Source organism: Neopelma chrysocephalum, unplaced genomic scaffold (genome assembly GCF_003984885.1).
Source record: "Neopelma chrysocephalum unplaced genomic scaffold, ASM398488v2 Primary Assembly neopelma1_43, whole genome shotgun sequence".
NCBI lineage: Eukaryota > Metazoa > Chordata > Aves > Passeriformes > Pipridae > Neopelma > Neopelma chrysocephalum.
In genome coordinates, this window is record NW_020897702.1 from 8,160,615 (window position 1) to 8,304,793 (window position 144,179).

Genomic DNA, 144,179 nt, shown 5'->3' on the forward strand with positions numbered 1-144,179 from the left:
GAAAAAAAAATAAATAGATAAAGCAAGCCCCAAAACTTCTGTGAAAACATGCAATCTGCTGGAGTTCAGTAACTGTAAATTTCGTTGCAATTGTTTACCTGAATAAATATGTTTCTGCAGAACTATTTGGAATGACTAAAGTAACACTTCCAAGTGCCTGTTTCTAGGCACCTCAGTTCAAATGGTATTTTGGGTGTGCAGTAAATTAACAGAATTTGCCCCAGATCATTATTTAGCTATGTTAGACAGTCACTGTTATCCACTGCTTAAGTGTCCAAGGCTGTTCACTGTGATTTACCCCAAGAATTTCAGGGTATGTCAACCAAAGACTTAGCAAAAGCACAAGGAAATCTAAAAAAGTGTTACTTAGAAGAATGCAAACACATGCTCTTGGTCTCTTGTTTTCAAATGCTTCACCCAGACAAATTAGGGAAAGTCACAAGTGATACAGCTTTCTATCTCTGTAAGGCCTTTCAGAAGTTAACTTCTGAAATTTGTTTCCACTCTGAACTTTTATTTGTGCCTTCAATCCATAATCTTCCATTAATAAACCAACCAACCAACCTATCTCCCTCAAACCAAAAAAACCCACAAAAATCCCACACCACCTCACAGAAAGGAATTAAGTGCCAAGACTTCTCCCCCCCTTAAAAAGTATGATCCAACTCCTAACATTAGAGTGTAATAAACACACTGATATGTTTATCCACACAGGGCTAAACTTGTTCCATAAGTTACTGGAAATGAAGATCCTATTCCTTGTGTAGCAAAACAAATATCCACAGTAAGTCACTGTAAGCTGCCAATTACAAAGTATGTACAGCTGTGCATCAAATACTAACAAAACCTTTAAAAACAATGAAGGTCAAAACTGAGGTTCATGGAGGTAGCCAAATTATGAAGAGATTTTGGACTGAAGTGGCTGAGGAAACCACAAGTGTGATGTTGTTTTCTTTAGAGCAAATGTGAATTCCTCACAGTTCTTAAGCCTCGCAGAGAGTAGAAGAGAAACAATACCACATTGTCTGGACAGAAAACCTTTTGTAACTCATCTGCAAACAAACTGTATAAATAGCCTACATATAAATACAGCAAGTTTATCCAAAGGGGAACTTTGGTGAAATTATTTGATACAAAGAAAAAATTATTAAGAGAACAGGCTGTTTTAGGAGTCTTAGAATTTTCCCATTACAACAAAATAAAAAAAATTTCCTTTGCGACCGGGGGAAGAGGTGCAGAACAGGCAGTGGGAAGGAGACTGAAAACCAGCTATTTTATTTCTGGCCTGCAAAGAAACGACAAATGTCAATCACAGCAACACCCAAGGGAAAGATTTTCCTTTCTGGAATTTTTCTCTTCCTGCTGACAATCTGTTTATCTCAGTTTAAAGACCATATCTGCACTTCTTTGAGCCAAACAACAGAAGAAGAAGATGAGCCACAGTTAGCACTGCATGCTTGACAGCATCTACATTTATTGTTTAGATATTACAGTACATGTAAAAAAAAAAGGATTAAAAAAACACTGCTTGGAGTAACTATGAATAGTATTGTTATTTCAAATGTAGTATGTTCCCTAATTGAACTCTAGAAATATGTTTTTATGTTTTATTAGTTTGCCAAAAGTATTTACAATTAAACTGTGTCAGGACAAACACTGAATTTACCTTCATTAAGGCAGTTTCACCACTGCTCTGCCGTGTGTTCACATACGCCCCAGCTTCCAGAAGAATAGCTACTGTTGTTAAAAAATTCTGAAAAGAAAACCAACCCAAAACCAAAAGACAAGGAAGTAAAAAATATTCTGGTTTTGTTTCAGAGTATAAAATGACATTTACTTAAAATCCACCCCTAAAATTCAAAAGACGAGTCATTACACAATTAACACTTTTCTCTCCCACAGCTAATAAAGAACAATTCATACTCAGGCAAGTAGGATAACTGTAAATATTCGCAATTCTTACTTTTTTCTAAACCCTGCAATAATGAACATTATAGGAAGAAAGCAGTGTGTTTGCATTAGTCACCAAACTGGAGTCAAGCTTCCTTTTGGCCTTCTATATACTGTATGTGGGAAAGCACACAAACCAACCTGAACACCTCAGGTTCAGAGGAGGACACCTGTGAACCTCTAACTTACTATGATTTCACTAGTTTAGCTGGTCTTAGTTTGAGAAGACCTTGCCACTGTATCCATTGCCCAACTTTTAAACAGTAAACCCTACTTAATCAGAGATCTTCTCTCTAAGCCTTCCCAGTTTGGATCCTGTGTAGCCAGAGAACATAACAAGCAATTCTAACACCAGAACTTCAGCTCCCATGACAGACTAAAGTTCAAAGAGATCCTTTGCTTCCACTTTTCCTCCTATGATATTCTCTACTCAGGATAGGGTTTGTGATCAGAACTTATTTACGCTACAGTAACCACAGCTGTTGAAATCATGCATTTAAGGTCACTCTGCTGTATCTTGCTAACTAGTTCGAGGCACCATCGAAAGGAAATAAATTGTGTCCCACCTTTAAACATAAGTAAAAGAGCCAAGAACCACAAATATGACAATAACCAAGCCAACCTTTTCAACTGCATGTATCAATGCTGTTGTTCCATTTTTCTGCCTGCCATTAACTTTAGCTCCTTTCCTGATTAGGATCCGCAAAAGGTCATCATGCCCACCAGCAGCAGCAAGCATTACTAGGGTCATTCCATTTGAGTCCTGTAACAAGAATCATTGCCATTAAAAAAAATAATAATTTAAAAAAATCAAATACTTCAAGAAAAACCAAAGCTGCAAGACAAGAACTGCAAGTGTGTCAACAGGTTTCCCAAAGATTTCCCTGGCAGAAGAATTCACACATGCATGGCTGCCAGATACTGACAAACTATCACCTCCCACTTCTCTGGTCCAGAGGTCTCAGTCTGAGCTCCATCATCTGCAAAATTCGCAACATTCTGGGGACCAGAACAAGGAGGAAAACCAGAATGAACCAGGAAGTCAGGCAGTAAGGTATTTGAGGGTGGGCATGACAGCAAGACAGTGGGGAATAAAAATCAGCAGCCACTGGAAAAAAACCACTATGGCTCAAATCAGTTGCTACCACTACAGAGGTTCTTGATTTTACTAGGGTATAAAGACACTTCTGTGAGTGGCCAGTCTCCTCACTCCCTGCATTTTCCACCAGACACTGCAATTCAAAGAACACATGCTTGTCTCAGCAGTTCATTTGGCATCTTTTCTACTATACTACAGAAGCCTTAGGATAATGTAGAGTTCTCAAAATGGTACACAATACAACTATACGAGATCATCAGTGAAAATACTGGTATCAGAGATTTTAATACTAAAAAATGGAACTACAGTACTATTTCACAGGAAAATAGATCCTTGAAAAGAAAACCCAGTAAGAACACAGATGATGGCAAACTGGAAGAAAATTAATTATGGAGTAAAGTGGTCCCAGTGTGCCAGAGAGAACTTTCAGGTTTTCGGGGTTTTTTTTTTTAGATTTATTTTTTCCTCCACATATAATGTTTCACATATTTTAGCCACTTGACCTAATGGTTATCATTCCTTATAGCATGCAAAGTTCCACATTTAATATTCAGTTAAACACAGTGGGCAAATTGGCTGCAAATCCAGTTACTGAGACAGTTCTATCAAACTTGATTTTTTCTTTGGAAGACATGGATAACAAATACCGAAGCCTCTAAGTCTGTACTCCCTTTTGTCACCTTGTGCTTTTTTATCAAGGTGAAATACAACACCAAAGGGGAAAGCTTTTCAAACAAATCAAAATTTGTACCCTTCCCTCCCGCTCCAATACTTCTATTGCTGAAAAATTACCTCCTGATCCAGATTATATTCTTCATTTGAAGAAAGTGCCATTTTCACTGTCATGTAATCTCCACTTTTAACAGCATCCCTCAGGAGAACTAGAAAATAAATTCAATGCACTTATAGGATATTTCCCTTTGAAATGTCAGCTAAGAAACACTCCTTTCTCCCCGCAAATACTCACTGCTTGATATGGGTTTTGTTAATACGCGCTTCTCATCTTCTCCATCAAGATGCTTCTGGAATTCTTCTAGTGTCAGCCATTCTAACTGCATGTCCATACCCAAACTCAGGACTTGTTGCTTGCCATCTATCATGTATTTGATTTTATAGATGAAAAAAAGTAAAACAAGTAACAAATAACTTGTAAATTTCCAAACCATTGCTTGCCATTGCTTCAATGATCAGCAGCTTAACCTGCTTTTACTGCTTTTCATTCAATCATGATTATCAAAGGTGGAGTTACCTAGTTTTCCTCAGTTCATTGTCACCAGAGTAGTGAAGGAATTGATCTTGAATAAAGTAATCTAGTTTTTCTGAGATCAAGAGCAGTAACACTTATGTTCCATTATACTATTAAGAATACAAATACAATCTAGACATTTTTCTGTGTGTATCAAATAATTCAGTTCTGGTGAAAAGACTTTTGCTTCATAAAATAAAAGCAGAATTCCTTGTTTCTGGTGTGTGTGTTACAAAACTATACAATATCCACCCTCATAGAAGTAAGAGGAGAACATCCCGAAGTGTTGTTACCTTCTCTCTTTTAAAGTACTTACTTTTTAGGCTCTTCTGTTCTTTTCTGCTTTTTTCTTCTTTTTCAGACTCTTTTCTTTGAGATTTTTCTTTACTTTCCATTTTCTTTACTTCTTTCTCCTGATATTGATATCAAATTTCAGTGGTAGAAAAAAAACGGAAAATAAACTTCTTTCACCACTCCAACAATAAAATATATTTACAATTAATATTACTGAAACCTGTACGCAACAGACTTGTGGACATTCCTAAGAAAATAATTAAATAGGTGAGTGAGGAATTAAGTCTATGAAGGTTTCCTCTCTAAGAGAAGAGGTGTTACATCCAGCACAAAACAACTTCAATTAATATTTTTACACAGCCATGCAAGGTCGCTCTATGGCACGAGGTGCAGATATGACAAAAACAGCATTTTGAAGGAAATTCAAAATTATGAACTTTTCATTTGTTTCAAATACTGAACCTGAATAAAATGTAATTATTTCAAACTATTTAACAATTTTGTATCACCAAATCCAAAGCAGTTATGACAACACTGACTTGAACCTCAACTGAGAAAACTTGAAATCTGGACACAAAAGGTGCTAAATTTTCCAATTTACACATATAGAATGTTATAGCAACAGTAATTTGTGAAAAAGACACTCAGAAAAATCCACCCAAACTCATCCACACAGAAGTTCAAGCTTAGCAATACCCAATATCACAGAAAAAAATTACTGTAGATACATAATCAAATTCGCCAAAATAGGGTTCAAGTGCCTCTACCAAAGTTTGCCTTTCTCCTCCTGTAATCATCTCTCTCCATTCAGACAGAAAATTCAACTGCAGAGTAGGCAGGACAAGGCTCCTTGGCATGGTTTTGTATCGGCCTCCAACACTAACCTGGAATAGCACTGGCTCTCTGAAAAACTGCCCCAAAAGAAGTCCTCACAAGAACTACAGACTGTATTCATCATTAAATGCTACCATTTCTCTGACATAGGAAAAAACCTTATCAAAATACATTAGTTTCATGTATCATAATGTATTAGCAGAGCTGAGACATTTAATTGTCTCTCGCCATCTCCCTTTCCTCCACAAAACCTCAGCTTCTGATCCCTCACATGATTAACTAGTAACACAGACAGCCGCTAATCCTGGCAAATGCTAAGTATTTAGGAGGAAACCTGTAACTTACTAAAGGGACTACTGGATATTTCGCTACAGTGGGGCTGGTAAAATCAGTAATCCTGAATTGTAGTCCAAATTTCTAATAATTATCAGATGCACAACATACACATTTATTTTTGGAGGTAAATCGAATGAAAAGAAGGGTTCAGCATGCAAACTGATTCTAAACAGAGAATACTGTGCTATAAATTGACATGATGGTGGTTCTATAAGCAGAGTTACGCAAGGAAAGGCAGGTAGCTGAAACATACACAATGCTTTTATTTGAAAAGAATAATCTGCTTGGGCCAACAATGTAGTGAACAGAAAACCTCCAGAACACACCACCAAACCTACCCATATAAGTCCACAGCTGCCCCAGAGAGTAACTAACCAGTTACAGAAAACAGTGTTTAAGCTTCCAAAACTCAAAAAAAGCAAAGAGCAGAATGCCTTCCTTGCTTCCTTGGTACCTTGGAGCATGACCTTCCATGGAGCGCAACCACAAGAAAAGCATACAAACAACCCACTGAAAGTGCTGGCTGAAGAGCCATAAGTAAACCCACTTTCAGGGTGGCAGGATTTTTATACTACTGGTAAACAGAACAGAACAGAATTCCAAAGACTGATCTGATTATCTTCTCTGATACAAATGCTATCGCCTTGAACAATGAGTACAATACTTGGGTAATAAAGGGCCATACCGCTTCAGGTAATTAAATTACCTTCTGAAACTGGGGTATGCCTCATAGTACTTGCTTGTTTTCAAGAGCTTTCACCACTAAGACCCTGCAAAAACACTCTTCTGTGTAGCTCTACTCTGAGATTATGCCATGGAATTCTCTATCTCCAAATGAACTTACGTTAAAGGTGGCCTACTCCATACACACAAACATAAGCAGAGGACTGCTGTTGAATCCACAGAAGAAACTTCCCACCATGGAATCATGGCCTCAGAGGAGGGATATAATCCATTAAGTATCAAGATGTTTTGGCTGCAATCCTCTTAAATCAGAACAAGGTTTCTCTGAGCTGCCAATGTTATATGAACTGCAAACTGTATTAGAACAGTCTGAAGCAGCTGAAAGAAGTTATATTCCCAGAAACATTTAAAAAAATTCATTTTTTCATTCAAATTTTTTCTTTCACCTTCACAACACTGCTTTCTTAAAACACTACTGTATTAAATAAGGAAAAACAAATAGTATGGTATTTGCTTAGCTCATTTCTTACAACAGGTAAAACATTTCTAATTCTTATGAAACTGTCATGAAACTAAGCATTTTCTATAAGCACTCCAGGAATTTTGACACAAGACTGCTGCACAATTATCTGGGAGTCTTGGTTTTAGAAGCGATTTCAGCACTCCAGTTCTCAGCTAGGTACTATTGCATATAAGGTATAATGGAACGGCCGGTGTCTGAGAGAGATCAAATGTGTGTTTCAGCTCAAAAGTGCACTTCTTTGTGCAGTGCTGAATGGACTGTTGCTCAAGACTGTATCTTTTACTACACAAGCAGAAAAAAGTCAAACTGAGGCAACTGTTGAAGGTGGGTAGGAACAAAGCTAAAAACAACAGCATGCTTTGGAAGAACAGTAGATTTCATTCTAAGGATACATAACAAACAGGAGAAATTTATCCCTTCCTATTTAAATACACTCTTCTCTCCTAAAGCATTCCCCCTTTATAGCATTGCGAATTCAGAAATTCTCCAGTCTCTCTTATGCATTGTGCAGTGGGCGTTTCTTTAGATTCATGCAGCTCAATACCTTTCCAATTTGTATTTCTGTCTTTGCCGTCCTGAACAGTCACTGTTTGAGGTATCTGTACCTCAAAGTTGATTGATTTTATCCTCAACACCCACCCTAATACCTTAATATTGCTTACCTCCCCAGGTGAATCAATGGTCTTGCACACTCTTTCATCAGCACTTAATTTCACACCCTTCTGCACTGGTGAAGGAGCAGGTGACACTTTCTCCAACTCTCCTGGTACTTTTTCTTGACTTGTTTGTCTTTTGTGCATGCTTTTTTTCTCTGAATAAGTATCCTGAATTTCCACTTTTCCACCTTCCTCTCTATAGTCTTCTTTCTGATTTTTTTTCTTCTTTGTTTTAACCTTAACATCAATACTATCATCTTCATTACTTGCTGATCCATCAAGGTGCCTATCAGCAATGGCATCTTTTTCATCACTTTCTTGTTCCAATCTCTCTTCTCCGCTTATCACCTTTTGCTTCTCGTCTTTATTTTCAGAATTTAAGTCTGAGTTTTCATTATCAGGTCCTTGAGAAAATGTATCATCTAGAGTACCTGATTCTGAGTCAAACTGAACATCTTCATGCTTTTCCCTCGGTGATCTTTTATTTTCTTTATAATCTTCTTTAGCTTTTATTTTTAAATCTTTAACTTCACCTTTTTTTTTCTTGGTTTCTTTAGTATCTTCTTTCCTTTGCTTCTTTGAGTCCTTTGAGTCCTCCTTGGTTTCTAAAGTCCTTTTTTTTGGTTTTGAATCAAAAACCAAAGCATCTGAGGAATTTTCACATTCTGTTCTGGGTTTTTCTTTGAGTTTTGCTGACTTCGACTTTTTCTTCTTCAGGTCATCTGGACTTCTATCCTCTGCATCTTTTGACTTCTTCTTTTTCTTCTTTGGTGAAACATCATCTTTTGTTTCACTTTGCCAGTCACTGTCAGATTCTGCTTCAAATATATCATCGTTTAGAGACAGTTTCTAAAAGATAAAGAAAAAAAAATATTTCTTTCCCCAATAAACTATCATTTTGGTGCAAAGTCTACAAAACTGGTAGCGGTCATGTTTGGGAAAAGTAAATTTTTAAGCACTTTAATCTTTCGGTGACTGCCACAATCATTCCTCATTGCCAAATTGCAAAGTTTGTAAATACAATTCTAGCTTACTTGACCAAGTTACATTACTAACTGCTTGGATAAGAAAGAACACATAAACAAGTCAAGTACAATCAATTATACATCCAATAACCAGATTCCAGAACAGAACTAAATCTGACTCATTTTATACCAAAAATATTTAATCTGATCCTGTAAAATTTACCTATGTTTCCCAGAAGCAGGGTACCATTTTTCAAAAAAGATCCTTACACTTCTTTTTCAAACTGATTGAGCAGTTAAAAATGAGAAAAGAAAAAGCCATATACTGCTTTCTTGCAACTAATTTTTCTGTATTCCTTTCTTATCAAACTTAAATGATAACATGTAAAAATTCATCTATCTGCTACAGAAAGCAGGAGGGTGACTGGAGCAGTGCACCCAGCACTGACAAGACAATACCCATGTGGGTAGGGAAAAGGGGTTATTTACGTTGTCAAAAACAAACTAATATGGCCACACATCCTTTATATAGTCCCATTAAAAATGGAAATAAAGTTTGGATGGATTCAGAGTCTACAAGCAAACTTGTCAGTTAACAAAAATCCCTACCATTGAACAGCAATAACATTAAGTTTCACAAGAAGCAAAATCGTTTCAGATGGAAGAGATTCCTTAAGTCTTCTTAATTCCACATTCCAAATGTCTTCCCTTTTCCGTCCTCCCATTAGCAGAGCCTAGATAGTGAATACATCTTCAGTGTAAGATACTGAAAGGTGAAACACACCTGTATGTCTTTTTTAACAGATTTAGGCTTATTGTCCACAAATTTTTTTCTGAATTCAAGCAGCACTTCTTTGCAGTCTTCCAAATGAACCTCTGGTTCCCAAGTATCATCATCAGAGGTATAACCTTTCCACCGTACTTTATAGAGAACTTTACCCTGTAAGAAAAAACCACAACATTTAATACAATACAGCATAGTATTGCATCAGCTACTTAATTCTTGGGGATCTTTGTGAATATATCATTTTGTGTATATGGAAAGCCATATGATAGGAGTTCAACCCAATGTTGAGATAAGAATTCCCAGAATTATTTCCACCTGCACCACATACTGAACTAAGAAAGCTGTAAAGTGCTTCTGTAGTTGGAGCAGTTTTATCCAAAATACTTGTAATATCTAACATTTGTTTAGAACCATAGCTATAATGTACATCATAAATTCCTGGTCATTTTATCAAAATGGATTGTCTGACACTTAGGAAACTATTATTTTTAAAGTTTTAATATTTATTCTATTTATATTTCAAGCTTGAATTGCTCTTCTTTGCTGAAGAACTTGATATAAACCCATAAGATTTCTAATGAACTAACACCATTCACTTAGTTCTATATTGGAACTCATAATTTATACTTGTAATCAATTCCATTTTTTATAAACTGAAACACCAACAACTAGGAAAAAGAACAAACCACCAATAAGATCAAATTAAACATAGACAAAAATCTGAGTGTGTGCATCTCAGGGGAGTTAATTACAAAGATTTTGGTAAAAGATTACATACAAAAAGCCAAGACCAATTGTTTCAACAGTATTTAACTTCACCGAGGAATAAAACTGCACCTTTTAGTCTCTCTGTAGTTTTTTCTCCTAGATTAGAAAGTATTTTACTGTTAAAAGTAAATGTATTAGCAAATGTACTGAGAAAAGCGCCTTTAGAGAGGCAAAACAGTAGTATTGCTTTCTTTCAAACAGAGTGATAATGCTCTGAAAGACCTTACACTGCTAACCAAGTCTGGAAAAAGAAAGATTCAAAAGAACTGCCATTTGGCACTTACTGTTAAATGTATATCCACATACCCATACATTTTTGCCTGAGCATCAGTAACCCTTGACCAAGTGTATATACATGCCATTAAACTTCAGCAATCAGCTCTACTTACAATCTTCTGTATTTTGCTTCACAGACATATAAACAAATAGCCTATATTCAGACACATTAGTTAAATACTTAAAATTTAGCTTAACCCTACATTCTTGGTTTAGCAATTGTTTTGAAAATCATGTTCACCTGTGTCCTCTTTCTTTCACCTGTGTCCTCTTTCTTTCTTCTAAAGGCGTTAATAATGAAAATAAGCAACAAGTAACTTTCTTATTACAGTCACAAAATAAGTTAGTTTATAAGAAATCTCCAGAACTAACAAGCAAAATGCCCTCTCAAAGCAGGACTAACTAGATCAGGCTGCTCAGAAATCTGCCCAGTCAGTGTATCTATTCAGGTTTCCCCATATTCCAGTTTGTGTCCACCATCTGTCTCTCTCATCCTTTCACTCTGTATACCTCTGATAAGGATCTGACTCTGTCCTCTCTACATCCTCCCATCAAATAGACATAGATACCCCCACGATCTCCCTTGATTCTTCTCTTCTTTCAGCAAAGCAAACCCAGCTTTTAGCTCCCTAACTGTTTTCATAATCCTCCTCTCCAGCATGCCTATGTCTCTTCTGTCCTGGGGTGCTCAGAACTTGACACAGTAAACCAGGTGCTTTGATTAGAGAGGAAGCATCATCTCCCTCAATCTTCTGGCTACATTCTTGGATGCTGCTGGCCTTCTTTGCTGCAAGAACTGCTGACTCATGTTCAGCTTACTTATCTGTTGGTACTCCCAGCTCCTTTCCTTCAAATCTTCTTCCTGGCCAGCTGGGCTCTCACCTCTAGCCCTGGGGCACAGGGTTATTTATTTCAGATGCAGGACTTCTGTTAGCTGCAGAGTTACTGTTACACCCTTGCAACTCAGGTACAAAATGAGGTAGAAGTTCCTTTTCAATTAATTGAGAAAGCTGGATAAAATGAAGTCTATTAGAAACATAACACTGTTTGGCTGTTGAATGACTCTACATCCCATACATGGAGAGTGATAAAAAAATGCAGCTTAAATGAAGACAGGATATTAATTATCACACTAAAGATACAAAGGCAGCCTTACACTCGCCTATCAACATTATTTTACTCAATACTGTTATTTTTTCCCTCTATTTCACTTAGAAATAATAGAACACTTCCAAGCATTTTTATACTGCTGTAGCTTCTGTGTGAACTAGTGATGGGCTAGAACCAACTCCTATGGAAAGGGGTACCACCACGCCATTAAACAGCAGAGTTAAGGTTACGCATTTCCACTGGAGAATATCACAATTTGCTCTGGAGCCTGTAGTTTTAGTGTAACTGTGGTGCAGTATGAAAAGCTTTCTAGATAAACTAAGAAAATACATTTTCAAACTTTCATTGCTTGTTCTCTTAAGTAGGACATGTTAATGTTTTATTTATCCACAGGTCTAACTCCCCAGCTCAATCCCAACCCAGGAGTGCAGTCTCTCATCCTACCACCACTACCAGGTCCAGCAAAACCAGGACTGTGCCTGAAAAGTGTATCTCCATGCAGTGCTCTGTGGTTCCCACGCTCCTGTCACTGTGACACAGGAATACACTGATGCTGCACTGGACAATGGCCAACCCAGTCTACCTGCTTGGACTTCATGTCAGACTTGGGAATCTGCAAGCTGGGAACCACTACTCTAAAGCAGGTTATGTAATACATATTCCACCGAAGGGTAACACACAGCTTTTCCCAGCCATTTTGGAAGTTAGAATGGGCGTGAGTTACCGCCTTGTCCTGTACTTCTGACGCACAGTAACATAGGGCCCACTGCAGAGCAATGGAGAGAGGACCTGATGCATTTGGAGCTCATACCACAAAACCACAATCAACACATGCTGAGTGAACCTTGTTGCACTGAACCAGCTCGGAAACTTTCGCTTGGAAGAGCATGGAAGCAAGACACCCTTTCACCAGCAAATGCCAAGGACATCTTCAAGAGATGGCACTTGATGTATTCTGGTACTCTTTAAAAGTCTGTGGAATAATATGCCTCATCACCACCTAAACCTACAGATTTTAGGTTCCATCGGAGGGAGGGGGGTAAAGGAAAAGAAAAAAACGAATCCTCTTGTTTTCAAGCCTGAGTTACACTGACCAACACTTCATACAGGTAAAGCTATAAATATTGTATAACCCCAGAAGCATAACATTCTTAAGCCATCAACATATTTCAGCTAAGGTACATCACATATCTCATAATAACACCACAAACAACTAAGAAATTACTGATCTGAAGACTCTCCAACCTAAGGGTTTCAAAACGCTGATGTTTTAGATGAAACAGGCAGAATTTTATAGCACCATGTACCTCACTGAACCCTAAAATAAAAATCATAAATTAGTTAAAATAAAAATTTTTCAGACACAAAATCTTAAAAAAAACCCCTCTATGTTAATTATTTTTTCCTATTTGAGGTTTAGGAAATTTTTTAAGAACTTCAACCAGTCTAGGTTGCTTTCAAAGAAAGAAATGAAGGTCTGGTATTTCTGTTTAAACAATGCAAAGATACTACAACTAGTTATTTTAATTGATAGAAGTCTCTCTTATTTTAGGAGGTCTTCACACGTTTTGTAACCCAGTGTACACGGTCTCACCGAACATATCTTGAAACCACCTCTAAATTCTCCTTTATATTCAATGTCTGCTCTCAAACATTTCACATCAAAACACTACTGCAGTTAAGCCGTAAGAGCCAAGATCAATTTAACAATGGAGACAAAAATAAAAAACAAAAATAGTAAAGGTACAGCTTTGGCTGAGGAGACTGAATCTGGAGTAAGGGGCAAAGAGCTTCTTTGCAAAAGCTGTGCACAACGAGTTTTAGACTACAATTGTAACGGGTTACTCTTTCCGCGTGGTTTCCGCCCAGTGTCAGAGATCCGCGCACTCACCCCCTCGGTCTTCACGTCAAGGATCTTCTCCACCTCGAACACGTCCTCGTCCTCGACGTCCTCCTCCTCTTCGCTCACTCCGCCGCCAGCCTCCCCGCCGGCACCCGCCGCTTTGCCCACCCCGCTGCCGTCTTCCTCCCCGTCCTCCTCATCCTCGGCCGCGGCCGCGGCCGCTGCCGTCTCCTCCTCTCCGTCCGCCCCCTCCATCCTGGCCGCCGCCTGGGCTCCGCTCCCGCCCGCCGCCGCCGCCATTTTGAGCCGCGTTTCAAGCGACAACGACGCAGAGCGGCTGCGACATCCCCGGCCGTGCGGGGGGAGGGCGGGGCCTCGGCCGCCGCAGCCAATCGCCGCGCCGACAGCCCGTGACGCAGAGGGGCGGGGCCCCGCGCCCAGAGGCCCTCGCGCCCCCTGCGCTGCGGCAGACGGGCGGGACGGGAACGGGAGAGCCTGAGGGGCGGGGCGGGGCTGGACGGGACCTGAGGGATCATGCAGTTCCAACGGCTCCAGCTGTGGGAGAGGGGAGAACTTCCGGTACACCGGGTTGCTCAGAGCTCCATCCTGGCCTTGAATACTTCCAGGAGTGGGGCATCCACAGCTTTCTTGGGCAGCTTGTTCCAGTGCCTCACCACCTTCACAGCAAAGAATTTCTTCCTAATGTCTAATTTAAATCTCTCCTCTTTAGTTTAAAACCATTCCTCTTTGCCCTATCTACCCGTGTAAAAAAGTCACTCTTTTCTATACTCCCCCTTTAGGTACTGGAAGGTACTGTGAGCTCTCCCCGGAGCCCTCTCTTCTCCAGGCTGAACAGCCTCAGCTCCCTCAGCCTGTCTTCGTAGGGGAGGTGCTCCAGCCCTCCGAGCATCTTTTTGACTGCCTCTGGCCTCACTCCAACAGCTCCATGTCCTTCCTCTGCTGAGGACCCAGAGCTGAACCCATCACTCCAGGTGGGGTCTCATGAAGGCAGAATCCCCTTCCTCAACCTGCCGGCAGCACTGCTTATGATGCAGCCCCAGGATACCGCTGGCTTTCTGGACTGCAAGTGCACACTGTTGGCTCATGTCCCACCCCTCATCCACAACTCATTCTTCACGGGCTGCTCTCAGTTAGTTTATCTCCCAGTCTTGCACTTGGACTTGTTGAACCAAAGGTATCCTTTGCCCTCAGGTGGATGATGTTTTGGGGAAACGCACAAGAAAGATGCACATGGACACATCAGGACAAGGTCCTGCAGTGGCATTAGTAGGGTTTCTCACTAGGAAAAAGAACTGTTTTCAATGTCATAGTATTATGTTAAAGTAATTGGCAAGCACAGCCTTTTTTTAATGTAACATGCAGGAGGGGAAAAAAAAAGTCTTATTACAAAAAGCAAATAAACCACACCCTATTTGCTTATTCCGCTGCTTTGAGTGTTGATATATTGTATCTCAGAAACAGGTCCTTAAAGAACACAGGTCACTCAAACTAAACTCAGCCTTTAGCATGAATGTATACCTTCCACGCATAGCTGTATGGGGTATTGTTGCAACAGTGACAGCAACATTTTTGCCAGCACTTAGTTTCTAAGGTAACTCTAGTAATGCAGCAATTGGCCATGCAAAGACTAAACAGCAGATTTAGATGCTAGTTTATCATAGTCTATATTAAGAAGTCTTTCTAGTTCTTAAGAAGCCCATATCCTAGCTCTTCTCAAATAGAAAGTGTAGTACAAATATTTCCTTTGTATTTTTACTAAAAAGACCCAGTATCTTACACATATGAAAACAACAATTCAGAGCACCTTAGAAATAGAAGGATGTCAGGATATCCCTCTTGGCAATTTCCTCTACAAGATCAAGTTTATCTACTCCACCCTTAGCAGATGTTTGCTTCAATTCTCATGAAAACATCTATGAAAGAAATTCCACAGTTTTCCCTAGTAACCTCTTAAAACACTTCTCTATTACTGCTAGGAGCATTCTCCATTTGCAAGGGCAGTATAATGCATTACCTATGGTACTGTGGAATCTCCTGCTTCTGAGTATTTTCAAAGGATGGACAAACAAGTGTAGACTGTGTTCTGTACACATTGATCCTGCCTCAGTGCAAGGCTGTCTCCAACTACATTTCCTCAGATCACCAAGTACTAAGCTCTTTACCTTAATTTAGAAGATGTAATGTGTTCAGTAAAGACCTGTGAAAAGCCCATTAAATCAAAATAAATCATCGTTAGTCTGGTTTTGTTATTAGGTTTCAGTGTTTGGTCTGGTATAAAATAAAATTAATGAGTCAGTTTTTCATCAGCATAAAATGAGAATACAGAGTAACAGCAGAAAAAAGAGAGAGAACTCATTCCTCCTAACAAAACTGACCTATGTATTCACAGATTGACCTATGATCAATAAGAAAAGCAGTGTAGGAGAAAAATAACTGTTCTGCTGTCTGGATTTCAAGGCATGCTGTAGGAATTACAAAACCATCTGACTGAAAACTGATATGTTATGAAGATGTTTATTACTTCTTTGTTAATTATACTCTTGTATCTGCCAAAACATCTGCCATATTTAACTGAATTGCTACATTACACTTTATTTACTGTGCCATTAAAGTACATAAGATTTTAGCAGAAATCAAAATGAAGATATCATAAAAGTGCTTTATAATGTGCAATGAACCTGAAATTAATGTAAAAAATGAAGTATTAAGGTATTTTAAACAGTTACAGGCAAAGAAAATACTACATATATGTAAAATCAAGACTTACTAACTGTAAGACCCTTTGTTTTCATACCTTAAATTCTCTGACTGTGAAAATTATTATTTAGTAATAATATAAGATCAAATGTCCTCAATTTAAACACTGTATGTAAAACTGCAAGGAAAGATAACTGCGATTATCCTAAAGAATTATGAGGTTAAATATTTTATGTAGAAAGGTAATTTATGTTAGATAAACTTGATACCTTGTATCTTCTTCGTAGCAGACTCCCTGTCTTTCCCAAGTTCAAGTCGAGAGCAAATAGACGGAAACTGCCTTCTTATGGACTCTACTGCTTTATTCATAAACACAAAAGCCCAGTGAACACCACTGTGTGTAGAAATGAAGTTTTATTATAATAAAATCTTGTAAATCCACCAAAGAAGCAGAAAGAAAATAATTTCTTCTAATGATAATTATTTGAATGACCAAATTTTCTACAGTATGATGATCCAGCATGTATAAAATACCACCTGAAACAGATGAATATCATTATTCAAAAGAAGGAAGATTTCCAGGGCTCTCCTGGCTGTTTCTGTATCCTGTTCCTACGTGTCCTGTAAAGTATGAAGTCTGTAAAGCTTCTACTTTTGGCACAAGGAATCCGTTATATATCTGTTATATATCCTTTAGTATAGTCATTGAATCTCCATAATGAAATTAATCTTTATATGTTGAGAAGGTTTATATACAAGATTTTATTTAAAAGCACACCTTCAATTAGATGAATCCTCCGGTTTCATCAGTGTTTTGAAAACTAGCCCTTTCAATTCCTTTGTGCAGTGTATGAACTGTAGCACAAGAAGAATAGCAATCAATGGCAGTAGCTTTTCTGTTCCATTTGGGCCCAAGGAAGCAGAAGAAGGAAGCAGCATTACTATATAAATGATTTCTTGACAACAGAAAAGGTACTTTCTGCAAAGTACTCCATATCACTTTAGAACATCAGTTGCCCTAACGCTAGTTATTTGATTCACCATGCAATCACTACTAAGTGAGAGTATTCACATTAGTGGTTTGTCAAACATGCTCCTGGCTTTCACACTTAAACTTGGTAATGCGTTGTTGGGAATTCTGCAGTTTGTGTTTGCTTGGATTCTAATTTACTTTAATTTTAATACATGCAACGATGAGAAACTTTTAAGATTTTTACCCTTGGTGAAACATTGCACCCTTTAATAATTTAGAAAGAAGGAATTGTTTTTCCCACTCCCGACACTCTATAGTTTTCTGCTAGCAAAGAGCACTAATTGACAGAATCAAACAGCAAAGCAGGTATAGGCAGAGTGCAGACTGAATGCTGTAGACAGTGCATGTGTGTATGAATTAAGTAAATATAGAATCACAGAATTATTATGGTTAGAAAAGACATCCAAGATCATCAAGTCCAACCTTTGGCCAAATACCACCATTCCCACGAAATCATATTGTGAAGTACCACATCTACTCATTTTTTGAACACTTCCAAGGGATGGTGACTTAACCACTTCCCTGGGGAGAAATATTATTCATATTATTTGAAATGTGAAAAGCAGATGTGATCTCTGCCTCTCTCCTAGGAGAGACTTTTCTCCCTTTTTTTCATTTAGTAGTGACGCCTAAAATGTTCGGGAGAAAAAACTCTCCAGGTAAATTAGATAAGATAGAGAACAGCTCTTTTAACGAAGGCCTTCTGGTACAAGGAGCATGAAAGGTGTGCGCCCACACACAGAATTCATACACTTTTATATCTTTTACTAATTATCATATCTAATGGGGACATCCAATCCTAAGACCCCTTTTGCCTGGGTACCACCCACTGGAGTCCTTCCAAGGGCCTTGAGCCTTTTATTTTGTTTTGTCTACCATATCTCGTGTTATTCCGGTCCAGGTGCACATCTCAACGGAATCCAATGGAATGTTCTTGCTAAAAATCTATTGCCTTGAAAAGACAGTTAAAAGACGGTTAAACCAAAGCTTCAGGAATGTGACACACAAACTGTGAGAAAGTAATGGTCTAAAGTGAAGGAAAACTCCAGCTACATTAAAATCTACAAAAAGCTAAAAATCCTAAAAATTCAAAGGCATCAGTAGATATTAATACAACAGATATAAAAATTGAGAACCTCTGTTGCTACTCCAACTATTTCACATCCTCCACACATTTCTCCAGGAGATGTGCTTAGCAACCAGGACACTATACTGTGAGAGAAGTTGAGACGAAGCTGTATTATTAAAATCAGGCAGTTTTGAAAACTTCAAGTTTAGAGATCCATTTAAATTCTTAGTATATCTTATTGAGAGTTCCACTACACACAGAGAGCAATAACACATACAGATAGGAAATATAATACACTGTGCTGCTTTTTAATGACAGAAAATTATTTACTAAGTGAATGCTTTTTCTAATAAGAAATTCTTGATTTAATGATCAACATCATATTTCAAGATTTTCCCAACTATGGACTGATATTCCAAGAGCCATCCTGCAGAATAAACAAAGACATTGATAAGCCAAAGATTCAGGGCACTACAAATGTATTTGGCAAGAACAAAATAGACATAGGAGAATTAAATATTTTTTAAAAAGCTTACACAAAGATAAAATTTGAAATCCACATAATCAGTTTAGGTGAATCTACTATTAAACTTCAAAACTTTGATATTCCAGCAAATGTCTGTGACTGACCTGGAATGTTGTAGTGAACCTATCTTGTAAAAAAAACATTAAGTGGTCCCCCACAACACCCTTCTCTCTAAATTGTAGAGTGATGGATTTGATGGGTAGACTGTTAGATGGACAAGAAATTGGTTGGATGGCCACATCCAGAGGGTAGTGGTCAACGGCTCAGAGTCCCAATGGACATCAGTGACAAGTGGTGTCCCTCAGGGGTCCGTACTGGGACCAGTGTCATTTAGTATCTTGCACCCTCAGCAAGTCTGCAGATGGCACCAAATTGAGCGGTGTGGTTAACACACCTGAAGGCTGGGATGCCATCCAGAGGGACCTGGACAAGCTTGAGAAGTGGGCCCATGGGAACCTCATCAGGTTTAACAAGGCCAAATACAAGGTGCTGCACCTGGGTTAGGACAACCCCTGGCATCAATACAGGCTGGGGGATGAACAGATTGAGAGCAGCCCTGCAGGAAGGACTTGGGAGTGCTGGTGGATAAGAGGCTGGACATGTGACAGCAATGTGCACTTGCAGCCCAGAAAGCCAGCTGTATCCTGGGCTACATCAAAAGCAGTGTGGCCAGCAGGTCAACGGAGGGGATTCTGCCCCTCTACTCTGCTCTGGTGAAATCCCACCTGGAGTGCTCTGTCTAGCTCTGGAGTCCTCAGCACAGGAAGGATAATCAACCTGTTGTAGTGACTCCAGAGGAGGGCTACCAAGATGACTGGAAGAAAGCACCTCTCCTATGAGGAAAGGCTGAGAGAATTGGGATTGTTCAGCTTGGAAAACAGAAGGCTTCAGGGTGACCTCATTGCAGCCTTCCAGTATCTGAAGGGAGCCTAGAAGAAAGATGGAGAGGAACTTTTGACAAGCCCATGCAGTGATAAGACAAGGGGGAATGGCTTTAAGCTGAAAGAGAGTAGATTTAGATTAGGCATTACAAGGAAATTCTTCACTATGAGAGGGGTGAGACACCGTAACAGGTTGCCCAGAGAAGCTGTGGATACCCCATCCCTGGTAGCATTCAAGGCCGTGCTCTAGTGAAAGGTGTCCCCGCCCACAGCAAGGAGGTTGGAAATAAATGATCTTTAAGGTCCCTTCCAAACCAAATGATTCTATGATTCTGTGATCTCATTTCCAGGTGAAGCCTAACAGGTGTACAGTTGGTGTTATTTTCCCCTTTGTGTTACTCTGTATTAATCATCATTTGCATCTTTCCATCGTATTTTCAAATCATCCATTATATTAGTATCTTACGCATTATGCCAGCATCGAGGATCTTCAGTTACAGATGAGAAGCCTACTTCTGGCACTAACAAAATATGGCACTAACCAAAACCTGCTGCCCTAAGTAGTCTACATGTGATCCTTTGGTGTCAAAAGAATTTTCCTTTTCACTGAATGTTCTTTGGCCCAAGTGCAGCCTTAATTTACAAATTACAGATTCTTCCTTACAGAAGGAAGGAAGGAAGTAATTTCCTCTCTTTCTGCTGTAAGCAAGCAATGAGAGGTATGAAACTCCAAAAGATAAATTATAGGGAAAATAATATTCAGATGTGACTGTGTTTGTTATTAGGGAAAATTTACTTCAAATAGACTAAATTACAGAAAAATCTGAGAAGCTGACCTAAAGAAAAAGAAAAAAAAGAGAAAAAGTTGCATATTAGAGTTTTGCAATAGTAAGCATCCCATACAAAGAAGTATTCTTTATGATACAACCAAACTGATTTACTCACTGTAATAAACCCCTTCCGTGATGCCAAACCATTTCTGATGTTCACTGAAAAGGAAGAAAATTCTGTGAAATCTGTGCGTAAAGACTGATTTTAAGAGCATTAAAATATTAAGCATGGAGCAGCAATATGGAAACACGAGCTTAAGTTTTATGACTGGAATATCAGAATTTAAACATTACATAGTGCCACACATTCCTGATCGTGGTTCAGTGTATTATGCTGGTTTGATAATAAAGATGTGGATAAAATTAAGCCATCAGAAGAGGGTAACAGCTGGCTCTCAGGTAAAAAGGAAATAGAGATACTCACCTATGCCAAATGTGATTATATTCATTCTTTATCTGAAAAAAATATTTCCAAAACATGTAAAGCAATATGCTTTGCTTGGTATAGAGCTGAATCTGCCATAGAACTTGAGCAATCTAATAAATTTAGATTGTTTCACTGGACAGCTGCTCTTCTTCAAATGATGTTTCAAACTCAAACTGGTTGAAATACAACCATGCAAGTTTTTAGGAGGAGAAGCAAAACCATCAGTGCACTGGACACATATTATTTCATTAGAAGTGTATACCCAAGCATCTTCATTTTTCTTATTATGGAATTATAGTAGAATATAGCCATATTTTAAAGTTTTAACAAATATATGTCATTTACTTCTAGTGCCTGAAAAGTGCAACTTCTCTGTCCGTTACCTATATCCCAGGTCTCAGATGAAAAACTGAAAAAGGAATTTTGTGGTTTCACCTTCTTATCCAGTTTACTCTTCTGCAAACAGCACTGGATTCTCTTCAAGTTAAAAAAGTAATCACAGATATAATATTTTACAATCATCACTGCCACCATCAGTTTGTGAGAAGTACTAGAATTAAAAAAATATGTAAACCAGAAGTGCATACTGTTCTTGCTATGAACAGAGATGCTATAAAAAAACAAAGGCTTTCAAAAGTGGAACAACGAAATGCCTGAAGAAGTGAAAGTGTTTCCAACAGGGAAGGAAAGGTTCACACAAATAAGAACCTCTTTCTTTCTCCTTTCCTTGGGGGAATTGCTCTATTATTGCAGTCATCAGAAAGAAATCCCTAAACTAATACATTTAAACTAAGCAACTCTGAAGAAAAGGAAGAATAAGAAAAGACATCATTGTCAGAAAGAAAATCTTATCTGTCATTTTATTTACTTTAATCAATTCCAATACTGGATGGACAGAATAGTAATGTGAAGACTCTGCATTTAGCCTTTGCAGCATTTTACCTTATTTAAGAGAGAAAAAAAAAGGAGCTGAAAATAACAGAGTGCCAGGGATTTGACAAAATGTGGAAGAATAATAACCTGGAATCACATATTTTAATATATCCTCTTGAGTTTTAAATGTATTTCTCGGTCAAGGAGTTCCTGTGAGTGAAAGCAAAAGGGGTTGAATTTATCCTTCCTTTCCTACCTAACATTTTATTAATGTTTTCCAGTGGTGGTAATGACATAGCCACAGCTGGATTCTGTTTGTGGGTGCTTCAGAGTGTTAGAAGTGCCAGTTGAGTCTTTTTCACCTATTAATGAAAAAAGATTCAAATACCTTTCAGAAAAATCACTGCAGCAGCAACTACAGCAGAATGCAAAATCATCTAAGGCCAGATGCCTTAGAGTAACACACTGACAGATTCTATAAATATTTGTGTGTAAATTCTAAATACAGTCCTACAAATTTAATAGTTTAATAAATTGCTTATTTTTAATTAGTATAGCAATAGCATGCCTCTGAAACAATTTAGTTCCAGTCTCAGCCATGACTTGTTCGTTCATGTCCACTGCTGCAAATGCAACATCTGTATCAAACACTGTAGTCACATTTCTAGGAAATACAAACAGCAGCACAATAGTTAGAAAAAACCCCATGATTTAACAGAAATGACTGGACAGTGTGTTGAAACATTTACTCGTATGAGGCAAAAGATAACGTTACCTAAAGAAAATTCAGGGAGAAAAAAACTCCGAGGCAAGTTAGTTTTGGAGGTGAAATAAGGAAGGGATTTTAATTCGTGCCTCTGAGGCATAAAAATTACATGACACGCACCCCCCCTCTGTAGAGATGTTACAATTTATAATATTGCTTGTCCAATTCCAGGTTTCGTCCACCCACTGGCTTTTGCCCCGGACCACCCTCAGTCACGCCCCTTGGGAATTGGGGCTAGGGGCTTTTTGAGACCCCTCTTCATCATCTTTATCTTCTTCAGGGTACAGGGGGTACACGTCCACCCAGTTCTTTGACTGTACTCTTGCGGTTCAGGCCAAGACATGACTGTTCTCTAAACAGCATAGGCCTTGCCTTGACAAAAGACTAAACATTTTCTACTGGAATTCAGGGGTAGGATTGATATGGGGAACATAGAATGGGGTGATGGGGTAGGGGAATGTGTAAACTACTGTGCTAAAGGGTGAGGGAATAAGGGCTGCTGCTTCTAAAATCTACTTCTACTATAATTACATATAAAGCTTATAAAAATTAGAAAAACCAAAAGACTACAAGGGTCTTAAGGCATCAATAAACTCCTCAAGATTCGACGCAACTGAAAAGAAAATTAATTTCTGGAGAATACTCAGCTTAATGAAACTGATTAAATTGTCCACAGTGTGAAATTGTTCTTCATTTTTTACTCATCAAAACTAAACTGTTCCTGTTTATTTTGTTTCAGCATATTCAGAATTGCCTTATGAACGGTACAAGTTATGCATCATGTCAGTCATCTTGTTGGGATGCTTCTCTACCCACTTCTAAGGAGGCAGACCTGAGAAATCTAGATATCTAGAACAAAGCCTTGTTTTGCAGTCTGTTTTCTAGAAGAGGGGAAAAAAGCATTTAAATATTTAATTAATAACAATACAGTGAATATTATTTATTTGGTGAGGACAGGGAATGACAACAGCAGATTTAATAGAGGTAGTCCTAAAGCTTATTCCCAAAAAGGTTCTAGAAAGTTTACAAGATACAATTTCTACTTATGTATTACATTCTTTAAAATATCACTTTCCTGAAGGCATTTTTAGATAAGATGATAGCAAAACCAGAAAGACTTCAAGCACAACAGAAATTTTCATCTGAGAGAAACAGAGAACCAAGCTGTTTGCAGAATGAATAGTGTACAAAGCTAAAGTGATGAGGCATAAGTATTTCCTAGGATAAAAGTTCCATTTTAAATACATGGCAGAACTGCCAAGACAGAGGCATAGCTACAGTGAAATTAATTTACCTTTTTTTATCTGGACAACTATGAATGTGTTTAATATTAGATGGCATCTCAGTAGACGTATCCACGGAAAATCCACTAAATAAGGAGAAAAGAAAAAAACCTGAATGGCACTCCAGGGAAGATGGTGTTTAATCTGCATGCCATGACATCTCCATGAGAAGGAGCTATGTTTCCTGTCCTTTTTAACATTTTGGATCAAAGTGGAGAATACCAAACTAGTTAGACAATTTCTGTTCCTGGGATAACCAAAGAATAACCATGTTGATTCACCAGGGGTATTCATAGCTTAAAAGGCTGGAAAGGATCATGAGGTCATTTGACATGATCTCCTCTGTAACATATTGCATAGCATTTTAGCCAATTATCTCTTCATTTAACCTAATAATTTATTCTCTAAATCAAAGATTTATAACAGACAGCCAAACTGGATTTCGGAGAAGGTGAGTTCATCATTTTCCCTGGCTAATTGTTCCAAAACTCACAGCTAAAACTGCATGTCTTTTTTGCTTTTTGAGCTTTAATTTCTAGACTTTGCTTCTTAGTTTATTTCTGTAATAACATTAAAAATCAACTTGATACGTCTAATAATACAAACAAGATACCAAAAAAGACACAAAATATCATTTAATATCATGGAACCACCTCCCAGTTTGCAGACAGAGGTTGATATGTGTGGCCATGAGGCCGGGTTTTTGTTTTGGTTTGCTTTTTATTTTTTTAAGATCTTCTGATTGGCATTTTGCCAATTTTGGTTAGACTCCCTTCACTACTTCTTGATTTGTATATTTTGGGACCACATTAGCTTTTTTTGCCATGCTAATTCCAGGCTGTTGACTAACTGGGTGAGTAATAAACTTTGGATTATTGGTAGTAGCTGTATTTCAGGATATAATCTCCTAAAATTGATATGTGCAGGGCTGCAATCATTACATCTACTTGTAGCCTTGCATTTGTCAGTCTTACAGCACTTTTATTACATGGGCCCATTTTAATAAATATTCTCAACTATTCTGAGTCTTAACCTCAATTATTATTAATGTACCATGAATCTGTGTATCCTCTGCATATCCTATAAGCAATTATTTTCTATTTACAGCCACATCTCCATTATCCTTAAGATTCTTGTAGATAAAACATGCAATACATATGCACAGCTCCAAAGTATATGCAGAAAGAACCAGCCTGCAGCCAGAAAAACATATTATGTAATTAATGTAATATTTACAAGTTTGCAACTAACTTGGATGTCTTTGTGCTGCTCCCTCTAGAATCTGAAGTTGAAAACAGTGAGATAGATACTCAATTTTCATCCTTACACAGTAACTATTCTTAAGTGTTTCCCACTTTTTTCATGTTTTCTAGTTAAATTTTCCCTTAACATTAAAAATAAGTTATATTATAATTTTAAATTTTCTATAACTGGATGAGTAGTGTATGAACTTATTACTTAATTTATTTCTGATAAATGGCAGAAATAGCATCAAATCTTTAGCTTATCAGTACAATGTTTCTACTAGCCAATAGTAACTGTAAGGAATAAAAACAACTTAAAAATAGGAAACACTATTTCAAAATTAAATATAACTTTAGAAACTTATAACAGACGTTTGTGCATGCTTTGCAGACAGAGCAGTGAAGAAACTAGGACATGCTCATGGAAAGCACTTTTTCTGGTTTTTAATATGGAAATATGAATAGCATTAAGTTTTGACACATTTACTGCTATTAGTACCTTGCATTGCATGTTAGACTGGTTGAGAATTCAGTTTCCAAGAAATCTTACTTTACCAGCACCCCCACAATTCCAGATAATTGTAAATTTTTATTTAAAATGCAAATGCAAAGAAAGCCTAAAATATTAAATGCAGTGATATTAAAAAAAATGAAGATCATAGTCTCATTAAGTTTTGTGACTTGGGAATTTATATTAAATTCTTACTAAAAGAAATATTTCTGAAACAAAAAGGAGTGTTTAGTGAAGAAAAAGAGTATAACAATTAAAAGTTATTCCACTATGATATTACCTATCTAAGGACAAAACTAGATTAGAGTGAAAGTGGAAATTAAACTTGTTTTTTGATAATGCCACTCACCATCAAATAATTCGTATAAATAAATATTAAATTTAAATGTTTTAACTTAATCATTGAAGGCAGTGATAAAATAAAGCAGACAATAATATTAATGAAAGCAACTTACTTTTTATGTGGTTTTACTTGTTTAACAGAAACCTTTTAAAGGAAAAAATTATTTTTTAACTGCATCACCTATGAAATATTTGTATGTCAATCCTGATGGTTTTATTGCCTTGGAGCTCCTTTCTCTTATTATGTCACTCTTAACTTCATCTAATCACACAGCTTTGTTATCTGAGTGTCAGAGCAGCTAAAATTCAGACGAAGCTTAATGTTTCTCTCCCAAGGTCCCAGTGAAGTTCAGAGCTCAATATAATACAGCTCCAAAGCAGAAGATATGATTGTTAAACAGTCAGGTGTATGATATGTCTTTGTGGTCTCACAGGGAGTAGGACCAAAAGGACCATCTCCGGCTCTGTGCCAGCATTTAAATGCAGAGATGGCCTCCCACCTGGAGAATTCAGGGGCCATCATGGGCAACCTTATCCCTGAAGCAGAGAAGGATAATAGCAGAGTGTTCAGCAGACACTCAGCTTCTGTTTCATAAGGGAGATAATACAATGTCTCTGCAAGCCAAAGGAGAAACATCAGCACAGACACAGCAGATAACTCCAAATATGAGATCTAACGTGCCAACTCAAGACAACTTTCCAAGTCCTGCAGGAGCAAATACACCCTCAGAGATAGTTAGGCGGTTTTTAACCCCACCACAGCATGCCTAAGTTTGTGTTTAGGTTGCTTTACAACAAGAATGATTACAATTATCTTTTAACAAAAGACAAGAAATTAAATGGAAAACAATCATAAACTTACTGAGCCGCTACTGCAACTCCATTCCTATAGGCACAGAACTTTTGCTTCAAAATAAGATGTTATTTTATGACTATGTTTTAACAATGTGTCTTCATTTAATTCTTTGTCCTATGGCCATGGTGACACAGAAGCAGACCAATGAAAGGTGACACAGCCATTCTAAAAACTCAGTTCAGAGATACAGGTTTTCTGATCACAACTGTAGGATTTGAAGATTAGTTTCCAACATTTATTACAAAACTATCCTAAGAAACCCCCAAAACAAAAACACAAACTAGCTTTAATGACATCATTAAAGCCTATGTTGTACCTTAGAAATGAAGGTATAATATTCATCAGTGCTTGACAAATAGATATCTCCAGAATTATATAGGGAGATGTAGAACTTTTGCTACCTAAATAATTAATCAAATCTCTTCCAGAAGAAGAGTAAAAATTTACCTTCTAAAAGTTATTTGATATACTGGCAGAGCCGGAGGTGTCAAGCTATTACCTACAAAAGAAGACAGCACTGCAATATGTCTATAATAGTAAAACAATATTATTTGCTTTTATGAAGTTACTTTGACACTGAAATCCCTGAATACAGATTACTGTGCAGAGACACAAGTGACAGAAATTAGTAAAGCCAGATCTTCAGGATGATTGAGCCTACTCCAAGTAGAATGCAGTTGAAAGGGGAGGAGATTGTGGAATTATGCCCTGTGATTGTGAAAGACTTGTGACTTGACAGAATGTGTTCTTAGAGCACATGTACTAAAAAATAAGCTGGGCCTTATTTTACCCTGCTAGGGTAACTTTTATTAGCTTATTTTCAGGTTAGAATAGCAAGTTCTTCTGTATTGATTGATATTTCACTTGTGACAACTAATTTAGGTTGTCTAACCAAAGTCAAAACCAAAAGGGGACAGAATGAGTACACTACTGCAGGAAGTTTCTCTACAATAGTCACTTGCTTACACATAGGCAGAAACAGACTTAAAAATAAAGCCAAACGCTTCACTGACCAAAGAACTTTAGGCACTTGTTTGACTCTACATCTCTAAGAATAAAAAATGTTTCCACCCAGTTTCCAGACTTGCCTTCATTTAAAGATTGAATGATTAAATTCCCTTTTTTTTTTTTGCAATTAACTGAACACTAAATAGCATTTTGACTGAAAGACTATTTAACAAACGGATTAATTTTTCAGGGCTGAGTTATGAAAAAGGACAAAAAAATAGCATACTCCATCTGTGCTACAAAGCCTATTATCCTTGCCTTAAGATAAACACCTTCCGGAGGGACAGGATTTCCCAATCTGTCCTGAAGACCAGTTTTTACAGGATTCAAAAGATTTGCATTTGGTAATGCATAGTCTAAACAAAGAGCTTATGAAAGATTTAGAAGAATTTTTTTGAAATATACATTTGGGAAGGATGATTGAAACTAATCCTGTATCAATGACCCACATTTATTTATTCAATTCAAAAGACAAAAGTAACACTCAGTTGCTGTTATAAAAACCTGTGTAGTATTGCTGAGCTGTAGGCTGTTTGTCTAAGGGATCATGAGTTCGTGATAGTTCTTTTAAGCTCTTACAAGGTCTTTGTTTAGAACCTTGCATTTTAATTAAAGACCATCTGATGATTTATGCAAAAGTACTTTCTTTTCTTCTCTTGAAACACACTGTGACAGAAGGAGTTGCAACTGCTGTTGCTAATTACGCCTATAGTAAATATGTTAAACAGATGCTACACAGATGCCAGATGGTAATCACTAATCTGGTAACATTCACAAACAAACTACAAATTATTTTTTATTAAATCATCTTCATACAAGTACTCAAAAAAGGGTTCTGATAAGTATTTAGGATACTCAAGGAGCAAGTGAATATACAAACAGAAAAATCTCTTACTTTCATGCTGTAAATGACATTGTGATTGTCTCATTGCTCTCTTGCTCCATTTCCACTCCAATTGCAGGTTGAAATGGTTTTATTTGATCTCCAGCAAGGCAAAACTTCTGGATATCCTTTGCAAAAAGAAAGAGGTATCTCTGGCAGAATCTATGGAATATACGTTATGATTGCAGTAAAATAAGGAAATTTGAGTTTGCTCTATAGTTACAAGAATCATGTAGCTGTCAGAGCCCTGCCTGCCTCTCACCTCTCCAGAGGTGCTTGGGCTCAGTGCCTGCTTTGTCAGTGCTGCTGTGAAGTGTTGAAAGAGAGCTGTGAGAAGACTCAGCAGATTCCTGCCTCTCTTTTGCTCGAGATATGCCTTTGAGCTCAGGCTCTTACCCTTGGTCTCTCAGCTGAACTATGTTGCCAACATGTCTGCATCCAGCTTTCCACCTCCCTGTTTTGACCCAGATCCTGTGGACTCAAGTTTCTGCAGACAAGACACCAAGAGAAAGCCATCTAGACTGACCCTGGCTACTGTCACCAGGAATCACTGTCACCTGCTCTGCTCTTCCTATTTGGGTGCTGTACAACCAGAGACCAAGATGTACATAGATTGGTAATGTTAAATAATCTCTAGAAACTGTTCCTTCATATGCAGGAAAGGAAATGGTACACACAACAGTCTATGCATGTAGTTAAAACAGCTTAGATATATTTTGCATATAGTTTAGGATAATCAATAGAAATTGATTATGTATATGCTGGAGTAGTTGCTAGGGTCAGCTGGAGGATGATTATAACAGTTCCATGATTCTCATTTGATGTGGCTGAAGATGCCATCACAATGATTGCAATGGAAGCTCCTGTCACCATTTGGACAGGAGCACTGTTCAAAGCACTGAATTCCCTCGATGAATGTTAGTCTATTAATAAGATTCCAATGAATTATTTTTTTAAACTGACAGCCCATGACCAGCTATACAAAGTATCCTGTCAATTTAGCTAGTGAGCATGTTCAAAACTAGTGTGGCACAGTGCAGATCAGGGCTTATAAGCAATCTGGAAAAGTTACCTGACACAGGTCATATCTTCTAGATAACTTTTTAGAAACTGTATGTTCTACTTCAGTGTTGTGATGTGTAACTTGATAAGAATTCCACCATCATCTCTTCTAGTGCCACTTTGCCAGCTCTCTCATCCAGTGAATTCTTTACTTGGAGTAAAATACCTTCTGCTTTGCTCACCTTTAAAAGAAGAGATTATCAAACTGAAAGCTATTGCAAAATTGGAGAAGGAGAGTAAAGCCATAAATACTGAAAATGGATCATTTAATTCCACACTGACATAAAACTTTTTAGTGCAATATCCACACTATATTATGGATATTATTCTGCCTCTATTCTGGGCTACTTGCAAAGTACCTCAAGTAGAGCTAAAGAGAAAGTAAAATAACATTCCTGAAACAAAACGGAGTATAAATCAGATTCAAAGATAATATCTTGTTGATTCATATTGTCAATTTTAATGTTTTGATGAAATAACAGAAAGTAGAGGTTAATAAACTTATTACTAAATGTCTAACTGCACCAGTTCATCCTAAAATACATAGTAGAAGTCTTATTTATAAAGTGCAACCTACAGATGAAATAAAAGCAATGAATACTCTATTACTTTGTCCTCTCAAGGCAAGAGGAAAAAGGCAAAATGCTTTTTAATTTACATGAACCACAGGCAACAGCTAGTAAAATGTTGACACTAGAGGCTGCATAGCACTGTCTTACTGCAGTTCAGCATTTATCCAAGACTAGTCTCTGTCTCTCAAATGCCTTTGGAAAAAAATGGAGGTTTAACCTAACTGAACAGCATACCACTTCTTAATTATTGTGAGGGGTTTTTTTCGGAGATTTTTTTTCTTTCAATACAAATGCTATTTCTCTTGTAAATTAATTATAAGTGGGAAGAGTTAGTGAAAATAGTTTTATTGCATTCTTACAGATCGATGCACTGAGATACAGAATGTTTGACGTCTATGGTTCAGTTCTTGAAAAAGCTACCAATGATTGAACATTATTTACCAAATATTTATCAAATTTCATCCACTTGAAATATGTTAGGAATCTTAATATCCCAACAATTGCACCTCATAAAAAGCATTTACCACAAGTCATGTTTCCTTGTGTCTTTGCTGATTTATGCAATATATTCACCACAGTTTCTTCGTACACTTACTCAAATTGCTAATGTACTACTTAGTCATCAGAACCTAAATAAATGTGTATTATTTCCACATAAAAAAGTGACAGAATATTCTTCTACCATACATCAGTTGAGGAACACATCAAAAGCGAGTTTCATGTAATAAGATTTAGGCAAAGTCATTCTAGAGTGGTCAAACTCTTCAAATTTAAGACTAACAATCTTAAGATAATTTTGCCTTCAGTGATAACAGAGATGAGCAAAACTCTCATCTTAAACAGTGATTTTCTTGGTTGTTTGTTACGTTATAGGAATTTAAATTATATGAATAAACATCCTCTTCAATGTCTCGTTAGCAAAATAAAAGAATTGAGGTATGTGGGAAAGTGAGATTAAATGAGCCATAGACTTAACAAAAGGGTGAATAACTCGTAATAACAGCTGTAATATCCAAAGGCCTTCAACAGTAGCTGTGCTTTAATTATGTGTCATTTGATAATGCAGACAAGGACCATAATTAAAACTACTTTTTCATCATAAGAGAATGTCTAACTGAAGTGTGGTTGAAACTTGCTGTATGAACTGCCTTCTGTGACTATTATCTTACATGACTTATCTCATGAAAGGAATCCTAAGAATTGTGTAAATTGCTATAAAATGAAAAGGACAACCATCTGCCCTGGGGAAGTACAGCATGTTTTTGGTGTCACAATTCTAAAGCAAAATTTGAGATAAAATCTCTGAAGCAATGATTGGAACAGGCTGCCCAGGGAAGTGATGGAGTCACCATCCCTGGAGGTATTTAGAAGATGTGTAGATATGGCACTTAGGGACATGGTTTAGTGGTCTTGGCAGAGTTAGGTTTATGGTTCGACTCAATAATCTCAAAGGTCTCCTCCAACCTAAACAGTTCTATGATTCCATGGATTTGCTGAAGTGCAGAAGTATCAAATCCCAATATGAAAACACAACATACATGTTTGCTGGGAAAAAATTACTTCTAATAGCATTTATATATTCCTTCTCACAGAGTAACAAGAATTAACTTACATCTTTTAGGCTGATGTTGTTTATTGATTCAATTAGTAAACTACCCAGGCCTTAGATTGTACTATCAGGTATATGGACATAATAGTCTGCAGACCTGAGCCACTTCCTTTTTCGCACAGGTAGTTAAAGAACAGATGATTCAAAATGGCCAGTGTTTGTAACACCTCTAACAGATGACACTAGAACTCTAGTTCAGAAAGCTCTGGTGAGAAAAACATTATTCCTGTTAAAATAAAAAAAAATCAGAGTAACAAAGCTACAGGAGAACAGAGAGGCCATGAAAATCAGTGCAATTCATACATTAAAAAGATTTGTGAAAACAGATTTTCTCGTGTTCTTCTGAGGATCATTGTTAAAGCATTTACTTGGGCTTTTTCTCGCTGTTCTACAACTCCAAGGCCTGCCATTAAACTTGGTGTCATTAAATTATTCTCACACAAATTTGGACATTCTACATTACTTATTTATATGATATAAACTGAACAGCTTCTGAGAGCACTAGAGGACATAAACCAAATCATCAAAGACAGAAAAGTGTAAACATGCAAGTTGTACAAGTCTTCTGCAATTTTGTAGAAGCTAAAGATTCTGCTTGTGGTGGAAAAGTTTCTCTGAGCAGGAAATCCTTGCTCTTCAAGTCTGCAACAAAAGTCCTGTACTTTTCTCTTGAAAGAGGACAGTTAGTAAAAAGAACTATATAGAGACTTAAAAAATCAGAAAAAAAGAGTTTTATTAGACACTGCTCTAACAGCTGACAATCTCCACTTACCTTCTGGGTTGTGATTTAACAGGCTTCCAGCAAGACAGTACTTTCATGAAGGTTCATGGGACACAAAGAAAAAGGACAGGGCTTCATATACAAACCCCACAGTGACAAGACAGTTTCACCTAAATGTGTGCTGAAATAAACTGTTTTATAAATTGAACTGTTTCAAATTCATCCCTGATACAGTTCCTTTGACTTCAATCGAATGTTGTTACAATGACATAGACTGCAAGTGGTATACCAGAGTGTGTATACATAACTTTTATGCTGAAAATACATTTATGCTGCTCCCAAGACAAGCTTTTCTGTCTGTCATGAATATGTCATTTAGATACTGCCAGGAAAATATATGCATACAAGGTGTATCCATACTGTGCTGCTGCCAAATCCCCAAACAGCTATTTTGAGCATGTTCTAAGCAAACACACCGAGTAGAGGAACCAACTATAAATCAAACATTTTATGAGAAAGCTTAACGGAGTGGCCTCATATTATCTGTATCTAAGTATTAGCCCACAAAGAAGAATGAAAAGCTTCTGAAGAAACAGGTGAGATCAGTGGGTGGTTCATACCTTCATTCCCTTTGATGCACTGAAGTGTGTATATAGGTGACATGGAAACTTGTAATGCTCTTGGGAATACTGGATTCAATAACTACAAAATCTTTGCTTTCCTTTGAGTTAACCTAAATTCAGACATAAATAGAGGCCCATGAACCCCAATTAAGTATGTTTCATTCACATGATATTGCACCAAGTACTTCCCCTTGCCCTATTTATTTTTTCATCCCACTTAGAACCATGTATTATATCTAAGAAAAGTAGTAGAATTATTCATTATTTGTTTCATAGTAACAAGCAGAAGGTCCTCCCAGTTTTTCACTGTACTGAATGCTGTACATTTCCATAATTTTTGTGTTTTGAAAGATTTTTAATAAAAAAAGTTTAAAATTTGAATGAGATTCAACACATAACAGCCATGATAGCATATATCTTATCATAAGCAAATATATTCTATTGCAATATTTTGGTGAGAACAGTACAGTGATAATTAAAAAGTTTTAAGTGGGTAGAATTAGGCTGCACTGGAAGGCAGAAAGGATTCAAGTACTTTCCAATACTCCCCTTTGAATTGCAGTACATTATACCACAGAAGAGTTACTGTTGATGTGTATAAAACTGTAAACCTTTTATTCATCTATTGATCCTCCTACATTCTCTCACAATAACAGGTTTACTTTTTCAAGGACACTGTATTTTGCAACTTCAAAATCGTGGTGTGAAGAAAAAGTAATGTATTCCTCATTTTCAAAGTAAAACCTGGAATGGAATCAGAGTAATTAAAATTATGTATGCTGCTTAAATACTGTACTGTGATAGCCTGAAACATCATAATAAAGAAAGAACTAAAATATGAAGATAAATCCTTTTTTTCGGCAGGAAAATAACAACAAAAAATTTTTGCAAAATGAAATCCCACCCAGACAAACTGTTGCACTAACAGGCCAGAATGTCTAGTGTGAACCTGAAGATGAAAACTAGATTTCAATCTTCATTCTTCAGAAAAACTACGGAAGCAACACAATAAATGTATTTTCACTGCCTGGTTACGTGTCAATTTTTTAATAGCTTGGCCAGCTACCTGTGCAGCCTGAGGCTAATTCCTCCCTTATTGCTGACTTCATATTACAATATATGTGTAGTCATATCCTTCAGCATCAGGACTTTTAGACTAAGTGTATATTTTAGTACATTCCCACAAAGTAACTAAATACTACGACTGAACAGCCAGCTCTAAAAGTGAAAGCTGCACTTTAGTAACAGATTTCAGAGTGCTGGAGCTGGTTTCGTTCCTTTAATGCAATAATTAGAAACAGTTATAACAATACTGCTTCCAAATCAGCTTTCCCAAGGGTTTTCATGAGAAAGAGATGCTTAGAACTTCTGAAAACAACAAATTGGACTGGATTGCAAAAACTTGTGTGAACCAAGAAAAGAAAAAAATTATAACGATAAACAATCAAAAAATCCCCAATCAAAAAAGCACAATGCTTGAGCCATACTAATGTCTGTTGAGTTGGCAGGAGCTCTGCAGGTATTAAGAAGCCGGACTGTAGGTATACACTCAGATGGAAAAGTGGAAAATCAATTTCCAAGGCAAATGGTAAAGGTAAAGAAAAAAAAAAGCAGCATTGTAAATTCATACACACAGAATACAGAAAATTAAGAAAGAAAAATTGTATTATTTTATCTTCCACTACATAAATAAGATAATGAGAGTAATCTCCAGAAGTCACTGAAACAGACTGGGAAATGGGCTGCTTTTTTTTTTTTTTTTTAATTTACAGAAATATTAACATAGATGTACCAAAACATAACTTTAATTTTTATTTTATTTTACCTGAGTCCCTACTTTGGACTCAGTTTTTTTTCTCCTTGCCTTTAATAACAGTAAGGTTGGAATTGGTGTTTTAATTTTTCTTCGTGGCATTTTTACTTTCTGAAGATAACAAGCCTTCCACATGTGCAACCAAAACATTATTTACTCGGCATAATATCTGTTTTCTCTAACTTATGAATAGGTAATAAAAACATTACCATCTCCCCAAGGTGGATTAGAGGTAAATGCTCTAATATTATAACATTTAAGAGCTTGCCACAATTGTTAGCTATGGGAAGGAGTAAATAAATGTCACTTTTGAGTGGCAGAAGTAACAAGGTATTATGCCTCTACTGTTAAGTTATATAATGTTAGATAACTCCCAGTCCCTGGCATGTGAATGCTCATAGTGTTAAAGCATTAGCATGTTCCTCGTCACACTTCAAACTTCTGCCAATTCATATCCTCCTAGTTTCTGGGTATGGTTTGGGAGACAGAACATCATGATGACCATTCCCATTAGGCAGGTTGGATATAAACACTCAGGCCTGAGGACGAAGGGGGTTCACTTGTTTAGGTGTAGGCCAAGGCACACCAGCCAGCCACAGTCTCTACCAGCATTCCTAGACATGTAATGTGCCAGCATTGATGCAACCCACTGATTGCTGTGTATATCGTGCAAACAGGCTTGTTGACCTACCCATGCTGCATTTTCAATGTATACTCAAAATAAAAATCCATACTTAAATTAAAAAATCCCTGCAATATCATAGACTTCTGACTCTACAAACATCTTTTCCTCACTCTGTAATCAAATGCTTGCATTAACAATAACATAACCAAAATCCAATTCAGTGATGCATTTTCTTATTCAGAATTTCCCCTCTCTGATAATGAGAGAAGAAAAACAGCATGGTAATTTTAGCCAGGGAAAAAACCTCCTTGGTTCTTTTGTGGAGGGAGAATATAGCTCTTCATTTTTTATATGACATTTCAGTGCTGCAGTCACATGCATTAAAAATGTAAATGGAATATGTAGATGTAATCTCTACAGTTCTTATTTCTCTACATGAAGACCAGATTAACGCTCTACAACACCTGCACCACTTGGTATTTTCCTACTGAGGTCTCAGAAATAAATCTGGTCCTCTCCTCGTGATTAAGCACAAAATGAACTACTGGACTCTTTTTTTCGTGGATGCTTTCAGCCTGCTCTTCTCCTGAATATGTAAGAATTTCACTTTAATAATGAACACACAGTTTTCAAGGATTGCCACTGCCCTCTTGTTAAAAGAGAAAAGGTATTTTTTTCGGCTGCAAAAATTTTTGTTCCCACTATCCACCTGACTAGTCTCTCGTATTCTCTGCAAATCTAGGAAGTTCCAAAACAAATTCCATTTTATCAGCCTGCTAATCAAATCCACCCAGAACATCTCTTAATCAGATCTATTAATTTTGTTTAATTATGTGGAAAATTTAGTGTGACCTACATTTTCAGTAAAATTATGGCTTGAACTAAGTGCAAACTCTTGTCTTGATCTCTTGCTGCTAATACCCGCTGTTAGTAATGTGGAATTACCTTAATTTGGACTGGAACAACCTCTCCATCAGCCCCCCCTTTTACACTGAACCATTATAAAATAATTCTCCTTTTCAAGAATGTAAACTGCTTTTCATGTTTCCACTCACTGACTGCAAATACTAAAAAAAAAAACGTTGCAGCACAACATTTAAAAACAACTTTGGAAAAGTAATCCAGACTAAACCAATGCAGCAAACACACCCTACACCCCCAACAATAAAACCCCCAAAACTGAGAGGCTAGTACTTATCCAGATCTGTTTTCAGATAGAATTCACCCTCTAATCTACAGCAAAAATTTACACAAAGAAGTACTGTAGCAGTGGAAGTGATAGGGAGGCAGGGGGGAGATGAAAGCAGGGGGAATGCTGCTCTTTTCAGCAGAGTCAACCTAAATTGTCTGTAAAACGACTTGAATAAAAATCATCTTCATGTCATTTGTGACAAACTATGCTAAGATATGAGAAGCTGGGAAAGTTTCATTTAAACATGAGTAGAATTTGTGACAAGAAAATGACAGCATCTGGTTTAAGTGATTAAAATATATTATCAATGTATATTTGTTTTCCTGGATGCTTAGGAGTGTAAAGTTATTTTAAAAGCTGCTTAGAATGATAATCGTTGGGTAAATGAGCACACTGCATAGAGCACTGACTTCTTAATATAGTATATGAGCTCCTCACCATGTCATGGGGCTTTCTTGGGTTTCAGAGCCCGGCAGCGGTAAATGAGTGTTAAATGCAAGCTAGGATCTTGTGACTGGGTGGGTTCAGACAGAACAAAGCCAAAAACAATGTCCCCATTAAGCTTATAATGGTAATAATATGTGCATTTAGGTCAGGTAGATAGTACATCAAAGGGCATTTGTTTTGGTTTGGGTTCTTTTTTTTTTCATTAGTAGCACTTTTGGCATAAAGTACTCTCTGCTAACACAAAAGAAACCAGGACAATGCAGTCATCAGTCACAGACAGCATGGGTTCCATAGGGGAAAGTCCTGCTTGACAAACTGCTTTTCTTTTTACAACAAGGTAACCCACCTAGTTGATCAAAGGAAGCCAGTTGATGCACTCTTTTTGGATTTCAGTAAAACTTTTGAAACTGTCTCTCACAGTGTCCTCCAGTCGTGGGAGGGGGTTGTCCAGCTCTGCTCTGCACTGGTGCGGCCTCACCTTGAATATTGTGTGCAGTTTGGGGCACCGCAACGTAAGAAAGATATTAAGCTATTAGACAGCATCCAAAGGAGAGCCACGAGGATGGGGAAAGGTCTGGAGGTGAAGCCACAAGGAGCTGCTGGGTTAATTGGCTCGTTCAGCCCTGAGGAGACTGAGGTGGGACCTCTCAGTCTATAACTTCCTCATGAGGGGAAGAGGTGGGGCAGGCACTTCTTCTCTGTGGTGATCAGGGACAGGACCCAAGGGAATGGCTTAAAGCTGTGTCAGGGGAGGTTTAGGTTGGACACCTGGGAAAGGTTCTTGACCCAGAGGGTGGCTGGGCACTGGAACAGGCTCCCCAGGGAAGTGGTCACAGCACTAAGCCTGACAGACTTCAAGAAGTGTTTGGGTGATACTCTCAGATACATGGTGTGATTCTTGGCATTGTCCTGTGCAGCTGGACTTTGAGGATCCTTGTGGGTCCCTTACAACTCAGAATACTCTGTGATTCTACGAACTGTGAAATACCTGACAGAGAGCAGGAATCTGAGTTAAAACCTGTTCAAAGCCTTCCCCAGAAGCTTTTCTCTCCCTTCAGTGAGGAAGATTCTCCCTATTCTCTTTTAGTGTTGATTAATGCCATCACTAGATAGTAGCCTCTCTTCTCCCATTTCCCTAGAGAACACTTCTTAAGAGAATACCCTAGAGAACTTCTTAAGGAATTTTAGCAGTGTTTCGTTGACAGTGTTTTTGAGTGGCAAAATTTCCAAAATTCAAAATCAGAATAAAATCCTACTGTATTTAATCTATGTATTTAGAATTGATTAACTGCCAATAAACACTTTTATAACTGGAATACTGTGTTGTTGCAGCATCAAATAAGGAAGTTACGCAAATTGGAACTGCTGAAGACTATCACTGGTTTAATTCTTACAATTTTAATTTATGTTGGTGGAGATCCATGAGGTCCCAATAGCCTCAAAAGGATTTCACACAAGCACACAAGCTTGTACTTCATGATCAAACCACAAACTCAACACCACTGTTAGCAATGGATTAGATTTTTAGCACAGAGAGGGAGCCAAAAATAATTTTTATCATCAAACAATAGACTATGAAAAATCCGTAGTCCTGAAAGGTAAATTTAAAAAAACCCAAAAACCAAACCACCCCTCTACTGTATTTTCCTACTAGAGATGTCAAAGGGATTGAATGTGATACTGTGCTTTAGAAAGCCAGGAGTACAAATCCTTCTATAGTCTAGCATAGTAGCTCATCACTCTTAACGCAGAGTCCAGTCTGAGTACAATCATGTAGACAGTATATTCCAAAACTTGCCAAACAAAAGTCCAGGAAAAATGATAGGAGGGAGGGCAGAAAGAGCCCTATGGGACTATTGTAAGAAACAGCAGAAATTAAAACTCGTAGTACACACCTGAAAGGGCTGCTCTGGGCTTGTACAACCCAGAGCTCGGTTTTGTACCTGCCCACAACTGTGGAACCAGGACATAGCCGGAGACATACCCCACGATTTTGGACCGTGATGCTCTATCCCCGCCTGGAGTTTAGAGGAAAACACTAATTTCGCTCAGTAAGAGCATGCCTAAAGCACAAAACGTCAGGGAGCCGGGGGTTGCTTTTTGCCCACTTATCTTTGCGTTCCTGCCGCTATTTCAAGTTTAAAATGTGTGAGTAGCCGCAGGAACAGCACGCTGGAAGTCTCACCTCGGCAGCTTCACCCCAGCAGCAGAGCTGCTTCACCCCGCTCCGCCCCCCAAAGGGCTGTCATCGGGGAGGACCTGAGAGTCACCCGGACCCGCGGAACGCCTTCGGGAGCCAGGAACAGTCTCAGCTCCGGAGCGAATCCCGCCGCCACTTCCCGCCCCGACATCCCTGGGCAGGAGCCGGGCAGAGCTGTCGCTGTTGATGCCTATTAACGGCCTCTTCTCCGCGGGGCTCTCGGGAGCTGTAGTCCAAAACCCCTGCCTTCCCGGCCCGCCGCCGGGCGGATTCACGGCCCTCGAACTACAGCTCCCAGCGTGCCGCGCGCCGGGGCGGTGCCCGCCTGTGGCGCCGGGAGGCTGTGCGATGGCGGCAGGTTTGTAATCGAAGGAGAGGGCTGGCGGCCGGGACGGCGCGGCTGCGGGACTACCGTGAGGAGCGGCGCCGGGGCTGGGGCTGCCGCCCCGCTACCTGCGAGGGGCCGCGGGTTGGAGCTGTCGCGGTGCGAGTGCTTAGGGGCCGGGGGAGCAGCGGGCGCTGTGGGAGCACTTAGGACGTCTTGTTTGAGGGCGGTATCCGTGTCCCTGAGGAAAGGAGGGCGCCGGGCCCGACTCCTCGGCTCGGCTGAGGAACGTGGCTGTGCTCGTGTCCCCACCGTCGACCTTTGCGGGGATTCCTTTGTCCCTCCTCTCCTTCCCGGTACGGGTCGGCCTGATCCCTGCCGGCTCCTCCGGTTGGCACCTCCGGAAGGTGCTGCTGCCGTGAACTTCTTGGGAAGGTTCAGACTGGCAGGCGGCCTCCAGAGGGTGTCCGAAAGGTGACGGGTAAAACAGACCGTGGACATTGAGGGCTTGAATTTGCCTCTGCAGGAATCTGCACCTCACTGGGAAACTTCCCGTAGCGTCACAAAACAGAAGGCAGTCGGAAAACATCTCAGTAAGGGAATTGCGCTGTTTCTCCCAGTCGTGCTTTCAAACTCTGGTTGGAAGCATAAGCCTTTTTACAGTAGGAAAATTAAGTGGGAGCTGGCATGAACTGATCCCTTGGGAACAAGGAAGCTTTATGAAGTTATTTCCTGATCAGCAGGACTGTTGAGCCTGGGCTGCTGTGGTTGCCTGTCCTTTGTCCCCTGGCCCCTTTCCTGTGTGTTCCCCCTGACACACCATATGCACAAGCAGAGAGTTACTTGCCCTGCGGCTAGTTTGAGATAGCAGGGCTGAGTGGCCCGGCTCCTGCTTGCCACACTGTCATCGACAGCAGTTCTGTCTCTTTTTCTTCCTAAGTGAGGAAGTCACTTTGAGTCTCCTCTCTACCTGAATTCATTCATGGTTTATGGCACTTTTAGGATATGTTGCAGTCTTCAAGCTTTCTTTTGGATGGATTAAAAAAAAAAAAGTTTTTGGGATAAAGAAGCTAACAGGGAGCACGGTTGTAGAGTTTCCATGAGAAACAAAGGAATACACAAAAATGATAGAGTTGAATTAAAATATATGTATTAAAATGTTTGTATTTAGACGGGCATATTTGAAACTTTGCATTAATATGAACGTCCTGTGGGGGAAATCTTTCAACTCATCATCTGTCTTCTTTTGTTGCAAGTGTTTAAAAGAAATTCTGAATCCTTCTCTGTACTACAGAAGAGAATATTGTACACATCATTGTAGTATCTGAAATGATATTAACTGCACTCAAATAAATAAGATGATTAAGAGTTGGATTATGTTTATATTCTGCACAGAAAGTGTTTGTTACTTCTTGTCCAAATGCTTTCTATTGATTGTGACGTATTTTTATAAATACACCAGGTTGGTTAAAAGAGAGTAACTCACTGGGAATCTGTTATTGTAGATTTCTTATTTTGTTTATCTGCTTAATTTTTAGGTGCTAAAAGTAGATAACTGTCCATACCAAGTACCTGGAACTTTGAAATTTATACTGTCCTAACCCTACATAATGTAATATTGTTATGTTAATGCTGATCAGCAAAGAAAGTGGAGTACCATTTACAAGATGCCAACTGTTGAAAATCCGAGTGGTGAACAGAACTTTATTGCACATTGGACGTTCAATAGTTCCCGTGCCGGAGTCTTATTAGATCCTAGTTTTACTGGTTTGAACTTCAAGAAAGAAAATTTGTTACCTGGACCTGAAAATATCACAGCTTTACCTGCCGAAGTGTTGCATCTTTCAGACACCTGTTCTGTAAGTGATGACTCCCTGTGTGAAGAGTCTGGCAGCTCTCATACACTTCAGCAATACAGCACTGGAACATCTTTTCCAGCAGCAGCATGTAATGTGAAAAGCTCTAAACCAGACTTTGTCTGTGGTGAAGTGGATGGTCAGAAAAAATCTGGTTACAGCGACCCACTTTTACAAAGGCTTGAACAGGTAAAAGTCCTAGAATTCCTTGACATACATCCATTAAGATTTAGTTTTTTCCTGCAGGTGATTTGTCATATCTGGAAGTAAGCAAACTCCTTGCAATGTATAGACCACAGCGAGCTTAAAGAGCAAGTCCTAAGTTACGGTTACGTGCACATAAAAGTTGTTGTCCTCCTCGTGATGTGCAGTTACAGACAGTCTAACTGCCCATTGTTTCCAGGTGGCGCAGGTTCCAGTTTAAAGCTAAATTGTTCTCAAAATCATTTTACCTTGAAAAGTGCACACAGTTTTACAATGTCCCATTGTTTCTTCACTTGAAACTGTGGAAATGGGGTGCTGGTCATTACAATGGTAGTATTTCACCACAGGTATTCACAACATGGTGAAGTTGCATGATCTTGTATCTGTAGCAACATCTTTTGTTAGTCCTCAAAGTAGGTGTGAACACTGATATACCTGGTTCCGTTTAAATGAAGAGAGATGTTAGTGTTGAATGTGTTGAATGTGTTCAATCAGGACAAAAAGATCTGGAATTATAGTGCTGTGATGTTACTTACCTTTTTTTTCTAATGCAAGAATGTCAGTTAATCTACTGTAAGTGTCTTTAGGTTGGCTTATAGCTCTTCCCGATTACTAGATACAAATTGTGTTAGCTGAAAGTGTTCAGCAGCACTTTAATAGATCTTACTGTTAAGGGTTAAGAACTCTCTTACCTCCTTGTCCACTCTGCCAGCAGCTACATCAGCACTAATCTCTGTGTCCTGTATTTTACATGGTAGGAAAATATTTATTCACTTTTTAAATATTGTCAGCAGTATCAGTCAGTGGCTAAATGACAAATATTAGCTGGTAATCGGTATCTTAAGTGCAATTTTTAAGTCTCCTGTCTTAGAAAGTTATTGACAATCCAAAACAAAAAAATAATCTGATGCTTGTCACAGCATGAGATTTTTTCAGTTTGGTTTTCTGAGGATATTATTATCAGAACAGGTATGATTAATTTAGTAAGTGAAGGGGTTGGAGATGAGACTCAGGTGATCTTTGGATCTTGATCATTAGCTCACAACTTCTACTTGCGTAGTGCCTTCTGTTTATACTGGGACTACAAGGGAAATTCAAGGGAATTTTTTCTTACATGTTGAACGACAGTTGTGGTCCAGTTGTTGATCTGTGGAAGGAATTCATCAGACCTTTCCTTTGGAGGAGCTGGAACTAGCACATATGTATGCATGGGAGATACAAAGATGGACACAGAGGCTCACCACCCATTGCTCTGGTTTGGTAGGGTACAGAATGCCCTGCCTTCATATGACCCTCAAAGTTGGTATTGAGGCAGGGCCAGGGACTCCTGGTACACAAGAAAATGAAGATTGGATTACTGAATTTAATCAGCAATTTAATTCTTTTTTTTCAAGTATCTTCATGAGTCTTAATGTTGCTCGGTGCTCTTTCCCCTTTCTTGTTCCTTTGCATCAGTATTGTTCACTGTAACTGAGACCTTGGAGAGAGGAAAGAAAAAAATCCACTTTTTCTAAAGCTTTAATTATTATGAAGTATTTAATACTTTAATAAAAACACAGCATAGTAGAAGTTGACATTGAAAGAGCAGGATTGAAATGTTTTTCCCATGCAGTAGAAATGAATGTTCTGATTTCTATTTTTTGCGGATTGGTCAATTAAAGACTAGTGGAACTGTTAATCGCGCAAAGTGGAAATAGCATGTGTATTCTTAGATAGAAAAATTCTTAATTTTCTCTATGTTACACTGGCCTAATGGAGCATCTTTAAAACAATAAATACCTGCTGTCTTGATGCTGCTAATCCTGTGGCACATTCTAAATAAACCTAGCCTCTAATACATTTATTTTTTTGTTTGAAAAGCTGAAGGAATTGCAACGACAGAAACAGGAACAGCTAAAGAAACAACAGATGGAGCAACTTCAATGGCTAATGGAAGAGCAGCAGAAGCTACTTAGCATGGTATCTGGCCAGGCAGCAGCTCTTGGTAAGTTGAGAAAAAAAGCACATGAAGTACTTTGAATAAACCAAAAAATTTAATCTTATTTTCCAGTTAAAATCTTAAAGCGTATTCTGTGTTCTTCTCTTAAGACTTGATTAGTCTTCGTCTTTGACTTGATTAGTCAAAGATAAATGCTGCATTGCTTCAGTGCCTGAAAAATTGAGTGCTGCTGTGGAAGGAATACCGTCCTGTTTTTATAAAATGCTAGCTGTAATTGTAACTTGATCAATATGCACTATGATGGGAGCCCTTGTTTTGAAGTACACATATTAATTATAAAGTGTAAAACAAAGTTACTTTCCTTTCTGATTAGCTGTTTCTCACAGTACTTTTGATTGCTTTAAACTTGCAGTGTAACCAAATGAAGTTCCCCAGTGTTTGTGTTCATGCCCATCGTGTTCAGGTAATGAACTGAACTAGACTAGAAAGCTGATCTGTATTTGAAAACAAACACTTGTAACCTGTATCAGTTTTCCAGTCTTGTTTGCTGTGTGTACAGAGAGGTGACAGTTCTTGGCTGGAAAAAGCTTTTAGAGTTGAGCAGTGGTATTTTCTTCTCTTGACAGTAGCAGTCCAACCTGATTTAAATGATTTTCTGAGACAATTAATTTAGGGCTTATCGTAGGACAACAAAAGCCAGATTGCCTAATCACTTGTTCTTGATCAGTAATGTAAGAATGGAGGCCAGGTGATCAATCTTGCTCCTCAGTGCCATTTCTTTTATCCTGTGGAACAGTAGTGTTGTAATACAAATACAATGACACAGCCATTTTTTTTCTTCTAATTTCAAGGCTATACTCTAACAGCTGAAAGTCAAAAGCTGAGACCTGGGCATTCATCAGGCTTAACAACTTTACACCAATTGCCATCATCTGGATATCAGAATATCTTTGAAGACAGAACTCATGCTCCGATTGTTGCTTCATATACACAAGACAATGATTCTTTACAAAAGTTAAACAACAAAGAATGCACCCCATCTTTGAAGAACAGTCTTTCAGAAGTGTCTGCCTGTGAAAAGCAAGGTCCATGTGTGCCTATGAAAAAGCCAAATTGTTTGAACAACAAGGAAGACAAATACATTACTGGTTAGTCATTTATTGAAAGATAAATTCTTTCTATAGAAAGATGGTGGTTTATTTTCTGCTTGTAGTTACCGAGCATAATTTTATACTGCTTATTTTGAAGATCTTCTGATTTTTGTTGGTTTACTTGATTTATTGGTTGGTTTACTGACAGCTTACAGACCTCAGAGTGTTCCTGTTGTTGTCCATGGGAGCTTTGTTAAAAGCAGTATGAGACAAAAATCAAATTCTTCTCAATTTATACATACGTATGTAGGAAACAGAAGCTTGATAAGAGCTTCTGTAGAGCAGACATCAAAATTTGTTCAGTTATTTTTTTAAGCCATGCATTAACAATAGCAAAGAAGATAAACAATCACAATGGATTATTTAAAGTCTGTGGAATTTTTTTAATGCATAATTGGATGTTCCCGTAAAAAGAAAGTGCAAATTCAAATAAAAATTAATTTGGAGAAATCTTAGGACTATTTTGTGTAGGAATTAAGATGACATAGCCATGAAGCTCCCTTCTGGTTTTAATCTGACCTGAATGCTGCTTAAAGTATGTCCTGAAAACTGATTTGTTGTTGGGACAAAAAGAAAATTCTGTTACTTTCATAGGTAAAAACATGTGGTGTCCAGAAAAAAAGACGGAACTATTAATGGAGAGTGAAGATAATCACATTGATTCTTTATGTGTGGGAATTGCAGTTCTTTCTGAAAATTCCAGCGGAGGTGAACATTCACGGACTAATACAGAGGAAAGGTAATTCAGACTGTGATTACGCAGTTCTTATCAAATAACACAAGTTTGGTTGAATTCTGAGTCCTGATTAGAAGAGTCTGATACTCTCAATTTGTGTAGCTTTCTCAACCAAGGATTCAATTTTTCTGGATACTGTGGTGACCTGTAATAAGAAAGGCTCTTGCTTGAAATTGCTTGTGCTGTAAAAGATGTGATGTTGTGTACTGGAGGAAGAGGTGTGTGTGCAACCTAGGGTAATGCCAGCTTAGAAGCATGTTTTATTACAGCTCAGTATATAAACAGTTATAATTATTGTTCCCAGTTTATTACAACCTCCTATCCACTGTTAGGTGCTGAAAGTAGTAACATGAAGGAGGAGCGCAAGGCTGTGACTTTTTTAGTCAGGAGTTAAGATTGTTTGAAGTGTTAAAGGCCAGGTTGGATGGAGCCCTGAGCAACCTGGTGTAGTGAAAAGTGTCTCTGCCCGTGGCACGAGGGTTGGAACTGAATGATCTTTAAGGTCCTTTCCAACCCAAACCATTTTGTGATTCTGTGAAATGTCTGTATATGTCTAAGAACTAATGACAGTGCTTGTGGCAGAAGCCTTCTCATGTATGTGGCCAGGTTTTGGTAGTGGGGGGCTACAGGGGTGGCTTCTGTGAGAAGCTGCTGGAAGCTTCCCCCATGTCTGGTAGAACCAATGCCATCTGGCTCCAGGATGGACCTGCCACTGGCCAAGGCCGAGCCCATCAGGGATGACAGTGACACCTCTGTGATAACATACTTAAGAAGAAATAAAGTTACTGTGCAGATGAAATTGAGGCCAGAGAAGAGCAGAGAACATGTGAACAACAGTATAAACACCAGGGCCAGTGGAGAAGGAGGGGCAGGAGGTGCTCCAGGCACCAGAGCTGAGGTTCCCCTCTAGCCTGTGGTAAAGACCATGGTGCAGCAGCTGTGCCCCTGCAGCCCATGGAGGTCCACAGGGGAGCAGAGATCCACCTACAGCCTGTGGAGGAGACCCATACTGGAGTAGGTGGATACCTGGAGGAGGCTGTGACCCTGTGGGAGGCCCGTTCTGGAGCAGGGTCCTGACAGGGACCTGCAGACCTGTAGAGAGAGGAGCCCATGCTAGAGCAGGTTTCCTGGTAGGACTTGTGACCCTCTAGGGAACCTAAGCTGGAGCAGCCTGTGCCTGAAGGAGTGCACCCTGTGGAAAAGTGACCCACGTGGCAGCAGTTTGTGAAGAACTGCCTGTGGGACTCACATTAGAGAAGTTTGTGAAGGACTGTCTCCTGTGGGAGGGACCCCACAGGGAGCAGGGGAAGGGTTTCTCTCTGTGAGCTGTAGCAGAAACAATCTGTGATGAACTGACCATAACCCCCATTCCCTGTCTCCCTGTGTTGTTGGGGGGAAGGGGGTAGAACTTGGGAAGGAGGGTGGGGTGGAGGAAGATGTTTTTAAGATTTCTTTTCTCATTATCCTGTTCTGATTCTGTTGGTAATAAATTTAATTAGTATCCACACTTTGAGTCTGTTTTACCTGTGTAAAACAGGTAAAACAGTATTTGGTGAGTGATCTCCCCTGGACCTTAACTCATCAACCCTTTGTTATATTTTCTCTCCCCTGTCCAGTTGCAGAGGGGAGTGATAGAGTGGCTTTGGTGGGTGCCTGGCATCCAACCACGTCAACCCACTTACAGTATGGTAAAAGATTTGTATATGGAGTTGATAGAATAACAGTAGTAGTTGGCATTGTTTTAAAGCTCATATATTATCAATATGTAGTAGTCACAACCCCAAAACGCAGCACCATATGGGCTGCTATGAAAACAGCTCACTGCATCCCAGCCAGACCCGACCCAATACTCCTGTGAAGGAGGAGGAGTATCAAAGGGGCAGATAGGGTAATGATCTTAGTAGCATTCCTGAGTGGGAAGGTGAGACTGTAGAGCTTGGCTGTGTGACTAAACTATGAGTGAAAGTTTGGTGATTTGGCCAAAAGAAAGGGTCATTAAGAAAAGCAGTGAAAGAAACCCAAAACCTGTATACAATATATTTTATATATGTGTATTAACTGTTGCAGGGGTTTGATAAACTATTTCTCGATAGATAAACACGTAGTGTTAAAATGCATTTCTCAGATTAACCTAATGACTGAAACACCTCATGATTTGTCATCTTTTATGCAATTACACCTTATGTCTTTGAATAGCAGTGATGTTAAACATATTTATTTTATATAGAATTATAAGAGTTGTTATAGGCTTATTTATATATTTTTTTCTTTAATTACACTAGACCTATTAAAGCTGCAATACATGAGAAGAAACAGACTTTTGAAGAATTCTTGGAAGAACAGATACAACTAGAAGAGCAGCGTCTGGAGCAAAACCAGAAGTTGCAGGTTATTTATTAATATTTTTAAAAACTTTATTCTTCTTTCTGTTTTGTGTCAAGATGTGATAGGTGCTTAAAAATGTGCAGGGTACATGCTGGTATTGAAAGCCAACATGTTGCATTTTGTGGTTTACTTTTCTTTACTCATTTTCAGGAGACAAATGGATCAGCTGTTCAAAAACCAGTGACCAAAAGACCCTTCCTGAAAAGAGGAGAAGGCTTAACAAGATTCACTAATGCCAAATCTAAAATTACAAAACACGGAGAAAACACCTCAAAACTTCAACAAAGGGCTGCAGATGACAGAAATGTTATTAAAGTGGACAGATCACAAACACAGAAGAAAACTATGCCTCCTGGCAAAGAACTGGTTTCTGAAAATTCTTTTGCAACATGTAAAAAATACAACCACCCCAATAAAGCAAAACATTGCCCTATTCAGAAGACGGTGGTACTCAGGAATCACAATGGAGAAAATATCTTGCCATTAGAAACAAAAATGCAATCAGGAAAAAATTATGATGGACAGATGAGAGATTATTACGCATCAGAAATTAATAACAAAACAGAAAATAAAGAGAACAGAGTAGAATTTGCTAAGTCTAATACTGGCAAAATCAAAAACAAATTGCCTGGCACAGAAAAGTCTCAGTTGTCTCAAGAGCTGGCCAGTGCCTTCTCTAATTCTAAACATACTATAGGTCACCCTGTAAAAGATTCAGAACTGTCTTTTGAAATTTCATTTCAGAATAAGCTGGAGAACTGGGAAAAAGAAAAAGAAAAAGAGACTCTAGAATTAGATGAGTTTTTGTTTCTAGAACAAGCTGCAGATGAATTATCTTTCTCAAGTAATTCCTCATTTGTGCAAAGGGTCTTGGATCGAGATCTGCAAACTTTAAAAGGCCATAGAATGTCTTCTACCCCTATAAAGGCAAAACAGCAGCAAGTAAAGGTGCTGGCTGTCGAACTCACAAATGAGAAAAATGAAAGGGCAGACTGCATAGCACAGGAAAATATACATAATAGCCTAGTTATGCACTCAGTCTCAAATTCAGGAGCAGATTCTAGAGTGAAGGATCCATTGAATAAAACAGACAATGTAATATTTTCAGCTGTGAAAACAGCTCCTGCTTTAAAAAGTAATCCCTGGATTGTAAATGAAGATAAGGGTGAGGGCAGTGGTGATACTGCTACAGATTCTGAGAGTAGATTTGAGGCCACATTGAAGCATGACAACAAGGATGCTAAGACATCCTTTGTGAGCCATAGAGAAAGTGATCCAGAATTTTTTGATTGTGGAAGTTCTGTTACAGACATCAGCAAAGAAAGCATAAATGGAGATGCTGACCTTGGCTTGTCAGACAAAGATTGCAGTGCACTGTCAAAGCAAAAGATTAGAAGAGCTACAGACAATCACAGAAGTGTGTCGTGTTTAAGGAGGAGTAAGTTTGAATTTGATGATGAAAGAACATGGAGTGATCTTGATGAAAATTATGTTAGCAGTGATTTACCTGAAAAATACACTAAAATACCTTCGCAGATGGACTTTCCCAGAAAGAATGATTCACCTGTCCCAGATAAAGCAATAAAGAGAAAAGTTGCCTCAAAGAAAGCAGATGAAATGTCCAAAGAGTCTGCAGCGGACAGTGATTCAAATGGACCTCCTGTATCAAACCTGATGATGAAACTGTTTCCTTCACTGAAACCGAAACAGAAGGCAGGCTGTCGCTTGGAACGTGAAACCAAATCGAATGTGGAACAGGATCCAGGAGGTGAGAGAACAGCAACTGGTAGGAAATGTTGAGGAGGACATATCTTACAAGTCTTTCCTTCTAGCGTTTAAGCTGCAACCTGACATTGCACCAAAGGGTGTAAGTAGACTTCTGCTGCAGGGAATGGCCTTATTCTCCCCTTACATCTCCTCTGGTTGCATGTCTGATGCCAGGTCTGATGATTATGCAGATTGCAGAATGACTATAATTTGTGAAAACATTTTTATTATTTGGTTTTTCTTTTATTCCCCTCTGGAGGCTAGTTTTTTGTCAGATCAGCTCATTGAAGTAACTTGATCTGGAGCTACTTGATCACTGTTTCTGAATAAAGGAAAGTATCAAAGGCAAGCCAAAAATGAAGTGGTACCTCCCTTTCCACCACAGTGTGCATTTACACTACAGTAGGTTAATGCTATGCACTGCTAGGTTAGCTTATTCCTCTTATAAAATACAAGAAAGTGGCAGCCCTATCCATATTATCAAAGTGTAGTATAGCATCTAGAGAATTCATGTGGAATATGGGAAATGTGGATTCATTTTTTTGCATTGCCCAAGTTGATTTCATCTATGTGGTTACAGTCTGTGGAGGACTGCCTCTAAAACTTCCTGTTGAAGCTGTTGTGTTTCTGCTATCATAAAACATGGAGTTGTTCAGTGAAAGCATGAAGGCGCAGCCTCCCATTTAAATCTTCTGTCTGTAAGGTTATGATCTTGGTTTCAAACTCTGCTCCAGTGAATGTTTAGGATTTTGTTTAGGTTTTTGTGATAAGCCAGTTGATGTAATCTTTTTGGATTTCAGAAAAGCTTTTGATACCATCTCTCCCAGTATCCTTCTGGACAAAATGTCCAGCACACAGCTAGCTAAACATGTCATGTGGTGGGTGAGCAATTGGCTCATGGGTACAGTGGGTTATAGTGAATGAGGTGACATCAGACTGGAGACCTCTCACCACTGGGGTTCTACAGGGCTCCATCTTAGGCCCTGTGCTCTTCAACATCTTCATAAATTACTTGGACATAGGACTTGAAGGTACACTGAGTAAATTTGCCAATGATACTAAATTGGCAGGAACTGTTGATTCCCTCGAAGGCAGGGAGGCCCTGCAGAGAGACCTCGACAAATTAGAGGACTGGGCAATCACCAACTGTATGAAGTTTAACAAGGGAAACTGCCGCATTCTGTACCTGGAATGGGGCAACCCTGGATATTTGTACAGGGGAATGAGATGCTGGAAAGCAGTGCCGCGAAAAGGGACCTGGGGGTCCTGGTTGATGGCAAGTTGAATATGAGTGAGCAGTGCCCTGGCAGCCAGGAGGGCCAACCGTGTCCTGTGGGGCATCAGGCAAAGCATCGCCAGCTGGTTGAGGGAGGAGATTGTCCCGCTCTGCTCTGCACTGGTGCAGCCTCACCTTGAATATTGTGTGCAGTTTGGGGCACCACAACACAAGCTATTAGAGAGTGTCCAAAGGAGGGCAACAAAGATGGTGAAGGGCCTTGAGGGGAAGCTGTATGAGGAGCGGCTGAGGTCACTTGGTCTGTTCAGCCTGGAGGAGACTGAAGAGAGACCTCTGTTGTCTACAACTTCCTTGTGAGAGGAAGAGGTGGGGCAGGCACTGATCTCTGTGGTGACCAGTGATAGAACCCAAGGGAATGGCCTGAAGTTGTGTCAGGGGAGGTTTAGGTTGGATACTGGGAATAGGTTCTTCACCCAGAGGGTTGTGGGGCACTGGAACAGGCTCCACATGGAAATAGTCACAGCACCAAGCCTGACAAAGTTCAAGAAATGTTTGGACAATGCTCTCAGGCACATGGTGTGATTTTTTGGATTGTCCTGTGCAGGGCTAGGAGTTGGACTCAATGATCCTTGTGGGTCCCTTCCAACTCAGAATATTCAATGATTCATAGGAAAGCTGCTACTTCTACTTATTGTTTTCTGGAGAATGGATTGTGTAGGGTTGTTTAAAGGTACCTGCTAGATGTTTGCAGGAAGAGGGGTAGGGGGTTTTTTACAGAATTTCAGACTATTTAAGGATGAACGAGGCAACTACCTACACTGCAACATCGATATTTAGGCTCTTCTGTTGCATACTGAGACTATTAAAACCCTGGGATTGTTAGGAAGGGACTGAACAGCAAACTGGGATGGCATAAAAGCCCACAAAAAACCTTCCTATTATCAGCCTCCGCAAGAGATTTCACATCAGTGTTGAGTGTGAGCAGATATTGTTGTAAGTAAAACTTGAAAAAACTTATAACCGTAAACTTTCCTACTTGATATACCTTTATATGGTGCATATATATAGTATGTACTTGTACATACACATTTACCATGTACATTCATTATACCCTTATGCCTTCATTTTATTTCTCTGGTTTGACGTGAAGCCCTTCACATCCAGTTCCAAATATACGTTAGTTCTATGAAGATGACCAATGTATTCAATACTTAAAAGTACTACAGGGATGATAGATCTACTCAATATTTGAGGTACTTCAGTAAATAGTACAGAATGCTTTAAAACGTTAACTTCTGTGTTATTTGAATAGTAGAAGAGTTTACAATATTACTACTGTCTCTAAAATACTTTTTTTTTTCTTTGTACAATTTGTAAGCTGGTATGTGATAATTGTTTTCTTCAGTCTTACTGATGCTGCTTAGATAACATGCATCTGGCTGTGCTTTGACAGGAAATACTGTTCCATCCCAGCTACTGAGAGAGAGACTCAATGAATTGGAAACTGAAATAGAGAGATTCCGAGCTGAAAACACAACTCTAAGTAAACTCCGTGAAGAAAGAGAGCAGGCCTTGGCAAATATCAGGTAATTTTTAAATGAAACATTTTGGTTGCATTCACTTACATAGTATGTTGCAGACTATCATGATGTCCAGTTAGTTACCAACAGCACAGGTAAACAATTCATGTGTATCAGTTACACTGGAGATTGGTCAAGAGACTTAGACAGAAATTATAGTATTAAGAACCCCTGCTAGATTAATATGGTATCATTAAAAGTTATGCTTGGGAGAATTTGTGTACTTTTGTTCGGAGGGATAACACAGTCCTAAACTGGTCTTGCAGAACTGATCTTCACACTAACATGACTGATGCTTTTGCTTTGGATTGGATGTTTGTACAAACTGAGAATCTTTTAATTTGTACTGGGGCATTTATAAGCAACATACAGAGTAGAATAATTGCCTCTGATGACTTAAATGTGGCACACCTGTTCCTACCACAGCCACTTCTGTTTGGAAACAGTATTGTGTCTTTGGCTGATGTTCATTTGTGACCTTCTGCTATTGGCAGACTCTTTTCCCTGGTACTTTTAGAGGAATGGAATATTTAGCCAAATATTTTCTAAATTCAGGATAACTTTTGTGACTAGAAGATATAAAAATATAAATTGTTGGACTTCAAACACTAACTGTGTGATAATTCTTACTCCTTAAATAAGTAATACCATTTATAGGCAAGTCTCCCTGGAGGTAATAGATGTTGGGTTGGAATCAATGACCACAAAATACTGTGTCTTCATTTTTTTTCTTAAAATCCAGATTTGAAGTAGATTTGGGCTAAAACAACAACTTTGTTTCATAATTATAGGAAAGAAATTGCAGACTTTGAGCAGCAGAAAGCCCAAGAACTGGCTGAAATAGAAGAATATAAAAAAAAGGAAATGAAAAAACTGCAAAAGGAGCGCAAAGTTTTTGAAAAATATACTGCAGAAGCTAGAGTAATTCCAGATAAAAAAGAACGTGATGAAATTCAGGTATAAGAACATATTATTCTTCTAGTCCACACAGGAACATGGAAATTCAATTAAAGGCAGTCAACAACTATGTTGTAACTTAGTTGAAAGCTTACAAGTGATTTCAAGATGGGAACTGGTAGCAGACATAGGTTAGTGGTGGACTTGGCAGTGCTGGGTTTACAGTTGGATTCCATGATCCTGAAGGTTTTTTCCAATCTAAATCATTCTAATTGAGGAAAAAAACTACAGTCTTCACAAGGTTGCTTGATGGTTTTAAGGCAAAAACTCCTAATAAGCAAATCTTTTTGTTACATTTCCACAGTAAAAACTGCTCATGACTGTGACATCTTCAACTTTGAAACAAAATTACCAAAGTTAAAATATTAAGTTGTAAGTTTTTATTCATGGTAGTGGATCAAAATGCAAACTAGAACTGCACAGGAGTTTTATTCTAACTGTTGTACAGTTGATGTAGTAATCTACAATTTTCAGAGTTAAATTTTTTATCTTCTGGTATCAGAGATGTAAGAAACAACATCTGTTTGTTCCTTCAGTGTCAGGATGTATCGTGTACAAGATGTACAGACAAGTCACATTAAGCACCACACAGGGATTTTCCTTGTCCTTCCCTACACATTTTCCTTACTTCAAAAGACTGAACTGGCTGTGCAGATTTACCTGTGTTTTGTGTGACTCTGTCCTCCCTTGTTTTCCTGTGCCAAGATTTTTGAAGGGCCCTGTCAAGGGTAGCCTTAAGGATTTAATGTTTCTATCTCAAGCTTATTTGTATTGGCCAATCGATTAAGTGTAAAGGATGCCAAGAGAGCAATAAAAACAATTCCTGTGATAGAAGTTGAGCTTATAAAGTTGGTAGTCTAAAGTAAATCTCTTTCAGGGAAGAAAACTTCTCCTGTCTTTCACCCTCTGCACCACTAAATTAACCTTACTTTTTTGCCACTCTTGTGCCTTTTTTGTGTGCTTGTATTTCTATTAGAAATTTAAAAAATATTTTGATATATTAAAAAATGAAAGCTCTTTAATTTTTAAATGTGCATTTTTCTAAGGCTTTAAAACAACAGATTGCAGAGTTACAGGAAGATATAAAACAAAAAGAGGCAAAATGGTCAACTACCCATCGACGCCTGAAAGATCAAATAGAAGCTTTAGTAAATGAGAATTTGGAGCTAAAAGAAGAAGTCAAAATTATGGAGAAGTTCCGTCTAGAAGCCTGGAAGAAAATAGAAGCTGCTGGAAGCAAAAGAAAACCAGAAAACTCTGCGATGGCTTTAAAAAGAGCAGAATCTGTACGTTATTAATCTTGGTGTTTTACATATATCTCTGTGAATACTCAGGGGTTTTGTGTCATATACTTGGATTCCAATAGCTACAGTTTAGCTGTTAAATTTACTAATGTGGGGACTACAATAGTGGTGACAGAGAATTGTGTTAATGTCACTTCTTTCCAAATGTGAATGTTCACAATGTGCAACATCCCTTTTGTTGAGGAACTCATCTTAGAAATTCAAAATTATGCAGTTATAAGAGAAAAATCATTGGTGGGGTCTAACCTGTGACCTTCTGCCCCTTAAGGATCAACCACAAAAAGCAAGGAGTTCACAACTGTCTAGAGCACTTACATTAAGTTTTGAAACTGTAACTATTATTCTGGATTGCTTGCACCAAATTAACATTCTGTAGTTGGTAGTGAGGGAGCAGGTGGAGGAAGAGCTCCAAAGTGCAGCTTGGGCTACATCACACAAGCCTTTCTGCTGACCAAGTCTCAAAAATGTATAGTTGGTGAAAAAAGCTTCCAGTAACTTTAATGTCATATGGTCAATAAATTTTGTTGATGCTGCATGAACAGTTTTATGTCACATAAACCACAGATACTCCCTTTCTTTTAGTGTCTACCAAATAGAGGCCCCAAAAGTCAAACTGCATCTCTGCTTCTTCCAGTACAGAAGTGCAGCAAAATGAATGGCAAAAGTTATTTGCAGGCAAAAGGTAAAAATGTTTTTCTGATCAGAGAATTCTGTTAAGTCTTTAAAGTAAAACTAATGTGAATTTTTGCTTTGTGGAGTGCATCACCACCTCAAAAGTAGACAGTGAGAGAAGTAATGGGCTTGAGCATAGGGTAGGATTCTGGAGAAAGCTGTGATGAGACCAATCTCAGAGTGAGAATGCTTCTGGTCATTTTTGGTGGTCCGGAGCATAGCAGAAGCTGTTTTCTGTAATCCAAAATGGCATTCATCATTTGTGTTCTCCAAGCTGTTGATTAGATCACAGAATCATAGAATAGTTTGGGTTGGAAGAGACCTCAAATATCATCTAGTTCCACCACCTGGCCATGGGCAGGGACACCTTCCAGTAGACCAGGTTGCTCAAAGCCCCATCCGACCTGGCCTTGAACACTTCCAGGGGTGGGGCATCCACAGCTTCTCTGGGCAACCTGTTCCAGTGTCTCACCACCCTCCCAGTGAAGAATTTCTTCCTAACTTCTACATGACTGTGTTGAGAGCATCGGAACTGCTGTGTCTCTTCTGAATCTTCTGTTATCAGGATCTATAATCATATGGGCAATGCTGTAGCAGGTGTTCCTTGTTCACATTTAGGAGTAAAGCCTGTTTGCCTTCCTAATGAATAATCACATATGGAAAGTAACTGCAGGGTATTTTTTGACACTTCTGACAGCTCAACCAACCATCGTGTTATATGTTAGAGGAGTATGTTCCAGAATTGGAGGTGTTTTTATTTTGGTAATTTGACAGGAGAGACATGGGAAAAGTATGCTGATCAGTTTCTGTGAAAAAGGTTGTATTAATCTTATTTTATTCATTACAAGGTGTAACTAAAAATGTTGTCTAAATTCCTGGGGGGAGGGGAGGGAATCCTTTGTAAATCTACAGAGATGAAATAGGAGAAGAAAGTGTGTTTATGCCTATTGCAATGATTCTTCAGTTGTAGATTCTTGCTGACACAAGAAGCAATGGTAGTGACCGATTCTTTTATTGGCACATGCTGATTCTTTTAATAAATATGCTGCTTTCAGTTACTACTGAACTTACGAAATGTAGGTGTCCTGTACAACTTGACCTCATATATAATTGTAACACTTAAACCATACTTTAATTTCAGTGTCCAATTTAACTGTTACATGTATCTGAGTAGGAAAACTTTCTAGAACACCTGCATCAGGACCTGCTAACGACAGAAGCAACTCTGAGACAATGACAGCAGTAGAAGATTCTTCTAAGACTTTTATGGTAGTAAGTCCTGTGTCTTGATTTGATTTTTAAGGGGGAGGAAAAAGCCTAAAAGAAAATGTTATTTGTATTTAAATGAGTATGTGGAGGGTGACTGATAAGACTGTTGACTCACCTTCTTATGTTCTTCAACTTTTACGGTCATACCAGAAAATGGCTAGTCAATGAAGAGTATACTAGCACTAGTCAATGAAGAGTGTTTTATCTTTATCTAGTAGGTGCATTATTCTTTGGCTCAGGAAAGAAAATAAACTAATAATCTCCTGCTCTTTTGAAGTTTGCAAAATGTTTTATCCTTTAAGAAAGTTAAAAAAGATGGGTGTTTATACGCTCCATGTAGGGCAACTGTGCAAGGATCTTGTAAGTAGTTGAATTTATTCTTACATTAATTGCTATAAGTAACATTCAGGCTTTATGGAACTTCATAATTTCATACCTTAATGTGGATCTCTTAAGGAAACTAAGCACCATGCTACAACACACCACTGAATTCCACTTTAGTCCAGACTACAGCTGACCAGGGTCAACCAATTATTGCTGAGTCTCAGTCTGTTTTACCACTTGAATTATACTAGGAGTTGCTTAAACTCCAGGTTGTGTTTATGCCTTCCCACACTTGTCTTCCTCCCACAATGCTCCTTGTTTCCTAAAGTACCTGTCAGCCTGGGAAAAAAAAATGTAAAAAAGCTAAATCAAGCTTTGTATGTCATCTCAGGACATCTCTCCTAATGAAGCTCATGTGTCACTACCATCTGGTCCTGCATATATGGGTGGTGAAGAGATAGAGAGAGAAACTGCTTATCCTGATGGAAAGGTAAAATAAGAGCTTGGCACTCTGAAATTCAGGAAGACAGCTGTTGTGAATGATGAATGACAACATAAAGTGGGATGGCTCAATACTGACCTCTCTGCAATGTGTTCATCAGGTTGAGCAAGTTTTGAAAAATGGCTGTCACCTTGTATTTTTTCCCAATGGAACATGGAAAAAAGTGGGTTCTGATGGAAAGACTGTAACTATAACCTTCTTCAATGGGGATGTGAAGCAAGTTATGCCTGATCAAACGGTGGTATGTATCCTGCATCCTCAGCCTTTTTCAATAAATATTTATTAAATAAACACTTATTAAATACATGTACACATGTACTTTAAATTTCTCACTAGTTACGTTAAAGCTGAACTGTTTTCTGCAGATTTATTATTATGCTGATGCTAAGACTACACATACTACATACTCTGATGGCTTAGAGGTCTTGCAGTTTTCAAATGGACAAATAGGTAAAAAAAAACCCAACCCGCCTGTCAGAATTAATGCCCATAGATATCTATGTATTTGTGTAATAAGCATCTTGTCTCAAAATACATTTCAGAGAAGCATTATCCTGATGGCAAAAAGGAAATTACCTTCCCTGATCAAACTATTAAGAACTTATTTACAGACGGACAAGAAGAAAGTATCCTTCCAGACGGTACCATTGTTCGTGTTCAGCCGTAAGCTTTCCCTTCTTGGGTCCCCTGGCCTGGGGATGGGACAGGGGCACTATATGGTGACAGATCTAGTTCTACCAGTTTACATTTGAATGTACTGTACTGTGAACATTTACTTACTGCTTGAGTTTTGGGCTTTTCTTTTGGTAGCCTGGATGAGAAAGACTGAATGCCTGAGTGTATTGTCCTGACCTGGGAGACTTTTCTGATTTGTATGTAATTCTAGAAAACACAGGAGAACATGACTAGGAAGTGGGTCTGACTAACAGTGCTCAAAACATCAAGTTTTAAACTTTTCTTGGAGTGTTGCAGCAACGGATTTAGTGCAGAGAAAGAGCAGTAGAGGCTCACAAGAAGCCATGTCAGTTTTGCCGAAACAGATTTTTGAGTATGACCACCTGCAATGATATTTAACCGATTTTCCCACAAATACTGTATTTCTTACTATCTTCCTTTATTTAGGCTTGCACAATTGCTGTTCTGAGATTAATCTTAAGCCTATGTATGATCCTTACAAAGTATTGGTTGTTTTTTTTCCCCTTTAATGCAGAGATGGAAGCAAAACTATAGAGTTCAATAATGGCCAGAGAGAACTACATACATCACAGTTTAAGAGACGGGAATACCCAGATGGTTCTGTCAAGACTGTGTACATGAATGGACAGCAGGAAACAAAGTATGGCTCTGGGAGAGTCAGAGTAAAGGACAAGGATGGAAATATTATCATGGACACTAAGTTGTAGGCAATGTCAAAACTGCTGAAGTGTTAAGACATCAGCAAAAATAATGTACATTTCTGTAAACAAGAAGCAAAACCCCTTTAAGCTTGTTGTGTATATACTGTTTATAGTTTTTACAAAATAAATTTATTTTTAAGTGAGTGCTACAACATCAGTGTTGCCAATTTTTTTTCCCATTCCAACTTTTAAGGAGCAGTTTATTGATTCAGTATTCTGGCATGTGTGGTTTAAAGGCTGTTTTTTAAAATCAGCTGTCAGTGGAAATCTAACAGCTGTAGATTACCTTATTTTAGACATCTAAGAGAAGATTCCTCAATCCAAGTCATGCTGTTTTAACCCCTGCTGTGGTGAAATACAGCAGGTGGCCGAGCCTGGGTGTCAGTTTACTTACTGCTTGACTTAAAAGAGTAAATGAATGGCAGCACTCCTTTTCAGTCAGCCTTTGGCTATTCGTTTTCCTTCGTAATATTATTTTTTTTTCATCTCTCAGTTAGGAGGCAACAGCATTTGCAGACCACAAAATCTGTTCTATAAACTGCTCATCTATATTTGTAAGGCTAGGACAGGTTGAGACTGGGGGACAAGTTAATTCTCCAAGCTACTCAGAAACACCAGAAAATTAACAAAGGTCATCTCATCCAGTTCTCCCACCTCACAGATGTTTTTAAGCTGACTTGTCTTAAAATTCTGCAGTACTTACTCTAGAAAAGGGTTGCTGCCAGGCTGGCTGCTCCAATTCCATTTCTGTGGATAGTGAAAAATTCATTTCATTCTCTTGCACAGTAGAAGGTATTCACTTACTTCACCTTGTCCCTTCTGCTCCCCCTCCCTTTTCTCCTCAGTGAAAGCAAGCTCCGTCCTTACTTTGTCTATGCCATTTTGTACTCATGGGGAAGCAGTGAGAACTGCTTGTCTAACCTGGCAAGCTGCCTTCACAGCACACCTAGGCACCACTGCTAAGGTCAGCTTTGTACCCTTGCTTTCATGGGAGCTTGAGGATAGAGATGTCTAAGGGTATGTGTGTGTGAGCACAAACTGGAGCACAGGAGGCTCCCTCTGAACAGCAAGAGGCTTTTCGACTGTGAGGGTGACTGGGCACTGCAAGTGGTTGCCTGGAGAGGCTGTGGAGTCTTCATTGTGCATGTGTTTTCCTCCAGGATCTAGACAAAACTTTCCATAGGGAGACTGAAAGGGGTTGAGCTTTGCATGTAGGAAATTTAGTACAATAGAGACATCCAAACAAACCTTACACACTGTAGCAGTAAAGGAAAACAAGCTTTCAGATGCATGCTGAACAAACTTTATTCCCTAAACTCTGAAGTGAAAGAGGTGTAACAACAGAAACAGAAAACAGCAACAATGCAAATGTTGTTCAGAACAAAGACAGTAGTACTCCCCCACCCAAACTGTTTGCTCCCTATCCTACACTGGTGCTGGAGATGTCTGTCATCAAATAAACCTGAAACACAAGGAGGAGTTATGTCACAATAATAAAACTATCATCTTCCCTTCAAGTCTTCTAACAAGATACTAGAACAACTGTGCCTAGAATCAGCTTTTTATCTGTTTCTTTACCACTGTACATTAGTTCTACCAACTCCTGTGAAAAGGGTATCACAGAACAATACTTAGGACTCCATGGTCAAAAAAGATTGACATGTGAATATAAAGTTTTACTATTTCAAGATCAAAGGATGTTTGGAACATTATCTGTAAACATCTATTAGAAGAGTGCTTATTAAATGGGAGGGAAAAATACTAGGTAAGAGAGTCAGCCAAGAAATCTGAAAATCCAAGTCTCGGCTGTTCTCTATGGATAACACAGTGTAAAGCTCTTAATTAAAAATATTCCACGTTTGACTAGATCTATGGACATCAATATGTCATTCATGGATGTTTGCCTGAGTAACCACTGGCACCTGCCATTGAGTTTGAATGCCTAAAATAAAATTAATTTTTATCCTATGGGCAGAGCGCCCTACCACATATCTGCAAATTACCGTCTTCAGTTACTGGCAGCAAAAAGCTCTTTATGTTGTATCACCTTAAGGCTCTTTGTTTCAGTACTTGCTAGTTCTTAAACCTGTAACTGTGGGTTTCAGTAATGGTATGTAAATAAAATAATTTTTTTAACAGCTTTTTGTTTTATAATGAATACTTCATTAACAGAGTGAAAGTAGACAGAAGGGATTTTTTAAAAATAAATTCTAGTTGTCAACATTACTGGCAGTTTATACTTTGCTTTAAACTTCTGAAATCATCCTTCCAGAATAGTATGAATTTGTAGTTCATAGTCACTGTACTTACATGTCACTCATCCAACTCTGCAAGTCCCATTTCTATCAGTTTCAGATGAACTAGTTTTTTGTCATCTCCATACAAAGAAATGGTGACCTCTGGTGAAAGAGTCTGAAAGTTGATAGAGTTGACAGTAACAGATTTAAATCTCAAGCTAACCAATACTGAAAGTTATTTTACTGGCTCTACTCACTGCTTAAATGGAACTGCGAATATACAGAGAGTACTTTGTTTTTAAGTAAATAAAACTGGTTTTAAAACAGCAGGAATGCTCAAAAACTTTTTGACTGCAGGTTTAGGAAGAGCACCACATCATTTTCTCTCTTCATGAGCCTTCCTCCAAAGTAAATGGTTCTCAGTTTTAAATTATGAGGGTACACAGTAAAATAATTACTTAAAAAATAGAGTGCTAGTAAGAATTTTAGGCTGAGCAAGAGCTAGGAGGGGAAAAAGAAAAAAAAAAGGAAAAAGAAAAAAGTGATTCTCACAAGTATGGAAGCAGAGAGATGTTTTCCTTCCACAGAGTCCACCATAGCCCACAATGCATTCAGGCTCCATTCTGGGGAATAAGGAATTCTTTTCGTGTTTTTGTCATCTGAAGCAGGTTTAAATCCAGCCAAGAGAACTCGTACTGCCTGAACAGGGTACTTCAGGAGACAGTAAGGTATGTGACGCAATCTACAACAAAAATGAGAAGTGTTTGCCCCCAACAATCCACCTGTCAAGCTCAACTCTCAGTAAGGATGTAAGGATAGACTGCTGAATGGTTCATGCAGTAGGTTTACATTGTGGAAACTGGGATCAGACTCCCTGCTCTATGGTAACATGCCAGCATCAGACTGAACAATTCCTCTGGCAGGCAGGCCCAGGCCTTAGCACAGTAAGGACTTAGCACAGTAACTATCACAAAGCAGTCCTGCATCCTACAGACCTCTCGGCCCACATGGCACAAACTGCCTCCCCACCACAGCACTTGGGGAGGAGTCTCCAGTGCCTAACAAGGATCTGAGCACAGAAATCCAAGTGCACATCATCACAGTGCAGGCTCCACAAACCTTTGTGGTACAAAGTGCTTCATGCCTGAATGTGCTCTAGACTACTGGAAATAGGCACCTTGGGTCTGCATTATCATCTTCCCCATTCTTCTATCTCTCTATCCCAGAAGCAAAAGAATGGGGAAGCAGAGCAGGAAATGCAACTCTGAAATAAAACACACTGTCTCCCACAACCGCAACAGTATGTGAAGCAGGAAATTGTTCAAATCCCATTTTGTCTTCAGCAAGGATGTGTAGATTCCCCAATGAACTCAAGAGCAAGTCAGTGTGAACAAGCAGTACAAATAAAAAATATGTGCATATGCACTATATATATATGTATTATATACAGTTGTATGGTAGTACTATCTACATACATACATATATTCATTGTGTGTATATATATGTGTGTATATATATATATATATATATATATATATATGAGAAATTTAGACAAGCTTAGGGGACCCTAAAAGCCTGGGGTGTTTGATACACTCAGCTGACATCTGTGTGTCAGCACAGGAGCGGTTCTTAGTGTGGCTCAGCACCAAACAGAACAGGGATTTGAACTTCCATTTTCCACACAAGCAGGGCAGGGTGTGTCCCACTCAGATACTCCCCCATCCTTTATCTTATTTCCCAGCTATCTTCTGTGCAGATTGCAGTTCTCACAGGATCAGAGGATTTGTTTCTGCACCTTGTTTTGAGTAAGCTTCTAGGGTGCAGAAGCAGATTATACTCCTGAGCCTACTCACAGGTTACGTAGAGATAATGGAGAAATCTGATCTTATAATAATGGGCTTTTCAGAACAACCTGAGACAGAAGTAGGTGCACAACGCCACACTCTACAGACAGAAGTTATTTAACCAGCCAACCCACCTTCTCTGCAACTGAAATCCAAAGCTAAATTATAAACAATATATATGTAGTTATATAAAAATAAATAATAATAGATGTAAAATATTTATTTGTAAGTACATATTTAATAATATAAGTGTATATATACATACACACAGACATTTCACATGCATTTTTTCTTATATTTACCTGTTTGTTGGGGCAACTAAATAATTACCATAGTCAACAAACTGAACCAGAATCTGAACAGGGATAAGCTGTATAATAGAGAGGAGCTTTGCCCTATACCATAAGCCGTCCACATATTCTGCAAGGCAAGGCAGTTCTGTAAAAAGAAAAAAAAAGGAACACCACAAAACACTCTGGAATACTCATGCGGTACAAACTGAACTTGAAAATCCACTTTACTCTGTGACAGAGACTAACTTTTCTTTCTTAAATTCATGCTATGATTTTGTTCTATGCATCCTCCAATTCTCTCTGAACTCCAATTCACAATCACTAGTATGCAATTTAAGTCAAGCTTCTCTACCTCACATGGCAACGTGAAAAATAACAGCAAATTGCTTGGTAAAGATAGTGATCCAAACAGTTTAATGTTAAAACTTCTCAACTTGGACTCAGTTGCACATTTCAGTTAGTAAAAAGACCGATCTGTAAGAGAATATGTCCTGTCTGCAGGACATGAGGCAGATGCTGCTTAAAACCTGAAGCAGAATTTCACTCATTAGTAGAACCAAGTAGTAGCAGTAACTGTTTTCTTCACAAAGGTTTAGACCCACATACTTTATGCTATTTTAGACCCAATGGTTGGGGACAAGAGAATTAAAGCCCATTTTTTTGCCTAAATGGAGAAATCCAGAATTAAAGTCATGCTCCTTAGGGTTCACATTAACTTCTAAACCTTGGTTACGTCATTTTCCATACATAACTTTTGTCTTTGGAATATTTAATAGCAAGGTTTTCACAGTTACAGCTTCAGTGACAGGCTCTTTAAAGGAAAAGTTCTATTACTACCAAATACCATCAAAACTCAATTCATAACTTTAACAGTTATCAGAACCGAGTTCTGTCCACCATTTTCCAGTGGATCAGAATGACACAAAAGCCTCAATTTAATGAAAAGTGAAAACATTATTATAGTCTATCATGATTACAGTGTGGTGTTATTCCTTACTCTCAGAAAGTTTTATTTACAGATGCATAGAAATGTAAATATTCCTATTCTTCAAAAAGAAATTCAGGCTTTTGGTACATCCACATGAAACAACAGGGAACATAAACACATTAATGTACCTTTTTCAAAGTTTGTTAGAAGAGGAAGAGACTCCACAATTTTATTGCACCACTTCAGGGCCTCATCAAGGCTCTCTGAGTCACTGTTGGCAGCTCCCTCTGTGGCAGACTGCTTGGTAAGGTTCTCAGAAGGATCAAGGCAAATATAAACCTACTCCAAGAAAAGGCCCTCGTTACAATTTTTGCGAATGACTTAGAAACTTCAAATTCCATTGGTGATCAACAATTATCAAAAGATTACTTGTTCCCATGTTTGAAAGGTTCAGCACATCCTTGCTCCCTATTTCTCTCTATTTCATCACTCAACATTTAAAGTCCACATAGGAATCCTGTATTTGATCAATGCACATTACATTCTGCCTTTTGTCTGGGAGACTACTAGAACTACAGAAAATTATGTGGGTTTACACAAAAATCACTATTGTTCTGCCAGATTAAAATCCAATGACCTAATTTCTTATTATACAGGGTAAGTACCAGACAGAAGCATAGTAACTCTTAAAGCTCCTTTTTAGAGAAATAATTAGTACTTCTCTGCCTCCACCCATGGAGGTATTTCAAGTAAGAGTTCATTCAGATCCCGCCCTGTACAACCACCTGCATCAATAACTCAGGACCATTTTGCAACCTTTCTAATGCTCTAAAACTGTTAGCCATGTTCACCAGCTTGATAGGACTGCAACATATGCAAGATGTCTACAAGACTTACCTCCTTAGGAGACACCAAATGGGAAACTCTGACAGGAAAGCTATCTCCTGGAACAGGTAGTGGTGGCAACACGTATGAAGGCGAAACATGAGTGTCTCCTGCAAAGAGCACCTAGACCAAGACAGACTTCAGCTGAGCATCACATTTAGTAACAAAACAGAAACTAGCTTTGGTATGACTTTGGATTCAAAGGAGTTACCTAAGAACGTGTATAACAATAAAGAATTTGTCCTTGATTGAAAAAATATTATTCAACTTTTCCTTTCAACACTTGAGGTATTTTTTAAAAAGCTTTAGCTAAAAGATTAGAGAACTAGTTAATTAACAGTTTTAAAACAAAGAATATATCTTTGAAATGATATGAATATACTGACATGGTAACTAGACTGCTGTTAATTTAAAAATGCATTCAGTTTAAAGAAAAAAAATATAAATAAAAGCTAAAATCATAGCAATTAATTAGCACAGATAATCCTAAATGTCATGCCCCTGTGTTCCTGCACTTTGCCAGAGCAAGTTATCCCTTAAGAGCAAGGCAAAGAATAAATGAAATCAGCCACCATAATTATCACTCTTCCAAAAAGGAAAAAAATATTGTAAAGTACAGATACATATTTTCTCAGTAGCATAATGTCCTCTTGTAGAATTTCAGACTGTAAAATACATAGTTCTAAGTGTCACTAATGCATTTGGTTCACAACAAAATAAACCTTGGTGCATTAAATTATGCACACAGCTCAGCTGGACCACAGGTCATGAATGCAGCTCCTATTATGCTCCTATACAGCATAACAAAACGTACAATTTCTGCAGCGACAGCAGTGTACTCTACTGCAAAATTATCTTCTGAAGCAAAGATGTATGTTAGAAAGAAAAATACACTGGCAGGCTTAAACAGAACTAAGACAAAAAGGAAGTAATGGTCTTAGCAATTTAAATAAACCTGATCCTCAGATTCCAAGAAAAAAAAATTAAATAAAATACAGAGAAGTTACTTATGTAGGATTTAAGACAATGACAACAGGTGAAAAATTCAATCCTTCCCTAAAGAACAACAGATAAATATTCCAGACATTTGGAATAAAGAACTTAGGTAATTCCCTTAAAAATCACTGGGTTTATGCAGAAATACCTGATTCAATTTACTTTGAATTATCTCCATCCTTGGATATATTTTTATGAATAACACTAATCTCTTCAAGTGATAAAAACATTAACCTATCCTAGCATTTTAGGTTTTAGAGGAACACAAAAACTAACTGGACTTTAAACAGAAATGCAAAAATTTCTTTTCATTATGGAGTCCAGGAACAAACTCTTGGCAACCCACTATTCCATACAATCTTATCAACATGTTGTATCTACACTTGTTATGCTGCAGACCTGTGTACCTGTCTCACTGCTGTTTACATCACAAAACAGTACAGATCAATCCTCAAAGGTCACAAGAAACTGAATAATCTTTTTAATGTTGGAATAACAACAGTGAAATAGATGCACACACGCAAGTCTCACCAGCTTTTGTACATCCTGACAATCTTCAGCAACACAGTACTTCTGGTGTGCCATGAAGGATGAAAGTGAAATCCCACCAAAATACAGGCTGATGGACAATTTGTCCCATGGGTTATCTGGTAATTTCTGTTTACACAAGACAAAATAGGTATATGATAGTAATAGTGTGACTGAGGTTTCAGAAATAATGACCAGGAAATTCAAACCTCTCATGCTGACATGCACCATATTCATTCAAAGATACAAAACAAGTAAGGATGGCTACTAATGTAAGTTAAGACACACATGAGAATATATCTAGCTCTGGAATGGCAGCATCAACTACTCATTTGAACACTGAAATATTATCCCATGTTTGCTCATTCAAACCCTTCTCTTTCCCTATTTATTATTAGAAATTAAACTATTTGAAATTGCTTGTTTTCAGGCAATGAAGACGATGTTTCCCTATAACGTTAAGATAAAAATTTAAGCATGTCCCTACTTAACTATGTCAAAATTTAATCACTTAAAACAGAATTTAGAAGAATTTATGCTGTTGCATAAACTTGTTTCATTCTGACATGTAACTTAGTCACATTTTTCATCCTGTTTATATTCTATCTCTAAGGGACACATTTAAGGCCTGAAAACTATAATAAAGGTCAAGTCACAGGAGAAACAAGTTTAGTTTTATTTTTGTCTTAAGAAATACATTTTCTACTATATTCCTTCATATATTATTTTTAATACCAGTTAAAAGGGAAAAAAAACCCTGAAAAATAAGCTTCCACAAAGCAAGCTACCTCAACGTGTATTTCAACCTCTTCATTTGTAAGTAGTTCTTGAAGGCAACCTACTGCATCCTGCTGCCAAAAATTTCCAATCTATTTGGAAAGAAGCAAGAAACCCACACATTAAGATGCTGATAATTAATATTCTTCCTATTCCTAAAACAGGTGAAAATACATGACTATCATTAAACAAACTTATTTGAAAATACACATCCTTAGTCTGATTTGTCTACAACCATTTAAACATTATCTGCTATTTGGTGCATTAGAACTTATGTGACAACACCAACCCACAATTTTCACATTGCGGAATGGCTTAGAAAGATGTGGCTTGCCAAGACTGACCTTTACTATGTGCATAGTAATGTAAGTGTACACAATTGCCTGAAGCATAATCCAAAGACACAGAATTAATCTAAAATAAGAGACAGCAAAACACAATACCTGAAATACTTCCTTTAGTTCCCACAGTATCTGTTTGCTTCCCAACCCAACAGGCTTACAAGCCTATCTTTCACAGAACCATACAATGGTTTTGGTTAGAAAGGACCTTAAAGATCATCCAGTTCCAACCCCCCTGCTGTGGGCAGGGACACCTTCCACTAGACTGGGATTGCTCCAAGCCCAATCCAACCTGGCCTTGAACACTTTGGGGACAGTGCATCTGCAACTTCTCCAGGCAACCTGTTTCAGCATCTCACCACCCTCAAAGTGAAGCTTTTCTTCCTGATATCAAATCTAAACCTGCCCTCTGTCAATTTGAAGCCATCCCCCCCTTGTCCTGTCACTGCATGCCCTTGTAAGGAATCTCTTCTCAGCTCTCTCGTAGTCCCCTTTCAATATTAGAAGGTGCTATAAGGTCTCCCATGTGCCTTCTCGTCTCCAGACAGAAGAGCCCCACCTCTCTCATTCTCTTTATAGGAGAGGTGCTCCAGCCCTCTGATGATCTTCGTTGCCCTCCTCTGGACTTGCTCCAACAGGTGGTGCTCTGCAGGTGCTCTCCTGCTGACCTGCAATCCCTCTCCAGGGTTGGCAAGCCTATGATCCAAGATGCTCTTGTCCTTCTCTGACAGATGGACCCCACAGGCCCCCAGCAGACCAGGTTTCTCAAAGCAAGTGCCACTGTGCAAGCAGCCAAACCCCTGACTGTGGCACCAGTCCCATAACAATTTCTTAACTCACCAGATTGGACTGTCCCTTTCAAATCCCTTCCCTTTCACAGGCAGGACAGATGAAAAAACTGTCAGGGCTCTACAGACCTTACTACCGCCCTTCTCGATACTCCTCAGACTGCTCCCAGCCGTATCTCTGGGGCCGACATGAAACAGCAGCAGGTTATAGTGAGTGAACAGTGTGAGGCCTGGCAGTCACCCTGTGATGTCCATGATACGAGCCCCCAGTAAGCAGCACACCTCTCTGGAGAGCACCCACTGCTGTCACCCACCACTCTTTGTTAGTTGCACTGGTGGTTGCACAGGGAGCAGATGGTGCTGCCTTACTCAGCTGATGGGACAGGTCTGTCCTCATCAGCCTGCAAGAGTGCCAAAGCAGTTCCACGAGTGCACCTCGAACTTTCAGGCAAGTCTCTGCTTCCTGCAGGTCCTTGCCATTGCAAGCTTCCTTTCTTCTGCATTATTGCCCCCCCTCCCTTCTTTGTGTGCTACTGGGAGAGTTTCTGGCTGTTCAGCCACTGGCAGTAGGACCACTGCAGACTGCACTTCAAATCAGCTATCCAACTCCTCAGCTTTCCTGACATCACACAGACCTCTCACCACCTGCAGCTCAGCTACCTCTTGCAGGAGGTCCCCTACATGGGCACACCTTTTGCAGGCAGGTCTGCTGCCTGTTCCGGCCCCAGGAAGTAGGTCCAGGCATTTCCTGCAGTCTGAGGTCTGCACTAGCAGGACAGATATTGCAAAGCCCCCTGGCCTCGCTGGAGCTGCAGTCTTTCTTCATCTCTAACTGCTTCCAGCAATAAAAAGGCTTTCTTTAAAAGTAAGTTTAAAAGTAAGCTAGTAATTTCAGTAATTCAAATCTACTAAACGCACCATATAAATCAAGCAAGGTGTGATGATATGTGAAGACGTTATTTACCTACCAATTACTTACTAACAAAAACCCCTGAAACAATTCACTGGTATTAGCTTAGATTGTTTCCTACACAGCAGAGTTCAGAATGACAGAAATACTTTTGCAGGACTTGAAGATCTATGATTTTCTGGCCATTCTGCATTAAGAAATCCAGGCCTTACTTTCTGTTGCTATTATGAAACAAATTGCCACTTCAGAGTATCACCCTGCCAACTACTGCAGTGTCCTGTCTCACAAAGGTTTTAGCTCCAATGACAGCTGCTTTTGAAGCATGGTCCCTTCATAAAGTCATCTGTCTGTTACTGATAAAAGGCTGCCTTTTATCAGTATCAGGTCTTCTCTCAGGTCTTCTCTGAATCCTTGTAGGCAAGAAAAAATACCAGCAACTAGTCTAAACCTTTCTATGATTAAACAGTGCATTGATGTGAGTAGCTACCTACTAACACAAATTTGCCATTACTCACCGGTAATGTCTTGTAGAGCTGACATGGGATGCAAAATGGAGGAATATCAGTATAAAATGTAGTTGGATACAGATGACACTGAGGAATGCTCTCTATGTAACCACGGTCTATGTACTGTACCTATATGAAATGCAAAGCTTAACTTAAAAAAACAGGAATCATTTCAGTAAAGTTTAATTTACAGCATCCACTTTTTTAGAGAAAAAAATAATGGTGTGATGGTAAGTAGGTGATGTGACAAAGTGGAAATGAAGGAAAGCATTAAAAAACTGGTATGGCAGATTAGAAGTTCAGTTTCTAAACTTCTCTTGCAAGAATTTGTGAACTAGGATAGTGTCAAGACTTCGCAAATCTACACTCAAAAAATCATGAGCAGACTCAAGAGGTTAGGTAAGATTAACAACTAATGAGAAAAAGTAGCTCTATACCTGTGCAGCAGAAAGAATTCAAAACAAACAGAGAGCCACTACTTTCTGGGTGGGGACAGGGCAAGGGGATGCTAAACCTAATTGTTTTCAAAGCACTCTGCATGTGGTAAGAACAATAAAAGAACCAAAAACTCAAAAGGGATTACTTACAGGTGACCAAGGGTAGCTTTTTACTCAAGAAAGCTTACCATTACTTGGAAAACTACGGGAAAAATGGTGACAACTTGAACAGGCAGACAGAATTCATCTTTAAAATAAATGTAAAATTCAGGAAATTAATCACACTTTTAAGCAGAATGAGCACCTACATTGTCAGGTCAGCTGAATGAAAAAGGGTGGGATCCTAAATTTAGTTTAGGGGATTGGATTATTTGCCTTTTTTTTTTAACATACATATGCACACATTCATATACCCTCCCCCCCATATAATTAAACTTACCTGGAGAGTACTACTGCAGACTTCTACAACTTTACCTCGATACCACATAGTATCTGATCCTCTCACAACACAAGCTTCTCCCTTTTTCCAGCAGTAGGGTATCAGAAGACCAAGGCCTTTGAAGGTATTTTGTATTTCAGTCATCAATCTGCTTAGTGCAATTTCTTGGGTGAGGGGGGAATAAAAAAAAATAAATTCAAAATAGTCTATAACATATTCATACAAAATATTTTCATCACTAAAACCCAGCAAAACACACATGCTGCTACAAAAAATATTTTCCAACACTGATACAATATGTATGTTCAACGTCTAGTAAATGCTACTTAAAATGAAAAGTAAACCGCATTTCTAATGCTGAAGCCCTTAATTCTGGATTCTAATGTCAGAGAAGAAGGGTCTATAAATTTTGTATCTAACACCTTGGCAGGACTAATACAAGAGCCATACAAAGCACAAACAAGACAACAGACTCCCAGAGACAGTGGTAGGACACCATGAAACACCACAAAGCAGATGTCCAGCAGAACCTCTTCTGCTGTGGGTACAGTCTACAGCACTAACTGCAGGAACAACTCAGTCCTGGGCAAGTGGGGTTCCAATACTTTGAATTTTAAAGTTTTATGGTGTGATCTAGTAGTTAAATGTACTTGTGGAGCAAAAACCATAAATTAATGTTCTTGTATGTAAACATTTTTCTAAAGCATGATATATTATCGTGCTACTGAAGACTGACACTGCATCTGTCAGATAAAAATGAACCCATTTCCAGCAGAAAATATTATGAGGTACAGGATCTATCACAATACAAATAAAGAGCCCAAGGAAATTGGGTACTGACCTCAAATTGAAGGAAAAACATCCAGTAATATACGAGAACCAGGCTAATTTGTAAGAATCTTTATGACTATATCTTGGTTACTTTAAGTAAGTTACTTCATTAGTAAAATGTATCACAATTTCAACATTATAAAATAAAGTACCTGCTGCCTTACCCAATACTGCCTAGAGAAGAAAGGCAAGTAAACTGCCAATCCAAATGCTTGGGTTTTCTGCATTTCTTGGGATGGTGGGAGGACAGGAGAGCTGATTTAAGGACAGAGCACCTGCCCCTCACCCCCCATGCCCAAGGACACAGTAGCACCCCTCCCAACAGGAATCTCCTAGAACTGCGTTCTGATACAGCACATGTATACTAGAACACATATGGGTATATTCTGATACACCAAAGTGCTCAGATTCATAGACAAATGTATTTTCCTCTACGTAAACTTACCATATGATTTCGGTATTATATAAATAGTTCCATCACCTCCAACGCAACTCACTATGGCTTGAAAAATTTTTGCTTCAGGTACAACAGGAAATTTATATGTTTCATCCATTCCTGAATGAGGCAGTGTCTTCAATGATTTTTGTTCCCTTTCTGAAACAGTGATGTTCTCCTCTGGAACAGCTCTGTTTCTTGCACATGCAGTTTTGGAATTATAACCATCCAGTTGCGTGTTCTCTTGCTCTATGTATACTTTAACATGTTCCTTGGAGACTGAGCATGCCACACCAGCTGTATCAGTTCTAGCAGATTCAATCAAATCATATTAATATATTAACTGACAAAGAACTTGAGAAGTGCCAAAGCATAAAATAATAGAAGTAAAAAACCAAACACCCAAAGGTGACAAATGCTTGTTAAAATACTGTCAAACATCTTGTCTACCAACCTAGAGAACTGAAATGTGCAATGGATACAATAAATAACATTATGCTCAAATAAGTTCACTGAAGATGGAGTTCTGTTGCTACATATGCTGTAGAGGACAATCCAAATTTTTAAATTATTTATTAGCTTATCCCAATGTGAATATCAGAGTCTGAAAGAATATAAAAGCATCCAAACCTTCTGCTTCTAAGAGCCAAACCCTGTTCAATAAGGTATTCAGAAGTATCAATTGTTTTTCCTGTTTCATCTTTGTAAAGAATTTTCACAGGCAACGCACATGCCCCATCACTTTCCTGGAAAAAATGAGAGAGCTGGACAACATATTACAATATGCATTTCCTCTAAACTACAGGCATATTTTTCATTTTATTGGTACTGATTGCAAATCAGACATCCTTGAACAACTGACACCCACATCAGAAGACAAAATTTATTTAATCCACGTGACAGTTCCCAACATTTTACCAACCATTCTGAACATGACATTAAAAAGAAAGTAACAGAATAAAACCTTGCGTTTTCCCCTTGTTTTATTAGAATCAACTGCCAGACACTTGCTTTTCTCCAGTAAGAGCTGTAAACCCACTCATAAGTAACTTCACTCATCACTGCTTTTATTTCCTTACATAATGTAAAACCTCACCGGCAGTTTCAATAGACACTGAACAAATAAACCCCTTAAATTAGTACTTTTTTTTAATAGAGGGGAAAAAAACCAATTACTAATGATGTTCATACACCACTGGATTAATTCTTTCCATCTTTGATGTCTGAAAACTAATATAGTAACTGCTGAAATCATTCTCACCAAGAACTTGAGCATCTTGCTTATCTGTCCATAAATGATGTCAGCACCCAGTGATTCCAAAAATACAGATATTATTCTCCAGTAACTAAATATATCTAAGACTAAGTTCTTTCCACACTAGGTAGCCAAACTGTTCTAATGCTCTAGTGAATAACACAAATAGAGCAGAAAGAAGAAAATACCTCTTCCTATAGCTTTTTCCCTACAGCAAACAGCTATCTAAGCAAGTTCCATTCAGGACTTTCAACAGTAAAATATTCAGAAAAAAACCTGAATTAACAGACAGCCTGGTAGAAATTTTATAAATACTACTGGTTTTGATTACAAACCTGTATGATTATTTTTACTTGTATTCCGGTTAGGAAATAGGATAAGAATTCACACACTGTTGCTGTCCACTGTGTGCTTCCACCTGTTGGTCTAACACAGAACAAATGATAGTCTCTAGTACAAGAGAAGTTGGCGTCTCCTGAGAGTAACCACAAACCCCTCCCCTTTACCGAGAATTTGATTTGTTTTTTTTTCAAACTTCCTGAACTGTCAGGGAAAAAAAATACAATCTCCATTAATCAACAGTAAAATGAAATGATTATTCATTTCTGGACCTTTATGACAGGAAGGATAAAAGAAGTATAACCCCAAAATTTTAAAGTGAGGAGGACAATGAGTTCCAGAAGTATGACACCTGTCTTAACAGTCTAGAAGAGACCTTCTGTGCAGTTTTATAAGATTTGATTCATCTCAAATTCTGAGCCAAGGGAAAAACAATTCAGTGAAATATTTCTACAGCACAGTTTCCGCTTTACTGCTATGTAGTATAAGCCTTAGAAAAAACCCCAAACCTTTATAAAACAAAATCACAGCCACCACCCCATTTCTTTTTTATTCAAAAAGGAAACCACATCCAAATCTTAGATAATCAGTGCTTACACAGGGAAATAAATTATATCATCATTAGTTTCTAACACTGCAACTCAGTATAAGGGAAAGCCTACCTTATATCTGTCAATGAACATTCTATTGCTAATGTCCTAATTATCTTCATATTTTCCTCAAGTTTTCTTAGACAGCTGATCTCCACTGTTTTTTCAGCTCCATAATCGTAAAGTACTACCTATTACAAGCAAGAAACAAAATCAAACAGAAAAAACCCTCTCAGTTATCTGTAAGGAATGATAATTCAAAGCATGCCTGAAGAGGTTAAAAAAATTTCAAACATTGCAAAAGCCATTTGTTGAATCTCGGTAATGAAGTACTTCATCACACAATACAAATGACTACCACAGCATAGCAAGGAGATAAACCACACAAATGTGCTCAAAGGGGGTTAAATGAATCTACAGACCTTTTGTAAAAACAAAAATTGCTGAAATAGCTCCCCTCCAACCCCTGCTTTTTATTCTGATGTGGTTAATAGCTGTTTGAGGGCTCTTAGGCTCAGAAAGCAGATGATACAAACCAGAAGTATAGTAAGTCTCACTTCTGCTTCCTACTGAGAAGACCCCTGGGCATATACCAGTGATGGTGTAGAGAACCAACGGTAACCCAGTCCTAGATGATCTGTATGACTACAAAGCCACTCTTAATTTTTGAGGCAAGTAAGTATGTAGTCACAAAATTCTTTTTCTGATGCTCACTATTTTCAAATTGGTGCAACAAAACACGTTTAAAGCACCACTGTGTGAGAGGTTACTGTGGAAGATGTTATACCTACATGGCAAAGTGCATCACCACCAGTTTAGGGTTCAAGTAATAGCATGACTACATGTTTCTGTGGTGTTGCACGTGGTTCAACTGGCACCGTCTTTTAACAAGGATTGTTAAGTTTGAATTACTGTGACCTTCAGTTTCACACACCTTCTGGAATCTAATCCAAATTATTAAGACTATAGCTTGAGAATCTGAACCATGTTCCAAAATTTAGTGTAAACATACAGGAAGTCTATCTCCTGAGCCTTCCTCAACTACCAGGTTCCCTGCTAAAGGCATTTGAGCTTTGATGAGACAGTCAACTTACTTGCAGCAACGTACAACTTAACTCTCCAGAAAAGCAAGAGACCATATGAGAAAATATTAACACAGAAGTAAGAAGCAAAGATATGACCTTATTTTAATCACTGAATGCTTACAAGTTTAGAAGTGAAAGCATGAAATCTGTTTACCTCTGCCCTTGTTTCAGAGACAATCCTCTTTATTTGACCTCTTTGCCACTGTCCCACATCATGAATGTAAACAGCACAGTGCATACTACTTTCCCACTTCACAGACTGTGGCTGGGATTCTTTGTAAATGGAAGCCATCTCCTCCTGTAAACTAACATTCAAAAGACACTTTTCTAGTGGTAAAATTTTACAGAATGAATAAAGGGCTTATTGAGTCAATCACTGTTTAACTAGCATACAGTAAAATTTCAGCAGTTGTTTAACAGACACACAGTATTGTAGTTTTTCTTCATGACACAGAAATACATGAAATGGGAGCTACAAAACACATGCACGCTCATTAAAATTCTGTAAACCTACCATGTTTTCTTAAACCATGGAATTAATTTGAGCGATCCTGACCACATTATATAGCACTATTTGAAAGATTCAGTGTTTTCTCTTGACAGCTTGAGAGCATGGTGCTCATTTAGTGTCATGACTAATTAAATGGAACTCTAGGTAGTTACAACCAAGAAGGTAAAAAGATAAATAAGAAAATAAGCAACTTACAGTAACTTACAACATGTCCACTTAACTGTCTTCAAACAGTAGGCACTACTACCTAAATGTTACCTAAATATCTACCAAAAGGTGGCTGATACACTATGTCTAGAAATTTTCTTCAAACTTCCTAACAGTTTACTGGAATCATGATGAAAAAAATTACTACTACTATAGTAATTCTATGACTTAGGATACTGGTATTATTTAACCAGACTTCTAATGAAGGAATGGGAAAGAGAAAAGAAAGGCTGAATCTTTTTGTTCTTTCTGGACAGTGTTGTATTGGCCCCAAAACTTACTACATTAAAACTGATTTGAAATAGGAGTAAAATGACGTACTTAATTAGGAATCAGAAGTATTAATAAACTACAACATAGCGCCAACCTGTCTTTTGTTCCTATACTTTCCTCAACAAAGCAACATAAGTCAGCAGTTTTCAAAAAGTACAGTGTCAAATGCAACTCTATTCAAAATTTGTTCTAACTATACCTCACCACTCTGTAGTCAGAACATTTTAACTCAAGAACAGTTCTTTGAATTTTAGTACCTTTTCAGTATACTTTCTGATGACAGCAATTGTACAAAAATTTTACTAGGAGACGCAATGTGACTAATTCTCCCATGTATCTCTTTGTTAGAAACCAATCTGAAATGTCCTTCATCCACAGGTTCCATGTCTATAGGACTTAAAACTTCCAAGCTTTTAGGATTTTCTTCTAGAGGATCATCCCATATTTCATTGGGCCCTACTGCAGTACTTCTGGTGTACCTGTAAAGAGCACAAAATAATTAGAATGGAAAGTTTAAACACATTTTAAACAAAGTGAAAATCGCTCGATAATCCCATTTTGACATGACAGGAATCATGACTTTAAAAAGCAGAAAAAAATCCCGACAAAAGACAAACATTTATAAATGCTATTTGTGAAACTCTCATGATAGTAACACTTCTTTCTCCTTCGGAAAGTTTCGTTGCACGAATGCATGGAAACACCACGGGTTCCAGGCTGCCAGTGAAAACTGAACCCCAATGTTTGTGTCTGGCTTAAAAGATATCAAATTACCAGGATCATGCTTCTCTAAAGCAATGTTGCCCCTGAGTAAAAGCTGCAACATTCAATTCCTACAATGTGTACATAATTCCTTTCAGAAGTAAAGAATGTTAACATTAGCAAAACATTTACCTTTCTAGCATTCCCTAAGGATAAAAATACAACATTAACTGGTGCTAGTACTTTCCTAAGTAGAGTGTTAGATGAAGTACAGTCATGGCAATACCTTGACAAAAGCTTGTTTAAAAGCCCAGCAGCAATCAAGACTTGCCTGCTGTGTATTTTGAGCCACAGCCCACCATAGTACAAGTCTGCATGGATTGTGCCACCTAGAGATTGTAACAGACTGCAGTCTGAAGAAACATCCTTTAATGCAAAAGAACTGGTTTCTTGCAAATATCATTGAAGGAGACAGCAAGCCTGAGTTTAACTGCTGGCCATTACTGGGCCTCTGAGAGGAAATTATTTTCTCTCTTTAGAGACCTAACCACCTGTCTTCTCCTTCAGGAGAAGAAAGAGAAGTGCTCTGTCAGAGAGAAAATTCCTTTGTATTTAAGTATTGAATCATCCACTACATAGGTAGTTTATGCAAACCTTCCTGATGCAGGTATTTGGAAATTGCTGGGTAAAACAGTTAACCTGCAGAACCAGGAAAGAAATGCACACCACAGCTCAGAAATATGCTTACCTTGCGAACAACTAGTCTGAACTATGAAATGCACAGAGACAATCTGCCACAGAGAGTTCTCCCAAGTGGAATACATGTTACATGCCTTACAATCCCCTTTCTAGTAACTCCACAACAGCATTATAATCACAGATCCCTCAGGAAAAAGACTATCAATTTGGAATGGACTTCAGACTCCAAGGTTTCATTCTGGAATTCTGTATGGTCTACCTCCTGTCCCAACACAAGAGTAAGGTCACTGATGTTTGCCTATCAGCAAGTCAGCTTTAACAGAGCACTGTGTTCTCCTGCTTACATTATGCTAGTTTAGAGGAGACTTGGATATCCCTCAACAGCATTAAACGTGGAAGGTAGTCACACCACAAGCGTGACTCTAAATGACCTACAGTAGGTTTACATTATCTGGTCTTGCCTTTTCGCAGACATTCATCTTCACAAATGGGAAATTCAGTGAGAAAGAGTGACAAATGATCTCTGAACAGCTAGATACCCACATACATTGGAAAACAAAGCAAGCCAGAAGCCCCCACAAAACACTCCTTTGCCCCTGCTCCCCAACAGGAACATAATTCCAACCAAAAAACATGGTGCACTAGCTGTTATGTTGGTAGTTGGGAACAGGGGCTGAAGGGGCGACCTGTGACAGGAGAGGCCATGTGCTGCTCCATGGCAGACCCAGCTCTGCAACACCCCCTCCACAGGGCAGGGCTGAGCACATCCTCCAGTGAAGCTGATGGCACTGCTAATTTAATGAAGAGCAGAAAACACCAAGGAGAGAGAGAGGAGGAACTGAAGAGACAACATAGGGAACCCCAAGATCCTGAGAACAGAAGGTATTTTGTGAGGCAAGAGGTCCACTCCTGAGGGACAGAGGCCTGTAGAGGGTCCATACTGAAGCACAGGATGAAAAGAAGGAAGGAGCAATGTTGATAAACTGCTGTGCCCTGAACCCAACCCCCTTCACTGCTCACTGCCTCCCTGAAGAGACTGACTGTAACCTGAGTGTAGGAGGGGGACAAGAGGTGCTTGGAGCAAATTTGATCCAGGGGAAGGGGGAGGGTAGGTGCTCTAGATGTTTGTCTTTTGTGTACCAATACCTGAATCAGAAATCAAACAATTATGCTAATTAGTGATAACTAGTTAAATTAACTCTGTTATGCCTGCAACAGTACTTGGTAAGCAATTTCTCTGCCTTCATTTTGACCCGAGTTTTCTTGCTCCTGCTTCTTTCATTTTCTCCCCAGTCAAACCAAAGGAGAAGTGCGTAAGTGATGAAAAAAAATCAACATTAGTCAAGTTACCAGTGTTACACAGTAACTTATGTTAAAATTATATACCCTTGATTGAAGGCTGGAAGCAGCCATCTAAGTATAGATGCAACACAACAAAATACCTTAGTGACAGTGAGAAAACAACTCAGCTGTTCAGGTTTAAATAAAGCTGCTTAACATTACAAAAATCTTACTAAAAATTGTGGCTGTGACAAATACAAGAATTAAGCGTTACTACGATTCAGTTGTATTTCTGAGTTAAGAGATGAAAATCCACTTAAATGCTTCCTCCTGAAAAAAGCAAATACAGGAATTTCCTTTTGGAATAAAAACTTCCTTTTGAACAATCTATTTCCATCAGTATTCAAACATTATTAATGGAAGAATAATCGTAGATTTTCATGAATACAGCCCAGAGATTATCTTGTATGAAAAGCCAGCAAATTAAATGCAATAATGTTATATCCTTATGAGCCTCATTATCCCCCACACACTTCCCAACTCTGCTGTCTTCCCAACTCTTCCTGTCGCTATCATAGCTGAAGAAACACCAAAGTGCTTTTTAGTAACAGACCTTCCAAAGAGATGACTTACCTTAGGTGCAGGTTACACACACACATTTCTTTTCTTACTACAGGGGAATGGGAACCTTAACAATGAACACTTTGGGAAGATCTGGCACTTAAGGACAGTACAAGTATGATGAAAACATTTGATCTCCAACTTTTCAATCAATTACAACTTCAACACATTATGTTAGTCAAGACTAAGTTGAGAATTCAACTATCAAGCTGCAGAGTTACACTCTAACTTAAATCAGCTGATAAATGTGATTTGTACATTCACTTATCACAAATGTGGTAAATTCCAGCCACTGGAGGTGACATACAGAGGCCAGTAATTTTGATACACAAATTCAGTATTTCCAAATATTTTAAGTCGTGTACAGTGTATTTACCCAGGTATGTAGGATGCTAGGTCTTCTTCAACCAGCTGGCAGTTAATACTAAACTTTCTCCCATTATTTGCAGAGGAATTGAAGAGTTCAACAGATAAGATGCTGTTATCTAAAATTTCTGTGAATTAATAATATAAACATAGTTAGTGCCTATCAATGACAGTATAAAAACTACTTGTTTTAGAGGTACAATAAATGGTACTAGAAGACAGAATTTTGTAAAATTACATTTGATATATAAAATAATTAATTCTGAACACCAACAATATGTAGAGGCTTAGCTCTGCACATATCTAAAATTCATTGAAAATGTAACAATCATTACAAAATACTGTTGTACAAAGAAACCAACTGCTACATTTAATTCTATTTATGCCATGAGTTCCTAACCAACATTCCATAGGGGCTGAAAAGTAACAAGTGGTATGTGAACAATAAACAGTATTAAGAAAAATCCTACTAAGGCATGTATGTGTTATCTGAAATTCCTTTTTTTCTGGGGGCAATGTTTTAGAGTGGCAGCATTCACAGTCCCAGCTACCAATGATGTTAGGAAGTGTCAAGAATAGCTAGTACTTATGGAAACAAGCTCATGTGAATGCACCAGAATACTTTTATCACCTAATGCTGGCGCGGTCTGTAAGAGAAGACAAACAGAGCTTTGGTCAGTTGTCACATTTGTTACATCTCCCCCAGTTAGTTCACGTTTAGACATACTCACTCCAGGGTACCTCCAACATGTATGAACATAAGCATCTCAAATAAATACTATTTCAAATATGAAAGTGCATGTTTCTACATTTAAGTCAACTTAATAATACGTACAGAAAGATTAATACACTCTTGATAACTTACCAATTACCGAACACAGCATAAGTTTATCTTCAGTAATTTCTTCAAATCTTCTCTTGGCTTCTCTGTTCCACTCATTTGTCCCTTTAAAAGGCTCAATACAAGCCAGTCTACACCTGACTGCCTGAGGAATAACCCAAAATTATGCATCCAATATCACATATGGATCAGGATCATCTCATTACAACTGTATCACAGACTTTGCTTTGCATTCATACAAGACTGCATGACCTTGGCTTCTGGTTCCACGTTACCACTACATGCTTTAGTTTAAAAGGATCCCTCTCTTCCCAGTAGCTGAGCGTGAACCTCAAATTCAGATACATGCTTGCTGAAATAGAAAGAGTTTACTTCTCCTTGCCTTATCAATGCTTACTTGCAACAGGATAAAGCTGCAAGAGCAACCTCATTTCTAATACTCTTACCTTCTGAATGCTTGACTTTCCAATCCTGTGTTCATTCATGTTTCAAAGAATTCTAAATCCTTAAAAATTATTTTACTTAAAAAGCAAAGATGTACACCCAAAACATATTAAGTCAGTCACATCATAAACCCCAGCAAAAAGGAAGTTGCTTAACTATTTATGTTATCTATTTCAAAACGTGAGCAACCCTCTATTTCCCTTTTCATTCACTGAGATTCTACTAATTTCTAGTGTTTAATCCAGGCAAGCACTTATTTACCTTTTCCGGAAAGCTCAGAAACTCCTCTTTTACTCTGCGTATGTCTTTATGAGGTAAGTTAGCAGTGTTGCCGTAGTCAACATACTTTACTGTAACTTCTTGACAACTTGGCAGCCCTTCAAGAAAAATAACCCAAGTTATTAGAACAAAAAAAAAATAGTTATCTGATGCAAGTTAAAGCACCAGAATTTCAGAGCAAAACTGAAATTTCCCACCATATATTCATTCACACAGTATAAAAGTTCAATATAAAATTTTCTTTAAGGGCCAGCCATTTCAGGTTCCTGAAGTGACAGTGTTGGCATTTTGGTCCCCTAACCTCTCTATGAGACACTGGCACACTAAACACATGCCCAGCAGACATGTAAGCATACAGACATGCTACGTTGCCCATACAGGCAACACAGAGGACAGCACAAGCACATCCCCCCTCCATCCCCTTTGGAATTACTACAGAGAATTATTAACCAACACTACATACACTCATGGGCTGGCTATAATAGCCAAATCTGTAGTTCAAACTGTAATAGTAAGTGAAATATTATTTAAAATAATTATATCGTAGAATTTCAACAGTCTCTACAGAATGAAGTATGCTGCTTCTTTTTATAAAAAAAAAAAGCAGATGCATAACCAGTCTATTAATAGCAAAAGAATATGAATCAATATTGCTGACTTTATGCTTATGCTTAGGAAAAACAATGGCTATTTGTTACTGTTTATATCCAGCGTGTGACTCCGATTTAGTTGCACAACTGATTTTGCAACCCAGCATTAGAGTGAAAGAATCAATACCTCACCTACAATCTGTGCTCTGTACCAATTCCCATCCTCTTGTTTTGCAATACAAGCTTGGCCTTCAACTGGGCAGAAAATTTCTGAGTTTTCTCCATAGTCATGTTTATATAACTCCTGAATTTTCTCTGGAAAAGATTCCAGGCTTTCTCTCTAAAATAAAATAAAGACCCCAAAACATATATACATACCTGATGTTCTTTTTTCATGGCATTTTTGCTCTTTAAAGGGATATTTTTTTCTAGTAGTGTACTTTCTCCTCATCTTCCTCACAAAATTAAAAAGTGGTTCTGAATACATGAAGTGAATTAAAGAGCCTAACAATTGCTGAGTATTGCCCTGTTCAGTCACCATTCTAAACAGTAAAACACTACATACACACATAGGAATTAACCATGTAACATAATTGGCAAAAAATGTCAACTTTCCGGGATTCTAAGAACTCCTGGAATTAACCTAGGACCAAACTAGGATTGTAGGAATTAATATTATCTGTTAATTCTAGGAATCCTAACACTGAGTGACAGAACTTAATGGAAGTTACAGCTTATTTAGTGTGGACTACAAGAAGCTCAACATTAAAATGTCTGTTCAGTTTTATTTAAAAAGACTTTATTTCTAAACTTACCAACTGGAGGTAGAAATCACTTGGACTATTAATGTGACAAACTACTACAAAGACTTCTTCTCCTTCTTGTGGAATATTAGGTGGACTGTAGTGCAAGATGGTATTATTTTCTAATTGACTGGGAAGCTGTAGTCTAAACCTAAGGTAAACAAAATGAAATCTGGAATAAATTCAGTTAAAATTAACTGAGAAGGAATCCTTTTATATTCATAAAAACCCCTCCCAAAATGGTCTTATAAAAGTTACTTGATTCACGTTTATATCTATAGCTTAAACTTTCCTTCTTGAAGTTGGTACAGTCCATTGTCTCTATCTTGTCCCATCACAAATGTAACATATGAAGAATGATATATGATATATGGCAGCTGGCTCCTAAAAAGCATTTATTTGGGATGCAGTAGTGTACCATTTACATTGTAAAAGAAAATAAAGTAAAAGGTGAGATTCCACTACACACTGACAAACCATTTTCTTTCAGATTTCCTTTTCCTCAAAAGAAAAAGCAATTAACTGAGGAACACAAATGCAGTAAAAAAAATTATCATTCACTGCTCCAGTCACCATAACTAGTTATGCTTAAAATAAACAATGACCCTTCTCTGTGTGCTTCACTTTGCAAGCATTATTCCATTATCAATTATAGCACAGGAACATTAACTAAAGGAAAACACGTACCTTGCCAAATCTAAGAAAACTAATGCATCCTTGAGAGACACTGGTATGTTACTGCTTGATTCATTGAATGGAGGTTTTCTCAAATCCACAATGAGAACACCATCCTCTTCTCTAAATACGATCATTGAAACAACTTTATTATTTACCAGTTCTAAAAATTTTTTCTTTGCTTCCTCTCCCCAACCTTCACCCTGTGTTAGAAAGAAAAAGTTATGAAGATGTCAGAGAATGTTAAAACAAAAAATACAAATAGTAATTAAAAATAAAATACAAGTAAGAAGGCACAGATGAAATACTGAACACAGTTAGACTGTCTAGTCTGTAGCTAGGACAGCACTAAATAAAATTCTTTATGATGGATTAATAAGTGTATTTAAGTGTGTAAAACTGAGTCAGATCAAAGGGCTGCAGTTTCCAGTATGTTTCCTCCGAAGATTCAAGTTTTAATCCCCTCTGGTTGTTCTGATAGATCAACTAGAATTGTCTTATGCTCTTTCATTTCATGACTTACATTTCTGCTCTCCCAATTCATGTGAAAGGTTATTATCTTCTTATGTCTTTACTTAAATGTACAACATACTTTAGGCAATTTACACATTCCTCCTCTCCACAGCATCCTGTATGATGTTTTGTCTACTTCAAAGCCTGTCAGAATTTATTTCTCTGGGATCACGTTAATGCATTTCTCATTTGATACTGCAAGTCTGAGACTTTTAGGTGTGAAGAAAATGAAAGCACATATAAGGAAGGCATTTTACCCACATTTGTGAAAATTATTCCAGATCTTTCCTATTTGAAGTTATTTCAGTCAACATCACACCGCTAAAAAAACCCCCAAACTGACCAGCAGTGATACTGTCAGAAACACACAGCTGTATTGGACATAACTCATTCCCATGTGAATGTGGCAAAAATAAAGGAAACCTAATAATACTGGAGAAAATAATGCTGCAATATATATCCTCTTCTTTGTAATGGAATAAAGACTGACAGTACTTTCCTTGTTATTACACCAAAAGAGAACAAACCCTTTTCAATAGGCGGCAAAAAATTTTAAGAAAAGGACAATCCCTGAAAAGATTCTCTTAAAAATTCTGAAGCCATTTCTTCTTTGGATGATTTTTGAAAGTTACTACTTGCATAACATTACCAGACAGACATGAAATAAAAGTATCAGTTCTGAAATTTGTTTTTCAGTTTGACAAAAGAACATGTCTAAATTAAGAGTAGTGAGATTTAAGCCCAAAATACGTATTTGTAAACCCAGAGGCTTTTTAAGACAGACTGCTATAAGCTCGTTTCCTTTCCAATGAAAGGAATGCAACCCATCTATATACATCTGCACTCTCAAATTTAATTCTGTTTATAGTAGCATAAAGTAATTTTAAATTACGTATTTAAGTTCTTTAGTATAAATCTTAAGGAAAAAAGATCCTGAAATACTTCAAGCGGCTTGTACTTACTGTATTTTTGGGAACAACATCCTTCAATGAACACCGTACTGCTAAAGGAGGAACAGCTGCAAGTTCTGCCTCAATACGCTGATCAGACTTCCTTACAAACAGACAAATGTCATCTGTTTCAATAGTTTGCAGAGCAGCAGGATCAGGCCTTTCAGTGGGATCATATCTAATGTTCAATGGGAATAAACGCAGTACGAACTTAAAAAACCAAACCCGACACCTGAAAAGCCCCAAATCAAACCCCAGACTTACAACAGAGGTCGTTATTGCAGTACTTGGCATAATGTTATGTCAATGAAATAGAACTAGAAAGTCTCAATGAAATAATTTTTTTTTTTCTTTTTTTAAGCATTGAGGACTCACATGTTCTCTTTTATAACACAAGTCTAAGTTAAATATTTTAATATATGAAGGTTGGTACACTTGTACTTAAATACACTGCCACTTTTTCTGTGGGAAATATGTATGTAGAGGATATTAGTGTCAGTTGGGTATCTGGTTATCTGTTTGCGTGAAGCTGAGGAAGGACTTGTTTCTCAGTAGAGATCTTCTTGAGTAACAACATTTAAGGACAACAACTGCAGACAAAAACCTCTCTCTGAAAACATACCCTGAGAAAGTTAAAACTATACAGCTTCCAACATCAATCAGGAATATTTTCAGCAATGCAACATCACACACTCTGTATCTTATTGGACCACAAGGTTTCCTCTGATTTTTACTTTCTAGGGGAATTAGTTCAGTGATAGTTCCGCGGCACCACATTCCAGTTTCCTTACTCTTAATAAAAGTTCTAGCACCTATATGGAAGCAAATAAAAAGGGCTAAATTAAGTATTTTTAAGTATTTCACACTAGAACTATTACTACAGTTGTACATAATATTCCATTGTTCCCATCCTCCACACACATAGTAAAAGTGCTATTGTTAAAATAAAGACAGACAGTAAAAACCTTGTCTCAAGAGCCTCCACCTTCATTTACACGTGTTCATAAGGCTAGGAAGTGTTTGGCTTGTATTAAGAAGTCATTTCTGGCAAACTTTCTTTACCTCTTAGTAAAGTGGCAAAAAAACATTGATATATAAGGTTATGATATACTTTTCATCAGTTTTCTAAACACATTCTAGAAGTGGGCAACATTATCAACATGTGGATTAGAAAATAATTTTAGTGATTTAGCAACATATTTTTACTCCTAGAATGGTTTCTATTAAGTGAATTTAAAACAAAAATCATATATCCACTAGAAGGGAATGTTGCTTGCATGATAGAAGCCGATTTACTGAAATAATTAAAGAACTAGGCTCATCATTACAAGCTGTATACTGAAAAAGCTACCAGTTAACCATTACCATCTAATGCTGGAAAACATGAAGTTCGCACCCAGGTGTTTCAACTGCTCTGGTTACTCAATGCACTCAGTTTGTTGAGGTTGAGAAGAACGGCAGTTTTTTTTTAATTCTACTGGTTTTGTTTATAGGTTTTAATCACCAAATCACAATGTTTGTGAGAAACGTGTACAATGTTTCTCTAAAACAATTAATTGTAGATTCCAGAACATATAAGGACTGCTTTACTATGTAAAGGGGCAGGGAAGAGGAAAATAAAAAAAAGAGCATGATACTAAGGAATGCATATTGCAGGGTAGTATTTTAAGCCATGAAGACCCCTAAAAATTAACCATTTACCTAATTCCAAAATGTCTGAAGGCCAGAGATACGAACTCTTATTACAACAGAAGTTTTCCAATTTCTTCTCCAAAGCCAAAGCTTCTTTCCTCTGTGAGTATCTCCGAATATAGAAATGGCTTGGATTTATAACATGGCTTACCAACACTAATTCTGTCAAACCTGAGTAAGACATAAAACAAGTTATCAAACAGCCTCCAAGTGACTCCAACAGATATCATCAGACATACAATTTGGCTGATGTTGCATTAATCATAACAACATCACCTCAAACAGATTTTAACCTGACAAGTCTGCTCACACTTGTTTCAAACTATTACCATGTTTGCTTTCTGATGAAATTGCTCTTTTGAACTACTTCCCTCATACTACCCTGCAAAACAAAAGGCTTCCGTCACTGCTCACAAAGTGGTATTAATTTAACTCGGAATTTAAGTAGGTAATTCAGAGTCTGTATTCCAACAGAGAAATAGGAAGCTTCTAGAAAGCAAATTAGAGATTAAGACTGCTACCTTTAAGAATAGGTATAGAGACTTTTGTACAGTTAATCAGTGTTAATGTATGAAGATCAGGGAAAGGCCTAAAGCTAGCAAAGAGATGACCCTATGTAAGACAGTACTTGTGACTAAGCATCCAAATCCTTTGTACTGCAGGTACCTCTGTCCACTGGTGATACAAAAGGCAGATTTCTTTTTCTGAAGCCACTCAAAGGTCAGAGGGTTAATGGGTCAGAGGGTTTTAGAAGCCAGCAACCCAATTCTTATACCACAAAGCTTCCTGCAAAGGGTGGACATCATAATCTAAATTCAATGTCAGCTGCATGACCGATCAAGGCACACCAGACACATAGATCTGCAGCATCCTTGAGCACTGCCACCTCTGCGCCTATCTCTGAACTCTAACAGATCATAGGCAAAGGACTATAAAGAGCATGGCATCTGAAACCCTCTGCGAAGGTATACAGGACTGTGCTTCCAAGTTTAGGAAATGCAGCCTCCAGAACAAATGCAAGATCACTCCTGGGCTTTTCTACTGGATAAGATGGTATCTGAATGACTTCAAAGATTTCAACAACAGGTACACAAACTGGTCTGGATCACCCATGGTCACGATCTCTGATGATGTGATGAGTCACTTACCTCGTCTTACATGTAAAATCATAAAATCATTATGGTTGGAAAAGACCTCTGAGACCCTGAGCACCTCCTGGACACCAGCCTGGTAGGCTCTGCTGGACTTGCTCTAGTAGGACAGTGATTTTTCAGTACTCCACTGTCCAATACTGGACACAATACTCCAGATTCAGTCCCCCAAGAGCCTAACAGAGGGGAAAAATCCCTCCATGGACCTGTTAGCTACACTCTAACTAGTACAGTCTAGGGAAAACCTGACAAGCTGAGGAACCTAATTGTTACTGACAGCTAAGGTAGGACAATGGCCTGGGAGAAGATTCAGTAAGCTGAGAGAACTGATGGAAAAGAATTTTCCAGGAGCCAATGTCAGAAACTGAGGGGGACTGCAACAACAAGTCAAAAAGAATCATCAAGGCAGATACTGGAACTCATGAGCCCTCTGAGAGAAACTGTGAGAAAGTTTTCACTAAGCTAAACAGGAGGACAAAAAAAAAAAGGTGCTTGCTCAAAGGAACTGAAACAGACATCATTAAAGAATTTGTATGAGCCAAATGTAACTACAAACACACAACATAATACAAGACACAAAAATAACATCTGAAAGCATCAGGTATTAAGAAACTTGCCTTCCAAGTCATCTTCAAGTATTTCTTCTATTATGACATCAGGCACTTCTTCTTGGTCATCGATGATAAACGTGTCTCGCCCATTACCTTTGCTATATTTAGGAAAAATTTTATTTAAAGACAAAGTAATATAATTCAGTCTGTTCCCAGAAAAGCATGAGTCAAAGCAGAGGTTTTAGCAAGAACACATCACTATGTTAAGAAAACACCTCATAAGAGCTGCTAAGAATAAACTGTGTTAAGTTTTTGAATACCAAGACAACAGTGACATGATCTCTGAAACCTAGAAAGAATTGGCACAGACGCAGCACATATTCTTGGACACAGTTCAAGTGCATGAGCTAGCCCTGCTTAGATGATCAGAAAGCACAAGTACAAATACAAACTATTTGACAAAATGTTAATAGTGTACAGATACTCTTCATCCTAATCTGTAGAACTTTCAAATATTAGAGTATGCAATAAGCCTTTCTTAACATAATCAGTTTTATCTACAACAGTCCTCACAGCAACTCTACTTTCAAGTTTTTGTCAAAGACAAAAAAAAATAAAGGGGACTAATAAAATAAAAGCAATTTAGACTGTAAATTGAAAATACTACAATTTCAGTATTTGCTGTTCATCTGAGAGATTTATTTACACTTACATGAAATAAACATCTCTATTACATGTATTATGAACATATAGACATGGTACTTAGGGACATGGTTTAGTGGTTGCCTTGGCATTGTTAGATTTACAGGTGGACTCAATGATCTCAAAGGTCTTTTCCAACCTAAGTGATTCTATGATTGTATTAGTACATGCCAAGCAAAGTTGAAAATTGCTCAGCATAAAAAAAATCTGGACAACTTAAGTGATACAGCAAAATATACTTGGGTGAAACACAAGAAAAACCAAAGTGGCAGAACTGAAACACAAATTGGACTAACTGGAACGCTGACCTAAGCATCTAAAGTTTCACTTCGATTCAGTATACTCTTAGAATTCCATAAGCATATACAATTTTTTAATTTAATCTCCAATAAATAGTTGACCATTAGAAGAACAAGTAAGTTACTGTACCTATCCTCTTTCATAAGGAAAATACTTACTTCTCTGTCATTCCCCATTTAATCTTGCCCAAATTTTCTAGCGAAGATATAATCTCGTAACTGTTCAGGAACAGGCTCAAGAGAACAAGTATTAGAGAAGGTGACATGAATATCTAAATCACTCTGACAGTTTGAGATCTATGGTATTTTTCAGAACAGTAAGAGATTAATTACATACTCCATTTTATTTCTTCCACTCCTATGAACAACAGATTTGGCTGCTCATTTATCTTCACATTCATACTTCAAAATTCTCTTGCCTTCTGCATCCTCCCTCATGCACAAAGTACTGCAACATTCACTTACTGTTTTCACACCTATATTCAGTTTAGTTCAATAAATTATTCTGCACAGCCAAAAAGAATTTTCTTTTCTTCCTGAATGAAACCATAACTAAAGTCCAAAATGTATGTTTCTGTTTATTGTTACACTAATAACTATTTTCTTGGTCAATGAAAAGTAGCAAAGCCTTTACATTTAGGTTAAGAGAACTGTAAATATAATTTCAATCAAATCCTTACCTTTAACGTCCAGTTTTAGAAACTGACAGTTTATGAAAACTGAAGTGTAAACAGTATTGAACAGTCATCTGTGCTTCTCTCCCACTGCCCCTTCAGGAACGCACCTACTCTTTGTTCTACAACGTTTTATGTCTACAGAATGTGCCTCAACTTCTGCGCACCTCATAGTTGTGATTTTTAACGCCTCTGGTGTTATTTTGGAGAGGCACAAGGTATGCAAGACCTTTATATTCATCCTTCATCAGGTCCCCTGTTTGGCTGAAGTTCTTAAAAAGTTATCCAATGCAGAAAGATGGGATTTTGCAGCGTTTTAGTTTTCTTTCAAGTTGGGACAGTTTGCCATTGTGCATTTAAATAGGCTTCTGTGAAATTCTGATTCATCAATGACATTGTGTTCAAAGTAGTGACTTGGTAGATAGGGTCTAAGTTTGGTAAAAGACCATTTTCAAGACTGCTTTATCCATATTCTAACTGAAGAACTCAACTAATGTGACAGGAGTCATCTTAATTTTTGTCTAGTATTGGAAAAACCCTCCCAGGGAAGTAGTTGAGTCACCATCCCTGAAGGCATTTGGTTGAGAGAGCTGGGGATCTTCAGCCTGGAGAGAAGGCATTGGGGAAGACCTTGTAGCACCTTCCAGAAGGAATCCCACACAGATTTTCTGATAGGGGCTGTTGCAGTCAGACAAGGGTAACGGTTTTAAACTAAGAGAACATAGATTCATACTAGACATAAATTTTTTACAGCAAGAGTGGGTAAATACCGGAACAGGTTGCCTAGAGAGGTGGTAGATGCCACATCCCCGGAAAGGTCCAAGGTCAGGATGGATAGGGCTCTGAGCAACCTGATCTCATTGAGGATGTCCTTGCTTGCTAGAGGATGTCTGGACTACATGACCTTTAAAAGGCCTCTTCCAACCCAAACCATTGTGTGATTTAAAAGACATGTAGACCTTATACTTAGGAACACAGTAAAGGTGAACTTGGTAGTGGTTAGGTTAATGGTTGGACTCAGTGATCTCAGGTGTCTTTTCCAACCTAAATGATTCTAGGATTGTATAACTGCTCATGCATGCAAGTAATCAACTTTGAGCAATATTTGCCTTTGCCTGTCAGAGTCTGATGGCACACCCTCACTCTATTCCCCAGAGTGATTCCACATCCTGACTTATAACAGGATCCCAAAAATGTTCCAAACTAGCACCATCTTTGTTCTTCACTGTTTGCAAATGTGGCCTTTACTGCAGCACTCTGACCAGCCTTATGATCAAAAGCTGCATAAGGTCAGGTGTACCACAGCTATGACCTATTTTCTTACTCACTTCTGGAATAGAAATATCTGTCACTTCCAATGAGGGCTGCACGGCAACTGGAATTTTCCACAAATTTCTTCAGACATCAGTACCCCAAAAAGCATTTAAATGTTTCCTAAAGGTCAGAAACTGAGTACTTAAAAAAAAAATTAAGCCATTATTCCCCCAATTTATTTCTACTTATAATGGAAGGAGAAAGTTTTTTTGAAGTGGCAGAAGCCTGTCAAGAATTTTTAAAATGCATGTCTATTTGTTTACATGGCAGCAAATCGTATGTGCTTTCTCCCTGATGCCTCAGATGAAAGGCTATTGCATATTGTTAGTAGGAGTTTATACTGATGTCTGAAGTAGTAGTTTTTCAGTAAACTGCAACTGAAGAAGTTCAATTTCTGCTGTTTTACTGTTGCATGAACAGTTTTTGTTTTGCCCCCCAATATATCTCCTGCTTCAGTCATTTACCTTGAAAATATTTTTTCCTTCAAACTCTTCACTCTTGAGAGCTCAGCCTCAACTGGCAACTTTAAGTCATAAATAACCTGAAATTATGAAATACAATCTTAGGTTCTACTACACAGAAAACAGATTACACAGATTCTCATGACCTACAACATGACAAAGCCAGAACATGACACCTTTAATTTTGTGGAAAAAACCCCAAGAGTTTAGCTGATAGCCAACTCTCCAATAGATCTTCTTACCTCGCCAAGAATTAATGGCTGGTATTCTGTAATGTTAGCACGTAAACTGAAGTAGAAATCAGACACTCCTTTCACTTTCAACAGGAAGAAAGTGATTTCTAAGTAAGAAGACAGGTCTATGGGAGGACAGTGGCAAGTGCCAGTTCAAAAAAGAAAAAAAAAATCACACTGGTTAGATGGAAGAAATGACAGGAGAAAAAAAAGGAAGGATTAGACTTCTGGGTCAGGTGAGAGATTCAGTTTCTTCATATGGAAAGTGATGAATGGATGCAGGGCGCATGACTCTGAAAAGTGCACTTCTTCAAAGAATGAGACAATTATTCATTCTTTCTGTCAACACAAGAGCTATAAAGGCTGCAAATTAAATAACTGTGGCACATTTTGAAAGAACAGAGAGAGTTGTTTTATATACGCCTCATTTTAAATAGTAAAATGTGAATTCACTGCCATGACATATGAACACGTACATATAATAAAACGCATATATGAACACACCCATGCATGCTGCCACAAGCTTTACAAAGGCATTCAAGGAGGTACTGCACAAGCTTATGACAGAAGGTGATAGTGTTTATTCAGTGTAGTGACCCTGATGTATCCTAGTGATTCTAAAACTGTTAACCTTCAACTTCCCATACTCACTAAATGCCCAGTTTCTTAGATGCTTCCCCAAGCATCTTCTCCTCTCTGTTGTCAGAGACAGGAGACTTCACAGGATGGATCTTTGGTCTGATACAGCATGGCAGGTAGCATGGGCTTCTATGAACAGCAGATATGATAGGGAGGAAAAATGAAAGTAAAGGCCTGGGACCAAGAGGATCAGGAGAGTGTGGCTATTAATTCTGGAGGAGTTCTCTGAGGTTTGAGAGCTCTGGAATGGAATGGGTTTGAGAGACTTCTGAACTGATGAAAACATCACCCTTTCACTGATCAGTACTGTGCCACAGTTTGCCTGTCTTCCCCCTCCATCTACTGTTTCAGACACCAAGCTCTTCAAGGCAAGAACCACCTTTTTTGCATCACATCAGTCACCAGATGTGTAAAGGTGGGGTAGGAATACAATACTGCAAAAACATCAGTACTGAAGTCAGCAAATCGAGATCACAGACACTTTCAATCCAATTTTGAATGTATTCCTTGAAAATAAATTATTTCACAGTACAAGAATGTAAGTACCTGAGCGAGATCACAACAGTTTCTTAGAGAATGTGAGAATTTTAATTCCTTCACAGTCCTAATGGCACCAATCAAGTGCTTTTTCTTCTCTTCAATGACCTCTTTAGCTTTTGCAATACTAGCACTGTAGTCGTTGATGTTCTCCATCAATTCTGCAAACAATTTCCTTTTCCTGCATTATAAAAAAAAAACTTTTCAAAATTTAATATGCACTCAGCTGTACAGATTCAAACAAACTGTAACACACAACTACCAGTCATACCACAACACAAAGTGGATACATCTCACACATCGGATCATCTTCCCCAAAGAGTGGAAAGCAGAAGCATGGGAAACACACTCCATAATTGGAGGAACAACAAAAGTTAAGAGTTCACACTGAAAAGTCACTTTTCTAGAGAAATAATTTTATCAAATGTCAGAAGCACTCTCCCATTTAAGCCCCCTGATATTTCCAAACACATTGAGCTGAAAACTAAACAACTGGATTTTACAATTCAGTCCATTAAGATACCATATCCCCTGCTTGGAGGCTCTTCTTGTAACCTAAGCTTTGACATCTCTCTCTTCCTTAAATCTGAAGATACAGATATTTTTGAAAATAAAGAAATGAAGTGTCCTTGGGCTTCTATCAGCTTGAAAATTTGCAGAAAGTGAACTGAAAAAACCAAAGTTATTCCTGCTGTTAAACTGATCCTCCACTAACGACAGTATTAAAAAAACCTTCAAAATGGAGCTTTTTAAGAAAATTACCATTATGACTATTTTTTCTTAAAGAGTAGAGTTGGCATAAGTTAGTGTTTTCCAACCATGCAAACCAGCTCCAAGATGCCACAAAGAAAGGACAAAAAAATACTGTGCAAAATTTAAACCCAGGTATTATGAAATAATGATACGAGACACTAAAATTTTAAGAATTCTTCTACCTGAATTAGGAACAGGTTCTTGATAAAAGTAGTTCACCCTTGCCAAACTACAAAACTAGATTACTACCTTGAGAGGAGAGTAATAAGTTCATCAAGAGTTCTATCTGCAGCTTCTGTAACTTTGTCTCTTTCGTGCTTCACTTTCAACTCCAAGCATTCCAGCATCTATTTTGTTCAGTATGAATAAACATGTATTTATTATTTCATTATTCACGATTTTATTCTCACATGAATTTTTTAAAATTCACAACAGAAGCAATGAATAGTAAGATGGTGATCAATACTCCACAGAAAGAGTGACACTTAAACCACTCATAGCTCATTACAGCCCTTTGTTTTCTCTAATTTCAAGTCAGCTGGCACTGTTTGGAACCTCGTTAACTGAAGCCTTTAGGTCTATGAGGCAAGAAACAGGTAGATCTTGGGCCCACTGCCTCACTTTCCTTATTTGACATTCAAGCATAGCACCATACACAGATAACTAGCACACTGAGATTTCTACTGTTTTTTAAAACTCACTGTGAGCATAAAGTGAAAATAAAATAAAAAATTCCTCCTCTGGCTAAACATCAGTTTTGTCACTATAGTTACATTTAATGAAAAGACTATGGAAAAAGATATGCAACGCTGCTTTGGCAATTCCAATCTTTGTTGAAAAGCTGTTGCAAGATCACTGTTGTACCCATGAGTTATAATATTAGAGCTGCTGAAATAGTACATTTTTACAGATACTATATCAGTAGGAATTCAATACAGCTTTGCTTAACAGACAGATTGGCCACTGCAACGAAGTAAATTAGAAAAGGAATGGAGAACAGGCTTTAAAGCATGATTACTAGAACTAAGCTTTTGAATCATTAAATACTTATATACCCGTGTATCCTACAATACAAAAAAAAATGTAAATAAGTGGCAAACACAGAACTGCAAGTTTTTCTACAGCACATTTAATAAGAGTTAAAGTTTAAATAATTATCACTGATGAAGTTCAAAAGTTACTCAAAACCTGATAACAGCATTATCTGGTATTTTAGGATTCTTCCTATGTTTTATACTGTGCATAAAAATGTATTACTTGATTTACATATTTTTGCATATTCTGTCCATTATCTTTTTTACTCCTGTTGCCCATATAGTTTCTTTTCTGTCTTTAAATCCAGAAAGAAGCACAGTAGAAGCAGAAAGTTAGCATAGTTGCTAGAGCAAAAACAAATGCTGAATTTTACCCTGATCCAAGAAAATACAAACTTAGTATTTAAAGATTGGCTTCATATGGTTCTGCTAAATATTCGTATTGACATATTAACTTTAAATTATCTTGTGTACTCCCTTACAGACTACTCTAGGCTACAGCCTGGAGTTTAAGGCTGCATATTCACAGAAATAGCATGAACGGTTGATGGACAAAAGAGATACCAAAACAAAAGCAGTAAAAGCACATTTAAATAGCATGTTAATGTGTGACTACTCGTAAAAAAAACCTTCAATAAAGAATTTGATCTAATATTTCATGATTTATTTCAGTGATTTTCACCCACCTTCTCTGCTTCATGGAAGTGGTTAAGATTACAAACAGCTATGCACAAAGCTTCCTCAATATCTTGTCCACTCTTGTTCTCCTGAGAAAAGATTTGCTAATGAACACAAAGTTGCTTGTATGACTAAAAGACAAGATGGTTTGTAATCATTTGCCATTCTGATAGAGGCAATTGTGGGTGACTGATGCATGTTAATACTCTGAGCAGGTCTATAGTGGCCAACAAGCCCAAAATACTTAGCTCACCTGAATTTCACCGAGAACATTTACACTGTAGTATTTATGGAACAGATTCTAGAATTGTGTTTTAAATATACACAGTTTACTTGCACACTCACACACAAAATGACAAGTACATGAAGGAAAAGCAAAATAAAGTTACTAATGCAGAGGAAAGAAAACATGGAAGACTAAAGAATGGGAATACTGCAGCCTAGAAAGAAGTATAATGTTTAGGAATATCATTTGGGAAAAAAAAAAAACAACAAACCAAAACATAGTAAGCTCCCAGTATTAGGCTGATGCAAGACAACCATTTTCAAATTTTAATGGGCACTGTAACAAAACCACCTAAGAAACCATGACAGACATTTGCACGTTATGATTCTTTCAAGGTCAGCATACAGGACAACCTCCACAGAAAACACGACTGGCACTGGATGTATCATTTGTTTCCAGTTTACTCTGTCATATTAAAATATCCACATTAGATCCCCGGCCTAAAACTTCACAAACCTCATTCAGAAAGATCAGGTTAGGAAATTTAATAGAATGTTTCTTTAAAGAGAGATCCCTTTGTTCAACAACCTTTTCGCCCTGAAATATTGCTCTAAGGAGTTAGGCAGCACTAAAGAAGTACCAAAACCGAAAAGCTAAACTCAAAATACATATTTTCACAGCCAGATGAATAGAACTACTACTCTTCAGCTAGGATCCCATTCAGAGATTTGAGATGCACTCATTTTGTCAAGTTATTTTAACACTGTAGCTGCACACCAGTTCGATGATAAGATGGAATAATAGCACATAACTATTAAAGGCTGCAGGGGTTTGCGTTTTAAGAAGTACAGTATTAACCATGCATATACAAATACAACAAGTGAGAATATAAGGAAATTTTGTATTAACACACCATGTCAGCTGATGGAGTTAGAGTTGGTTCATCCTTCAGCCCACCATTTGAAGAGAACAGGTGATGAACATTTTTCTCTTCAGTATTGTGGCTGAAGGGCCTGCAAACCAAAATCTTTTAAGGAAAAAACCATGCCTTTTAAATAAAATATCAAACTTTCTACAGATACTTGACATACGTATCTCAAAATTTATCATTAAATGCATTCACACCTGTTTTTGAAACAGTTAAATTCACGCTGATATGCAGCAGATACCCCCCTTTTCAAAAAATTTGCTGTCTACTAGAATCCTCTTAGAAGTAACTATTTTTCATTTTACAGTTTTTGCAAGGCTTAACAAATTGTTAGTAGTGATTTTTATCCTCACTGAGAGTAAATGCACAAAACATTCCAGGATTAATTTTTCATTTGTTGCCCAAACCTTTTCTTTTCAGACAGTGATTGTGCTGTTAAAATCTTTAGAACATACAACAGATGATATCAAAACCGTCTACTGGTAACCTGTTAGGAAGGCTATTAAATTCAGTTATATAATCATCCATGCTTGCTCTTCTGCTACAGCTGACAAGACTTTCACAAAAACATAAAAGCAGCCTCATTCCAGGAAGGATGCATTGTGTTGTTCTTCCTGTGTTCATTTTGTTCCTTTTGACAGACTAAGAAGATCTCGAGAGCACTGCTGCAGAGATCAACAACCATATATGAAATCCTGAGTTTCCATTCCACTTTGGGCAAGGTTAGCAATGCACGTTACATGTGCCAAACTCGGAAGATAAATTTCCTACATCTTCCTTCCTGAACAGGTCCTTTATGTAACAGATCTGAAAGAATTATCTGGGACTGTGCTCTATTGTACAAACATTAATCTCAACAGCAATAGCAATGGAGGGAAAGACACTCAGTTTAAGACTTCTTTCAGGTTCACATCAACTAGACAAATAAGCAAGCGAATGTAATTTATATATGACAACACCACAGAACATTGCTGGCATCGATCTTTATATAGTTGTGACTGGTTACCTAAGCAGAAAGTGCAGTGGGATCAGCAGGGGGCAGGGGAAGGAGACGTTTTAATGGTACAGTCCTTACTACCACAGCCCGGCATTTCTCTCCCCCTGAACCCTTATCAAAGATTTACCACGGTGCTTAAAGCTTTCACACGTTTTCAAGGCAAACCAATTTGTTTCTTGTTGCCTCTCAATGAAACCGTATTTGCACTCAATGTGCTCCCACAGTACTAGACAACCATGCTGACAACACATTAGTAAAGTTCAAAGAACGCGCACACACACACACACACACACACACAAATCAACCCCCAAAAAAGTCTGGAAATGCTTACTTGGTCAAGTCCTCACCCAGTCTGACACGTAAATACATCAAAAGAGTCTAACAAAGGTTTACCTTGCTGCTCTTTCTGAGTTGCCACCACACAGGCCAAATTTAAAGTAAGTTCTGGTCTAGATTCAAAGAGAAAAAGGCAGCAAGTTCAAATACAGGGTTACAGCTAAGTCGCAGGAAAAAATGATCTAAAAACCTGTTTGCCCCTTCAGTACCCACCCCCGCCCCTCATTTCAGTTAGACCAAGCTTCAAAATAAGAGCTATTAAATTGTGAGATCTAAGGAAAAAGCTTCCAAGCAGAAGTTCTATAGCCAAAACTGCACCTTTGTAATAAATAAAAAACACTCCTAGTAAAAGGAATACTGATTTCCTGTTTGCGCTTAGTATTTTTCCGACTATTATGCAAAATATGTAATATTGCATTACTGAACCAAACTCTACAAATTACTTTTGCAATAAAGTTTAATTGCAGGGCTTAAATGCCAAAGATTTCTTGTATCTGTATTTTGCAATAAATACTAAACCTGAATTTCATAAGACAAAAAAGTCTAGCAACACTCTAGCTTTTGCATAAATTTAAAGAAAAAGCACTTAACGTTTGTCCAAAATACAACTTTCTGTGAAACAAATGGCATTAGCATGTCATAACACAGACTCACATGCATTTTATTGGTAACACAGACTCACTCTACATTTTATTAAACGTAGAAACAGAAGTATGTTCATAACTTATGTATTACTGGGCAAAGTGAAATCGTATTTTTTTTTAAAATCTTTTAAGTCTTTATGTGGGAGTTGACAAAGTGTTCATATGCATCAGTTGCTTTCTCATAAATTGTGTGCAGACAAGAGGGTGAAACACAGCTGGCAACATGGGGCACTAATTAGAATTGTAAAAAAACACCTTCCTAAAGCCAGGCTTTGGACATCTCATGTACACTACACAACAACACTGCATAATGAGAAATGCTGGGCAAGCAGGTGGTCATAAAGTGCAGACCTCAGAGGGCACCTGAGCTTACTTTAATCACACTCAAGATCCTGTAACATCAGTATTCCATACCACTAACGTTGACCACTGAACAGAAAGCTTTAGATCAACTTACTTCTGTAGAAGAGAAACAAAAAAAATCAGTGTCTTCATCCTTCACATCACCATGCAATGCTGTAAAAGTAAGCACAGAAAACTCCTGTAGGGCATCCTAATCCATGAGACAAGAGGAATACACGATCACAGGAGTAGTCTTCTAGATAGCATTCATCAAGTCAACACGAATCAGAGCAATGACTTTTTTATTGACAGAATTTGAAAGCTAGGAATAAAAGTCCAGATAAATAGATAGAGAAGTTATCTGGGAATCACAAGGCTGAGTTGCATGTAATGATTAGGGTATTATCTGCATCATTCCCTGTATTACGTTGCTACTACATTCAGGACAGGATAAACACACATAAGGCAAAAAGACAAAAGAAACCACACATTCAACAAGCGTACCTAAAGTACAGGAAAAAAATTGTTTCATAAAGAACCCATAAATACTATGTATTCAACAAAACCTTGGAAAAAAACTACTCATGCAGAAAATCCCACAAAAATGAAGTTTTTTTGAGAACAAACTTGTCAATAGCTTTGTCAAGAAAAATAGCAGGAAAGGAAGCAAAAGGTATTAATTGTTCTTCCTAACTACTGGAAATACATCAAATAACCAATGTGTTATTCAAAGGTGGCAGTGCATCTACTACCCTTAACAGACTACATAAAATGCAAAATAATAGTGAAGAGTGCATAGAAAAAACCTGCTGGAAATAAAAGATCCAAAAGCCTCACCTTCCACATTCAGAGCCTTTGACATATGACACAAATCACTGTTTCTCTGATTTGTTTCTGTAAAATCCTCTTCTAGTAGCTTAGGAGATTGCCTTCAGAGGTAAAAGTAAAGATTTAAGATCATCAGGGATATCAATAAAAAAAATGAATTCTGACTTTCAGCTCTCTTAGAACTAAGCTTGCCCACTTTTACCAAATGATGTTATGAAGAAGGTGCAGTTAACCAAACACATACACACCACACAACAAAAAATCTGCTATCCTCTTAACTGGAGAGGTACTTTAGCTCTACGATACTGAATGCATCATACTTAAAAGTAGTACTACAGCTTCTCTGTATGCAGTATTTCAGGTAACTAGAACCAGTACTAATAAATTATTATATAATCAATTTTCATTACAATAATTCTAATTACAATAATTCTATTATTGATCTAAAACACACTGAATGGATTAACAGTGATTTAACTACTTGTAAAACTACATTCAGATCAGTATAATGTATAAGCAGCCTAATAAGTCGTTATTCAATAAGTTGCAACTAAAATTTTTTTCCATGAACCTACTACTAATGCTAAAACTTTTCACAAACTGTGTATTTTTACTCACATACATTAAAAAAATGGACTCACTTGGAATTTTGCAGAATACAACCATTATTTTCTACATTTTCTCAATTCTATTTCCTGATAAATATACTGTTAGAACTTTTAAAGCCACTAATCTCAATAACTCACATACCTCACAGCTTTCATTTTTCTTCCGTTAAGTTCTTTATTACTGTCATCCAACAAGTAGAATTCTTTCTTTCTATCCATGGCGTCTGACTTTGGGGGAAAGAGAAATGACAAATTCTCTATAACATAACCCAGTTCCTCACTTGAGCCAACACTACAGATTCACACCACTTTACAAGGTGCAAAATGAAAGAGGCGGACACAACGATCATAAAGGCTAGTTTTTCCTTGAGAAGCAAATCTTTCAAACGCAACAGTGCAACAGAACAGTGGTCTGCTTTGCACTACCTACCCAGCTCCTCCACCCCAACCTTATCACTGCCGGTGTTCAAGCCTCCTTCCCCAGCGCGTATGCTCCAGAGCGTTACTTCTTACTGCAGTATCTCCATGCTGTAGAATCACACCCTGCTCGCAATCCACCACGTTTGCTAACCCCGACTCCTTTCCTTAAGGACTGCTATCTGGCCACCTGGGTTTCCCTTCTAGATTTACTTATACCCGGCACCGCCTTCACCTCCCCTGTTCTCTTGTCCTACCCTCCTTTTTTTTTTTTGCTACTGCGCTAGAGGTGCTCTTTCCCGCTCCCGGTTCAGGCGCCCTGCGGAGCTCTCCCGCAGGTGCACAGCGAAGCAGTACGTACCACGCAAGGACAAGGCGGACGGGCCGAGGCTGCCCTTATCCCGGCTGAGCGTAGGCAGCGAACAGGCGGCCCCGCCCCTCACGCTGCCTCACGAAGTCCTCCGCGCGCCAAAGCAGCCGCCCAATCGGGGGCCTTTTCAGCACCGCCGCAGCCAATCAGGGCCGGGCGAGAGGGGAAGCGTGGCTCTTAACGCAGGCGCTGCCCGGTCTGTTCGCTTGGCGTTGTGCTGTGGGAGCACAGGGTTTCCCTTAGAGGGAGCGTGTTTCTCGGGTGCAGTGGTGTAACTGCAGCCAACAACCAAGTGCCACGCAGCCGCTCACTCACTCCACCGCCAGAGGGATCGGGTAGAGAATCGGGAGGGCGAAAACCAGAAAACTCCTGCGTTTATTTGCAGTTTAACAGGGAAAGCAAAACACGTGCACACAAGCAAGGCAAGGAATTAATTCAGTGCTTCCCATGGGCAGGCAGGTGTTCAGCCATCTCCAGGAGAGCAAGGCCCCGTGACGTGCAGTGTTTGCTTAGGAAGACAAATGCCAGCACTCCAAACGATCGTCCTTCTTTTCTCCACTTTATATACTGAGTGTAATGTCATACAGTGTGGAGTATCCCTTTGGTCAATCGGGTCATCTGTTCTTGCTGTGTCTCCTCCCCAGTCTCCTTGCCAGCGTGGCAGTACAAAAAGCACAAAAGGCCTCAACTCTGTCTAAGCACTGCTCAGCCATAACAAAAACATTTCTATATTATTAAAGTTCAGTTCAGCACAAATCCAAAACAGCCCCATGCCAGCCATACTGGTGAAGGAACTCAGCCAAAACCAGCACACTGGGCTAAAAGCCATTAAGTTCACGCTTTGGGCTTACTTTATTCTACGTGCATTTCCATTACTTGCAGAACAAGTAAGAGATGTTTTTGCAGTGTTTTACCACTTGTGTTTTGGTAGTTGTAAATGTAGCATGATACTCTCCAGCTATCTGTTTAATCACTTAGTAAAAAACGGTTAAGTTTTAAAACTAGAGATCCATGAATTTTCCCCTGTTGCTATTCAGGTGTTAGAAAGATAAATTTCTTGTTGGTAGAATTGCTTCGTTAAGGCTGAGGGTTTGACATCAGCCTGGATCTCAGACCCAGGAGAAGGTTAACAAAGCTTGGGGAGAAGGATGTACCACTGACAAGAGAACACAGGGAATGTAGAATTCACAAGCCACAAGGACATTTGGCAGAACTCCCCAAAAAAGGAAGAAACTAATAAAGCCAACTCGGCAACTGTGCAGGAATCAGCTCCAACGGGGAAAAGCATAATTCCAGTAGGGGGAGATTTCCACCACGACTCAGTGCTCACCAACTCACCAAACCCACCAACTCAGGAGAAGAGAGTGACTGAGCAATGCTAATGGGACTAATGGGCATGAGAAGAGAGAGAATGATTTAACTAGTAGAAGGTAGAATGCTAATCAGTAACAGCGATGTAACTTGAAACCAATAAACCCTGATTTCTTTCTTTGCTGAAATGTATAAATGATGTAAAGTTTTTATGATTGCCAGCCTTTTGTGGGTTACCACTCAGCTTCCTGCTTTGCGCAGACTAAAGAAATAGAAATACCTCATCTTGGTGTGTAAATTGTTGCTACACTTCAGGCAGCAAACTTAGACACACTGCAACTTTTAGACCCATGCCAACTCATGAACTAGATCAGCTTTCCAAGAATCAAGTTTACTAACAAAACCCAGTTTATTCATGTTTTTGCACTTTTTACACAGTAACGCTAGGATCTCCTGTGTATCGATAATTTTAAATGTATTAAGTGAGTGTTTATTACATGTTTATTGACTCAGATAACAAGGTAGAGTTCGGCAGGTTACACAAACCCTGCTCAAGGTTTTCTTAATAGCAGGGAGTACTGTAGTTGGTGTGGCCAAGGCAAACAGTAACTGTGAAGAAAAGAGCCAAAAGAGGAGAGTCCTGTCTGCTGAAAAGGCAGGAGAAGAATTTCAGGCATAATGGGTAAGAAAGCATGAAGAAAATAGAAGTAAAGTTAAAAAATTATGCAATTTTATGGAGCTAGGCCTTCACCTACTTTTTGGTAAAACACCCAAATCAGACAAACTTGCATTGGTTTTGTTTATCTACACTTGAATGTGCCTGCTTTGTTTGTGAGGGCTGGAACTTTCCAGACCTTATCCTCAAACTGATTCAGCTTGTAAATAATCTACCTCAGAAGGGAACAAATGAACCATCTCTCTCTGTCCTATAAGAGCTAAACCTCCTTATTATTCTGTTAGTATCAGTAATTTTTCCTCTCAGATTCTCCAACCAGTTTTTACAATGAAGATGTTTTTTCAAAATGCATTTAGCTTTGGAAATTGCTTCTTTTACTTCCAAGTTGAGGAAAGGCTTATGCACCCAAAATTTTGTCTTAATCTTCCTTATTCTGTGGTAATTCCCACATAAAATTTAACTCATAAACAGTTCCTTAGAAACATAATGAGTACAGCTGAGGGGTAGAATGTGGGGTGGTTGATGGCAGACCTGTTGTGGATGTAGCAGGGAAAGGGAAATGATAGGAAGGTTTGTCTTGGCTAGAGTTCTGAATGTAATTTTAAACGTTACCGATGTTTCTTAATTTTATCTGGTGCTGTTCGAAGTGCAGGCTGTGTGAAAGTCGGTGTGTCTCATGTGAGTCCCCACGAGGTGGCAGCATGGCCTAACCCTGGGTGGGCCTCAGCCACGGTACCAGCTTTGGATGTGGTAAAAACGGCGTTTGAAAGATACTGCTGAGCAGAGGGGTGTCTTTTGTGTGAGCGCTGCCGTTATATTTTAAAATCGTGGTCAAATGCAGTTTGAAAACGTGTTGGATTACAACGACCCCACGCAGCGCTACAGGCTGGGGGAAGAATGGCTGAAAAGCTGCTCGGAGGAAAAGGAGCTGGGGGTGCTGATCGACAGCAGCTGAATATGAGCCAGCAGTGCCCAGGTGGCCAAGAAAGACAATGACATCCTGGCTTGTATCAGCAATAGTGTGGCCAGCAGGACGAGGGCAGTGATTGTTCCTCTGTACTCGACCCTGGTGAGGCCACACCTTGAATCCTGTGTTCAGTTGTGGGCCCCTCATGACAAGGAAGACATCACGATGCTGGAGTGTATCCAGAGAAGGGCAGCAGAGCTGGGGAAGGATCTGGAGCACAAGTTTTATGAGGAGTGGCTGAGGGAGCTGGGGGTGTTTATCCTGGAGAAAAGGAGGTTCAGGGGGCACCTCATTGCTCTCTGCAACTACCTGAAAGGAGGTTGTAGCCAGGTGCGGTTGATGATCTTGGAGGTCTTTTCCAATCTAAAAGGTTCTGTGGTTCTATTCTGTGATTCCATATTTTCTTGATACTCTTTCCAGGCATCTCTTATTTTTTCAAATGTGTAATGCATCCTCATTTCTCATTGTCTATATCTCGTCTTTTGTCAGCAGGAATTTCTGCTTTCAAAATTCAGTTACTAAATGCACTAAAACTGGTCAGGTGTGGGTTTGGTTTTTGTTTGTTTGTTTGTTTAAATTTAGATGATGGATTCTCCAAATGTGTATCTTGGTTATTTGATATGTCATCACTATTGGACTTTTTTTTTCCTGTAGTAGGGCCATGCTAAGCAGAAAAAGGGTTTTCCCCTAAATGCTGCGTGAGGGCTTACGTGTGTGTTTGGAAAAGGAAGGATACTTGTTATATTACTGCAGGTGGGGCCAAATGCTACAATTCACAAAAGTTTGTAGGCAGGGGTTGTGCAGATGTATTGGAAGTATGAGTCCATTAATTACATGGCATTAACAACTGGAGGTTTACATGTTAGACAAGTAATTTCAAGACTGTGGTGGTCTAAAAGAGAGACACTGATACCTGAGGGAAATGTACTTAATCTGCTCGCCCACAGTTTCTGGCTCATAATACTTATAATTATTTTCTGAAGTATCACAGATTTAGGTTACTTACACTATGAAAGAGATTAAACTTCAAGATGATCAGGTTTTTTGTTAGCCAGGACGTACATGTTTGTGATTTCTAGAGTTACCCAATGTGCAAAATTTCTGCTCTAACACTACAGCTGGTATTTTCTTCAGTGAAATTTCTATCATTGTAAATAGTTAATTTTTACAGCTGTAGTAAATGGCAACACTCACTCAAAAATTGAAAGTTATTGCTTAGTCATCTTCAGTTAATACATTGTTTTTATCACTGTGGCTAAAATGACTTATGACCAGTTAAAGTTGATCTAAACCAGTGGTGTTGCTGAAAGGGTAGGTTTTGCTTTTTTCTTGTCCCAGGTGTGTGTTCACCCTTTTCTTGTATTGCCACTAGTGTTTCTGGTGCCATACAGTGAGCTGGATGTATAGGTTGCTGTTGAGTAACCACTTAGTTCCCTCATAATTCATACTGAGAGCCTTCGACACTTGCATTTAACAATGCAGTCAGTGGCTGTTCTTACATGGGCTTAGTAGTACCAGTACCCAAAACCCATTTAGTAGTGGTTATTGGGTGCTTATATTCAGTAGCTATTATTTATCTAGTTTTCTATGAATGAAATTATTTGCAAAGTATGCCAGATACTTTCTTCTCATCCACCCTGTTGGTTAAAACAAACAAAAAATCTGTAAATGTAATGGTGGACAGTTTTGGTCCTAGGTACTTCTGTGGCACTGGTACTGAACTCACACTGATTCTTTTCTCTAGAGAATCTTTTTTTTCTCTCTTAGGCACAGTGTAGGAAATCTGCTGAGTCTGTTTTCAGGTGTGTTAATAGTAAAAATATGACATGAAAATTCATAGGGGTAAAAGTGTTTAGTTGAAAGTATTATTATGACTTTTGATAAGACACCTTTAACGCTTGAATCAAGCCTTCATCCTTTAAAATTCCCTCACAAGTTTTTTACTGTAAGCATAACACAGTACTTTTTGATCTAAATTCCATCCCTATTTATCATGTAGGGAAGTAGCAGTCAGAGTTAGCCTTCTCCATTGTGCTCAGCTGCTGAATCTGGAAGCCTGACAGCAGCGAGACTGTAGAATTACTATCTCTCCAGGTCCAGTAGTGAGGTGTGTGTATTCCCAATTTTAATTTACTCTTGAAAAGACTACAGTGCACCTTGGTTACATAGTATTAGTAGGCATCTCTGGAAATAAAGACCTAGTAAACAAACAGAAAATCTTTTTCTGAACTCAGCTTTCAACCTCTGGAACTCAGTATGTCTGTAGCAAGGCAGAGATTTGGGCTCCAGTGCAGAAATGAGTATCAGATAGAGAGATTGCTGTATCCTGTGGGATCTGACTGAAGCCTCTGTGTGGGCACTGAAGTTTGTTTGGGGGTCTTTCAATTACATTTGTGTGTATGGAGAAGTATAAAAGATGTTGAAATTTTTTTGCAGATCAGCCACTGTTAAGTCTCACTGAAGATGAAATTCTGTCTCTAGGCAAACCAAGCTTTCTCTTTTGTTCTTTAGATCTTTAAGAAGCTTGGTTTCACAGCAAAAATCCTGTCTGAAATTATTGATGAATTATTCTTTCCTGTCTAAATTTTTGAAGCATAAATTATTGCTTAGTTAGTATAATGGGGGAGGGAGGCGGTGGGGGAAGTCTAGGTTTTTAGGGCCTAAACACATAGCTAAGAGGAACATGCTGGTGAGCAGGCTTGTTATTTGTTTTTAACCTATCATATAATGTAGCTTTAAGGTCATCCTTTATTGCTTAAGCAATTTCAAAACACAGCTTCAAAAATACTAAAGGTTCATGGAGCCTTCAGGAGAATAGCAGTATTTGAATAACATGTGAACCCAACATTGACAAATGGTAAGCAATGCCTTTTGGAAGGCAGTATTTCAGCTGCATACATGCTTGTGTAGTCCAGAATTACTATAAACTTTCCAGGAAAAAACCAGAATGGCTCTCTGTGCCACTGCTTTCAGAAACCGAATGAGATGATAGGCAATGTTTATAGTGATTCCATGGTCTGTGGAATATAACATAGCAGAAAATAATGAAATACGCTATGCTGCCAAGGCTGCATGTAGTTTTGACCACCATATTTCTGTTTATGAATAGAAAGAACTGCTCCAGCTATGTTGATGGAGTTGGTTTGCAAGAGAGTAAAGACATGGTAACCTGGGGAACCAGGCTCCTTGGTAAACTTTACAGGGCACACTGAGGCTCCTAGTGTCATCTTCTCCTGTTAATGCTGTCAGAACTATTTGAATCCAAGGTAGTTATGTGCATATTACATCTGCATCCCTCGCTGTAGTATGTTTATTATTGAGAGACAAAGATGAAAATTTGCCTGTCACAAGTGGAGGTGGTGGAAGCAAAGGCTTAGGAAGAGCATAACCACTCTGGAAAACAGGCATGGCCTCTTGTACCCATGAAGAGTGCATATGGAAAACGTGCTGAAGGAATGTTTGGTTCATCACCTACATTGAGACTTTGAATGCAAAGGTTATGAGTAGTCAGAATGTCTCACCTGAAATGGGCATTTCTTCTCTCAGTTCTCCTGTGGGGTATTTCTAAGCCAACAGCTATGCACTGTAGGCCCTGCTGGAAGGTGGGATAAATGCAGTGATCTTTTCCTATGATAAAGAGTACTCCCATCCAATTATGTTTTTGTTAAGAAACAAATTTATTAGAAGATTTTTTAAAATCACCTATGTGAGATGAAAGTGAAGAGATCAGCAGTATTCTTTCAGTGCCTGTACACAAAGTTTCAGCAGTTCAAGGTGCAAATATGCAGTGATATTCCCTTCATAGCAGAGTGTTGCAAATACTCTTCCCATGTGTGTCTGTATAAACCTCCCAGCATCCTCCTGGACTGCTCAGGTTTGGTGTCTCTTACTGGACCTCTGTGTAAGACACAACCACTAGCTTCTTCATTTTTTATAACCAATATGTAAGAAAATTGTTGATTTTTTAAGAAGGCATTTAAAGGACTTACTAGTTAGAATTCATAATGCATTGAAAATGGATATTGATGAAGGAAGAGTATGGATTATTTCTGCAGTTCATAAGGCTTTGTGTAATGGTTATGAGCTTGGATATTGAGACCGCTGAAATGACAGTTTAGTACCATATTCCTCCACTAACTCCTTGTATGATCTTGAGCCAGTTAGTTACTTGACTATCAATTCCCCTTGTCTACTTTGGTTATTTTGTAATGTTTTCTCCAAAACTGAAGACAAAGGAGTTGGAAAAGCTATTAGGATTAAAAATATCACATCCTACTGGTTCTGAATTATGTTGCTTTACCGATAAAAGTGATGCTGTTTATAAAGAACAGGATTACCACCCTGTGGCACATCCATTCCAATACCTGTCATTGTAATTATTATCAAATTAATTCTGCCTATACTAGGAAAGATGAAGTATTTTACTGGAAGGTACTCTGTGTCTTAAGGTTTTTGTGTTATTCATGCATAAAGAAAAAGGAATGAAATCAGTGACAAATGGAGAATCTAAATTTGAAGTGACTGCTAAGCGAATGGGGCACATTCTCAGGACTGTGAGTGTTCTAATTTTCAATCTACACAAGGTATAATATTAAAAGTCCAAGAAACATTGTATTTGTGGTTTCATGGAAAGATATGATTGTATTCTACCTGCTGTTTCCAGAAATTATCTTTGTATTGTTCAGTTTTTTTGGGGTGTACATCTGCTATTTGAGAGAGTGTGAAGCATTGCTGCTGTCTATATAGCACATGACCATTAATATACCCAGAGCTTTTGTGGAGTAAAAAAAAAAACCAAACCCCGCTGTATTTTAAGTCTCACTTCCTTTTGAAATACAGGAACATGTAATGAACGGAAAGTCTTTTTGTTTACTTTGGCTGGTATAGCTGTCTGCTTCGTGTTTCATGTACTTACCCGTTTTTCTGATTTTTTATCTGGAATACTAATTGAAATGTGTGGTTAAAAATTTTTATTGATGAAAAAGCTATTTTTTAGTACGTTCATATAATACTGAGCATAAAATTCAAGTTGATAATCACACGTAAGGAAAAATTGCTCCAAATCACTTCCAGGAGAATACACATTTGTTCTTTGTGTTTGAAGGTAAAAATCACTGTGAATAATTAGAAATACACAGAGATTTCTGTAAGAAAAGGCTATAACTCTTAGAATGGGGGTCACTGATGGACAGAGTATAGGATAGAGTATTCTGTAAGAACATGGACAGGCACAGTTGTTCATTCCTTCTAAGAAACATAAGAGCCAGAAGGCACCTGATAAAATGATAAAATGACAGACTTATATTAAGCAAGAAGCACTTTGGAAATCAATCCATAATTTAACACTAAAAACTACTTACTACAGGATTATAAATGTATTAAAATATGATCAGTCAATTTTATGGTCCATGAATTAGACCATAAATTAGTAGTTAAAATAGTAGTTAAAAAGTAGTTAAAAAGGATGGTGCACACATGATCTATTATAGCTCTGTTAGTCTTTCAGGACTCACAGCAAGAGACTTTACTGGAAGCACCATTCCATACTGGCCTATTTTTATATGTTTGCTCTAAACACCCACTTATGGCCACATCTGGAATTGTCTCTTTGTATGGACCAGTATATTTTTGCTTTTGTTTCCATGCGAGTGGATTCTGACCCTAAGAATCTAATAAAGGTTTAATACAGAGTTAATATTACATAGTAATACTGTGATTTTGGAGAATCAAATTCAGCCATGGCACAAGATGATTAAGTATACAAACAATAAAATTTTAACATACATATACTTATTTCAGGTGTGTGATTAGTTTTTAATACGTAGCTTAAAGGCATTTGTGACTAGTGCATTTGTGTTAGCAGTGACTAAGTAGTTATACATCATCTGTTTGATATCATCACTAAAATACATTTTGAGCTTTGGTGTATTGCCTGGTTGGGTAAACATTCCAATGAACATATTGGCTAATACACTTACTTTAGCGAAGATGACATTGTTTGAGTTGAGAATGGGAAAAATCTTCTTTCATATGAAGATGTAATCTTTCCAATATAGGCTGTTAGCTTGCTGATGGAATGCAGTGGGGAATCATGAAGACCAATATGGTAGTTGTTTTGGCACCTTATTTAATTCAGACAAGAACTTTTTTGTGAATACTTAAAATGTGCCTCAAGTTTGTAGCATTTTAGAGAACATATAATGAAAATTTATGACATATTCGTGATCAAGGGATAGAAAAACTTGAGCATTTTCCAGTGTCTGTCTTCTGTGAAGGAAAGGCTTTGCTGGATTTTCTCTCCATGTTATTTTCTCCATTTTTTAAGTCACACTTGTCACGCTGAAACAATGCATGGAAGCTCTTCCCTGTAAGTTGCCTATATTCCAGGAATCACTGGAGTTCTAAATGGAAAATGTGAAACCTGTTCTTCTAAACTGAACAACATAGACAGCCAGATTGGAGTGGTAGAGCAGTGACTGGAACGTGGAGAAAAACAAATCCGAAGTTTTCAAGCAGACTTCAGTTAAAATAATGGAAAATTCTAGGATAGACTCAGAAATACTAGAAATTCTTCAGAGTATACTTCCATGTATTTACGAAGTGGAGCTAAGTCACATTCCAGGCAAAGTTGATCAGTTCATCCATGGTCAGTTGCTTTCAGTCTTTCCAAGCAGGTCATAGGTCTAAGAGTTCTGGACACATGTTTACAATCCCAAATCAAGTTGTTCTTGTCCTGGACTTGCTAATGAGTCCAGGAAAGAGCCTACACATTGGTTTGAAAGTGTAGTTGGCTGGTTTTGGTTTTTTGTTTGGGTTTTTTTGTATGTGTGTTTTTTGTTTGTTTGGGTTTTTGTTTGTTTGTTTTTGTCAGGTGCTTTTAAAAAAAAATCTGTCTCAGGTGGGGTTTTGCATGGAGTTTGCAGTTGAGGAATATCATTAGGTAAGACAGGTTGGCTCAGCAGCTTCTGGATGAGGACTTGGAGAGAGATTACTTGAGAATGTAAAAGATAAGATCTATGGTGTTTGTGATGGTGTAGGTGGGAAGAAAGGACTTAAGGAGAGAAAGCTTGATAAAAAGTGTATTCATCCCTGCCCAAAATAGTCTACTGAAAATATTACGTAGTTTTATTTACCTTGTTTTTTGTTTTCTGCTGATGTAGCAGTAGAAACTCTTCTTAGGAGTGATAAGAGCCTCTGAGTTTTAATAATTTTTGAAGCTAATAAGAGTATTGTATTTTCCAGGCTTCCTGTAGTATTATTTAAAGGTATAGCTTCAAAAGGAGTTCCAAAGCTTATACAGAATACTATTAAGTTAATGTTGCTTTCCATTATAATGGTTATTTTGATAAGACTGGGAAGAAATGAAGATGGCAAAACAGGAGCATGACTTCACTGGATTCCTTCTGGAAGATTCTTGAAGACATCCCAAGGAAAGGTTTGAAAGCATGTTGTGTCTGGCTTACTTTCTCCCCCTTGTCACCCAGCTGAGACCCCCTGAAGAAAACCAGGACCAGAAGAATTCTGAGCAGAAATGACCATGTAGAATAATGTTTTCCAAATGGGGCTGGTTCCCTGCAAACACTCCACGAGTGCAGTTTCAGCCCTTTTTTAGTCCTACTTATGTATAAACTGACTTGCCTAACCATTAATTATGAATAAGCTGACAAGAATGACATGGGACCCAGAGAAGTGGAGAATACCAGCACTCTGCTACTCGTGATGAAGAATTATTATGTCTGCAACCGTAATAGGCATTTGCTATGTCACCTCAAAGGTCAGTTTATAAGCATGTGGATTCTTAGATCTGTGCAACCTGGACACGATTCATCTGACCACCCTCTTGTATTAGTTAAGAAGAGAAGACACTTTTAGAAAACCGGTCTTTGCATTCTCAGGGAGATGTTTAAAGCAAGACCGATGAATCACGCTTAAAAGTTCCTGCTTTTCTCTACTGACTATAAAGGTAACTTAGAGAGACAGCTGAGACTGGGACACCTACCTTGCAACCTTTCGCGGAGATGAATTCTATCCAAATGATTCTGCTATCTAATGTGTCTGGAAGAGTTTTTCTGCAGTCTGTACAAGTTCTTTTGCATTCTGTCCGTGCACATTAGCCATGTTGTGGGTTTGGGATTTATTAATGCTTTCAAGCGTGACTGAGAAAAGACCAAAGTGCAACTGGTTACTACAGACAAAATCTTGAAGCAGTGTGCAGAAGTGCTGAGGGTGCCTGAAATCTCAATCCCTAGAAAAAAAAAGAAAGGTTTCATTTTATGCCCATCCAGCAGCTGACTTTTCAAAGTTGAATTAATTCAACCCAAATGGTAAAATAATCTGACCACAGGGAGCACACTTACAGGGTATCTTTCTTTTAGCAGAGTAGCTAAAAGAGCATTTTTCAGTCTGCTGTATTAAAGAGACCATCTTCATGCTCCACAAATCATGTGTTTTTATCCACTCTGATGGCAGGCTTCAGAATTGTTGTTCTGGTATGAGAATTTAAAGAACATTATTTAAAAAAATATTCACTTTATGGCTTTTTTTTTTTTCCCAAAAATAAAAGGGATTGGGACACTATTACTGATTTCTCTCTTTTGAGTTTAAAAAATAGGACCTATACTGTAAATTTATTTGCAAGTTGTTGTAATTTGGATTAATATAACAGCAGTTCTAGAAGCATTCAATTAAATTAACAACATTAACTGGAATTACGTGTCAGCTTTTTGCCAGGTTTTGCAAAGATAGTAAAAATTAGTTCACTCAGCTTGGGTTTTACTTATTTTCTTTGTTTCTTTGTTTCATTGTGTTTTCTGTTTGTAATTATTACTGTAATTAGTTGATAAAGGTTTATGGCAAACAATTAATAAAAAGCCATGGACACGAAAAGCTTGTTTGTGTTTTTCTAACAAGATATAGCATTTGCTTTCAGATGATTTAAGTGGCAGGTTATGTAAGCATTTCTATTTCTGATCCTTCTAAGGCTTTTGTGTCTTGTCTATTAAGTGTTTTGTGGGGGAAAACATGATCATCAAGTCGGCAATCTGCCTAGGATTTCAGAGTGGTATGAAAATAAATAATTACACATGATGAAAACATTTAGGATATTACATTGTGATCATTTCATGTCACTGGCAAACGCATTTCAGGAAGAAAAACAATATTACATAAAGTCTAGTGGTACAGTAAACAAGGGGATTTAAAGACTGATGGATATCCCTGTTTGTTCTCTCCTTAGGATAAAGTATCCACTGTAGTACTTTAAAATTAGGTTGTTTTTTTTTTGTCCACAACAGAGAAATCTGCAGGTGACTGATAAATAGCAAGAGTTTGACAGTCTGTAATAACTCTTCCTTGGAACAGAAGGCCTAATTTCATAGAAGGATTTCTCTCCAAGATTACCTGAATTTGTAAACATCTTACCTTGGTCACCTACCTAATCATTAGGAGGAACAAAGCTGCTCAGTTCCAGGTTCCAGGCCTGAATAGTACAGTGTCTTTGTAATATTCATAATTCCCTTCAGAATCCAAATGTATCTGATATTTCCCTTCATTTATATCTTTTATCCTTGCTCTGACTACAATGCTAATACTCATCGGAGCTTCTACTCAGAAGGAAAGTTTGAGTTCTGTGCTGCATCAAAGGAGAAAATTAAAATGTTCATTAAAGGACAAGGTGACCTAATTTAATGTAATTAATCTACTGTGTTAAAAATAGCTTAGACATGTCTGGTTTTGAGAAATATTGCAATTCCAGAAACTAGTAGAAGACAGTTGCTTTAGCACTTTAATGAAACAATTCCTATGCCCATATGCATATGGAAACAGAAGCTTTTGACAGTTCCTACGTAGCTAAATATGTTAACTTTTAAATATTTATCTTTCCCTCTGACCTTATAAACTTGAAGACCTTTTATAACAAAGTTCAAGGAATGTTGTTACATCCTTGGTTTTGGTCAACCTTTGTGCTTAGAAACCCTTGGAGTCAAGAGTGCTACTTTCACTTGTCTTTTAGTGGGAACCTGCTTTAGTATCATTAGAGTCCCCTTGGTTTCTCCCATTTGGGAAACTGCATACTACTGAGTGAGAGATACAGGATCTCTGCTTCACATTGATCTTAGCCTGAATTAGTCGGCTTTTGGCCAGAGAAAGCAGAGTGACTGAACACATTTTCTCTTTGAAAGAAACAGAGGAGCTGCCCCATCAGTAAGGAGTCATGGAAAAAAACAGGTTATTCATAATGAGAAGTTGTTTGCACTCGTTTGTGACAAACACGTGAGGACATACAGATTTCATTTACAGGGGTGGCTCTTGTGGGCTTTATCTTCAACAATAACATGGAAGATAATAGGTATTGGACACTATGTTCATGCAAAGTGATGCAGTTAGATTCACTTCAGAGAAAGGCAGGAAGTCTTCAGGGTTGGGTGCTTAATGGTGCAATAGGTTTCTGAGAAAGACAAATACTTTGCTGTATAGAAGTAACATTTCCTCTCCTGCCTGTGCCATATCTCCTCTGTGACCTACCTGTTCTCCAGGTAGCAGCCTTTTTCAGATGTTGTCGTATCCCAAGACCATTAGTACCACTTTCTTCCATCAGACATTGCATTGTGGATGTCCTCAACTAAGATGTAAACTATGTCTGTAGATGTTCTGTGAAAGATTTTGAAATTATGCAGTTTAGAAATTACAAAGTAAATAGGAGTTCATAATAGTACATTATTGAGAACAAGGCAAGTATCATCTGAAAGATCCATAGTGTACTTTTTCTGTTTTCAGGTCTCACTGCTCTTTTATGCCAGTTTTGGGGAAGAACATGAAGAAAAAGATGGACTGGTTGGATGGTGTGCCAGGGAAAGCAGCCAGACTTGTCAGGAGACAGGAAAGCACAGCCAATGAAAAGAAAATGAAAGGAACACAAATAACAGTGAAAATTTAGACTTTAGCTGGAGCAGAGACTAGTTAGGTTAAATACTGTGGAAAAGTTCAAATGTTAAGGAGAGATAAGCACTTAATGAGATAATTGATATTTGAAACTACTGCACACCTTAAGAATATATTAAAACCACAGTTCTCAGGAACAATATTTGACCCTAGTTTAGAGCAAGGTGTTGGACCATAACCTTTTAATGTTTCTCCTCTATGTATTGCCTATGATTTTATGGCAACTACTTACAACATTGAGCAAAAGGCAAAAACCCAGAGCACCACTTCATAGCAGTAGCTGTACTGGTTTTGACTGGGATAGAGTTAAATTTCTTCGTAGTAGCTGATATGGGCTGTGTTTTGCACTTATGCTGGAAATAGTGTTGATAACACAGGGATGTTTTTGTTACTGCTGAGCCAAGGCCTTTTCTGCCTTTCACCTCACCCCACTAGTGAGTGGTCGGGGGTGGACAAGGAGTTGGGAAAGGATGCAGCCAGGATAGCTGACCCCAACTGACCAAAGGGAGGTTCCAGACCATGTGGTGTCATGGTCAACAGTAAAACTGGAGGGGGAGGTTGGCCAGGGGGGTTGCTTCTCTGGGACTGGCAGGGTCAGCAGGTGGTGAGGAACTGTTTTCATTTGCATCACTTGTCTGTCTTGGGATTTATTTTTTTTTTTTTGCCTTACAATTATGATTACTGTTGTTATTAATTTTCCACTACTAAACTGTCTTTATCTCAACCTACACATTTTCTCACTTTTACCCTTCTGATTCTCTCCCCTATTCCACCAGCAGGAGAGAGTGAGCGAGTGTCTGGGTTAAACCAAAACTGCATCTTTACAGAATCAAAGATTGAACTAAGCTGATAAATCAGCATGACCAAGTACCACTCTGGAGTGCCTGTATGCTAGTGCAAGCTCCGTGGGGAGCAAACAGGGGGAGTTACAGCACTGCATCTACCTGCAGGGTTAAATCTCATTGTGACCACGGCAACATGGTGGGATAGCTGCAGTGGATTGGAAAAACAAGCTAGGAAGACAAGAAGGAAGAGTACAAGAATATGATGGACAAACTAGAACAAGTCCACAAAGGGCCATGAAGATGATTAAGCACTTGAAGCATCTTCCACATGAGGAGAGGCTTAGAGAGTTACGACTTTTTATCCTGGAGAAGACTCAGGGGTCTTAATCAGTGTTTATATGTGATGGGAGGGAATAAGGATGATGGAGTCAGAGGCTTCTCAGTGGTATCCAGTGACAAGAGGTAATGCACACAAGTGGAAAAATTGGAAATTCTGTTTGAACGTAACAAAAAGCTTTCTTACTGTAAAGTGGTCAAACATTAGAAGAGGTTGCTCAGAGACTGTAAAGCCACCCTCCTTGAAGATATTCAAAACCCAGATGTGCACAACCTGTTCTAGGTGACCTTGCTTTGAGCAGGTATGTTGGAGTAGATACCTCCAGAGGTCCCTTCCAACCTATCCCAATCTGTAATTCTGTCAAGTAGTGGTAAATAGTGGGTGCAGAGAGAAACATCAGAGGTACACGCTGCACCTTTTCCTGATTTGTCCTTTTAGCTTCTGGAATCAGTAGGTTAAACATTAATAATGTTTAATAGTCATTGATAGATCTTCTCTGCATAAATCTGTTTAATTATTTTATGCATATAATGTCTCTGGCATGTCATGATAACGAATGCTACAATTTGATTATGCAAAACATAATTCATGCAGCCAGAACTATTAAACCAGGCCAGTGAATTCCCCAAAGCACTAAGTTCTTAGCCATTGATATTGGTAGGAAGGTTGCATGGGAATCAGATGGAGAACGTGACTTTCTGTACTAACTAAACACATAGGTCCTTTTAATATTCAGTGCCTTTTGTTTACAGTTGCAAATCACTGAGAAAATCTGGTCTGCTGCTGCATTTTCTTCACTTTTATCTCTCTGCTCCTTCTTTCCCTTCACTGTCTTTTAAAGGCTTCTGTCTTGTTTTTGTAGCATTTCCCTCCATGGTGTAACTCTGAACTGCTAATGGAGCTATTTTCACTCCAGTACATACCCTACTTGAACAACTAATATGACTGCTTTTGATGAGAGAGTTTTTCTTCCAGATGACTTTCATGTACTTTAAAGACGATATTCCAGCAAAGGAGGAGTTAGGACTGTGGGAAAATAATGTTGGATGAACTTGCCTCGTGTCTGTGAGGCTCTCTGCAACCATAAAAAATGCTAACACATAAAAAAAAGGTCATAGGTGGATTTCTAGAGATCTTGATATTTATCTATGGCTACGTATATGTATTGTGCCATCTCACACATTTGAAAGCCTTTCTGTAAAGCCACGTGAATTTAAAAGAATACAGTGCAAAGACTAATATTAGAATGTGTTTATACTTTGACAACGCCATCTAATTCATATATTGAGTTACAATCTTATACAACTGCTCTTAAAGCTTTCCTCAAACAATACAAAATGAATAACTAATGAATTTTCAATAATGTAAAAAAATAAACTGTGCTTCTAAAAATGCTTGAAATGCCATTTAAATTACTAAAGCTGGTTTTTTACTGCTACAGTTACTGCGATCACTACCAAAAATAACAAAGCTTTGTAACTGGTCCTGATCCAGTTGAAGTAAAGATTGTTTTTGTGTGAAAGAACCTGGGTAAGGATTAACTTGAGTTATATTGGATGCAATCCATATTGTTTTTTAAAATGACCTATCATTATGAACTTCAATTTCTTGCATTTCTTTTCACTAGTTTGGAACATTATTGTTTTGTTTAACTTAATGTATTAGGAAGTACTCCAGCTCTTTTTGTCCAATTTTTAAAATTACCTGAATTTTAGAAAAAAATTAGAAAAATGAGAAACAAATATGTGAAATAGAGCAAGACAGAAATTATGTTAGAAAGGCTGGACTCTGTCAAAGTTCCATGCATTATTGTGGGAGGTGCATGGCTGGCTCTGGAAGTTAAGTCTACTCATTTGGCCTTTAGCTTGGGCACAGCTCTGTAACCACAGCTCTCGTGGGCCTGTGTAATTCAAGCCATTATGTTCTGTATGAAATTGCAGGTTTCCCTGCCTGTCCCCACATGACTGTCTCAGTTGGCTGTTTATGGTGCCACAAGTTGGGCTGCAGGTGTACTAACCAGTCTGATTCACTTATGTCCTTGTTACATCCAGACCTGCTAGTTCTGGTCACATTGAGGCCAATGGAAAGAAAGGCAGAAGGGCCCGTATATGAGAATTTATGTGTGAGAGCCTGCAATGGGGCATTTGTTTCAAAGACTGCGCTTCAATACTAGTGTAGTCCTTTCAGCAAAACTGAAGTGTCTATAGAGGCAGCTTTGGAGAAAGAGGTTTCACTAGGATAAACTGAAAAATTAGAGAGACTGGGATTAGGAATATTTCCTTTGAAAATCTTTCCCTTCATTGCACTGATAAGGGGATGAGGTACATGCACAACAGCCAAAGCCAGACATAAAGGTGGTAACCCAACGTCCTACAGAGCCACAAAGCATTAATAGCATTACCTTCACACGTTTCCTCTTCCTCTGGCCCTTCGTGAGTCTGCTGATTTGTAAATTACAAGATGACAAGTGTGCAGGGAGCACTGTTTTCCCATGTGTGACAGAGTTGAAGCAGATGGATATTTTCAGCCTAAGGGACAAGGGAGGGCTGGAGTAAGTATCCTGCTTTATCTATATGGAGAAGGTCAGAAAGCATCTCAGCATTTCCACCATCAAAGTCTTCCTGGTGGGAGCTCTGTTGCTTAGATGGAGCAAGAAAGCTGGCCTGCTGTGCTGGAGAGATGAGGAGAGCATGCACAAGTCCAACAATGTGCTAGTACTGGCTGTCAGAGCTGATAGGGCTTGCACAGAAGCCAGTCAGTATGCTCTCGTAGCTCAGGACAGTGCACTGCATACCCCAAGAATACTGCTGTGCATAAGGCCCTGGAGAAGACCTTTGTGAAGAAGCTGGGAGGTAGATAGGTTAGGAGGGACAAGCATTGGGAATTAATCCACTTTTTTTTCTCTAAAAGCTTTATTTTAAAAAAACTAGGAAAAGAAGGCATTCTGCTACATCTCTGTGGAGAAACAAAAGACAGAATCTTTTTGAAACAATTGTCCCTTTGGCAACCTTTCCTCTCAAAGCTAGTTTAAATATTGTTATGTTGCTGTACACTGTGGCTTGCAATACTCAGCTTGTTGCAGGAGAGAGAACCAACACGCAAGGTGATGGATTTTCATAAATGCATCCTACCACTTATAAATACACATAAGAAATTTAGCAGCTAGCAAAATCTAATGTAATGTAATGTAATCTAATCTAATCTAATGTTTAGCATGAATTTTTCATTTAAAAAATAGGAAGAAGAAAATTACCTTTACTGTCACAGTATCAGGCACCCAAGATTGGACTGGGTAAGGAGAAGATCGCTATTATTGCCCAAAAGTTTTGGATTAATTTTTCTTGTTCTACTAAGAGATTTACTATATTTTTGTTCTCTGTGGTATCTTTTTTCATCTTATATAACTCATGTGAAACTGTTTTATTCATGGTGAAAAATGAACACAGGGAGGAGAGAGAAGGTTCAGGAAGAAAAGTAAATAAACAGAAGATTCCATATAAACCCTTGTAATATCAGGCAGGCCATATTAAGTAGTAACTATAGAAGCATAAAGAAAATAATTCCAAGTGGAGTAGCATGCTTCTTATTGCATGAAGGTGAAAAAGTTCACGAATTACTGAGTCTGCCAGAGACTACCAGCCACTCAGGAACTAACTGCCCTTTAGAAAAGTAAGCAATGCACAAAGATGTGCAAAATATTGTCAGATCAATCCTGTAGCAGACAATCCATTGGGAGCAGGTTTTTGTCCTGTTAATGTAAAATTGCCTGTCTGTAAGGCAGCAGGGAATTTTTCTCCGGCAGTTTAGCTATAGCTGTCTCCAGCAGACTCGTGAAGAGCACAGGATTTGTGTGCAGAGTTGAGGGATCTTATAGGAGCTTTCTCAGTGGGCTGCTGTCTGTGGTCTCACTACTCCTACAATCTTAATATGTAGCATCTTGAAAGCGTTCCCCAGATACTTGAGGATTTAGAACAAAACATTTGATCAAAATGATAAATTTAGTAATGAGCTGGTTGAAGACAGTCTAACAAGGGAGTTTTACTGAATACATACACAGCTATGTGCAGTCAAGTTTATTGTTAGCTGTGCAGTGATCAGACTGGTTTTGCAAACTAAACTGGATCTGCAGTTTTGCCATTCGGTATGAGCGATGGTTCCTCCCAGGGTGCTGAAATGGGTATCTTGAAAATTATGAGAGAAACGAAAAGTGTGGGAAATAGAAAGTGTGTGAGAAAAAACCACCTTTATGCAGTTAAAGCTGATCTTTAAGCTTCAAGGCGTTGTATGTTCCTGTCTCCTTTTTACTAAAAAGTGATGAAGAAGGGATTTCTGTAAAACTATACGAGGATACTTATTTGCCAGTGATCCAAACACTTCAAAATAATACCATTAAGATCTAAATGGCTATGTTAGAAAATATTTATTAAAGCATTTTACTGAATATTGTACTTACCAGTTCTTTTTATTTCTGTATTTTTATTTCTGTGTCCATCACTGTATGTTGAATTGCAGATATAAGTAATGTAATATTTGTAAAAAAAAATATGAAACCCAAAAATTATGATATTTTACAAGATAAAAACCAGGTAATGCTTTTATTTTGATACTTGGCTAATAAAAGGCATTATCTACCAGAACTACCATTTGCTCCAAGCAGAACTAATTTGAACAGATCAGGTTCACTGTACAAGAGCAATGCACATTATTTACGGAAGCAGGGAGAAGATACTGCTCACAGTTGTTACTTTTCTGATGGTGAGATCTCAGTGTGCCTGAACCCTCATACCTGTGCATCCTGCTGAGGTGTGTCCAGCTGTTGGATAGGTGAAGTGTTTTATTGGACCGGGATTAACTTGATTGGAGTTTCTTCCTCTTCTTCTTTGCTCCATTTGTCCCATCTGAGAATGGACATTTTCTTGTTACTTGTTCTCTGTAATAATGTGACTACTTAATTTCTATTGCTAGTGGTTATCATCAACAGAGAAAACATATTTGAGCAATTGTGGAAATACGCTTGCAATGTGTGATTTTCTTGAACGGGTGAGAAGCCAATGGCTTTGAGAGAGTAGTCAACTGGAAGTCAAACTGTCCCAAATATGTTCTATGTCAACACATTTAGCCATAAGACTGTAGTTTTGAAATTCCTTGCAATTCCTTACCAATTATGGTAAGCGTGATTTAAATGTGCTGAATTAAATAAATCAGTTATTTACAAAAAAGCCCCCTCTTACTATTCCTCACTGTCTTTTGTGCTAGCTTTTAATTACCATGAGTGTTAAAAGCTTTTAGAACTGCACCTAGATTTGTTTTAAATACTGTAGATTAAAGAAAACTCATCACACTTATAAGAAAGCTTTTAAATTCCTTGTTAACAGTTTCCACTTATTTTTAGGCCAAAGTTTCCAGTTTCCTTACCTACATATTGAATCTCATGATGTCTTTGTGAACTTAAAGATCTGTCTACTTTCAGGAGTTTCTCTGCTGTATAGATAACTACAGACTGGGCAAGCTCTGTGTTTGCCTTCCATTAGAGAAATGGAACAGATCATGCTTTTAATTCTTTAACAACAAAGCTATATCTGGATGTGCCACTGTCATTTGAACAGCTTTCTGAACGTTTGTCTGTATGACATGAATAACAGACAACATGCTATGTACTGAATTATTACCACTTCACCACTTGAACTGTGTAGTGTCTCTTAATGCACTGAGGTTGCATTTTGCTCTCAGCTAAAATTAAGTTGCCCTTAACTAAAATGAAATCACTCTCAGCTCATATTCAGTTGGTTACTCGGTCACACCCTTGTCATTTTCTCTGCTTTCTCATCTGCCAAATTACAAGAATTTGATTTTTCACTCAAGTTTGCAGACACACAGGTTTGTCAAAGTCACATATTTAGTTAGTTAGTTATACCTTTGAAAAGGTACTCAAGTAAAAAATATCATTATGAGAGTTGTTGTTATGGCAGTATGGGGGTGATGGTGTGGGAACAAGCAGAAATCCAAAGTTTTAGTTCTCCTTTCTTATTCCTTGTTCTTGTACTGCAGGTTCTGAATCTAATAGTGTGATGTGCCAAAGATAAATAAAGGTAAGGAGCCAGAGACTGTGTTAGCTTCACTAAGGGGTTTTGCATGTGCACCAAAAAGAGGTGTGAGAGATGGACTTAGCAGTATAGTTCCTCTAACTGTCCATGTACCCATACTTGTCTGATATTTTTAATCAAGTATTCTGAGCTAAAAGGCTAAAGTTTCTGAATTGAGTGGGCTGAAGGGCTGAAGGGGGTTGAATCAATATTTTGGGGGTTGTTTCTTTTTTTTTTGGTTTGCTCTTTCCATTTTCTGCTTACAAGTTTGTAGCTGTCCTTCTGCAAGTCTGGTTCAAATTTTCAGGGTCATTTACAGAGGCACAAAGCACCAGGGAAAGTGTCAGTATTGGTTTACATCTGAGAACAGCCCCAGACATTGTACTGTCTGAAATATTAGAGAATGGCTGAGTTGATTTCTTCCTCAAATATAGTCGTCTTTACAACTGTCCAAGTTATTTAACTTAGAGAAATGTTTCCCATGGAAATTCAGAAATCATTATTTGCTCCATCCCACTGCTGTATTCCTCTTTTAAACATTTTTTAAAAATTTATTTCTTATTTTACAATTCTGTTAATGTAAAGGAAGTCAAACTGGTATGAAACAGCTGTGAGGGAATGGAAGAGCAGATCCTCTCTGAGTGCGCTGATATATTGTGACTGGAGTACTCTCTTCTGACATTTAGAGAAGATAATGTAACTGTGAAAATGTCATGTTCATTATCAAGATCTGAATGTCATCATCCTTTGACCTGAGTTCTATAAAGATTGTTAACTTTAAAAAAAAGCTGTTGTGTTTTCCTTCCCATTTGTCTTCTGAGCAGAGTTTCTGCTGCTTTGGGAACAACACTGACATTTGTTTGAGAACTTAGTGGCAGGCACAAAATCACATCCTGAAAACAAACAAATGGAAACTTGTTGAGACATTCTGACAGCTAGATAATTTCAACTGTGCTGCTTTTCAGATCTCCACAGGCAGATGTTTTGTAGAAAATGAGTGTCACAGAAAAGGTGTGAGCAATATAGCTAATACTGACTTCTTGATGCTCACGAAATACTTGACTTCTGATAGATTCTGCTCTGAGCTTGGGCAGGAGTGAATGTGAGAAAGATGATGGGTTCTTTGTATGGTAGCTTGTCTGGCAAGTGACTGATTTGCACAACCTCTAGAAAAAAACACTGTATTGTAAATGCTAATGCAGTCTGTGACCTTTGCATAATAACAACATTGATAACAGATTTTCCAGTGGTGCACTCATTAATAAAGTGTAGGAAATGGGACTACTTTGACAGGTGTGTGGCAGATAGAATTAGTCACTGTCTGTAATCATCTCATCTTGATGACTGAACTGCTTTACACATGTTTATCTTGGAGGCACGGGCTGGAATTACACATCAGATCTCTACAACCTCATTAATATCCAAGTAAAGATTAATATACTTTTCAACATGATGCTAGACACCTTTCTACCTGGCCTGATGTCTGAGAGGCCAAAGGTGCTGAAGTCTATTACTGATAGGATATACTTAATAAGGTATCCAGTTTCCAGTGAGGAGGAAGGGTTATGCATTACGAATATTTTCTAGAGTGGTCCAGTTTTAGAAGTCACTGGCAACAATGTCCATTTAGAGTAGGACATTAATTAATTAATTTTCATTGAACTGCTCTGCCAATGATCTGCTAATTTGTACTGAATCTTCCTAACAAGAAGCAGACTATCATCTCTGTCTTCACCTGTCGAGGAAGTCACTCTGCTGCTGGGAACCGTGCTGTCATGCTTTCCAGGAAGAAGGTAAAACATGCTTCTCAAGGAATATGGGAGATAGCATGTATTTAGGCAGGACTTAGAAGCATTAGCGGTATATTAGTACTGTATATACTGTGTACAACAAAATCCTTTCTTGGCTGAGTTAATCTGGAGGAGAGCACTGGGCCATGCAAGGATTGAGCAAGATCCAAAACAGAAGGCAGTAAATGAAGGAAACACATTCTGCGATCAGCATACATAATTATCCTTTGTTTAGATGAGAATGAGGCATTGCTAGGGGCATTTCAAATCCCACTGGTATCACAGAAATAGCCCAAGAAAGTAAATATTAAAGCACTGAAGAGGAATTTATTCCAACTGTATTAATGCGTGAGAAGGCTGAATGCAGCCACACTGCTTTCGTTAAAAGTCATTTGATGCTGTTTTTGAAATATGAATCTGAGATCCTTAGTGAAGTCCTCTGGTCTCATAGTCACTTAATTTCTTACTTCAGTACAGACTTATTTTGGTGACTCTTTAGTGCAACAATGCATGACAATACAAGACTTTACAGTCACTTAGATGTTTCTTGCAAGAGGTTAGTTTTAGACCAGAATTAAGCACGGGAGCGGACTGAGTAATTAGCTAAGGCTGTGGATGTTGATAGTGATCTCTTTGTTGACAATGTGGGAAGGTGTAATTATTATTTTTTGGAATTAGTTTAGACACTGTCAATTTGTTGCCAGCATGGCATATACAGTATTCTAACAAAATAAATGTTGCCATGGACACATATTAAAAATATGTATTACCTGTCAAACCTCTAAAGACTGAAATACAATCTGCAATTAGGAAAAGGGTCCAAAGTGAAGAATAAAGAACTGCACAAGGGATTTTAGATGGTGTGGTATCGGCTCTGAATTTCTCCAAGTAACACCTATTACCTCAGCTTCGTGTTTTGATTATCTCTAGCAGAGAGAGAAGTAAGAGTACTGAAAAATCTGTATTTTTTTGAAATAAAGCTGTCAAAAAGTAAAAAGAATAAAATGATGAACAAGAGACCTGTTTTCTAAAACCCATGTCTGTTATGTGTTCCCATGGTCCCACTCCCCAAGCATCTGTCATGCCTTGCTCTGAGAGTGTGCTTGACAACATCATTGTCAACTGTGGGTGACCGAAAACAGGAACAGATTGCCCAGAGCTTCTGGAGTCTCCCTCACTGGAAATATTCAAGAACTGCCTGGACACAGTCCTATGCAATGTGCTCTAGGAAGACCCTGCTTGAGCAGGGAGGTTGGACCAGATGACTCACTGTGGTCCCTTCCAACCTGGCCCACTCTGTGATTCTGTGTTCATGAGCTGTTTACTTTGAGCATCAGATCCAAAACACCCAGGCTTGTCCTTCAGCCCATGTTTACAACCTTCATCCAGTGTGTATGTATGTATGGCATATCCCCCTGCTCTGGTACCACAGTGGGATATCTGAGGTAGAGTTGCCACATGGGCCAAATGTGCCTAGTGACTAGCCAGATCGGAGCCCATAGTGGTCCCAGGATGTTTGGATACCCTTTTTCAGTACTGTGCATATTTACATGAAGTGGTTTGATCTTTTGGCTTCTATTGTATATAGTTGCACCAGGGTGTACTTAAGTCTTTTGCCCCTTTGTTGTCAGATAGCAAAAGTCCCAGGCAGCTACTGCCCTGCAAAGAGACACCAGCATCATCCTTAGTCCGTATACATGTAAGAAACATGCAGATAGCATGCCAGGACGAGCCAGAGTAGCTGTCTCCCTCTGAACGCACAGTGTTGTCATGCTTCCCTATTGCTGCAGCCCTGCCTCTTCTTCTCCTACCTGAGCTACATTTCCAGATGCTGCTAAAGGAAACAATAGTGCATGGCTCCATATCACTCACCCAGGCCAGTGTGAGGTCCTAGTCTTTAACCTGGCACAACCTGTTATGGTGTGTAAATACATGTGCCCTTCATGGCCATGAGTTGTCCTTGGGGATGGACAGCACAGGAGTCAGTCCACCTCCTTTCATCATCAGTAAAAATACTAAACCCTAAATGCCTTGTCGTGAGTTCATTTACATTCACACTTGGATTTCTCTGTTGAAGTGAGAGGAAAAGCTCAATCTGGGTGTTCTTCAGATCAAAATCTTAAAGAGATGGGAACACACATTACTCCTGCCATGGTGTTCTTGAGGAGAAGGAACTAATAAGGCTTTTGGGGGCATGTAGTCAGACCGAGGAAAAAAATTTACCAATTCTCTCTAAAACAAAGACTGTACCTCCAAAGCCAGCTTCCCATAAGTGCAGTTCTGAGAGGGCTTTGAGGCTTGCATCTTGCAGGTGGTGCTTGGGCAACGTGACTGCTGAAAAAAGACCCAGTGTCCTCAAGGGAGATTTGGTGACGCTGTTTCATGTTGAAATGTTGAGTTTATAGGGTGCTGGCCTTCTTTTTTCTGTCTCAGTTAGCTGAGTTGCCAGGGTAGATACTCCCCTGTCTAGATTTTGGCAAGCAGCTCTTTGATCATCTCTGTTCTTTATGAAGTTTATCAGAGGATTCTGAAGGGTCTGAAGTGCAGAATGGCAGCCTTCCCTCCACGAGGCAGCCTTTTGAAGGGGACTCACAGGTGTGTCTAAAAGCTGAAAGAGAAGATCATGACATCAAGAAAAACAACTGGCCATTTAAATTTTTTATATCCTTGCTGCTGGCATGTACACTTTCCTTCTGTTGTTAAACTTACTTAAATTCTCCCTAGCATGACTGTCAGGGGATAAACCATTTCCACCCTCCATTGCAAATTTCAGGCAGCAACACTTCTCAAAGGTATCTTCTCGTACGTATGTAGCATCCCCTGGTTCTTCAGCACATCTCACCTGAAAACTTTCCTGAAGTGTTTAGGGAAATACAAGCTGGAAGGCTGTCTTCACCCTGTCAGCAGATTCCCTTCTCCCTGGAGAAAGTCAATTGCTGTTAACATCACCTGAAAGCACTGGCCTCTGCAGGAACTCTGTGGTGCTCTGGTGGTCCTTTCTGTCCCTATGCTTTTCTAAAACATCAAAATATGGCATTAAGAGCATCTTGTCTAGTCAAGGTTCTGGCAGCTTCTACAATTAATATATATGAATGAGATTTTTGTGTGCTTATTTGGTAGTAAAGAGGAGATATATTTAGTCACCCCCTATTCTTACATATTTTGCTCAAGTTTTACTTGTGCATCCCCAAGTGTCAAATTAAGATACTGCTTTCCATTACAGACACACAAGAGATAATAATACAGTTCATTATTAAACATTCTAATTGTATTTAGGAGAAATTCATACTATTAAGAATGATACTAACTGATTATTTGTGAAATAATAGGATATACTGTGTTTCAGAGAACTGAGTGGATATAGTGATCAGATTGCAGCTCTGGTACATAGTATCCTGAAAAACACTTACTTAATTTTTTTCCTAAAACAATTCAAGTTCTTCCTCCACTTGCATCTACAGGCCTCTGGCTTATTTTCAAGAAGGGTCATTCCCTTCCAAAAGGTAATTTTGCTTGACTCACGATTCCCATTTCAGGGTGGGTGTTTATAATTTTCACAGATGTTTTTACCACACACAGGGGTTGGAAATTACTGTGACACAACCCCTGGGATATGACATGAGCTATATTAACCATCAAAAAATGTCTCTTAGTTATGATTTTCCTCCTTTGTGTAATTTTAGATTTAATTGTACCAAACTTGATCTGTCATTTTCTTCCTCAATCACTTAGTGGTAACACCCTTCTGCATTTCTGCAGTCAGCTGGCAGCTGTATTACCTTGCACAGCTTGGTATTGTTACCAAACATTGATGACCCTTACACATATTATCTGTCTCTTTAGAGACATGGTGACCAGTGTGGCCCTAAGCCACAGAGCCCAGAGCTTCATAGTGACTTGCCACATCATGAAAACTGAGTAAATATTCCTGCCCTTTGTTTTCTAGTCATGTAGCTATTTGAGGACCTTTCCTCTTGTCCATTTTAGTTTGCTTTTATAGGAGTATCTCATAGTAAGCCTGGCCAAATGTATTTTGGAAATGAAAGTAGATTGTATCAAATGCATCTTCTTTGTCCTCACATTTACTAAAGTATAATCAGAAAATTCTGGCAGATTTGTGATGCTTGACCTCTGCGAAGACTGTGTTGATCTTCTCCTCATTGTACCTGCTAATGCTATTCCATAGAAGAGTTGCTACTAATTTCCTCAGTGTAATGTCGAGGTTATTTGCTTATAGTTCCTTTTTTGAAAACCTTTGTAAAAACTGTTGCTACTTTCTGGATGTGAGGCAGTTTTAAAGGATTTAGTGGTTTGGCTTTTTTGGCCTTAAGAGTACCTTTAAAAATCACAAGTTCCCATTGTCTTGTCCCATCCAGTTGTTACCACTCTTTCTTTTTTTCACTCCATAACTACTGCTATTGACATCTTGGGTTGAGACAGATCTTCCATGTGCTTAGCATTAAAAAGTTTTCTGATCCTCTCCTCAACCCCTGCCCTTTCCCCAGCAAATGCAGTTAAGAAATACACCTAGCTTTTCTGCTATGATTACTTTTTTTTTTTTCTGAGTCTTTCTGTTGTAGCTTCATCACCTGTTGTCTCTGCAGGGTCTCTAATATGTTTTTTGTTCTTACTGTGTTTGAAAATTTGTGGTGTTTTTATTCCTTGCCTTGTTTCAGTTCCAGTTATTTCACTTCTTCTCTCTGGCAGCTTCTACAATTAATATATATGAATCAGATTTTTGTGTGCTTATTTGGTAGTAGAGAGGAGATATATTTAGTCACCCCCTATTCTTACATATAGTAAGAATATGTACATATATGTACCTGAACTCTGATGAAGTATTGCAGCTATCATCACAAGAACTATTGTTTGTGTAAATTTCTGCTTTTCGTTCTTTTCTTCTTTACAACAGGCCAAGCTAAGAACAACACTAAAATCAGTAGAGTTGATAAGTGATCTTTTTAAGGGAAAAAAGATTTACAAACCTCCAATTTGCAAAGCATTTCTGTTACCTTTAAATCCAAGAATCCCACATCTGTTGGTCTAGCAACCCCAGGATGTAGTCCTACCTCAGTCTCTAGTGAAGAAATAATGATACATAAAATTTCAACCCAATTCCCCTTTTCGATCCCCTTCTTGATTCAAAACATAACAAATGTCTGACACATGTTCAAGGCTACAGTACAAGACTTGGCATCTCTAAGACTTCATACCCAAATGCTTACTTGCCCCCCCCCCCCTGCCCCTGAAGCCAAGTGAGACTGTGCACCCTTTGGCAAGGAAGCTGTGATCCAGATAGTCACTTGTACCAACTAGAGTCCAATCAGTTCTGTTGTTCTAGACACATAATTTTATGAAAAAGCCCCACTCTTTAGCTTTTGAGTGTCTTGTTTTTTGCTAAGGTCATCCAGATGACTTCCAAAATATGGGGCACAAAATTACCAAGAGCATTTGAAATTTTAGGCTTGTAACTCTTGCTTTCAGCTAGAGGAATACTGGAAAGAATAATAGTACTGAAAACAACAGGAACGTATCCCAATACATCACATGATGTACATAGTGAAGTGTCTTCGTATTCTTCAGGCAACACTGGCATTTCAGGCTTTTCCTTTTTAAGGCTCATCCATGAACGTGATATGAGCTGGCTAATCAAGTTTGAAAGGCTGCAGCACCCATTGTTTGCTTATAAGCTTTTACAGGAAACCCATCAGTTGAACAGAGTATGTTAAATTTCAAACATCAAAACATAGATTTGAGGAGCCTTTTTGTTCCTTGTCTCACCTTTCTGACTTCTGGTACTATTCCATCTAGTCTGGATCACCTATGTAATCATTTAATGAGGAAAATGTGAGAATATAATATAAGCTATGTGGATATAAACAATTCAGAAATAAAGTTTATGAATCTTTTCAGACTCTATTGCTGTCAAAATTTACGATTAGTGAAGTAAAAAACAAAAGAGGGTTGCTATTGAGCAGACTGGTTTCCCAGATCATCTCAGATGAGTGACAGTGAGCTCTGATGTTTGAACTACAGTGAGGGAAATAAACTTCTCTCTCCCCTCAATTTTTTAAGTTAGTTTGGGAAAATTTTCTGCTTCTGCACTATAGAAAGAAAGTGGGTGCAAGTAAGAGATAACCAGACAATACCTGACGTGGCTATATTAAAATGTAATACCGTAATATCAATTTTTAGGAATTAGAATTGCCATACCTAATTGTACTAATGAAATATCTGCTTATAAGATATATTGCCTTTGATTAAATTCTTCAGAATTACATGCCTATAAAAGATGCAGAAGATGATGTATTTAATCTTGGCCCCAAGGAGATGCATCTTTGCTGCTTTACATGGATGTTTCAGAGATACATTATCTCAGCTGTATATTTAGGAGTCTGGTTTGTTCCCACTTTCTCCCCTGACTCTTCTTCACCAAAACACAATGGAGACTTTTCCAGTTTCCTTTATTTATCTGACAAGTACAGGAATATCTCCTTCAGTGAAGGAATCTGATTGTAGCCTTGGGCTATGTAGCTTGCTGGAGTCTTCTTTTTATGCAGCAGAAGTACCATAACTCCTTGTCACTAACCAGAGCCATTAAATCAGCAGTACTCAGAACAGTTGGGATGCTGTTCATGGTGGGTGAGACGGTTCCCACTATGAAAAAGAAAGTTCTCATTACTAGTGTAGCTCCACACTGGAATCTTGTTTAGAAATGCTGGATAGGTAAATTCAGAGCCCAGTGTCTTATTAACTTTGGCAACAAGGGAAGGACTACAGCTTTCCTTCCTCTGAGAGTCAGATATATAATACAGAATAGTCAAAACTTCTCCCAAGTAAGCAACAAATTAGATATGTATGTCAAAGGTCATCCTAAATGCTCACATGATATGAAGAAATGCTTTGTGGGAATGAGAACTGTTAGGTTATAGAATCACTTCTGAAAGGAAGCAGGAGGAACACAGAGACTTGCAACACTGAAAACTGGCAGGCTGTAAAATGTACTTCAACTGTTAATAAGAAAATGTAAATGCAATCCTGTAGTTATGAGGAGGCATATTTTGTTGCCCACTTAGTGTTCTTCCTCCCTGACTTCACAGAACCATTTAGTCCAACCATTAACCTAGCTCTGCCAAATCCAAATGTTGTTACCTAAGTTATTACTCTCCCTGATATTCATGACCTCAGGATTCATTCAGAAACTGAAAACAGGTCACATCAAGTCAGAGGATGAGCATAAATTGATGACAATATGAAGATAAGACTTTTTTTAAGAAGTGGGTTAAGCTTGCTCCAGTCTCATTTGACTGTTAGCAGATGGCACTGCACTCCCTTTCTTGGCAAATTCTTTTAGCAGGCTCTCTGAGCAAATGCATGTGGGGGTGGAAGTTATGATGCATTTCTAAAATAGAAAAATAACTTACAACTCAAGTTTTATATATTTTAAGCTATTATGAGCAGCTGTGAAAACACTTATTTATTTTGACTATTTGCCTTAGCTTCAAAATTTGTAATTGGAATGAGAAATCACAGGGTGTTCCCTTTCTATTTCCTTTTTTAAGGATTTGTGTGCAGGGCTTCTTTGCCCCTGTGGATTCCAGAGCTATAAGTAATGCAAAAATAGCCTGATCCAAATCTCACTGAAATTGGCAAGTGGCTTTCCGTGGGCTTTCTGGGGCTTTCTGATGGACCTCCTCTAGCTTTGGACCAAGCCAGATGCTTTACTGCTTTCAAATCTATGTGAAAAGCTTTGCTTATTTAGAGGGTCCTGCTAAGAAGCTGGGGCACAACTTACCTCAGTTTCAGGCTCTGACATGCCTGCAGAAGTTGCACATCTGCAACTCGCACGGTTACAACTCTGTCTACCGGCGTTTAAATGGAAGTAGAAATGACAGCATAAGGGGCCTACTATCTGGTCTGAAATGGGCTTAAGGAAGATACTGAGCTCTTGCACTGTGCTACTCAGAGTATGAACAAAAACACAGTGTGCAAAAGAACTTGTGGTCCCACCCATCCAACTGGGAAGTTTTGGCAATGATAAGGTAGAGCCTTCTAACTTGGTTCTTGGATTTGGAGACATACACTTCCTCCACGATCCCAGTGTGAACACTTCTACATCTTGCTATTTTTGTGTTTTCTTCATATAGTCTACCATCTGTTTCACCCACTTCATTTAGCCACTGAATGAAAAAGTTGTTTTAAAATCCAAATAGGGATTGTAGAGTGATTCCTGACCAGGTATAATAGGAATAGTTCAAACAAAAGTCATTTGAGGTTTTTTTTAAATTTTGAGACTGCCTTTCCAGAAGGTACAGGAACTTGTAAATTCAGATGATCAGAAGAAATTCATTTCATAAAACCCAAGGAACCATAGATTGAAATGTAATAATGAGTGGTTCCATGTAACAGACTTCATTATCTACACATGAAAAATGGAAAGTTATTCTTCTCCCGTGGAGCTACATAATCATGTACCTAAATGTGTCTGCTTTGAGAGTTACAGGTGTCACACTCATTTACTCTGTAAGACATTTACTTATATTGAATGAGAACACCTTCTCAGAGAAATACATAGATTCAAAAACTTTCACATTGCCAGTGGTAAAAATTTCATGTACAAGAATTTCTAGGCTCTTAGGATTTAATTTTTGATGTTGCCACTTGGTGTTTCACAATGAAGAGTTTTTATTTGTTCTCCCATATCAATCTTATCAAATTGTTACCAAATTAATTCAGCTAATACTTCATCTTATCCACCTGTACATTTTTTTATAGCCAAGTGGACAAAATTCTGCATTTGTAATACTTTAAATTTGACTTTATCAGGATTCATGAGCTGGATCCTTCTGATATTTTTTCTGATTTTTGTTTTTGTTTGGGTTTTTTTTCCAAATAAAAATATGGTTAAACTTTTCATGACATAAATAAATTGAAAAAGTTGCTTAATACCTCCGTGTTCCATATTTATTGTCAGCACTCTTGTGAAAATTCTCTCTTATTATCAAAGTTGCTTCAGTAATAGGAAACAATTTTTCAAATGCAGTCCTTGAAAATAGTTTCTGTTGAAGCTCAAGCATACTTTGCACATTTTTTTTATGATCTTGAAATAGATAGTTTAGTGTTTTGAGATCAAGATTAAAAATAGCAGAACATATGAAGCCCGTGGGTTACTGTGAATAACACAGTTATGGATAATTCTGGCCAGTGGAGGATTGCCATGATGTTACCTTTTCCAAAATCTGAGTAAACACTTGCATATGACTAAGTTGTCTCATACTTTTATTCATCAGCATCACTGAATACTATGAAATCTCTCTTCCAGAAGTATCTCAATCTAGTTATTTTCAGTGCTCTTCATATTATTTTTACAATTTTCAGTAATTTGTTATTTTTTATAATTTTTGGTCTTAAATGTTTTGTTTAGTCCAAACTGCTTCATGTGTGAATTGCCATATGAATGCCCAGTTACTTTTTCATTTGAGTAAGATTCCACAAGTATCTCAGATTTGGTTCACCATTTGTGAGGAAATATGTGGGGTTTGATGTAACAAAATAATTTTCAGTCATTAAGTTCACAAACATATTTGATTTTGTTGTTTGTGGAGCGTAGGTAGTCTTTTAATACAGTTTGATAGGGATATTTAACTGCAATTGTCAATATTGCCTCAGAACTCTGTCATCTAAACGAAGTAAAGCTTAGTTCTCTTTGCCCAAATTATCTCTCAGTGGATTTGTTATATCATATCTGAATGGTCTCATTCTTTTTTAGATGTATCCTGCTGCATATTTTGATGAATTCAATTCTTTTAGACCTATGTTTTCAAGAATGACATAGCAGAAGACAATATAGTTTCTTTTATGCATTCTTTGTCACATGCATTCTTTGTCTTTCATATTGAACAATAGGACATTCCATCTGATAATTTATTAAATAGTAAAGTCAGGTTTAGTCTTTGTTGATGTGCATCACATTAAAGTGGATTAGGAGCTTTGGAAAGAATTACAAGTTAATTAATAAAATGAACTCACCCTTCTAAAATACTGTAATATCACATTACTTCAGTCAAACATGTTATTTCCTAGGCATGCTACTCAAGTAATAAGAATTCTTCCATTTTTGAAAACCAGTTTTTTTCCTGACACCTTTCAAAATGGCATATAACAATAAGCATTCTAAAAAATGTTTTCTTTTTAATAATGGTTTGCTCTTTCATTCAATCAGTATGTGCTTGAGTATTTATCATCTTTGAAAACATCTCCCTGCACTTGGTTTTCCTTTCTGACCTCTAGGCTTCACCATTATGAAACCAACATATGTATATGTTATGCCATTCTAGCAGAGTCTTCATTCCTTCTCTTCAAAAAGGTTGCGTGTGGGGAAGCCTTGTATGGGTGTGTCATGAAATAAATCCTTTTATAATCAGAAGTGCTGCAGATACTGGTGTGTAATACTGGTGCCTACCCAAATCTCTCTCAGGGCCCGTGGTTCTTGTGTTTCATTACTACCAGCTTCGATGGCATCTGCAGAGAGAGTGTGTCTTTGGGCTGTTTGAGCACTGAAGGTGTCTGAAAGAGATGTACAAAAGCTGCCCTGTCCTCTCAGGTTTATTTAAGTTCCATCTGCCTCATTTTCTTTATAGTGCATTTGGTTCTTGTTTTTCATTTAGTTTCTGGTGATGTTCTTTCCATCCTTTGAACACTTATCTCTATGCCACCTTAAATGTCATCCTAGGTCTACAGTCCTCTTGCCCAACCATCTTTACTTCTCTCAAAATAAACTCTTCAGGTCATTTAAGTAAAACATTGCTAACAACCATTTTATTTTTATGTGTTCATCTTTACAAAACTTGAGTCTTCAAGTATGTATAAAGAGAGAAATCAGAATGCAAATAAATACAGATTGAGCAAATGACAGTTCCTGGAATTAAATATATAGTATTAAGCTTACAAATAATTAGCCTACAAGTTTTTGGGTTGTTATGTTGGTGTAATTCTAGCTAAATTCCCCTACTTTAAATAGCAAATGATGTAAATCTAACTAACTAGCCTCAGGAATTCCTCAGAGCTGATGTCAGCAAGGGACTTTCAGTAATTTCAGAGGGGAGATATTTGTAAGCAGAAAAAATGTTTTTATTGTGTTTATTATTAGGATTAAGATAAATAGACCTGTTATCCCAAAGCCGCTTTTAAAATGTAGTTGCACAGTATTAGGACAAAACTGAAGGGAACTTCTGTGAGGTAACGGAAACTCCAAATGTACACTTTTCCAAAGGCAAGTTTGACTCTAAAGCACAACTCCCTTGGACTGTTTTCTATGATGGCAGAAGAAGATTTTTCATTCTTACACCTTGCAGTATACAGATGGCCTGTGTCAATGCAATCACCTTTCTTGCTTAGCAGAGAAGAGAACAGATGATAGAAGTTAAATTAGAAACATGAAAGTGCCAAGTAAGAAAGTGTGTGAGAGAGATCTATTCCTTTCTCTCACCTCCAAGTCTGCAGTAGCCCCTGGGTACAAGAAGTGGAGGCCTGTGGTCTGCAGAATCACTGGGGGATGGCTGTTGGAGTGCCTGGAGGCTGTGAAAAGGCAAGCTGGAAGCAACTGACTTCAAAGGGTCCTCTATATGTCAAACAGGAAAAAGAGGATATTCTTCAAAAGTGCAGTAATAGAAAAGGGGAAAAAAAGGGCAATAATACATAGCACAGAACTGTGTTGCTAGGAAGTAATAGAAAGGTATCTTCTGCAGTAATGTAGGAATTCGTCACTAAGAAAGACCTGACTAAAAAAAAGGAGCTGTGTTATTAAGAGCTGGATGTAATTAGCAGCAACCATGTGACCAGTATGAACAATTACTGTGTTACAGCCTTGAAATACACAATTTTGTTCCCATGATGAACAAAGCAAGATGTTTCCATTGGATATAATCTCTCCAACAAGTGCTCCCCTGGAGTGTTACTCTCTGCCGTGAATGCTCAAGGAGTTAATTGCAGAGGAGCAGACACAGGGAAGGGTTGTTTGGACAATAGATGGAATAGGGGAGATGTTCTTGGAGAGAAATAAAAAGATCTTGGTTTCTTCTAGTGAACTGAAGTTAGAAAGTGGGCATTATTGCTTTCCATAATTTAACTGGAGATGGCTGAAAGGAGAGGAGGACATGACTTAATCTTGCCTTGAAAAATCACAGAGACAAAATTATGAGGGTCCTTTAGGCAATAATTCAGTTTTGCAGTAATAGCAGAGTAGATGCCCCAGAAGATCAGGTAAAGATGGGCACCAGGAGAACTCAGGGGGCGTGCTGGGCTTCTGTAGTGGGGAGGTGGGGGGAGGGTTGGCCACTTCTTGTGGGGCTGAGGGAGGTAGGGCTAAAAAAGTTTTAGGGGAAACTTTCAGTCAGATAATAGGCCAGTGTCTCTCTAGGGTTTTAAGTTGCGTGACTGGAGGGCTGACCGTAGCTTGATGGGGAATTTTAGATCTGGGTAAGGTGATGGAAGACACTGATTTCTGGGGAAGGGTCTGTATGTAGATGGGGAGTTTTTTCCTGTTTTCCTCCTGTGCTCTTCAGGAGAAAGGAAAGCCTTAGCCCATCTTACCAAGGTTTAACAGACCCTTTCCTACCTCTTCAGTTGCCAATCTAGTCCTTATCCTGCTACAGGAATATGGTTAAGTGGGAAATGAAAAGAATATTTTTTGCCATGATGGAAACAAGAACAGTGGAACCAAAAGACATAGCAAATTTAAAGGTGAAACTAATTCACTTCATGAAGGTCTTTACAGAACATTTACTGCAGAACAAGGCAGACCCAGTGACCCTGGACATCCTTTCCAGTCGTGCACTTCTACGGAAAAAATACTCTTTAAGTTTTGTCTTCTGTTGCCTTAAAGAAATGTTTTATGCTCAAAGAAACAAGACAATGAAAGCACTGCTAATGTCTATACACATCAGTGGTTTCCACAGAAAAATCACAAGGCTTGGACAGCCAAAGGGGTGCCCTGGAAATTAAAGCACTTATATGAGGATATCTGACCGACTTTGTGACTCTCTCTTCTCTTTTGCTTTACTATAGGTCTGACTTATAGCATACTGGACCCTTTCTCTAGAAGTTTAAGCAGGAATAGAGGAGCAAAACTGAATAAAGTGATGGTACCTTGAGCTAGGTTTTCTGTTCATACTGTAGCAAAGAATTGAAGGGCCAGCCTTCACCAAATCATTTCAAAATATCACAAGGATTTTATTCCCTTTAAGATGAAGAAATATTGGGAAAAAAACCCTTTAAATTCAAATCTCTGTAATTTTCATTACACAGAAACTATGAAGTGCTGTGAATTCAGGACTATTTTGTAAAATGAAGGTAAATATTAACAGCATGAAACTGAACAACAGCTATCAGTCAAGTCTGTCATCTTTATCTGCATCATTAAAGAAAATGCTTTTCGTCAGAAAGAAGGCTTTGGCTGAGTGGTCATGATTAAAGCTTTTGACATCTATTCTAATGAATAGCTACCCTGAATTTTCAAGAGACGACTCTTCTGTCAGACATAATTCTTCCAGAAACAACAAATATGCTTTGAGTTTATATTGTTGAGAGAGGTCAACTGTGATGTGAACTAGCAAACTCTGCTAGTGCTGGACTTGACTTCCCTCTGTCATGCCAAAAATAGAGGTTTTATCATTTGCAACCTTCAGAACAGGCTTTTACAGGCTATTGGGTTTTTTTCATAAGGAGGTCTTCTCCCATTTCCCAGCAAGATCTCCCACTCCATTTAAAGTACCTGCCCAAGTGTAAATTAAATGTCTTTTAAGAAAGAAGAGGAAAAGCTGTGATGGGTGTTGAAGCATTCAGTGCTTCCTAAGCCAGAAAGCTTTCCACAAGGCAATTGGTGTTGGCAAGGAATGCAGCCTCCACCCCAAAGCTATTCCTTGCACAATTAAACAAGGTATTGGACTGTTTTCCAGGCAGCATATAAGATTTCACTTGGAAAGAGAAAATCAAGGTCAATCCATCAATACCATTAGCAATCAATCATGGATTTTGCAGAAGGGAGATGGTCTGGGTGGGTACAGTGCAGTACCCCAACCAACAAACCTTACAGTGGTGAGGTCAACAGAATTGTTTTATTTTGCCTTTTTTTTTTTTAAATGAAGAGGGAGGATAAAGGTCATGCAGAAACTCCAGCTCTTCCTTCTTGTTTATGAATGCAATCAATAGATCTGCTTTAAATTAAGGAACCAGTCCTGCCTTTCTGCTGTCAAAGATTAATGTCAACATTAATGAGGCCAGCTTCTCTTTGGAAGAGAAGGTCTCTCCCAGATCAACCACTGAGACGTGGATCAAACCAGTGATACTTTGAACTCTGGTGACATTCTTTACCTTTCTTTTTTTGAACACTGAAAAAAACCAATCTGATTATTTGTCACACATCGAGGCACACATATTCAGATGCAAATAAAAATGTTGTATGGCCAGTGTGGGACTGGTTTTCAAAAGGGTGAAGCATCCATAGCAGAGATTCAGGTCAATGTGAAACAGTGATGCTCAACACCTCTGAAGAAACCAAGGCCAAGTTATTTTCAACTAAGTATCTCTCTACATGAATGAAATTCATGAAAAGCAATGTTTCGTTTGAAAATGTGTCAGTCACTGATTTTCCCACGAATACATTGAACCTAATAAAGTGTTTGAAATGCCAGAAGCAATTTAGTTCATCTAACATTGTAATGGTTCTTTCTCCCAGTCTTCTTTATTTTCTCTCTGTTTCTCATAGGCGCAATTTTTAATCATTCCTCATGAGAAAAACTTAAGCACAAGGGCAGTGCCATAAAGGTATTTTTGCTTCCAAGGTATCTTGGTAATATTAGCAGGGGATATATTGTGTAGTTGTTAAAGCATACAGGACAGCACAGCGTGTGTATACACTCCCATGACCATTGCCAGCTGTGCACAGGATTTTTCTGGTAAACAGTCTGGATTAAATTTATATTGCGTAGGTAAAAATTACAGTGTACAACACGAGGGACATCCAGCATCAAGAAGTGATACATGAAGATTAGCCTTTGAAAGAAAAAGCCAACCACTTTCTGTTTTCTTACAAGAAAAAGGGGCACAGCAAGGCAATGAAGGTGGGTGAACAGCTTGTGTTGCTATATGACAGGGCCCACTGTTGTCTGTGGGTAGACAGTAAGAGCAAAAAGATGCTTGTTTGTTTGCATAGCTGCAGAAGTGCTGAATTACACCCATGAAAACGTTCTTTACTTTTCTGGATGACAAAGGTTTTGCAAAGATTTTCCTATTATGCAACACCAGATCTTCTCATAAACCTTCCTCTCAATCTATACTCTTTAATGTGGTCCCTATGACAGAAGCCACAGGTACAGGTCAGGAATGTGTACTGAGTTTTCGTACTTTGGTATGAACAGTGTATGCAGGTGGTATGCTCACCTGCACCTGAAGTTGAGCCCCTGGAATGGCTATCTTGGTGCAAAGTCTTGGCGCAGACCCAACTTGCAGTACTGCTGAAAAAGTCATTCAGTGCTGGCATGGACCCGCTCACCTGAGAGAATGGCATCAGCACAGATGCACCAGTGGAAAATGTGCTCCTGAACAAGAAATGGGTTACAGACATGAATTACCTCCATTTGAGGAGTTGCCAGCTTTCAAAAAATGGGTTTTGTGCTGGCTGGGACATCTGCAACGTGTGATTCCTGCACATCGCACATTAATACCCCATCAGGCAGCATTAGCCTCTCATCTTAATGAATGTAGGTATCTGTGGTTATCATGAAACAACTGTATGGCACAGTCTGTGTGAAGTATGTCCCCTCCCGCTGCCCACTGGTTCTGCCATCCCCACTGAACTGTACCCCCGTCTCGACTGGCAACCTTCCATGCACTGGGTGCCCTGCTTTCGGGGGCCACTGCTGCTCTCGCATAATTCTGTGTAGGCATCTTTATCTGGCACAGTGTGCTGTGAAGCTCATTATGCATTAACTTGCACCACACTCCCTCAATCAGCCGTGCTTGAGACAAAGAAACATATGGGCCTTTATTGCTGTCATTACTGTAATGATGATTACCCAGGGAAAAGGGAAGACAGTTGAGAGCAAAATCTAAATGACAAGATTCTTATATTAACATGCCATTCTAATCAAGTAATCTTCTTTAAGTAATTGCATTATGATTACTCAGAGGGTATTAATTTTAAGATCCGGAAATCTAAATGTATATAAGGCCAAAGCCCTGTAGCATCTGTGTTATTACTGCAATGCATATATTGTTGTCTGGACTAGATATGGGAAGACTTTTTCTAGAACATTTGCTTTGCAGTGAAAGTGGGTATCTTTACCATGTATAAATAACTTAAATCAATCCCTTCTTCTAAATTAAGAATTTTCTTTTCTTCTTTCAAGATTTTAAAGACAGGTGCATTTAAATGTCTATAGTAAATTTCTCTAATTTCTTCTGTGTTAAGAGGAAGACAGGAACAACTTCCATATGAATGTGCAGCAGTTAATGATATCCAATATTTTGCCAAATATACTGATATCTATGTAAATCATAAAAATTAGCTAAGGAATTTTCCTTTTATGCTTAAATTATATGTAACATTGCACAATAGCTGAATAAATCTAATTTAGTGTTGCTCTGCTGTTTTTGAAATACCTATTTACTAGCAGTTTGTCATGTATTTCTAATGACAGTCATAGTAAATTTAGACTGTTTTGTTCTGTTACTATCTCATCTAATTTTTTTAAGCATATGGCAAACAACAGAACCCACAGATAGCGGTAGACTCAAGACACAGTTCTGGGTTCACAGCTGCTTAATTAACTTCACTTACTGCTGCAAAAATGCATGTATGGTTCACCTGCCTTTATTAGTTTATGTTAGATGGATTATGTGAAAAGTTATTTCTCTTTAATTTTTCTCTGCTTCTTCAGGAACCTTGTTTCAAGGATGTCCTGACAGCTTGATCTGCTGAGAGCAGCACTCATTCCCAGTGATATACCTTTCAAGAAGTGTTTGGTAATGATACAAGGTCAGACCATAGATTTGGGTTTCCTGCTAAGCTTAAATGAACCTTTTCCTTCACTTTTATGCAGGGGCTGTTCCCTAGCTGTTGTCTTTCTGTCTGTGATTTTCTGTAGTGACTGCCTTCAAGGCTGTATCTATTTCCCATTTAGTGTCCAGTTCTTTGCTGTTCTTTTTCACTTCTCTCAGACTCTGCTATTTTCCCCTGTAGCTGCATATTTACTTCTGTAAAGCCTTTTGGAAACAATTTACATATGAAATGTTAGACAAAAAAAAGACCATATTACATGAATTTTGGACTTATTCTGCATCCACAGCTGTTAGTAATAGAAAAACTGAAACATTATCAAGTTGATTGTGATACTGCTTGAATAAAGGGCTGTGATTTCATCTAGAGTCTACATTTTTTTCTTAACGGAAAGCTCTAACATGTCTTTCTCTGCAATTTCATTAAAAAAGCACATACTTCAGTTTTGTTTGGCAGGAAACAATGGGCACTAACAGCCCAATGACCAGCATTTGGCAAGAATGCTGTCCAGAACACGTATTTGCTGGGTCAACAAGTTATATGGAGTTGGGAAACTGCTGATTTGATGGTGCAAAGTCTATGAATATCTTCTCATGTAGAAAGCATGCGGTCCCTTTCTCATAAACCCTACAGGTAGAGTATGTGTCATTCTCTAACGCTGCTATGGGGAAAATTGCAAAATGGAAAAAATACTAATAAGCTTTTCCAGACGGCAGTATAAAAACATTATTGCTTCTGCTACCATGTCTGCTATTTATTATATCTCCTGTTGCCCAAGCGTAGCTTAACTCTATCATAGGTTTCTCTCAGTTCAGTTCTGTTGGAAATGCCTAGAACAGAAATATGGAGAATTTCTTCTGCTGAACGTAGCTTAATTTTTATAGTTTTTTATTTTGAGACAGTTTATCTGGTTCTGATATTTGCAACTTTTTTTCATTTGATTCTGATTCCTGTATTTGCAATTCCTTTAGTTTTGACATCAATTAGGGAAGGCCACAAAACATCAATACATGGAAATACTTTTAAAGTTGTGGTTTAGCTGAACCGTTGGGATCAAGTCTTTTTTTTGTTGTAACAAGAGGTGATGCCATTGCATGTATGCCATGAGCCAGTATATACACAGTTTCTTAACAGGAGATACACTCAGGACAGTTTCTTACTGCTCAGCAGTAAGTCAGGGACTCTAAGGGAAAAGGCACTTTCCCTGGGCAGTCACATTGAAAGCCATTGCAGAAGAAGGACTGATGTCCAGGAGGTGCCCAGTGAAGGGTTTGAGAGAAGTAGAGGCCCCCAGGCAGTCTGCAGGCTCGATCCAGCCTGCAGGAGGGATCATCTGTATCTCCAGAAGCCTTTAACCTCCTCCCAGTTTTCCCGGTAGCCCAGTCACATCTTCTCTAATACCTGGAAGTATATTCACTACATGACATGCCCTGCTGCATGGTAGGGGCTCCATATTAAGGACTATGTGAACATATTACAGCTGTCAATAGTGACCTAACCAGGCTAATGGTTCCTCCCATAACAAGATGCTGACCTGGACCAGTATTATCCAGAGAAGGGGCATCAGTTTGCTGGAAAATATATGAATCAAATGAATTGGAGAAGTCAGAGAAATCCTATAGAGACATTTTGGATTCACACCAAGGAATTAAACTTGAATTGCTGTGGGTTTTTTTCTAGAGCCATCACTGGAGAAGGATTTACTTGACAAATATTGGAATGGGAATGGCTAAACAAGCACTAAATATATGGTAACTGGGTAGTTTCAGAAGTCAAGGTTAAAATCAGAGCCACCATTTTGCCAAGCAAGAGACTTAGGTGAGCAGCCTAAGAGCCTAGATACAATTTTCCACTGTGGACTCTTCTTCCAGAAGAAAGTGTTGGGAAGGCTCAGGAGTCAGAGACTAGTGCCATGTAGCTCCCAGGAGGGATGAAGTTGTTGCTCATGCTGCACAGAATGAGCTAAAACATGCTGGTTGAAATGAATAGGATCGCTAAGGAAGGATTTCGGGACATCAAAAAGGCATTTGCCTGTAGGTGTTAATGTCCTGTAATCTGCGAGGTCAGTCGTTGATCTACTTATTTTAGAAGATCTCTGTTACACAATAGTAGAACAATATTTCGAGCAAGGTTTGTCAATTTTTCTCCCCTCTGGTATTAGCGAATACATGTGATTAAAAAAAACTGCCTGGAATCCTTTTCCCCAGATTTATGGGGATTTGATTTTGTGCTGATGTTATATGCATCTGGCATAAATAATTTTGAATTGAGTCATTACTGAGTCTGGGAGCCGGCTCATCAGCATATTGCTGGCTTGCATGCTCTTAAACTTAATGGATTGCTGGTTGGATTTTGAGAGTTTCTGGGAGAACAGCTTCTAGGAAATCTAGTCCTTGATCTGTCCCAGGGCAGATGGATGTCTGTAATTTCTAGTAACCCTCTTCCCTTAATGGCCTGAAGTCTATGTGCTCCTAGGCCAGTCAGTTGCCTCCAGTTGTCTCCTGCATTCAGCAGTGCCATAATCCCTTG

General features: G+C 38.3%; 3 protein-coding genes across 9 annotated transcripts in view; 1 reads left to right on the forward strand and 2 right to left on the reverse strand.

The window, feature by feature from the left end:
- Positions 1 to 13,697, reverse strand: part of MPHOSPH8 (M-phase phosphoprotein 8) — a 23,327-nt gene extending 9,630 nt beyond the window's left edge. Inside the window, exons 1-8 of the mRNA XM_027677226.1 lie at positions 13,420 to 13,697; positions 9,372 to 9,527; positions 7,629 to 8,471; positions 4,612 to 4,708; positions 4,017 to 4,142; positions 3,842 to 3,930; positions 2,573 to 2,713; positions 1,667 to 1,753 (exon numbers count right to left, since the gene is read on the reverse strand). Of these exons, the coding sequence (XP_027533027.1) occupies positions 1,667 to 1,753; positions 2,573 to 2,713; positions 3,842 to 3,930; positions 4,017 to 4,142; positions 4,612 to 4,708; positions 7,629 to 8,471; positions 9,372 to 9,527; positions 13,420 to 13,671 (1,791 nt within the window). The 5' untranslated portion in view covers positions 13,672 to 13,697. The remainder of the gene's footprint in view (positions 1 to 1,666; positions 1,754 to 2,572; positions 2,714 to 3,841; positions 3,931 to 4,016; positions 4,143 to 4,611; positions 4,709 to 7,628; positions 8,472 to 9,371; positions 9,528 to 13,419) is intronic.
- Positions 13,698 to 39,747: 26,050 nt separating this feature from the next.
- On the forward strand, positions 39,748 to 59,239 carry CENPJ (centromere protein J). Of its 6 annotated transcripts, none has more exons than XM_027677238.1 (17): positions 39,748 to 39,843; positions 41,349 to 41,855; positions 43,731 to 43,854; positions 44,661 to 44,957; positions 45,555 to 45,699; positions 47,979 to 48,084; positions 48,232 to 49,849; positions 52,539 to 52,671; positions 53,457 to 53,622; positions 54,669 to 54,908; positions 55,509 to 55,608; positions 56,773 to 56,870; positions 57,583 to 57,681; positions 57,794 to 57,934; positions 58,059 to 58,143; positions 58,236 to 58,356; positions 58,904 to 59,239. In XM_027677238.1, the coding sequence occupies exons 2-17, from the start codon at positions 41,478 to 41,480 to the stop codon at positions 59,094 to 59,096; spliced, it is 4,044 nt and encodes a 1,347-aa protein (XP_027533039.1). In that variant the 5' UTR covers positions 39,748 to 39,843; positions 41,349 to 41,477; the 3' UTR covers positions 59,097 to 59,239. The 6 variants fall into 6 exon arrangements, with proteins under 6 accessions (XP_027533039.1, XP_027533042.1, XP_027533043.1 ...); XM_027677241.1 differs by having other exon boundaries at positions 56,773 to 56,867; XM_027677242.1 differs by having other exon boundaries at positions 45,645 to 45,699.
- Positions 59,240 to 60,370: 1,131 nt separating this feature from the next.
- Positions 60,371 to 101,733, reverse strand: RNF17 (ring finger protein 17). Of its 2 annotated transcripts, none has more exons than XM_027677245.1 (37): positions 101,696 to 101,733; positions 101,060 to 101,145; positions 100,319 to 100,410; positions 99,597 to 99,655; positions 98,553 to 98,608; positions 97,148 to 97,247; positions 96,017 to 96,097; positions 94,546 to 94,643; positions 93,553 to 93,724; positions 92,138 to 92,214; positions 89,845 to 89,919; positions 88,751 to 88,842; positions 86,992 to 87,153; positions 85,913 to 86,102; positions 85,303 to 85,468; positions 83,840 to 84,030; positions 83,165 to 83,303; positions 82,542 to 82,689; positions 81,742 to 81,857; positions 81,061 to 81,181; positions 80,206 to 80,323; positions 76,784 to 77,005; positions 75,690 to 75,840; positions 74,523 to 74,641; positions 73,857 to 73,947; positions 72,897 to 73,012; positions 72,276 to 72,574; positions 71,000 to 71,163; positions 70,133 to 70,252; positions 67,590 to 67,670; positions 66,805 to 66,930; positions 65,290 to 65,400; positions 64,581 to 64,731; positions 63,474 to 63,609; positions 61,880 to 62,069; positions 61,401 to 61,502; positions 60,371 to 60,552 (listed from the first exon to the last, which is right to left on the reverse strand). In XM_027677245.1, the coding sequence occupies exons 2-36, from the start codon at positions 101,134 to 101,136 to the stop codon at positions 61,404 to 61,406; spliced, it is 4,506 nt and encodes a 1,501-aa protein (XP_027533046.1). In that variant the 5' UTR covers positions 101,137 to 101,145; positions 101,696 to 101,733; the 3' UTR covers positions 60,371 to 60,552; positions 61,401 to 61,403. The 2 variants fall into 2 exon arrangements, with proteins under 2 accessions (XP_027533046.1, XP_027533047.1); XM_027677246.1 differs by having other exon boundaries at positions 89,845 to 89,904; positions 96,017 to 96,112.
- Positions 101,734 to 144,179: the final 42,446 nt, after the last annotated feature.

Coding starts and splice junctions, on each gene's coding strand:
- RNF17 (XM_027677245.1), bottom strand. CDS start 101,136: ATGGATAGAAAGAAAGAATTCTACTTGTTGGATGACAGTAATAAAGAA. Junction 82,690..83,164: donor GTGATTTCTACCTCCAGTTG/GTAAGTTTAGAA, acceptor ATTTTATTTTAG/AGAGAAAGCCTGGAATCTTT. Junction 77,006..80,205: donor CTAGCATCCTACATACCTGG/GTAAATACACTG, acceptor TGCTCTTTACAG/GTACACCAGAAGTACTGCAG.
- CENPJ (XM_027677238.1), top strand. CDS start 41,478: ATGCCAACTGTTGAAAATCCGAGTGGTGAACAGAACTTTATTGCACAT. Junction 44,958..45,554: donor GGAAGACAAATACATTACTG/GTTAGTCATTTA, acceptor TTACTTTCATAG/GTAAAAACATGTGGTGTCCA. Junction 56,871..57,582: donor CTTCTAAGACTTTTATGGTA/GTAAGTCCTGTG, acceptor ATGTCATCTCAG/GACATCTCTCCTAATGAAGC.